Source organism: Cinclus cinclus, chromosome 3 (assembly GCF_963662255.1).
Source record: "Cinclus cinclus chromosome 3, bCinCin1.1, whole genome shotgun sequence".
NCBI lineage: Eukaryota > Metazoa > Chordata > Aves > Passeriformes > Cinclidae > Cinclus > Cinclus cinclus.
In genome coordinates this window covers 117,203,239-117,343,778 of record NC_085048.1, presented here as the reverse complement: position 1 = coordinate 117,343,778, position 140,540 = coordinate 117,203,239, and the positions used below count along the sequence as shown (strand labels likewise).

The following is a 140,540-nucleotide window of genomic DNA, read 5'->3' as shown; positions in this document are numbered from 1 at the left end:
CACTCGGGCGAGGTGGGCACTAATTCTGCTTGGAAGAGAGCTGCATCCCAAAATCCCTGCTGTAATTGCTGCTCCATGTTGATATCAAGGCTCTGTTTGCTGCCCACAAACCTCTCTCAGAGCACATTTCCCTCTAAAATCCGCCGAGTTTAGCTCCAGATTCCATCGATCACCCCGAACTCCGCCTCGCTCGGGCGGAATGCCAGGCGGGATCTGCCAGGACCTTTATCACTCTGGAATGCTGAAGTCTCCTGGAAGTGCCCAATTCCAGCTCGATCCCATCCGATGAAGGGACACCGGGCCCAGTGAACGGTTGCAATTAGAGCGTTCTCTGTTAATTGCGCTCATTAACCTCGTGCAGCTGCAGGAGAAACAGCTCCAGGGCTGGCGCATCCCTGCATTGTCCCACCGGCATCCAAAACAATCCCGTAACTGCGGTGGCGTCATCCCAGGATGGTCCCAGATCCCAAAAGGCGGGAAGTGGATTTTGGGCCTCATTAACATCAAAGGCTTTCCCATTTCTGATCCCCTTGGACAAAAGCAGTTATTTGTGGGATCAAACCCAGGTCTACAACACCCAAAACTGGGCCGGGATGCACAAAAAGCCCAATCCCACAGGAGGCAGAACCAGCAGCACATCCCAACCCAGCACACTTTCCCCCCCTCCCCTCCCAGCACTGCCCTCACTCAATTTTGGTTTGGCTGATTGGGTGTTTATATTTATTCCTCTGGCATTATTTCTATTTTTAGCTTCCCAAACTGCAGGGGGAAAAAAAAACACCAAAAAACAAAACCCAAAAACCTCTAACTTTCCTGTCGGCTCTCCAAGTCTCTCAGCTCGTTCCAGGAGCCTCGGCATCTCTCAGCCCCAGCACCCTGCTGTGCTGCCAGGCCTGGAATTTGGGAGGAAGGAATCTTCGCCTCGTTTCCCCTGTTCCCAGCGGGGTCTGTCTTTCTGTCACCTCGTTACAGCTCTCGCTACCGAATCCCAGCTGGGCTGGAGGCAGAACACAGGGAGAGAACGGGAGATCCCGCAACTCTTTCATCCCAAACTTTCTGTCCTTTCAGCCTTTCTCCACAGGACTTGCTCCAGCCGAAAACCCTTGATCCAGAGGGACACCCCCAATCCCCACGGCACAGCACTGGGCACAGATTTCAGCTTCCTAACCCTTCCACGTCCCCTCAGAGCCCCGAATTCCCTGGAAAAGGAGCTTCCCCAGCTCCCCAGCTTCAAGCCAGCCTCGCTGGGAGAGGTTCAGTCCCTCTCTCCACCGGAATATTCGTATTTTTGCATCTGCACCTTATTTTAAAGCACTTTCTCTCTCTCTCTCCTTTTTTTTTTTTTTATTGTGCTAATTTTGTCTCCGCACTTTCTCTGGCTCCGATCCTGTGACAAAAAACAAAAACAAAACAAACAAAAAAAACTAAAAAACAAACAAAAAAACCAAACCAAAACAAAACAAAAAACATGCAGTGGCCGCGGAGGGGCAAAGCCTGGCTCCCTGGAGCACAGTCCCCATTCATGCCCCGCGCTCACCCCGTGACTCCGGCGGGACAAACTCGCAGGCAGAAAAGTTGTTTGTTGTCCCTGCAATGGCTCCATTGTCCATTGTTGGGGCTCTTTCCTGAGCTCCTCCCGGGACGGGCACGGCGAGCGCCCTCGGGGGGCTCCTGGCATGGCGAGGGGACATTGATCCCAAAATTCTACCCCTCTTGGGAGCGCTGGGTAAGGATGTCCCTGCCTCTGTCCCTGGGGTTGTGCTGCGGGAATCAGGAATAATCTAATTTTGCATTTTGCCTCTGCCTGTCTCCAGCCCCCAGCCCCATCCACCCTCACCCCAAAGCTGCGGCTTCGCTCCCAGATGGGCACGGGAAATTCCTGGGTGCTTTGGGATATAAAGGGACCTTAAAGCTCATCTCATCCTACCCCCCTGCCCTGAGCAGAGACACCTCCTATTGCCCCAGGGTGCTCCAGCCTGGCCTTGGGCACTTCCAGGGATCCACAGCTTCTCTGGGCACTGGTCGTGATCCAGGCCCTCACCAACCCCACTGTAAAAATCCCTTCTGGTGTCTTGTCTGAATTGACCGCGTTTAGTTTTCAACCAAGTTGAGTTTAAAACCACATTTAAAAAATATAAAACCATTGAGTTTTAAAAAGCCTGAATCCGGCTCATTTGGAAGCGCCCAAATCCATCCCGTTCTGAGGGATGCGAGGCCCATCTCCCGCCTCCACTGGGTGACACTTCCCTGCTGTCGGAGGTGACCTTGGGGACATTCCGGCGCTGTTGGGACCGAAATCCCCCTTGCCGGGCGCCGGGGCGAGATGCAGGGAGCGGCCACACGGTGTCAGCGCAGATCGCGACATGCCCGGCCCCGCTCGCAGCCCGAGCGCTCGTCCCCAGATCAGCAGAGATGTCGCAAATCGCGACATGGCCCAAAGGGACGAGGGAGTCCCGGGTCCCCCTCCCCCGAGCCCTGCCCGGTAAGGTGGCAGCGGGGCTGGGCCACTCTGTCGCCCCTGTGCCACACAGGTGACACGGATGGGACCAGGCAGTGACAGCATCGCCCCTGCGGCGTGGAGATCCACAGCACCGGCCCCCCGGGCCTTTTCCTGCGCCCTGTTTCCTTCCTTTCATTCCCCTCCTTGTCCCACCCATCCTCTGCTGCCACATTCCCAGAGCATTTCCAGCCCTGGCCTTCCCTCCATGCGCCAAAACCTCCCTTTGTCATGGAATGCCGGAGGGGTTGGGTTGGAAAGGAGCTTAAAGCTCACCTCATTCCAACGCCCTGCCAGGGGCAGGGACAAGGCCAGGTTGCTCCAAGCCCCATCCAGCCTTTTCCTTCAATGGGATTTTCAGCGGCACAGCTACCGAGGCACTGAGAAATTCTCCAGCTCCACCCCTCCCGAAGTAGGGAATGCTGCAGGTCCCTTCTTCCCTGCACACCAGAATTCCCGAGGTTTGGAAAACACGAAATCCATCAGTGCAGACAGCAGCGTAAGGCAAGGATCAGCAGAGCCTTGAGCTTGGCTCTGAGGAGCAGTGCACACGGGGTAGGAGCCTTCCATGAGCTTTGGATTGAAAAAAACCCACAAAATTCCATGATAACTTCCTTTGCTCTGCACTGCAGCTGTTTTGGGAATCTGGCGTTGACCAAAACTCTGTTTTACCCTCAGAGGCACCTGAAGTGCCGAGATCTCTGCCCACACTTCCTCAGCCTGGGAATTAATGGCGCTTAAGGAACGAGAACAGGCTCCCTCAGCCATTCCCTGCATTGTCCCTGCCATAGAGAATTCCACCATGGAATTCTGCTGCATGGAGTGGGCTGTACCGGGAGTATCCTCAATTCTGCTTCCACACCATCTGATATTTGGGTTGGCAACATTTCCCCACAGGAAAATCCAGCGGGATTTTTCACCTGGGGCAGAGGCGGTGGAACGCTGCAGGGGGAGGAGAAACTTCTTGTCCATCCTTGGGGATTCTCCTCTCCCTCCCTCCAGCACAAACACTTCCCACAACCCTCAGCCGGGAGATTTTTCCATGCGCTGACAGGGCAGGGAACAGGACCCCTCCGTGCCCCCCCAGCTCCCCTCCCCAGCATTCCAGGGAATGCCTCCCAGCCCATCCCAGAGGGATTGCGGCTGGAGAGCCGCGCTGGAACGCGGCCGCCAACATTAAATTCTGCTCCAGCTCTCCGCGTCACCTTCAATTTCTCTCTAAGCCGCCGTGTTTATTTAACCGAATCTGCCTCCCGTCACTCGGAGCAGCAGCACTCAACCTTTAAACAGCCCAAGAGCCACTTCAGCCCGCGGCGGATGCCGAGAGCTCCCGAGCCAGGCAGGCACAAAGGAGCCGCCGCTTTGTGCCAGCCCCCGGCTCATTCATCCCGCCCGAGCTGGAGCTCATCCCGAGTTTTCCAGCCTTCCTTCACTGGTGAAAGCCACCCACGGCAGCTCCTGGCCACCACTCGCTCGTGGGCAGCTCTTCCCGCCGCCATTCCATGCCCAGAGCCAGGGAAAACACTTCCCGCTGGATCATTTGGGAGCATCATCCCTATGCGTCAGCCTCCGGAACAAATCTCCTTTTCCCAAGCCTCTCCAAGCACCCAGGACTTCCCGGCCTCCAGAGAAACCCCAGGGACATCTCGGACTGGTCCCCCCCCCCAGCACCCAGCAGCTCCCTCATCCCCCCGGCACTTCCCTCTCTGTGCCGCGGGGGCCAAATAGCCAAATCCCGCAGGATCTCAGCCTTTTGCCGCTTCGGAGGCCCCAAAAGCCGGGAAGGCTCCCCAAGCATCTTCCTAAAGCTTTGGGCGCTGGGATCAGGTCTTCCTTTCTCAGGGCCTGAGGAGGGGACAGGGAAACTGATCTGTGACAAATCCATCTGCACACTTGTCACCCTGGGAACAAGCCCAGCTTCCCAGTGCTATTCTCGGGAGCTCCGTGCTGGCTCCGAGCTCGCCACGAGGCGTTCAGGAACCCAAACGCAATTTGTAGGGAGGGAAAACCTTGGCTGGCTTCGCTGTTTACTCTCGCCGAGCATAATGAAAATGTTAAACCGCCGAGTCACTTGACACCTGCCACCCCCAGTAATGCACTTGCTTCACTTTTTGTTTTTTTTTGTTTTTTTTTTTTTTTTTTTTTTTTTTTTTTTTTTTTTTTTTGGTGCTCACGGGTGCTGGGGAATTTATTTCAAGCCCTTCAATTCCCTGAAGTTGAGGAGGTTCTCTCTGCATTATTCAGCGGTACTGATGACACGCCTCACGTCCTCCTCCGCGTTAAGTCCCTGCATTTATTCTTTTACAGGCAGCCCCAGAATTCGCTCCGCGGTGAATGGAATTACCTCGGGTGTCCTTCAGGGAAAATAATGCAGGGCTTTTGGAGCGAGTGCGGGAAGTTCAAGGCAAATACGCCAGGTGGCCAGCACGTGAAGAACAAGTCATTGAACCTCTCTGGCGGAGCTGTCATCTCCTCCTCGGGCTCGCCTGGCTGCAGGCAGGCTCCTGCCTCCGTGAATGACGAGCAGCCCCGCGGGCCGGGCTGGGAGCAGCCCCGGGATGCTGCTCCGAACGCTGCTGCTCACCTGTATCCCACAGGGCGCCCCGCTAGGGCTAAAACACCACCTGGGCATCCCTCATCTCGGATCAGCCCTAAATCCAGGGAAATCCGAGATTCCGCAGACTTCCAGTGGAAGCACCCAGCGGCTCCATCCTGCTGGGAGCTGGAGGAACGGGAAGCAAAGAGCCAGATTTTAGAAACTCCAACTCCTTTTCCTGCCTCCCCCATCTCCCCCTTTCCCAGAGAGCCTCTGCTCTCCACCCTGCAGCCTCGTGTTCTGCAAGGCTCCCGAGTCCTGTTGTGCTCTCAGTTGTTTAACGTGGCCGAACCTCTGCCTTTTGTGCAAACCCGAGCCCCAGCAGCCCGGGAGAAAGTTGATCTCGGTGTTAATTTGGATTAGGGATGCACACACGCAGCAGAATAAAGCTGGGGCTGCGGGCTCCTCTCCCTGTGTAATTTGTTCTCCATTGTCAGCGTCGTGGTTGATCCCGAAATTACAGAGCCCGAGGAGTTATTCAACACAAGGAGATGTTGGACATGAAAAGGGAGAGGGGCTCGGGAAATGACCGCGAGGAGAACATTTAAATCAACCCCGAGATTACAGAGCACAAAAGGGACTCTGAGCTCCTTCAGTTTCCTTCCACCGGGTTGGAGTGTTACCTGAGAGGGGAAAAATCCCAAATGGGTTCAGCACGGTGAGGAACAGCCCAGCAATCTCCTGCCTCCAGCAGAGCCCAGTAATTACCCTCAGAGCAACACAGGTCAGGCATTCAGCACCCAGCTAATCCCCGGGCAGGAGCTGGATCAGCTCACCTGCATCCCCGCTCCCTAGGAAACCTCGGGCTGGGGAGCAATTCGTGGGATCATCCCTGAATGGTTTGGATTGGGAAGTCCTTCAAATCTCATCCAGTGCCACCCCCCGCCAGGGGCACCTTAAAGTTCCTGCAAGCCCCATCCTACCTGGCCTGGGATGGTCCCAGGAGTGGGGCATCCCTTGTGCAGCTCAGAGCTCTGCTGATTCTATTTTTCCCCCTTCCCCATATCTTTTCCCCCTTTTTTAAGGCATCCCTGCTGCTTTGCTCTGTCTGCACAGCAGTTGAAGGCTGATATAACTCTCAGTTTCCCCCAAAATTTACAGCAAATCCCTGGGGATGGAGCCAGGTTTGCCAAGGCTGCTCCCCTCTCAGCAAAGCCAAGGACCAGCCACCCCGCACTCCCAGCCAGGAGCATTTCCAAGCCTCCCAAATTCCTGGAAAATCCCAAATCAGCCAATTTCTCCTCTGTCTCTCACTCAAACTGGGGTTTTGTGAGGCCTCAGCCTGCCGGGGGGGAGGAAACCAGACCTTGCTATTGCTGTGAATAATATTTGGTGATAAAGAAATATTTTCGCTTTGCTTCCAATTATCTCTTTTTTCTTTTTTTCAAACAGCAAGCTTTTATCTCAAAAAGAATCAACTTTTCGCCACCTTTGAAGAGCAGAACCCTCCTGATATTCATTACACGACTCAGGTCCTTCCCTTTGATGGAAAACTTTGGATTAGAGGCAGCATTCGGCATCCTGATTAGTACGAATGTGACCTACTATTGCAACAAACAGAGTGTGCAGCGCTATCACCTGGGCAGAAGAGTTTGCTTGGCAGAGCCAAGAGGAGGAAACAAACTCTCGCAACCTACATACTAAATTTATTAAATGGAAAACAACAAAACAAACAAAAAAGAATTTTAAAAAGGAGAGAAAAAAAGAAAATATAAAAACCCAGCCAAAATGGGCACATTTTTCTTACTAGAACTGCAGGATCCCATTCCCAGTCACCCCCTCACCCCAATGGCTTCTCCTGCTTCTCCCCAGTCTTGAGCCCCAGAAATACAAGACTGAGCAGGTAAAAAAAAAAAAAAAAAAAAAAAAAAAAAAAAAAAAAGCACAGCGCCAAAACCCCGAGTTCCACCAGGGAGAAGAGCCGTTCCATGTATTTTTTAGGTTATTCCTTTGTCAGGGCTGTGGCTGTGTGGGGATGACCAACAGATACCCAACCCCTTGAGCTGAGCATCCAGAGGGAGCAGCACAAACTCCAGCAGCCCAGTTCCCATCATTGCCAGGAAAACGAGCAGGTTTTGGCAGGAGAAAAGCCTCTGTGCAAGCTGGGCTCGGTGCTTTTGTCTCTCTGTGCCCACAAGGAAGTGTTCAGGGGCGCTGGAAAAAACATTTCTCCATAAAACCCAAGAACATCAAATACTCTTCCCTGCACAGCGCAGCTCCCCGAGCCAGCCTAGCTACTGGGACATCCTGGTGGGAAGCAGCAGCGAGGGCCGGGATTACACATTAGCCAGGGCAGCCCGGGGCCGGGGATGGTTCCCGGACAGGAGGAAAGAGCAGCCGCTGTCCCGGTTAATGTGTAACAGCTCTGCCACCTCTCCCTCACCTTCTGCTCGCCAGCAGCTGCCAGGGGAGGCACCAGAGCTGAGCCGGGCTCAGGCAGGGCTGCTGAGCCCCTCAGGGGGCACTGAGTGGGCAGCGGGAGAGGGAGGGTCCTGCCCCTGGGATCAGGGATGAGGGAAACCTGGGGCACTTCGCTGCCCAGGTCATCCCGAGAGGGGCCAAGTCCCGCTCAGAGCCCCCCCGGCTCCCTGTGCCTTCCCCAGATGTCCCCCAGGAATCCGTGTCCCTCTCCCGTTCCTCAGCAGCATACGTGGCTGTTTCCCTGATGCTGATTCCCTCCTCATCCTCATCATCATCCTCTTCCTCATGTTCTCCCTTTCCTGGCGGAAGGGCTGTGGCAGGAATCTCCCCCAAGGTTGGGATCTGAGCCACAGAGACCCCAGGGACAGATTTTATCCATCCTCCCACCCCACAAGAACTGTTCCACTGGGGTTCCGCTTTTCCCATCAGCTATGCCCACATAAGAGGAAGAACCTGGGAATGGGCCCAGCTTGGAAGAGCCCCTGATGCGTCTCTTCCACCCTGTCACTTGGAATGTGGCAGGTTTTCCCAGGAGTGTCCTTGGAGCACTTGGCAGTGCTGACCTGTTCCCGCTGCCTGTGGCAAGCAGGGAATTCCTGGGAGGGTTGGAATGTGTTCCATGTGGAAGCCATCAGTGGAAAACAAGCCAAGCAGGGCCCTGACTCCCAGAGTATCAGAGACTCATGGAATACCCTGAGCTGGAAGGACCCACCAGCATCCTCCAGTGCAGCTCCTGGACATACACAGACATCCCAACAGAGTATCCCTGAATTGGGTTGGAGCCACCACCATTTCCTGGTGAGCCTCTTTGGTGCCTGACCACCCTCTGGATGGAAAACCTTTCCCTAATATCCATCCTAAACCTTCCCTGTGGCCCTCTCTCCACAGGGGACAGCATTGGCTCCAACCCTGCCACCTTCCCTTCCCGGGAAGCCACCGGCTGGGCTTGACTTCACCGCTGCGGCGTCCCTTGGGTGCAGCATTCCCACCCAGCTGGCTGATCCTGGCTGACAGCAATCCCACTGAGCTTTCCCACCACTCCCAGGGTCCTGGTGCCGGGAGATGGACGCGTGATTGATGGGGCAGGCGCGATACAGCACGAGCGCTCCTTATCTGCGCTGTGCCGCTGGCTCCCAGGTTTACGGCATCACTGTCACTTGGCTTTTCTTCCTTTCTTTTTCTTTTCTTTTTTTTTTTTTTTTTTCCCACCCTGCTTGGATTTTTCCCCACCAGGGGATCTGTTTCACCTGCAGGGCTTGTGGAGTTGGGTGGGCAAAAGTTGTTGTCTGTAAGTGTGGGTGGGCACTGGGGAGTTGGGGCAGGTGTTTTCCACGGCAAGGTGCAGGGAGCTGAAACCATCCAGAGCAGCTTCCTGAGGGATTCTGAGCCCAACAGTGGTGAATTCCATCCAAAAATTGGGTGTGCGTGGCAGGACCAAGGTTGGCTGTGGAGACAGGGGAAGAGGGCAGGAGAAAGCCAGTCCGAGTGGGAATGTCATTGGTGTCACTGGGACATCCTCCTGCTTCTCTGCTTCTCCAGGAACATGAGGGAGCACCTGGAAATGCTGGGAAACATCCTCTGCTCCGCCAGGCAGGTGGGACGAGGCCAAGGCCACAGTGTCCCCATGGTGTCCCCAAAACTGCTGTTGCCCACAGCCTCCTGTGGGCAAGAGCTGGTGTTCCATCCTGGGGCTGCTGTGTCCCAGTCAGCTCCCACCAGCACCTGTTCCATCCCAGGGCAACATCCAGGAAAGAACAGAATAACGTGAAATAAGATGAAATTCAATTCTATGTTTTCCAAACTGAGGAGTGGGTGCCCGGCTTCCAACCAAAACCCGGCTGGATGGGGCAACTCCCATCTCCCTCTGTGCAGGATTCCTCCTTCCTCCCTGCCCTGCTCCAGGTGCTGGGAGCAGGAGCTGGAGCGAGCTGCAGCAGATTGCGCTGTGTGCTCAGCCTGGGGACAGCCCGTGGCCATCTGTCACCTCCAGGTGTGAGCCTGGCCTGGGGCAGGGACAGGGCTCGGGCTCCTCCAGCACACCGGGGTCGTAAAGCGGGGTGTGGGGTGCTCCCCTCAGCCTGCTCCCGTCTCCTCCCTCCCATTCCCTGCTCTGGTGGACTGGGCATTGCTTTAATTCCTTCTGCAAGCCAGGCTGGGATCAGGAGCTCAGCCCAGAGCTCCCCCAGTTCCTGCTCTTCCCTGCCGTGTCCCAGCGTTCCCTTCCCGAGCTCTGTGCTCGGGGCGCTCTGGACTCCTTCGCTTTTGGGAAAGGGCTGTGGATGACAGGTGGGAATGCATCCCTTCAGCCAGGGGATTTTGGGGGTGTTTTGCACCAGCCAGGCATTCCGAGCCCTGAGCTCCTAGGCCAGTCCCAGTCCTGGGACTCTGCTCCAGAGGAGCTGGAGGCTGCAAATACTTGGGAATTACCTCCCCATCATGAGGTGGAGCCCATCCCAACCTCCCCAGACTGGAGTCCAGGCCTCCCACCTCCACACCAACCCCTCCAGGAGATTCCACACTCAGGGATGTCTGAGGAGCAGAAGGGACTGAATTCCCAAGGCTGAGGGAAACCCGCTCCAGCCTCTTGTCCCCAGGCCTGGCTGGTTTGGTTCCAGCAGTTCTGGGGCATGGTGAGATCCCCACGCCACGTGTCAAAACCACCCTCAATGTAAAAATGACTAATAAAATCCGGGCTTATTAATAAAATAGGGGAGCTTTAGTTCATAAGACAGGAACTGGTTTACAGCACAGCCCAGGTTTCACAGCACAGTCTGGGACAGCTGTCCCAGGGAACGCCTGTGGGGCTCCAGATGCAGCTCTTGTTCCTTTGCCTTTTCCTGCACTTTCCCTTCTTCCTGGAGCAGGGGAGGCAGGAGCTGGAGATGGTTTATAACCAAATTTACAGAGCTGCAACCCCTTCGTGCAGCCTTCCTTAGGGATGGAGTGCTGGACACCCACCCCGAATTTCCTGCTGTGAAAGAGAAGACACTGCGGGTTTATGCAAATGAAGATTCTTTATGCAAATAAATATGCCTGCAAATCACCAGCGTTTGATCGGTATTTTCATGTGGGCGACTTGAAATTACGGGATTATTTTCTGCCCCCAGTTTCCCTCCCTCGCTCGGCAATCAGGGCACTTTAGCCAAACAAAACAAGCTCGGCAAAGTTATTAATTGCCTGCAACGAGATCTTTATTGATCAGTGTGGAGATCAATCACTTTATCTGTGGGAAGCTCTGCTGGAGCTGCCTGTGACCGGGGGACTTCACTGAGCCCTATCAGCCTTGGCCCCTGGGACTATCACACAGAATTCCAAGGTCTTTCCAGGAGCGGGGCAGGTGCTCGGGAGGATCGGGGTCAGGTGGGATGGAGAAGGCGCTCCGTCGCCTTCCCTCTTCCCCCAGCAGCCAGCCGTCTGTGTGCCACCCACGAAGACTGTGGAAGGGACGTGGGATGCCCGGGAAGTCCTTGCGGCCAGCCGGGAGCTCTCCATCCTCTCTGGAATTCCGGTGGGACCGTACCTCTGGCAGGAGCCTCCTGAAACCGGCAGCCGCCACAGCACCAGGCTCAGGATATTTGGAAAACGGTGTCGGGCACGGGGGGTGCTTTTTTTGGGGCTGTCCATGAGTTGGACTCGGTGAGCCTCAACTCAGGATGTTCCAGCATTCCACGTCCGCTCTTCATCCTCCAGGGAAGTCGGGTAGCACCACCCTCTGTCACCAACTCCATCGCCTCTCCTTCACCTCCCTTCCAAATAATTAAAAAAAAAAAAAAGTTTAAATCCTAAAAAGAGCCCCAAAAGGGGGGGGGGTCAGGGGAGGGGGGCAGCGGCAGCGAGCGGCTCAGCTCTGATCTCCCGCACACCGGCGCTATCAGCGGCCGGATCAGGCGCGTATCTAATGTAAACGAGCCTCCCCACATCAATAACGTGCCACATCTGGCTGCTCGGCTGCGCGGCGCCCTGGCTACCGAGCCATCCGCGCACGGCGAGCGGGCCGGCCCGGCCGGGGGTGCGTAGCAGCGGGGCTGTGCCGGAGGGGGGGCCGGCGGGGCCGCAGCCAGCGGCTCCTCTGGGGAAGGGGGGCCGGGAGGAGGGCTCTGCCCCCCGGAGGGAGAGAGGGGCCGGCTCAGCCTTAAAAGAGCCACCCAGGAACCGGCGTGTTTGCGCTTCTTCCCAATTTATGGCCGTGGAGCATATGGCCGGTGTTCCGCCCGGCGGCGGCCGCCGGGGAGGGCAGCGAGCGGCGCGGGGGATGTGAGGCCGGAGGGACGAGGAGCGGCCCCGGCGCACGGCGGAGACAATGCGGGAGGCGGGGGGCCGCCGCCGGAGCTCCCCCTCCTAGGGACCCCCCGCCTCGGGAGCCCCGGCCAGGTGAGCCCCGGGAGGCGGCGGGGGGGACCCTCCCGCTCGGGGACCCCCGCCCAGGTGAGTGCCGGGGGGCGGTCAGGGGCTCCCCCCGCGCAGGGACCCGCCCAGGTGAGCCCCGGCAGGCAGAGGGGGGAACCCGGGACGGAGCACCTGGCCGGGTGAGCCCCTGGGGCGGGTGGGACAGAGGGGTCCCCGGGGGTGGGAGCGGCAGGTGGGAAGGGGATTTGGGAGCGGGGAGGTCGGCTCAGGTAGGAGCCGGGGCTGAGCGGCTCTGAGCGGGCGCGGCCCCGGCCCCGACGGGGCGGCCGCGACACCGCCACGGCCACGGCCACGGCCACGGGTGGGGGCTGGCCCCGGGAAAGCTTCCCCGCCCTGCCCCGGCCGCGGGACACTTCTCGGCTGCGACGGCAGAGTCCGCCAGAGGACCGGGAATGACCGGGACCGGCCCCGGCCCCGGCCCCGGCGATGTCCCCCTCCTCTTTCGCGCCTTCCCGCCTTCCCTTCCCTTCCCTTCCCTGCCCGTGCCACGCGTGTGCCCCCGCCTCGCTCCCGGCTTTTGGACCCGTCCCCACCGAGCCCTGGTCGCCCCCGACCCGTGCGGCTGCCTCGGAGGCTCCCGCGCCCCCCGCTCGCCACACGCGGCCGGCGGTGGCCTGGGCGAGGAGCCCTCCCGGAGTGGCGAGTGAATTCAGATAAGAGACTAAATCCCGCCCCGCTGCCTTCGCCCCCGGGCCAGCGGGCCGGCGTGTCCTAGCCGAGGAGAAAAAAAAAAAAAAAAAAAAAAAAAAGAAGAAGAAAAAATCATTTCTGACAAAGCTTAATCTCGTTGGGACACGTTTAATCATTAGAGACGGCGACGGACAGAGCCGGGGGGCTCCGGGGGGGCCGCCGGGTTTGTCCAGCGAATAAACCGGTTTAGAATAGACTGGAAAAGGGAAGGGAGCCGCGGGCCGGGCTTACGGCTCCCCCCGAGCGCAGCGGGGGAATTAAATAAGACAAAATGTGGGTCGGGGGGCTGCGGGCTCCCGGCTTTGTGCCCGTACCCCACTGCCTCCATCACTATGGGCAATAATTTCCAAAATCTCATTAAAGTGCACTTATCAAAGCCCTAACATGTGCCCTCCGGCTCTGCCATAACCCCGCTGGCCCCCAGGGAGCGGAGGGAGGGATGGGGGGTGGGGGGGAAGGGGGAAATCCCAATTTCTGTGACAATTCGCCACCTCGGGAGCTTGGCTGCGGGGTAGATCCACATCTACAGATTTATAAGGAATATCGGTGAATTGGAAGGATTTCTCCGCCTTTGAAGCTTCGGGGGAAAGGAGATAGAGCAATCGTGAGAATAGGGAAGCTCATTTAGATTCCTATGTCCTGGAGAAGAATTAATTGTCTGCTGGAGAAAGGCAGGCCGGCGCCGGGATTTTGGGGGGCGGAGGGGGTTTTTCCCTGGAGCTTCCATAGGGAGTGCTGCTGCTGACTTCCTTTCCTGCGTGCGGAGCGACCGTTCCCCATTTTTTTTTCTCTCATTTTTTTTTTTGTTGCCCCCTTTCCTTTCCCCCCAAAAAACATCCTTAACGCCTTTGCTAATGCCATTTTTTCCAGCCAGGAAACGAGCCGTGAATTTCAACCCGCATAAACTCCTTTACAATTAAGTTCCTGTATGAGCAGGAGGACTCGGGAGGCTCCGGTTCCCGTTGATTTTAGGAAATACGATTTTTAATTTTTTTTTTTTTCCTCTCTCTCGCTGCCTGGCCGGGCTGCCGGTGTGCGAGGCAATCCCGTGGCGTGGGCTCCGTGCCCAAGGCCTGGCGTGGCCGGTTCCCTCCGAGCCGTAGCCGCTGTCGAGCAGCAGAATCTCCTCTCCAGCGCTGGAAAACGCGATTTAAAGCCCTCCGTGCGCGGCTCTCGGGGGCGAGTTCGCTGCGATCGTTTTTGCTCTGATTTTTCTGAATTTTGGTTTTGTATTTTCACGGCAGCGGGGAGCTGGACCCTTTGGTGTGGCGGCTCTGCTTCACTTTAAAACAAAGAGGGTGTTACTTACAGGGATGCTCCCGAAGGTGAAGCTCCTCACGACAATTATCAGGACGCGGGCTGCTCTTCCCTCTCCCCATTCATTCCAAGTGGATCTCATTCTAGGAGATAAAATCAACCTGTCCCTTAACAAAGGCTTTGTGCGGGCTCCGCTAATCCGGGCCGAGCCGCAAGGTGCAGCCACCCGCTCCGTTTGTTTATTCGCGGGCTGGAGGGAAGGGAAAACAGTATCTCGCATCTTTGGCTCCATCAAACAATAAATTGATCCACTTGTCGGCCGCTCCCAGAGCCGTGGAGCGTGAATGGGAATGGAGACGGGCTGGGAGCGTGCAGGGAGGGGAGGGAGAGCGGCAGGCTCCCTTCCCGACATTTCTCCATGCAATATAAGTTATTATATTCGGCAATACCATATATATATATATATATATGTATGTGTATATATGCTATACCCGCGTGGGATCGCGCCGGGAGAAGGGAACAGAGCTGGGGCCGGCTCAGGGCAGAGGGGCCTGGGAGAGGAAAGGCGAGAAAAGAGCTTAAAACCAGCCCCACGGGCCCTCCTGTGGCGTGGCCAGACCCACGCGCGACTGCGGGCAGCCTCACTGCCCCTCCTATCCCCGCGGGCTGTCCCTTCCCCGACGCCAGCAAAGACAAAAATCAGCTTTATCCCCTTTCAAAAAATCAGCTTTAACCCCGCGGGAAAGGGGCGGGGGAACGGAGCCACCCGTGAATCGCTCCCCGTGGGCAGAGCCGCTTGTCGCCAGGGCCACCACTCAGCCAGGCCACTCAGCCGCGGCCTGCGCTGGAACAGGGGGAAATTAAAATTGAAATTAAAATCGAAATTAAGATTAAACGCTTCACCGCGGCCGGGGCAAGAGGGTCCAGCGCCCCCAGCCTTGTCACCTCCTGTCCCAGCGCTGAATCATCCCCGCCACGCGTGGGACCAGCCCGGGAGGGGGGGGAGGGACGACAAGGCACCAGGATCCCTCCGGCTCTGTCGCGACAGCCGCGGCGCTGCTGTCGGGTTTTCACCCCGGAGAGTGGCAGCGTCCCGGCCCCGAGACCCCTCCTGACGTCAGAGGGCGACTCTGACGTCACACCCTCCCCGCCGGTGACGTCACGGTATCCCGGGCCGTACCCGCGGTGCTCAGCGAGGTCCGCGTGTGGGGAAGGAGGAAGGGAAGGAGGGAGGGAGGGAAGGAGGGGACCGCGACCCCCGGGGCTGTGTCCGGCCGCGACCTCTGGGCCCTGCCAGGGCTCTGCAGGACTCTCTGCCCGCGGCTTATCACCACCATTATTATTATTATTATTATTATTATTATTATTATTATTATTATTATTATTATTATTATTGTTGTTGTTGTTGTTGTTATTATTATTGTTACTATTGTTATTATTGTTATTATTATTCCTGATGAAGGCTGACAGCCCCGCGGCGCCCCGCGGGTGCTCTGCTCTTCCCTCCCCGGGCTCGGCTTCTGCTGTCAGGGATCTCTGTCCCGCCACTATCACGATTATCGCCGTCCTCCCCGCTCTTTTTTCCACCCCGCTTTTTCGAGTGGGGAATTCAAACCCCACCCGAGCCGAGGGGCCGCCTAAATCCATCGGCAGAGCCCGGATTCAGTGGGAATTGGGTGCGGGCTCGAGCGCGGGGCAGAGGATCGGGCGGGGGCCGGCCCGAAGGAGTTCCCTCGATATCGAGGAGGACTCCGCAATGGATGAAGAGATAGCCATTGAGCGCAGTTGAATACCATGACAACTAGGAACAACCTCAGATTTATTCCCAACAGTTAGGGCGCGCTGAAAGAGGGCGTCAATCACGTATTATTTCGCCACTGAAATAAATGCAAAAACTGCGCCCAGACAAAGGGTTCCAACAGGAGCCGGACATTTGTCTACATTGCGGACATTGTCCCCAGCTTAGCCGTCGGGTTGTATTTGTGTTTGCGCGGGGCCGACCACCCAGGATGCGCGCAGGGGCTCGCTTAAAAAAAAAAAAAAAATCCCTGTGCATTGTCAGCCACATCACATACTTTATGGGAGGCAGGCTGGGGGCTGGGGCAGGAAAAGTGGGGGGAGAGGCGAGGGAGAGGAGGGGAAGGTGCGGATCCATTGCTGGGAGCGGAGGAGGAGGAAGGCTGAGGCGGCGGCTCCGGCAGTAGTGCGGCTCCTTCCCCCCACCGCCGGGAAGGGAAACTCGGGCAACTTTTCCTGCCCAGGAATGAGGGGGGTGTGGGGGAGCTCCTTCCCAAATTGTCAGAACCCCGCACCGCCCAGCACATCTCCATCTCCCCCGCGCGGGGCTCGGGGAAAGCAAAGGGATGGGAAACAAGAGAAAGGGAAAAGGAATAGGAAATAGGTGGAAGGGGAAGGAAGGAAGGAAGGAAGGAAGGAAGGAAGGAAGGAAGGAAGGAAGGAAGGAAGGAAGGAAGGAAGGAAGAAAAGGGAAAAGGAAGACGATCCGGGCCCTGCCCCGTAAGGGAGCGCACGGCCAAGGCTCCTTGGAGAGCAGGAGAAAGGCAGAACGGAAATGAAAATAAAAGTTGGAGGCAGGCAGAGACAAGTTCGGGGGGCGGGGGGATCTCAGCATCCCTCTCCGGGCAGGGCGAGCCCCCAGGGCCGCTCCGCGAACGGAGCCGAGCGAGCGTGTGTGCGAGCGTGGTGACACCTGGGGTCCCGGCCTTCCCCCGCTTTGCCCCTCTTCCTCCTTCCCCATGTCCTGAAAAAAGAAAAGGGGAAAACAAAAAAAGACGGAAAAGAAAAAAAAAGGCAGTGTTGTATGAGTCCATCGGGCTGCAGCCCATCGAATGATCCCAACGGGCTGCATTCATTCCCCTGGAAGGAGGTGGCAAAATCAATGAGACCTCTTCAAATAAGCACACACTGCCCCCCTCCCCAATAATCACCTCCCGGATCTCTCCCGGGTCGCGCCTGACGATCGCGTTTTGCCAGTTCGCTTAATTTCGGAGCAAACTAGAATCAATTACTCGCTGTTTAATTTCTAGCGCTCATCCCTAAGCCCCAACCAAAATATTGACCTAGGCGGGTTAGATAAGTTGGGCTCTTGCCATCTGAGCCGCCTCGGTCCCGCGCAGGCTGAGCGCCTGTGGGAACAGCCCCGCCGCAAATTATTACTATTATTATGGTTATTATTATTTATTTTTTTTCCCTCCCCTCGCTCGGAGGAAAACACGGGTGGGGAAAAAAAAAAAATCACACTTCGGAGCGTGCGGAGCGCGTCGGGCTGGTGCGGAGCTCTTTGTATGTAAATAGTGCCAAAAAAAAAAAAAAAAAAAAAAAGGAGCTGGGAAGTCGCCCCCTCCCTCCCTCTCTGCCTCCCTCGTTCCCTCGTTCCCTCGCCCCCTCCCTCCCTCCCTCCCTCCCTCCGTCCGTCCCTCCCCCCCCGCGCCGAGGGCCCTCCCCGCGCCGGTAATTAACTGACACGTTATACCACTCATCACCAATGGTGGAAGCTCGGAGCTCGCCCAAAACCCGCAATTTCACATCTGCAAACACTGTCTTCATCCACTTGACTTCCAAGACCCGCCCACACGTGGCCAACCTTTCCTGGGTTTAATGTAGGTTTTTTTTTTCTTCCTCCTCTCGGCAGGTTCATGTGTGGGGACCAGCCTTATATGGACTCCCCGTTCCAGCAATGGCTCGGGATTTTCCAGCGGCAGGCGCGGGTTCGACGCGGCTGAACAAGATCTAGAAGTGATTTTTTTTATTTCCTTTTTTTTTTTTTTTGGCGTCTCTCTCCCCGTCTTTTTTTTTTTTTTTTTTTTTTTTTTTTTTTTTTTTTTTTTTTTTTTTTTTTTTTTCCCCTGGAGTTACAAACTATTCCCGAAACCAGCTGCTGCTCCCGCTCTCGGAATTTTCCCCCGTGGCACAACAACCACCACTGCAGAGACCCGTCGCTGCGGCCGCATCTTCTCCCGCACAACACCTCCCCCGCTACTTATTTTTTCTAAAAATCCATATTATTATTATTATTATTATATTTTTTCCCCCTCTTCTCCACTCGTGCCGTGCCCCCCCGTCCCTCCCCGTGTCCCTGCGCAGTGTCGCTGTCGCCGCTCGGCGTGTGCGTGCCCAGCCGTGACCCGGCGGCTCGGCCAAGCTGCGGCTCCAACTTTCCCAGGCGGAATTTTGCCGGAACATGTCTCTGACCAACACAAAGACGGGCTTCTCGGTGAAGGACATTTTGGACCTCCCCGACACCAACGATGAGGACGGCTCGGCGGAGGGCGGCGAGGAGGAGAGCGAGGCGCCCGAGCCGCCCCGGAAAGCGGGAGTTTTGGGACAAACCCCCTTGGACACTGTTCCCACGCTGCCTTTGAAGAGCCCTTTCTATGATAACAGCGATAATCCCTACACGCGCTGGCTGGCGAGCGCCGAGGGCATCCAGTACTCCCGTGAGTGCCGGGGGGACGGGGCAGTGGCGACCGAGGGGCTACGGGGGGCGATGGATACGGCGGGGAGATGGGATGGGGGGACTTGCGGCTCATCCCGACAGCGGACGGCATGGATGGATGGATGGATGGATGGATGGATGGATGGATGGATGGACAGACAGACGGATGGACGGATGGATGGATGGGCGGATGGATGGATGGATGGATGGATGGATGGATGGATGGATGGATGGATGGACGGACGGATGGATGGGCGGGCGGGCGGATGGATGGGCGGATGGATGGATGGATGGATGGATGGATGGATGGATGGATGGATGGACGGACGGATGGGCGGGCGGGCGGATGGATGGATGGATGGATGGAGGGTTTGCTCTCTCCGCGGCTGGCCTCCATCCCGCCACGGCCCGGCTGCGGGAGGGATGCGGGGGGCTGCGGAGGGGCTCCCCCTCGGCCCCCGCTGACCGGGCACGGCTTGTCCGCAGTGCACGGGCTGGCGGCCGGCGGCGGCGGCCAGGACCCCTCGGCCAAATCCCCGGAGCCGTCGGCGGACGAGTCACCCGACAACGAGAAGGAAGCGACGGGCGGCGGGGACGCGGGCAAGAAGAGGAAGAGGAGGGTGCTCTTCTCCAAGGCGCAGACCTACGAGCTGGAGCGGCGGTTCCGGCAGCAGCGGTACCTGTCGGCGCCGGAGCGGGAGCACCTGGCCAGCCTGATCCGCCTGACTCCCACGCAGGTGAAGATCTGGTTCCAGAACCACCGCTACAAGATGAAGCGGGCGCGGGCCGAGAAAGGTATGGAAGTGACTCCTCTCCCCTCGCCGCGGCGGGTGGCCGTGCCGGTGCTAGTCAGGGACGGCAAGCCCTGCCACACGCTCAAAGCTCAGGACTTGGCAGCCGCGACGTTCCAGGCGGGCATCCCGTTCTCGGCGTACAGCGCGCAGTCCCTGCAGCAGCACATGCAGTACAACGCGCAGTACAGCGCGGCCGGCAGCCCCCAGTACCCCACAGCGCACCACTTGGTGCAGGCGCAGCAATGGACCTGGTGAGGCCCCCAAAGCCGAGGGAGGCACAGGAAAAAAACGGGCACAGAGCGAGAGCGAGAGCGAGAGCGAGAGCGAGAGAGAGAGAGAGAAGGAGACAGACTGATGCTCCGAAAATAATAATAAAAAAAAAAAAAATCAAAACCATCAAAACTGCGGGGGAAGGAATGGCGAGGGAAACGCTATTATTATTATTATTATTGCTATTATTATTATTATTATTGCTATTATTATTATTATTATTATGGGGTTTTTTTCCCTCTGCCGTTTCTTTTCCCCTCCATTTTTTTGGGGGGGGTTCGGTTTCATTTCGGGGGGAGGCGGGGTGGTAAGGGAGGGGAGGTGTTTTTTGTGCGTCATTGTTTACAGAAATTTTTTGCGCCATTCGGAGTGGTCCTGTCTACCTACAACTAAAATAAAAGAGGAAAAAGGGGAGGGGGGGGGAGATGGTCAGAATTGCCAAGCAAAAAAAAAAAATTAAAAAAAGGAAAAAATAAAGAATAAAACCCCCCCGCTGCTCCTGTGATTTTGTGAGGAACGGGGGTGCGGCGGCCGTGCGGGGCGCCCCGAAAGGGGAGCTCCGGCGCTGCCCTCCGAGCGCGATTTGCGGCCCCGACAGCTGCTAGAGGAGGTGTTTTGACACCTTGTCGCGGTCGCTGTCGCTGCCGTGAGCCGCGGCCGGGGCGCTCCGCTGGCTCTCTCCGATTTGGGTGTTTTCTCAACTATTCCCGAGCGCAGGAAAAAGCCCCGCGGCCGCTGAAGCCCTCCCCGCCCGGAGAGCGGCCCCCGCCCCGCCCCGGCCTCCCCACCATTTAATACCGGGTTTAATTTTTTTTTTTTTTAAGATGAGTTTCGAGGACTATTAGTAGAGAAGCAACCGATTACAAGCACGGAAAGGTTTTGTGGCACTTCTCGTCGCGTCCGCGCATCCCCCCGGCCCAGCCCGGCCTCCCCGCACCCCCCTCCATCCCCCGGGATTCATTTTGGGGAAAACCGGCTTCTTTCGGTGGGGCCAGTCGGCTTCATCTTCATGCGAAAAACGGGAGCGGGGAGAATTTGTGTTTTCCTGTTTTCTATCTGTGAGTGCGCTTTTCTACTCCCCAGCGCCGCTGGGATTTGGGGACCGGCATCACCCCGGGGCCTCCTCCCCGGGCTGGGGAGCGAAACTTCGGGACCAGCCTTCGGGGGATGCGCCGGCAGGGCAGGGGAAAGGGTTAACACGGCAAGAACCCCCCCAAAAAATCGGAGTAGGAGGGAGGAGGGACAAGAGAGAGGCGAGGCGCGGCTGGACGGCTCTGCCGGGCTCTAACGGGGACCGGGACCGAGCCCGGCCCGGCTCGGCTCACTCGCCCGCCCCGGCGGCTTTCAGGCTGTTAAAGATGATTCGAAAAACGAAAACAAATTCAAACACGCTTTTGTCCGGAGCCGTGGGGCCGGGGCAGCGCCCGCCCCGTCCAGCAGGGCTCAGGACGGGGAGGTTCAATGCCAAAGGGACGATCCGTACGGACCCCGCAGCATCCCAATCCTGCAAAGTCCGGGATGTCCTCCAATATCCCGTCCCCGCCGCTCCCGGTGCAGCCTCCGCGCCGCCGCCGGGGTTTTTCATCTTTTTCTCACTTTTTTCAAAACTCCCCTCTCCTCCCATCCCTCCTTCCCCAAACCACCGGGGCTCCTCGGGCGAGGGCGGACGCTCCCAAATCCCGGGAAGCTCCGCTGCTGTCCCAGACCCGAGGGGGGACACAGGGGCGAACGCCGCTTTTCCCTTCTCCGAACCCGGCGTGCCAGCCAGGAGCGGAGAGGGAAAACCGTCACTTTTTTCCTTCTTACTTAATTTTTTCATTTAAAAAAAAAAAACCCAAAACAAACAAACAAACAAACAAACAAAAAAAAAACCACAAACAAACAAAAAAAACAAACAAAAAACCCACACTCCCCCCCGCCCCTTTTTCTTTTTTCCTTTTTTTTTTTTTCTTCCCCTCCTTCCCCTCGGGCTGTGCCGAGTCTGTCAAACCAGTTGTGTGGCCCTAACCTCCTTGGCCTTATATCTGCCGCGCTGCCGGGCCAGTCTATCTTTGCACAATATACAGTAGACTTCAGAGGGCAGCACAATGGGGGAGGCAGGGAGGTGAGCATGTTAGAGGCGTGCATATTAACGAGCCGCAGCCAAGGGAGCCAAAGGAGCCGGCGAAAAACCGGGAGAGACGGTGAGGGAAGGGGGGGACGCCCTCCCTGAGCCTCGCCTGCCTCGGCCTTGGGTGTTTTTTGGGGCTCGGCATTGATGCGGAGCGCGGAGTCAGGGAGCGGTGTCCTCCGCGTTTTGTTCGGGCTGTCACTCGCGCTCATTGTTCGGTATGTTCTAAATGTTGTATCCCATATGGCCAGCTGGGCCGGGGACCCCTCACAAAACCCAAATTGTGCCCAGCTTTCAAACCCAGCATTGTTGTCTGTGAAAGGCAGGCGAATTAAAAATTCGTGCTATATCTATTCTGGAGAGAAAAAAAAAAAAGGAAAAAAATGGAAAAAAAAAAAAAAGAAAGAGGGGGCGCAAGGAAAAAGAATCCCGCTCTCTCTGCTCTCTCTTTGAAGGCCAACAGAGACTCTCCTCTTCTCCCAGTCCCCTCTGACAAGCTTCTCTCTCATTTCACAGGAAATCCAACCCCCACCAAAAAAAAAAAAACCATCACAAAACAAAACCAAAAAAATAAAAACCCGAGCGGGTCCCCCCCCGCCCGAACCCGCGGAGCTGAGCTGCGCGGCCGCGCTGCGGTGCGAAGGCCGGGGCAGAACAAGGCTGCGATTGAGGGAGGGCTGGGCTGCAGCTGCCGCCTCCCTGTGCGGTACCGCCAGCCCGGCTGGCACGTCCCGCTGCCTCCCGGAGAAACGGCCCTTTCTTGTCCGCGCTCCTGGTTGTGCAAGGCGGGCCGGCCGAGGGAGGGAGAGAGAGGCAGAGGGAGAGAAATTTAAAAAAAAAAAAAAAAAAAAAAAAAAAGGAGAGTGTGGGGAGGGGAAATAAATGAAAATAAATTAAATTTTTAAAAAGTAAAATGGGGGGGGAAAAAATGGGGGGGGAAGAAAATAACGAAAATAGGAGGGAAACGGAGAAGGAAAGAAGAAATTTTACAGAAGGAAAAAAGATTAGTAGGAATAGGAAAGAAATAAAAAGGGAGCGGGAGAGGAAACTGAGAAATGAAAAGGGAGAGGAAAAAGAAGCAACGAAAAAAGAAAAAATTGAAAAGGAAGAGGGAAGAGGGAAGGGGGAAAGACAACAAAACAAAAGAAGAAAAAACGAAGGGAGGGAAGATAACCAGAAAAAGCGGAAAAAGGGAAAATAACGGATGGCAAGGAAAGCAGGGGAGCAGCCCCCATCCCGCCCATCCTCCGGGCTGGATGCTCCCGGTGCCCGGAGCTGCTCCGCGCTCGGACGAGGCTTCCCGGGGCAGTCCGGCCCCCGGCAGCTCCGGAGCCCCTCCCGGCCTCCAGGGCGGGGCTGGGTCACGATTTGGGGCTCAGCCCGAGCTCCAGGCCCCGGCGCGTTTCCTTTTCCCCGGTTTTCTCGGTTTTCTCTCTGCGGGACGCGGAGCCCGGCGGTGACTTCCCCCCGTCCCCTATTGACTGTAGGGCTTAGGCGGCCGCGCTGTGGGTTTTTCGGGGCCGCTCGAGGAGCTGCTCGAGGGGAAGCTAAGCCAATATTTACCGACCGCCAGGGCAATTCCCGGAGGGTTCATTAAGGAGCCGGGGGGCTGGAAGAGCGGCGAGGGGAGCCCCGGGGGGGGGGAAGGGGCGGCGAGGAGCGACCCTGCTCCGCGTTCGGGGGAGATTCGCCAATAAAACTCCCAAAGCTCCCCGAAAAGCACCCCTGGTGGGTGGGGAGAGGGGACGGGGGAGACACCGTGTTCCCCTGCTCCAGACCCCCGGCTGGGGTCGCCTTCCTCGCCGTGCTTTCCGCGGGGAGGCAGCAGAACCCCGCGGAGCCGGGCGCAGGACGGGCCGGGGGCTGCGCGGCCGCTCCGAGCCCCCCGGGTATGGCAGAGAGGGGGACCCCGAGGCACAGCGTCCCTGTCGCTGTCCCTAAAGTGTCTCCCCCTTCCTTTCCAAAGGCGGGATGGCCGCGCGGCGGCGCTGCTGGATAAGGGACGCGCCGTCGGGACCCCGTGGGGAGTGGACCCCGGCACCTGGCCGGCGACACGGAGGGGACACGTGGGAGGGATACGGACAGCCCCGGGGGACAGGAGACAGCGTGTCCCCAGCCCCTGTCTCGCCCCGCTGCGGGAGGGGCGGTCTCAGCCCTAAACCCCGGGAACATCGCTTTGGAAGCGGGGTGGGAGCGGGTCTGGCTCCAGACCCTCCTGGGGGGCATCAGGGAACCCTCAAACTCCTCAAGGCCCAGGACTCCACCTCTGGGGCAAGCAGGGTGTCCCCAAACCCCCGGCAGGGGCTCGCCCCTTCCCCACGCCGGAAGAACAAACGAAACGAGAAATTCCAGCAGCGTGAAATTCCAGAGAGCTGGAGAGGATGAGGCGGCGCATCCACGGCTTCTTCCCGGCGCTTCCGCCCCACAGGGAGCCACGGGGACGGCGACAGTTCCCTCCCTGCGCTGGGGGCACTGGGGACACTGGGGACACTGGGGACACTGGGGATACTGGGGATACTGGGACACTGGGGATACTGGGGACAGTGCGCACGCAGAGGTAACCGGGCACCCGGGCACGGCAGGCGAGTGCCTCAGGACAGCCCTGTGCTTCTCCCTCAGCGGGCGATACTTCACTGAATTTTGGGTTTCATTCAGTGCTGGCGGATTTACTGCATTTTTCAGCATACCGTTAATTAACCGTAATTATGTGGAGAATCAGTCGGGGACTCTCCGATGAGAGGGACGCGGGACAGAACCCTCCTTTCACCCCACCGCCACAGCCCTTGCAGGCAGCAGCCTCCCTCTTTCCCCCTCTCTCCCTCTCTCCCTCTTTCCTCCTCTCTCCCTCTTTCCCCCTCTCTCCCTCTCTCCCTCTCTCCCTCTCTCCCTCTCTCCCTCTCCTGCCCATGGCTGGCTCATGTCGTCCCCACCTCCTCTCCCTACTCAGTATTTAAAACTTCTGCAGACTCGGAGAACCTCCAGCTGCAAAAGACAAGAACTTGATCGTGAAGGAAAAAAAAAAAAAAAAAAAGAGGGGAAAAAAAAAAGAGGAGAATTTAAGGGTGCAGAGTGGTTGGGTGCAGCATCCTTCCCTCCCACAGGTCCCAGAGGTCTCACCAGCCACAAAAATCCAAGTTTGTCTGTGCATATTTTATTTGGTCGTACAAAGGTTTGGGAAGTTCCAGTGGGATTCATGCACTTCCCCCTGAGTTCCACTGACGTATCTGGGATTAAACCACCAGGAGCCACGTCTATGCTCTCCATACAAACATCCCAGATCTGCTGGGAAAGCTCAAGAGCTGAGGCAAACCTGCCTGGAATTGCTCCAGGTTCACTCAGACAAACAGAGTGGCTCAATCCTGCCTAAATTCCATGGAATTTAGCCCCAATTTAGGGAGAAAGTTCTCCTTGTAATAGAAATGGAAAGAAATAAATTGTGTCAAATCGTGCTGTCAATGCCTCAGATCGGGTCTGGCCGAGCAGGCTCAATTATTTCAGGGTAAAAAACAGATTTAAGAAGTGGTTGTGTCTTTGGATGTGCAGGGATGGAGCTGCTCCTCCCCATCACCTGTGGGATTCATCACTCCGGGCTCCTACACACACATCCAGCAGGAAAAGACTTCAGCTCTGGTTGTTCAAGAGTCTGTGGGAAAAAAAAATCCCTGGAGGATTTCCCCCATCGTTGAACTTCCCAGCTGTTATCCAGACATTATTTACCCTCTCTTTTCAGTAAGAGTTGTTCCACAAACAGTCACTGACTCCTACAAGAGTTGAAAGCACCACAGAGGAATTTGGGTTTTCTTAACCGAAAATCCAGCCTCAAAAGAATTTTGATATGAATGGCCATAAATCCCTCATATCCTCGGGGGTGCATCTCCATCCTCTGCCACACCACGGAGGAGCTCTTGGCACCACACCCCACAGGCAACACAAGTTCCCAACCCTCCTAAATAGACAGAATACCCAAAGACCCCTCGTGGATCGTGGGGTGCTTTTTAAGCGATGGAGAAATGCAGGACTTGCCTTTGGTGTCCTGTCTCAGAGCTGGGGAAGAGCTGGACGAAAACTGGTGACAAAAGGGAATTCAGCGTTGTCATTAGCGGTGACTTTGGGGTGGCAGCTCTTTGCTGTGGGTTCCAGGCAGCTCCTCTCTAGTGAGCCCACTTAAAACTCCATATTACAGGGGGAAAAGGCAATGGAAACATCCCCAGCTTTTTGTATTCCGGCTCTCTCAAGGCTTTCTGAGCGAGGTGAAAATAAAACTCGCCCCAGAGCCACCAAAGAGCAAAGCGAGCTGATGGTGGTGAGGAGGGAGGGAGAGAGGGAGGGATGGTCACTCAGGTGGAACCCAATCCCTCCTGGTGCATCCCAGAGCTCCCCACGGGCAGGAAATCCTCCCTTCCTCTTGAACCCAGGGTTTGCTTGTAATCACCAAGCAATAATAGCCTGATGATGGAAGAGCAGCTCCAGCGCTGTGTGGTCCTGCCTGACAGAAACCTGCCCGAAATTTGGCCTGTTCAAAGTCCCCCTGGAACACACCAGTGGCTCCCTGCTGGGCCACACAGACACAACATCTAAATGTGTCTCCAGTGCCAGCAAAAAACGTTCAGCAGGGATTTGGGGGTGGTGCAGCTGTGGGAGAACCCCTACGACTTCCAGCTCATCTGTCCTGGTGGGTGTCAGTGCCCAGAGACACCAGCTCACCTTGTTTGCCTCTGGGACAATTTGACTTTGGAAAATGTGGGGGTTTTGCATTCCCTGCCAAAATCTGTGAAGGGATAAATCAACTCGGTAGCATGCCTGAAGCCTTCTGGGCACACACATCACCGGGTCTTTACCCACTGGAATGGAGGAAATAACAAACAAGCCCAGATTTTCCCTGTGGCTGTTGCCATTGTGCCGGGATTCAAGCAGGGAGCAATCCTTGTTTAGCTCCAGCCCGTTGTCCCAAAGCCAGGCTCTGCTCACACCCCGGGCCAGCTGAGGGCAGGGAACAGCACCTACCTGGGTTTGGGGTTTTCCTGAAGAGCTTTGCTGTTCCTGCTCCCTAATTGATGATAACCACTGATTATGAGTCTGGGAGAATTCCTGATGTCCTTCCAGAAGCTCCTTCCCCTGGTCACCAGCAGGGACAGTGGGGACCTCTCCAGTGCCCCATGCAGGTAGCAATGATGCCCCGAAATACTCCATCTCTGCTTTTTGTGGCTTGATTTTAAAGGCAAAGGATAGCTTTTCTCCCCTCTGCAAATAATTCACAGGCCACTCCAGCCAGCCATCAAATCCATCATCAAATTTACTCAGTGTAGCCTGAGGTCTGCAACCCAAGGTTTCCAGCCCCAGCCCACAGGATGGCCACCTATGTTTAGGTTGCAGCCCAATGTTTCTTTTGGCTGGGCTAGGTGTGAGGAGAGATTTATTCCGTCCCATCTGGCTGCAGCAGGGGGAGAAGCCACCCTGAATTCCTCTGTCTCTGGCTGTCTCAGGGACCTTTGGGAACCAACACCTCAGTGGAGTAGCTAAAAGTGTTCAGCTACCTGCTTGGACGCATTCTTTATCCGTACTGTGGGTTTTTAAGGAATTACTCCCACCATTCCAGGCTTCTTCCACCTGCTGAGCTGCCCACGCAGCTCTCGGAAGAAATTGCATTCATAGCAATCCCAGCTTTGTCTGTGCCCCTTCAAACTGCCCAAAATAACGACAAGGGTTTCGTCTGCATTTATTTGGGATGATTTCAGCTTCAATCAGCACAGTTCCCAGGGAACTCGAGAGGAACAAGGAGCCCATTGTGCCTCGTGTGCCACACTTGAAGCCCATCAAAGCCAGCGCCAGCCTGGAGGAGCCTTGACTTGAGATCCACTGGAAAAACTCCCAGTGACTTCAGGAGATGCTGAATCAGGTGCTCCAAGGAGGAAAAGCCACGCTGGCGGTGGCAGGCTCCGCGTTCGTCGCCATTTGGAGATGGAACAAGGAGTTCTGGGAAGCCATGGAGGAAATGAAACAGAAAATATCAACAATAACCCTCGACAGCATTGTCTGCAATCGAGTGCAGAACGAGTGTAGAGAGCACTAAGTGCCTCCCAGATGTGCCCTGGAAACTTTGGGGTTAGGGAGGGTGAGAGCAGAGAACTCTCACAGGGAGCTGGGTTTTCCCTGGGAGGGAAAAATGGGAGCAGGGAGAACATGGGGCCGGCCCAGCCCAGCCCCAGCTTCTGAGGGGTGTGGCACAGGGCAGGAACCAGCCCCAAAATAACCAAAAAAAGCAGAAGGGCAGGAGCCCCAGGGCACTCTCCTGAGGGACCAGCACCTTCCTCAGGCGGCCTCAAATCCAGAAAACTTCCTGGGAATTCCTTGGAATGTTTCGTAGGGTCTCCAGCCAACGCCTGGTGGGGAGAAAAGAGACAATTCCAGCTGTTATCCCAAGGGAGGGGAAGCGGTGCCAGCGGGTGAGGATCTGCTGAGCGGCAGCGGCAGGAGGAGCAGGACAAGGAGCAGTTTTACTGCTCAGCTGGTGTCCGAGGTACCAAAATCTGTGTTCCCGAGAATTCCTGGCACCCGCTGTGCCACAGAAGCCACCCCACGAGCCCATTCCCAGGCTCGGAGCAGGAGGGATCTGACATGCCACGGAGATGCTTTTCCCTTCCACCTCTGCATCCTGCACTTGGGAAATTGCCACTCTCCTGATTAAGTGTGTAATTGAGGCCAGAGCTTCCCCAAGTGTTACCAGCCCCGAGCTGAAGTCCCACTTAAAGCACGTGCCATTATTGACTTCCTTATCCATTATCGACTTCCTTATCCATTTCCTCTGCGGGAATCCCTCCCAAAATGGACCTGGGGGGCCCTGGGTGTGTCCCTGTTCTGCAGGGAGCCAAGTGGAGAGCTGAGAAGTGGGAGCTGAGTTTTCCTTCAAGGAAAACTGGGACGAAACCAAAGGAATTTAACCATGATTTCAGCAGGTGTCCATCCCTGGGAATGCTCAAGGCTGCCTTCATTCTACTCGAGGCAGTTCCCACCCGTCAACTCCCCAGGATCACCCACAGCTCCTCCTAGAAAAGTTAGTTTCCTGCCACGGGGAAAAGCTGAGGTTAAAATCCACGGAGGCCTCACAACAGTGACAGCAGCCCCCACTCAGAGCTGCTTAATGGTTAATGGAATAGTATTTCCATCCGTTGTAGATGAGAAAAGATAATTACTTTCGGGGTTTAAGAACCAAATGTGTTGATCCAAATGTAATCTCGGTGTTTTAGCATCTGATTATTACATCAGAAACACAAATGTCAATGGGCCGCAGCAACCGAGTTGTCAGAAGGGGGGAAAGGGAGATGTGTGGCTTAGATCACACACCAGGGGAAAGACGCCACCAAGGGACTTTTAACTTGAGTTAATTAAAAATACTCTGCTTCCCCGAGGCAGTGTGGGAGCTGGGAGCTCGTGTTTTCCCTCAATGATGCTTCTGCCTCACCCAGAACCAGGCGACAGGACCAGAGGGGACAAGTGTGGGTCATTCCCTGCTCGCCCAGACCTGGGATGCAAATCCCAAATGGCTCATTCCCCACAGGGAGGAGAGCGGCTTCAGGGAGCTTTGGTGCTTCCATCCCGGATCTTTTTTCTGGAATCCAGCCAGCACCTCGCTCTGGCATCTTCTGTCACCTCTGGCTGGGCCCATTTGTCCCTGCTGTCCCAAATGTGCTCTGATGAACTCTGAGAACACGGGAGAGGTTTCCTTTCCAACCCAAACCACCCCAGATCCTGGGGCAGCTCAGAGAGGAGATGGCAGGAGTCCCTGCTCTCCAGGAAGAGTTCCCTATCCCAAAAGCATCCACGACCCACAGGGAGCAGTAACTCGAGCGTGCTGCCGAGAACCGACTGGAACTGTGGTGCTTTGCTGTTGAACAAAGCCCCTGCCTTGATTTCTCAGCCAAGTTCAAGTTCCCAGTAGGCTGATTGTCCCTCCCTCCCCATCCCTGAAGCACCCACTGCTGTAAGGAATTTTATTAAATTGCCAGCACGGGCGGCCGTTCAAAGTTTGTGCGGCTCGATGCGATCGATGCAGCAAAACACGGGAAGAAAAGGAAGGGGGAGGGGGGCACCCCTGTTTGTTAAAGCTTTTTCTTTTCCCTTTTGAATAAAATGTCAACTCCATTATATAGATGTCAACTCCATTACTGCAACGCTCCTGTGACAGCCTCAACATGGAACTGTCTGCTAATAAAACAACTTTCTTGCAGGGGGAGCAGAGGGCAGGTTACCTGCTGGAGGTTCCAATCTGGTTAAGAAAATTCCTGTTTATCCCTCCAGGCACAAACACCATTTCCATTATCCTGGTTTCCTCCTTGTCTTTGTTGGCCCCGAAGTAAAAAACCTGCTCTTGTATCCCGAGGAGTCACAGACCTGTTAGAGAAGGCAGGAAATGGGGAGAGTGGTGCCTGGTGTGCTGGGGGAGAAAAAAATTTTAAAAATTTGGATTAGAATTGTGGAATGGTCTGGGATTGAAGGCACCTGAAAGATCCCCTTGCTCCAGCAGTGGCAAAGATGGGAAAAGCAGAGGAGCAGCTTCCCAGGGGTCGTGCTCCAGAGGGATGTGCTGCCAAACTCTCTGAGGGGGGTTTGGGGATAGATGCCCCCCAAAAGCACCAAGAGCTGCCCACAGGCAGAAGGCACCACAAGCACCACCCCAAAAGCACTTGCTGAGGAGGTCCTGGAGGGGTTTGGTACGTCTGTGCGCCTGGGAAACCAGGATGCAATTGGGAAGGGAATTTGGGGGTGTGAAGCTGGGGGCTCCCATCCCTTCACAGCTCCTTTGGAATAGAAATCCTATTTTTAAGCAGCAGGGAAGGCGGGGAAGCCCCTCAGCCTTGCCAGGCAGTGGCTGTGAGAGGCCAGGGCTCCTCCCTGGCTCTCAGCCTCGCTGGCTGCACACAGCCCCACTCACACAAAGATGAGCACATATTTAGAAAAGAATAAAGAAACCCATTCCACGACAGCAGTTGTTTAGATAATTGATTTCCCTCGGACTCACAAGCACTAAATAACAGCCAGCGAGCCGCATCTCACAGATAACCTTTCCCTTCAAATCTCTCTTCCAAAGGATTGGCCTTTGACAGAGGCGTCTCTGGGAGCGCAGCTCCGGCAAGGCTCCGAGGCAGCTCCTAGGTAGGACCTTGCTGGGAGAAGGCCGCCACCATTCCTCAAGCAATTATTTTTCCCTGGTATCCTTTGCATAGAGAGAGCTAATTAACTGCCTGCCAGGTTCTGGGGATCTGGGGAGCGGAATGAAGCAGTACAAATGTCATAATTAATTAGCAGTTTAACGCCGGAATGAATGCAGCGTCAATATTCCGGCACCGGGCGGGGGGCACTCCGTGTGCCAGGCACTGGGGCACGCCCAGCCTGGACAGCAGAGGGAATTTCTTCATGGAAAGGGTGGTGGGGCCTTGGAAGTGCCAAGGGAGGTTTGGAGTTGCCATCCCTGGAGTGCCCAAGGAATTCCTGGAGGTGGCACTCGGGGCTGGGAACAACATGGGGATGGGGCACAGCTGGCACTGATGGGCTGGGAGGGCTTTTCCAGCCTCAGCTATTCTGGTATCACACCACGGGGCTCCAAACTGTGGGAAGCTCAGCTGGAATCACAGAGAAATGAGGAATAACCTCACTGTGCCCCTGTGGAGCCCGGCAGGGATGGCCCACGCCAAACTGGGATCATCCCTGTCCCTGTCCCACCACAGGGAGTGGCCCTGATCTTTCCCAGGGACTCCCCCACCTACCAGGACCTTTCATTTCCCTGCTTTTAGTGAGGATGACCCTGCCAGTGGCCACCAGACAGCTCCCTGCCCACCCTGCAGTGGGGACAGGGCTGGGTTTGGCACCAAAGCTGTCACACGCCTCCCATGGGCAGCGATTCCTTTCCCAGGGATGGAAGAGGGACTCAGCAGCATGGAGTTACCAACCTTCCCCTGGACCAAGGCTGACAGAGCAGGGGTTAGAGCTCTGCCCAGCCCCAGACCTGCCACACCAATTAAAAACAAACCAGTTAGAATCATCAAGGCTGGCTCCTGGCAAGAGCCAAAACCCAAGAACTCCCCGAGGAAACTCTCAGCCCTTCCCTTGATGTTCCCAGAGCTGGTGGGCACTGGGGAGTGGATCCCACATACCTGGAGCCCAGCAGGGGACAGCTCCCAGTGGGACACCTCAAATCCTACCACTGAGAGCTCCACAGTCCCAAAAATAAAAACCCCAGGACTCAGGCATTATTCCCAAGGGCTCTGGAGCAGGGCAGATTCCTGCAGGAAAATAAGAGCAAGGACTTACGGGCATCCATGTCTCCTTCCATCCTCGGCTTCCTGAGCTCCACTCCCTTCCCCATCTGCTGTGGGAGATCTCCAGAGGGAAAGAGCAAAGCGAGGGATGAAGCCCCTGAGCCCTGCATCCATCTGGCACCATCCCGGCGCCAGCAGCGGGCCATGCCGGGTTATTGGAATTATTTGGGTTATTGGAATGGCAGTCCTGCCTTGCAGAGCCAACTCCATGGTGACAAACAGCGCAGGGAGCTGTGACACCGGCGGGTCAGAGCCGGCTCGGCAGCACCGGGAGGGAACAATGAGGCGGAGCAGGAAGCTGGGCTCTGGGAAAAAGGATGGCCTTGAGGAGGAGAAAACGCACGGTACGCAGGAGAAGGTCCTTCAAAAACTTCAGTTTCCTGGGTTTTTTGTTTGTTGTTTTTTTTTAAAACCCAATGGAGTCTTTGATTAACCCCATCTGGAAGAGACCAGCACCTCTCCAACATCTGCTCAGGGGCTTTGTCCGAGTGTGAAACTTCTCTGCTGTTTGTTTCCAGGGATTTCCTCCCCACTCCCCAAAACTACTGACTCCTGCAGAGCCCCAAAGCAGTGGTAATGTCCATCAGTCACCAGGGACCGTGCAGGGCACCGTTCCACACTAGAGTGTTGCTCTTCATGATGGAGCAGCCAATTCCCAAAGCTGGGAAGGCATCAGCAGGGCACTTGTCCCTGCCTCCCACAGCCCAGAGGGAATTTCCCTGTGGAGCAGCTTTGGATCCAGGCAAAGGTGGCTACAGCAGCAGGGATTTCTGTGCAGGAAGTCTGGGAGACATCTCCCACACCACCGCATGCTCATTTGAGAGCAGAACTCATCTTCGGGGCCACATCCTTCATAAATCCACTCTAACAGACTCCTATCCCCATCCTGTCCTGCTTTGTTATTCCCAGCTCTGGGAATTCCCCACGTGGCATCTGGATCACCTCCACACCAGGGTGTCCCACAGACCACAGGGCGCTGACAACTTGAAATTAGTTGTATTTAAAGGATGCGTGTGTGGTGTTCCCCAGCCCTGGCAGGACCCAACAGGGTCAGGAGGAGTCGGTGTCCCACCATGGAGAATCCAGAAGCACGAGGGGCCAGCTCCTGTCTCGAGGTGATCCCACAGCAGGACCGGCTGTCACAGCTCAGCTCCCACAGGACATCCCCAAATCCTGGCTGATCTCCATTTCACACCCACAGCTGCACCACTGGACCATCTTCCCTGGCTCTCCACATCCCTGGGAAATGACACATTCCCTATTCCCCTGTCAGGTCCTGCACCCACCAGGCACAGTCGTGCTCCTCAGTGGTGCGCAGAAAACAGGGATGGTTTTTCCGTCCAAAAGAGGGAAATAATTTCTCTCCATTTTGGTGCTCCAGTGCCCTGAGTCACTATGGTTTCTCCTAATTGTACATGGAATATTGCTCTAATTTTACAAGTCATGGAGATTATCCTTCAGGAAGTTTCTCTACTTCATGACTTCCTCGCACAATATCTAAATCTAACCCAAATGGAGGATTTCCCACCTTTTTGTTTTCCGCTTTCCCAAGAAAATCCACGTGCTTGTCCAGGGGTTTGTGTGGATCCAGCTCTGTCAGGAAATGAGCTTTCCATCTGGACACAGGCAGCCCCTGGTTCCTTCAGCCTCCCTGCCAGCTCAAGGCTCTCTCCTGAGCAGCAGAGCCAGGGGTAAAGCTCAGCCTAAGTCCCCAGCAGCAGCACAGGGCCCTGGACATGCATTGATCCCAGCTGCCATGGAGCATGGGAATGATGGATAAGCCTCGAAGTGCTCCAGGCCAGGATGAACAGGGCCCTGGGAAATCTAGGTGAAATGGCAAAAAATCAGGTAAATTTTTCACCGTTGTAAATTTGAGCTGGCAAATTTCCGTCTGGAGCTGGCCTCCCTGCCCATGTCAGGGAGCTTGGAACAGGATGGTCCTTTTGGGATCTCCCAGCCCAAACCAGAGTTCCATGGTGATCCCACAGCCCAGGCCAGGTAAAACCCATGGGAAAACATCTACAAGCCATGTGGAAGGGTTCCCATTCCAAAGACAGGAGCAGCCACGAGCAGCACAAACCGGGAAGGAATTTACATCCGAGGTTAACTCAGGAGCCCGGATTTTCCTGGCATTCCCTCACCTACACTGAAGTCACAGGGAAAGGGAAAGCCAGCCTTGTTATTCCCACTAATTCAAAAGGGGAAAAATGGAATAAAAACACAGCCTCAACAAAGGGAGAGAGGCACAAAGGAGATGGCAGCACACACTGCTGCCAGGTGGGATTGGGGATCAGGGATTGGGAATCCAGGGTCAAATATTGGGAATGGGGAATTGGGGATCGGGGATTGGGGATCCAGGATCAAGGATCAGGTTTTGGGATCAGGTATTGAGAATCAGGAATCAGGGATCATGGATCAGGATCAGGGATCCAGGCAGAGAGTGCTGCAGTGCCAGAGAAATACCTGTGTTCTGTTATCTGAGGAAAAGCTGGAGGAGATTCCTCAGGAATATCATGCAGCCCTGGAGTATTTTCTGCCACCTCAGTAATCAGGAAAACCATAAAAGCAGCTCTGGGATATTTCACTTTCCTGCTGCCCACACTGGAACAGGCTGTGCTCCCATCCACACACTTTTCCCTTTCCAGAAACTTTTCCCAGCTGGGTTGGAGGACACAAGACATTTACCTGGGAGCTCAGTAGCTGGAAACATCCCCTTCCACAGGCGGGAGTAAAGATGGCTTGTCCCCCCTCTGCCACCCTAGCCCCACGGAAAAACACATCCATCCAGCAAGCAGGAATTCCAGGGAATCTTTGGATGGGGGGTTATCCCAAAAAAAGTCGTATAAGGGAAAAACCTACAACCACAAGGATAAAGATTATGCCATGGAAAGAGGGGCAGGGAAGCCTGCGGGTGGACAGGGAGGTAACATCCCTTAAACACGACTTCAGCGTAAGCAACCTCCTAAACCTGACTTTTAGGATAAGCAACCCCTCAAACCTGACTTTTAGGGTAAGCAACCCCCCAGACCTGCCACAAGGGTGTCCTGGTGCGGCCGTGCCACGCCGGGCACTCCTGCCGGGAATTCCTGCCGGGCATCCCAGCCCGCAGTTCCCGGTGCAGGGCTCGATGTCCCCAGGCAGGCGAGGTGTCCCTGGGTCGGGTTAATTTCTCGCTTCGCCTGCCAACAGCCCGTTTAGCACCACTTCAAACTCCTAATTCCGGGGTTTACGTGGAAATGGTTTTAGAGTGAGCTGGAAACCCCGGGTTCCTTTTTCCAATCTCGCAGCGTCTTTAGAAAGCAATTCCTTAAGCCTCCGTTCCCGAGACCCTTTTAATCTCTGCAAATTATTGGTGAGAGCTGAATCAAGGCAAACTGCCACCACAGCGCTATCACCGGGCAGGGAGAGGCCACCGCTGATTATTTAGAAGAAACCATCGCTTTCGGGGCGAGAAATGAATTAGCATTTATACTGGATTATTGGAAAACGCCCCACCACCCAAAAAAAAAAAAATCAGCCTTCATCTCCGTGTCAATTGTGGCTCACCGAGGTCGACACCTCCGCCGTGCCAGGCACGGGCTCGCACAGCCAAGGACAACTTACGTGTGGAAATGAGCCCCGAGTGTGTCATTATTATCAGGGAGACAAGCCGGGCTGGGGAAATAACATCTGCACTCCTGGAAATAACATCTGCACAGCCCGGGATCCGGGCGACCTTCTGCGGAATGGGAGTAATCAGGCAGCGGGGAAAATCACCCCCCAAAATTAAAACTCAAAGAGTTTGGCTTCTTGGCTCTTAGCTCTTGCATATTTTTGTTTCTTTAAAATTTTCTTTTGCTTCACTTGGAATCTGTAGCTTGGTCCTGGCCAGGGTAGGGAAGGAAGAAATCCTGTTTTGTGTGGAACCTCCAGGCGATGGAGGGTTGGGTTAGAAGAACACCTTCTGTAAGCGAGAAAGATTTCAAGGTTGGGGGTGCGGTATTTTTTGTTTGTTTGTTTGTTTGTTTTTGTGAGACATTTGTCCCATCAAAAGGATTTTCTTTACACCCACCAACGAAACGACGTGATGTTTTTTATCCCAAACATCGTGTTACCGACACGGGGAGAATTCTGGGGTGTTTTCAGCGCAGAATGGCCACGAGGCGTTTTGCTGGCTGCATTTCTAGCAGCTGCCCCGGGCTGTGCTTGCCCCTGGGCTCTGTCAGGGGATGCAGTGATGCCTCTGCCCCCAGGATGGGGCTGAGGGGTGTCCCGGTGGGCAGGGACCTGCCCTGCCACCGGGGAAGCTCCGCGTGGCTCCTCATCCCAGCTCCAGCGCAGGATCTGCGGGCAGCTGTGGTGTTCAGGATCCCTTTGCCCCCGGCTGCCCCTTCCTAGGCTGGATTCCACTCCCTGTGGCCCAGGTGCCCAGTCCAGGGGTCTGGAGTGTGAGCAGAGGCCGTGAGCTGGGGCTGTCCCCCAAAACACTACAAACCACCTGGCTGGTGCCACACCCCAAAATCCCAGCTGACAGGGCCAGGCTGATACAAACAGGCCCAGTCCCTCTCAGCCTTTCGCCTTATCTGTCTGGTTTGGCCCCAAAGCAGCACTGAGGGCTCAGTGAGATCCCAAACTGCCCCACTGACCGGCAGGGAATCATCCCTATAGCACCAGGAGCAGCCTCTCCCTTCCCAGAGGGAAGCAGGGACACCTTGCCCTGCCTCTGTATCCATCATCCATCCATCCATCCATCCATCCATCCATCTGTCTGTCCATGGATCCATCCATCCATCCATCCACCATCTGTCCATCCATCCATCCATCCATCTCTCCAACCATCCATGGATCCATCTGTCATCCATCCGTCATCCATCCATGGGTCCATCCATGGGTCCATCCCTAGGGCAGGGTCCCCACTTTTCCAAGCTGCAGGTTCCTGCCAGGGCTCTCTTCCTGCAGGGCTTGGGGGAGGTCCAGCCTGATCCCCTCTGCAAGGCCCTCCCTGCCCCAACAGCAATAAAATAAAACAGCAAAATAAAATAAATACACCAAAATAAAATACACCAAAATAAAATACCCCAAAATAAAATAAAAATTGCATAAAAATACATCAAAGTAAAATAAAATAAAATACACTAAAATATGCCAAAATACACCAAAATAAAATAAAATAATTAGCCTTCAGAGGAAGACTCTGGAGAAGGAAGGGCTGGGCTCAGACATGGCTCAGCAGTTCACTGGTGACACTGGTCCCACAGGCAGGTGCAGAGGCTTTTCTTCCTTTTTTTTTTTTTTTTCTTTTTCCCGCGGAGGGGAGGAATAGAGGTGAAGAGGGAAAAAAGGATGGAGGTGCCGGGAATTCTCCCGAACGGTGGGAAGGCTGCAGCTGAATAGAACTGTCGGGAAGATGGGATTGGGACGGCAGCGCGTGGAGATTCGGGACCCTACTGTGTAACTCCTGAGCCTCCCCGGGATCTCAGAGCTCCAGCGGGGAGCACGAACTTTGAAACGAAAAACCGGGCTCTCTCTGATCTTTCCTCTTTTATTTTTAACCATCACCACAGAACCGCACGTGGCTTGCCCCCAAAATACATCAGGGAAAAATGGGGCTTGAGAAGGGAAGGGTGCAGTTCTGGAGGGCGTGGGATACCCCTGGCTCCCAAAACGGGAGCCGAGGGGAATCCGGGAGCGATCACCGCCGCAGTTCGGGGACCGGCGTCCCCTCCGGAGGGAGGCGCGGGGGCTGCTCAGCTATCGCACCGAGTTTTACCAGTTTGCGGGGAAGGCGCAGCACCGCGGGTCCCCCCGCACGGCCCGGGCGCGCACCCAGCGCATCTCCCGGCACACGGGCTGCGCCCGCCCCGTCGCGGCGGTGCCGGTCCCGGGCAGCGGGGACAGCTCTGCCCGCGGGGTCTGGCCGCGCCCCCGCCTCCGAGCCCGGCTGAGACCCCGCTCAGCCCCGCGGAGCTGCCCCCGACGGGCGCGGGGTGCAGGAGCCCCGCAGCCGCTTCCCAGGGCGGGGCAGCGCTTCCCGCAGCCGGCTCGGGCTGCCCCGGGGGAGCCTTTCGTTGTGCCAAAACCAACGAGCAAACCAAGAACGACCGTGAGAACCCCAAAACACAAACGCAAACCGAGCGTCGGCCCTAAAGGGGCGCCGGTGTGGCGGGGGTCACCCCGCGGGGCTCGCATCCCGCGGCAGCGGCTCCGAGGGGCCGGGCGGGAGAGGGGACGGAGCCGCCCGGTTCTTGCCGTCGGGGTCGGACGGGAGAGGGGACGGAGCCGCCCGGTTCCTGCCGTCGGGGACGGGCGGGAGCTCTGCCCGGGGGTGGCCGCGCACCGTGGACAGGGGATCGGGAGAACGGGCAGGTACTTACGGGAGAGGGCGGCGGGGCCGGGGCCGGGGCCGCTCGGAGCCGCTCCGGCGCTGCCCCGGGGTGGCCGGGCTTAAGAGCCGTCGGGCGGGCGCAGGACAATGGCCGGGAGGAGGGGGCCGGGGCCGAGGGCCGGCGGGAGGCGGGGAGGGGCCGGGGCCGCCCGCCGCCGCTCCGCCCCCCCGCGTCTGGCGTAAACCCGGCGCCGGGCTAAAAGAACCGGCGAGCTACCGGCGCCCGGGGCTGGTGGCCGCCGCCGCGGACGGCTCGCCGGTGCCGGCGGCAGCGCCCGGCCCGGCCCGGCCCGGCCCGGCCCGCCCCGTCATGTCGCTGAGCCCCAAGCACACGACGCCTTTCTCGGTCACCGACATCCTCAGCCCGATGGAGGAAAGCTACAAGAAGTTCGGCGGCATGGACGGGGCAGGCGGGCTGGGCGCGCCCCTCGGGCCGTACCGCCAGGCGCCCGTGCCCCCCTCCGCCGTCCCTCAGCACGTTCCGGCGGGCGCGGCCGCCTACCACATGCCCCACGGCGTGTCGCAGTTCCCGCACGGCGCCGTCGGGGGCTACTGCAACGGCGGGCTGGGCAACGTGGGCGAGCTGCCCGCCTACCCCGAGGGGATGCGGGGCGGCGGGGCGGCGGGCGGCGGCTGGTACGGGCCCGGCGGCGACCCCCGCTACTCCAGCAGTAAGTGCGGGCGTGGGGGCGCGGCGGCGGCGGAGGAGGAGGAGGAGGAAGAAGGGGCGGCCGGGAGCGGGGGGAGCCGCGGCCCCGACGGGGCGGGCGGCGGCCGGCGCTGAGCCGCCGGTGCCGCTCAGTCTCCAGGTTCATGGGGCCGTCGGCGGGGATGAACGTGGCCGGCATGGGCGGCCTGAGCGGCATCGCCGAGGGCGCCAAGGCCATCGTGCCGCTGCACGCGGCGCCGCGGAGGAAGAGGAGGGTGCTCTTCTCCCAGGCGCAGGTCTACGAGCTGGAGCGGCGCTTCAAGCAGCAGAAGTACCTGTCGGCGCCGGAGCGGGAGCACCTGGCCAGCCTGATCCACCTGACCCCCACGCAAGTGAAGATCTGGTTCCAGAACCACCGCTACAAGATGAAGCGCCAGGCTAAGGACAAGGCGGCCGCCCAGCAGCTGCACCCCGACGGCGGCGGCGGCGGCGGCGCTGGCCTGTGCCAGCAGCCCTCGCCGCGCCGCGTGGCCGTGCCGGTGCTGGTAAAGGACGGCAAACCCTGCCCGCCGCCGGGCAGCGGCACCCCGGGCCCCGGGCCCGCCGTCCCCGCGGCCCCCGCCGCCGCCGCCCCCGCCGCGCACCCGCACCCCGGCTCGCTGGGGCAGGCGGCCGACCTGGAGGAGCTGTCGCCCAGCCCGCCGGCTCTGCACGGCCCCGTGGCCCCCCTGGCCCCCCTGGACTCGGCCGGCGTCGACTACAACGGCGGCATGGTCAGCCCAAACCTGCTCTACGGCAGGACGTGGTAATCGGTGCGTCCCGTGTGTGTCCTCCCCCGACAGCCCCGCTCCTCGGCTCGGTGCCCGCGGGGATCGCCGACGGCCGCCCCGCTCCCGGTCCTCTCCTGGCCTCCCTTCCAGTTTTTTTTTTTTAAGTCTCTCCGGTTTTTTGGACGAGCGGCCCCGACGGCAGCGCTGAGCGTGAGCGAGGGTGTGAACGCGTGCGAGTGTCGGCGTGCACGCGTGTCCGCGTCCCGGCCACCGAGGGCTCCTCCCGACGGGGCGGGGGCAGCCGAGGGCTCCGCTGGGGCTCGGCCCCGCTCCCCGGCGGCAGCGCAGCCCCGGCACAGCAAAACCCTCGGAAGCGCAGCTCCTCTCGGCCGAATCAATGTCGCTGCGCCGTTCCGCTCTTATCCCCACCCGAGGTAAATTGAGCCGCAGCTCGGGGGAGGCGGGAGCCGTGGCAGGAGAGCCCCGGAGCGCTCGGATTTCAGGGCAAAGCCCCGTTTTTCTCGTTGTTGTTATTCAACATCGCGCAGCTGAGGAATGCCCGTGCGTGGACGGGGCGGCGGAGCCGCCTCAAGCCCCGGCTCTTGGCTCATCTCCCGACGGGCTCAGAGCCGTGCGGAGGTGGCGGAGAGCCCGGGGATTCCCGGGGCTGGACCCCGCTTCCCGCCGGGATCGGGCCCCGCCGCGGCCGGAGCGGGGTTTGTTTTATCCCCGCGCCGCTTCCCGAGGAAATTCCTCCCGCACGTCGGGAAACGCGCCTCGGGACGCTCCGGCAATTTTTTTTTTCTTTTCTTTCTTTCTTTTCTTTCTTTTCTTTCTTTCTTTCTTTCTTTCTTTCTTTCTTTCTTTCTTTCTTTCTTTCTTTCTTTCTTTCTTTCATTTTTAATTTTAATTTTATTTGAAACAATAAAAGGAAGCCTTGTTCTCACGAGTCGGCTGCTTCGTTCTCGGTGTACGGACGGAAGGACAACCTCAAAATCCCCTTTTTCCTGCCTCCCTCTCGGCTGCCAAGGATTTAATTCCATGCCCTCCCTGCTTCTGCCAGGCTCCCCCATCCTTGGAGCACCCGCTGAACCCCGAGGGCGGCTCCACTCCCGGTCGTGCCATGAAGGAACGATTCTGAGGTGGAAAATCGGGATTTTTGCCTCTGCAAGACCACAGAGCAACTCCCAGACCCCTTCCCACGCCCCATGCGGGAGCCGGGAGGGGAAGGGGACCTCCACCTTCCTCTCCCGGCAGGTGCCCCTCCGGCTCCCTCCCCTTTCCATGAGGGAGAATTCCTCCCTGTTGAGTTTTCCCGTTTCCCACGGGAAAAGGCTCAGTGTCTGGGGTGGGACCCAGCCCGGCCTGCTGAGTGGTTTCCCCCTCAAATTCCGTTAAGTCCAAGGGGATAGGTCAGGCTCGGCTCCAGCCTGGAAAAAAAAAAAAAAAAAAAAGATTTATCGGCAGAGAAGCCTGAGGAGTTCCACAGGGATACTGTCCCAGGTGTCCCAGCAGCCAAAGCCGAGCCTCAGGAGGGCTGTCCTGCATCCCAGCCAGAGCTGAGGAATGGAAGCCCCCGGGCCAGCACGCTGCTCCCAGCATCGCTCCCAGGGCCCAGGCTGGCTCCACTCAGGATCACACTGCCAGGGGGTGAAGGGCTGGGCAAAGGGATGAGCCTTTCCCACAGCAGCCGCCCAGGATATTTACCCAGCCTTGTTCTTCTGCCCCAAAAAATGGTGGCGAGGGACAAAGCCACCAGCAGCCACGTTCTGTCCATTCGCCTTTAGAACGTAGGTGAACAACTCCACTCTTTCCTCCAGCCCATTCCCCTGGAAACTCGCCCTCAGAGCTGGTTTCGTCCTGCTGGAAAAGCAAAATGGCTCTTCATGAGCCCCCGTTTTTCTCGGCCTCGGGACAAGGCCCTGGGGAGGGAGGGCTGGCGGCTCCCAGCCCCGGGAACACCGCATCACAATGAAGGATTCTGCTCCACCCTCCATCACTTGAAAATAATCAATCCAGGTTGATGATTTCTTCCTTCCAAGGCTACACGGGACTCCTCTCTGGGCTCTCCCCCTTGCTGCTGGTGATTAACACCACACCTGGATGTTTGGAAAGAAGGGAGCACCAAAGGAGCTGGGGCAAGAGCAGGGCTGGGAACTTTACTGATTTACACAATACCTGGATTTAATGGAAAAGTCCAAAGGGAAAGCTAAACTGGATGATCTCCTCATTTTCTTTTTTATTTTTAATGAAACAAAGCTTTTAAGTGCTAGAGGGCTGGGTGGAATTATTTGAATTATTTTCCAATAAATCAAGAGGAAAGTGTGCACGCAGGTAAAGGATACAAGCAGGCTCTGGAGGGAGCTGGAAATCAACCACACGCCACGGCTTAGAATTTCAAAAGCTACTTTATAAAGCAAATAAAAATATTTACTGATTTGGTACACTCACACAGAAACATCCCTAGAAAGAGTGCTAAAAAGGAATGGAATCTCTGCCCTTGACAGCTATTTTAAATTAGGGATCAAACAGACAAACCCACAGCCCCCATCACGACTAAACCCACGCCAGAAACAGGCACACGGCATTAAAAGTCAAAATGTTTTTACTTCAGAGTCCAAAAATCTCCTTCTCTCTGCGAGGAACTGGAGGAGCAGTGAGAGCCTCGTCTTTCAGCGCCGCCGGCTGCCCGCTGGGTCTGCCCCAGGAGTTCCTAAAATCCCATTTCTGGGCATTCTTTTCACCTCCGTGCCTGTTCTCAGGCTCTTGTGTGTGTTTGGAGCTCAGAGCGGCAGGCACAGGATGACAACGTGGACGCTCCCGCTCTTCCCAGTCCCTTCCAAAAATTCAGCATCGGGTCCGTAGGAAATGTGCACGTTTAAAACAGGCGTCGCTTTAAAAACTACAGGGATGGTGCTTAACAACTTCATTTTTTTCCTTTCCTTCTTCCTCCCCCCCTCACCCCACACATAATAATAAAAAGAACAAATAAGCAAAAAAACCCGGACGTTTTCCATGTTTTAAAAAACAGACAGGAGGCAGGAGCTAATTCCAGCTGTACCTTCCTGGTGGGAGCGGGTAGGGCCTCCCGGGGCCATACGCCTGCAAACAAACAAACAAAAGCAAGCATTTATTTTTGGGATTAGCAGCACGGGTAAACAAGAGGGGCGAGCTCCAGGCGCCACACGGAACGGAACGGGGACAAAACATCCTCTGCGTCCAGGGGCAGGGCTGAACATCCCCTCCTCTGGCTGGGGAAGTCTCTCAAAAACACGGGCTGGGCGGATAAATAAAATAAATAAATCCATATAAATCCATATTTATAAATAAATAAAATAAGTCCACCCCCAGCCAGGGATTTCCCCCTCATGATGCTTCTGCTGCGCTCCGACTGCAGAACAGGGACAAATGCTGGATCCGTGGGGCATTTTTGCACAGAAGTATTTTAAGGAAAAAAAACCCTGGAACTGCGGTTGTTGCAGAAGTGGTGTTTTCCAGCAGTCGTTCCAGCTTTAATAAGAGGTCAAAGAGATCCAAATCGCGCTTTGGAAATGACTCCAAATTAGATGTAGATTTGTACTTAAATTCAAATGTTTGGTACATCAAGTATCCGGGGAAAAAAATCCATAGGAAAATTTCAGAGGCCCTCCCCGAAGCATTTAAAGTGATTTCCAAATCCAGTACGTTGCAGAGACCAGCAAGTTAATTCAAGGTGATGCACCAACACCAGCTACAGGCTTGGTTTGCTCTTTACCCGGGGATTTTTGGTGTGGAGAGAAAAAGGGGCTTCCTTTCCTTTCCTTCCTTCCAAAGAGGAATCCCTCCCTGTGGCAGCCCACGGCAGCCAGGATAACCACGGAAACCTTGGAGCCGGCGAGCAGACCTGCCAGGGAGGCTCCTGCAGCCTGCCCCTGCAGGGAAGGCTTGTTTCCAGACTTGATGAGCTCAATTAAAACAGGAACCAAGTCGGCTACAGCCCTTAAAAAACCCCCTCCCAAACCCTCAAGCTGGGAAGGACAATGCGGAGGTGCGGGACCAGCCGCTGATGCTCCGGGCTGGAATGAAACTCCAGCCCAACACCTGCACCAGCCCAGCCAGCTCATTCTGTGGTTCTCTGGGAGAGCTGGAAGGCAGCAAAGCCCCACTCGCAGGGAGCCCCCCAGATCCATGGCAGCTGCATTAATTTTGTAAGCACTCCGCGGCAGCGCGTTTATTAACCTCTTCAGACCATGTTCTGTACGCTGTAAAAAAAGAATTCAGAGGTGAAAGGGCCCAAAGATAATTATTTATGCTGCTTCGTGTCACCACTTCCACTTGAATCCCTTTTCAAGGCTTTAAAGCTTTGAAATTTTCAGGCAGCGAAGCCGGATTCAATGATTAGGCTGGCACCCTAAACCCTTTCAGGTACTTTCTCATTTCACTCAGCCTCGAGGTAATAATGACATCTGAAAGTTCATTTAAAAACAACAAGAACAGGAACAAAAAAAAACCCAGCAAAACATTAAAATTAAAAGCAGATAAACAGTAGCAGCACAACTGCAAAGGGAATTTCTTCAGGAAGAAAATCCACTGGAGCCAGAAGATTTAATCATGAACTCATCATCCATGTGAATAAAAACCAGAAGGGCTGTCACCGCTGGGTTTTAACGTTTCCCGCAGCCGTAGGTGGGTCCATGCCAGCACCAGGGGAATTCTACTTTGGGCAAGACCACACCATGACCCAGGCTGTGCATGTCCACAGGGCTCCAAGGGCTTTCCAAGTAGGAATTAACTGGGACACCCCCTAGGCCCCCACTGCAAACCCTGCTGAGAAACCATTCCTGTTCCCCCTCACAATTCCAGCTGCTGGGCACCACGGTGTAAGGCTGGGAATGAAGTGCTCCAAGCTCAGATTCCTTTAGCAAGTGTATCCTACCAGGGATGAAGGGCAGAGCAGACTTTTCCAAGTGTCCTTTCCCAGACTAATTAAACCCTGCCCAGACTCCAGCGGCACAAGGACCCTCCCCCTATTTTTCCCTGGGAGCAGAGCAGCCCCTGCTACGGATTAGTGCAACCAGACACTTATTCTTCTGGCTCTGGGGTTTTGGGTAAACCACAAAATGAAACATTTCTGAAATCTGATCCTATCAATGCACCTCATCCAAAGTTAAAATGTATTTTAGAGCTCCACTGGTTGGGTCAAGGCTTAGGGCCCATTATTTCCCTCCATTATAACCCACGTTGTTGAGTTCTGACTCCAGTCGCGACCAATGGCTCTCTGAAATACATTTGAACTTTGGAAGAGGTGCATTGATAGGATCCACATCTGGATGCTAGGCAGGTGGGCAGGCTGGGAGGAAGAAAATTAAAACTAGGAGTGACTAAAAAGTGACTTGTCCTGAGCTGAATCAGGCCCCAGCAGAAGGCACATTTCCAACAGTGTGTGCCTTAATTTCCATATAAAGGATGGGGCAAATGGGGTTGTCACTTCCTCTTCCCTGGGACTGGTCACTAAACTTCCCACACCTCTGACCTCCCCACACAGCAGCAGAACTAGAGTTCAACCTAGATATGTGAAAAGTATTTAAAATGAGTGTTCAGCAGTGTAAATACCCAGAGTTCTGGTACAACAGCGTATGCAGATCATGTTTTACTGGTATCACGTCCCCCCAAGATAATTCCCTAAGCAGAGTCACCTGCTGCTTTTCAAGCAGCATTTTCACTCCGTGGCATTTTCATGAACTGCTGACCGAGTCACCTGTAATTTTGGATGAGGTGGTTGTCTCACGTTTGCTTGTTTCCTTTTAACATATCCATTCCTCTGGCTCCGAGAACCCAACATTTGCATTAAGTAGTGTTTCAGCTCAGAGAAATAACTCAATAAACACTCGAGTGGAGAAATTGGGGTAAGCTGTAAGAATCTACATTCCAAACGTGCCGGGGAGAACCCAAAAGGTGCACTGGGCAGAATTCCTTGTGGAAGTCAGGCTGGAGGGCGTGCTTGCCTCAGGGTGCAGGAGTAATGTGACCACGTCTGAGGGGTGTTAGTGGACACTGCTGGGGCAGTCCTGGCAGGGGCATTGCGGTGCAGCGGGCTGACACAGGGACACGGAAACCAGCTCACAACACCTGCCTGTGCCAGGCTCCCTCTGCACAGCCACGGGAGGGGGAAGCCTTGCTGGGGCCCTGCTCTCCTACCTACCTGTCTGCCCCTGTCCATGCGGTCCTCAGGTCTCTGTGGGTACGCCATGGGTCCCAGCCCCTGGTACTGAGCTGGCTGGAATTGGTTTGGGGACTGCAGCATGCGGTTCCAGGCGAGCAGAGGAGCGGTTCCGGCGGTCCTGCGCGAGGAGAGAGCACCGTGGTGGGAACCAGAGAGCTCCACAGCACACACCCCCCACTCCTGGCTTTGTCTCCCAGCTGAGCACGGACAGCCAAGTGCTGGGGAGGAACCAGGAGCAGGGAATATCTCCCCAAACCGTCCTAAGGGCAGCGTTGCTGGCCGCTCCCTTCCAATTTCCCCGGGAAGGTTTCCTTGCACCTCTCCCTGCAGGGCCAGCCCAAGGGCTCCCCAGCACCCCAGGAGTAAACATGTGCCACATGGGAGCCAGGGGCTTTCTTCTCTGAACGCCCAGACTCTTTCTGGGAGCCCATTCTTCCCAGTTAATTGCAGGTTGCAAATGAATTCTTACTGCGAGCGTTCGGAATCTAGGGTAGGGGCCTTGGCTGCTTTTTCCCATCCATTATTCTGCTCAATATGTCAGGAGGTCTGATCGGGAAGAAACCTTTTCAAGTTCTATTGATGCTGTTTTCAATTGACCACGGTGACCTAGCAACATAAGCACTAATTGGCACGGGCTGACTGACATTTGGTGTACAGTTTATATGGGAACGCAGATCCGACATCCATTATGGCCCAGTTTGCCATCCCGGATTACCCACAGCAAGAAATGTTTTCGTTTCCCTCAAGTACCTATTCCAAAGTCACAATTAGACAGCAACAGGTAGAACACGTCCAATATTGTTTGATTCAAAATATTTAGGGAAATGCTCTGATTGTTACAGCTGAGCACGGCTGAGGGACAATTCCTTAAAGGATTCAGAGCAGGTGGGTCCTGCAAGAGATTGTGAGGGATAAACACGGAGAGTAGATGAGAGCTAATCCTTCCTGACTTCTGCCAAGAGGGACTTGACTGAGCAGAGCAAGGACAGGCTGGAGGAGATGGGGAGAGAGCAGGAACTCTGCACCCCAGGTCTGGGATGGGAACAGCAGAGCAGGAACTCTGCACCCCAGGTCTGGGATGGGAACAGCAGAGCAGGAACTCTGCACCCCAGGTCTGGGATGGGAACAGCAGAGCAGGAACTCTGCACCCCAGGTCTGGGATGGGAACAGCAGAGCAGGAACTCTGCACCCCAGGTCTGGGATGGGAACAGCAGAGCAGGAACTCTGCACCCCAGGTCTGGGATGGGAACAGCAGAGCAGGAACTCTGCACCCCAGGTTTACCTGCTGCACTACACACCACTCCTCAGAAGGAGCCATGCTGTAGTTAAAGCTAAGAGCACTCCATGTTTGTGGGGACTAAACTCTCAAAAATCAACATTCTAAGTTCATACTTGGAATTAACTAAGTTCATACTTGGTTCACTTCTTTTGATTAACTACTTTGAGAACTAACTTTTTTTCCCTTTCATGATTCCCAGAAAACAGCAGACTCTTCCAGGACAAATACACTGCTCAGCCATAAGGAAAACTATTGGGAATTACCTATACATCCCAACTCCGGGGCTTTCATTAACAATCATTCTGCCTCTACAACAAGTGCTAAATATGATAAATATGACTGAGGCTCACAGGCCAACATTGCTCCATGCCTGGAATGGGGAAGTTTGACACAAACTTCTTTTGACATTAATATTTATTTGGCATGGAGTTTAAACTTTTTAAACTGCTTAAAAGTTTAACTTTTAAAGTTAAAGAAGAAGCTGGGATATGTAACAAATCAAACACAACACCACTAACATCACTGCTTTGTTGGGGCATTGATAGGTGATTTAAATCAATGAGGGTGGAGATATGTACACAGCAAGGCTGTAACCAAAAAAAAAGGAACTGTGCCACTGGGAGCACCCCAGGGGCCACAGTTACCCACAGAGTTACATCAACCCAAACACATTCAACCAGGTCAGCTAAATTCAGGAGAATTTAAACAGGAAAACATTCCAGTCTTTGGAAATGATTCCCATGAATAGGCTAAGCAGAAAAGATCTGTTTAAGCAGATGACACATTTCCATGTGCCCAATCTCTCTCTATAAACCCTGGACTGGCTCAAGAGCACAACAAGGACCTCTGCAATACCCAGGAATGTCAAGACATAAGAGAGGGACCCCAAAATTCAGTTTCCCTGCTGCACACCAGTGTTTTAAAATCAAAAATCCTACACAGGAGACAGGAATGTCTGGATTGTGGAGAAGCAGTTTTATACTCCTGTTTTTTTTCCCTGCTGCACCACTCACTCCATCCCTGAAACAGCACAGCTGGCAAAGACAGGGCTCACTTGGAGAGGGGAATCCAGGATGTGCCAGCCCCCTACCCACCCACCCCACCCCACAGGGTGGCCTCTCCCTCAGCTCCCTGGGTTCCCTGAGCAAAAATCCCTGGCTGCTATTGAGGGGGCAGCAGTTTGGGGAGCCAGCAGCTCCCAGGGAAAGAATGGAAAACCCAAAATGCCTTCAACAGGTTCAGATGCTTTTTCCTGCACCAAGTGTTTAACCTCGTGCTTAAGTCTCTGCACAGCAACTAAACATCAGTCCTAAGCACGTTTGATCTGCTCCCCAAATCCAAAGCCTTCCAAGAACATGGCAAAACTACATATCCTCAGGGCTGGCCCAGCTTTTCATAAACCCTGCACGGTGTAACAAAGGGAAGGCAGCGACAAGTGACAGACCTGCAGCAGTCCTTCACAAATAAAAGTATATAAATTGGATTTAATTAAGGGGTGGGAGTGGCAACTCCCATGGCCCAGGCAGTATTAAAGTTTGCATTATGAATGAATCTTGCCTTACGATATTCCACACAGATGAGGCACAGGGCAAGGGAGCCAGGCTTACTTCAGTGGGGATCAAAATGGTTGCCATGGAAAGTGACTGTAGAGAGCTCAGTAAATTCCCCCAAAGCCCGTATTTTCAATGGTGAAATGGTGAAATGTTTGCAAATAAACCCAATGGGGGGGGGGGGGGAGAAAAAAAAAGCTGGGCCTTGGAGCAGCAACTTCTCTCCCTCGTCCATGAACATAAATAAATGTCATTATTCATAACTGCCACAGGTAGCCTGGGTTTATTGAGCCCACCCCACCAGAGGACACACAAGCCATCAATGAGGGGACACATGTAAAACATCCCTGATTATCAAACCATGTCACATTCCTTCCATTTGATGGCACTTATTGGGCTGTGGATTCCATAATCCTTCTCTGAGTCCCTTCTGCATTTAATTCAGTTCAGCCTTAAGTAGTTAAAGAAACTGTTTTCAGTGGCAACTAATAACTACTGACCTACAGTGACACTGCCCTACAATGGGCTTGTCAGGCCTGAAAAACTTGTACCAAAGAAGCTGATTAGGACTTGAAGAGGTTTGTAGCAAGAATCAATGGCTGGTCTGTGCTAATGCTGCGGCTGAGGCACAGGAATGATAAAAGTGGAACACCATTAGTTATGCCTCATTAAGCTCCACAGCCCTCCTAAAAAGAAATTTGTTTAGCCTGTCCAAAATCTAATGCAGTTTTAAGCTCTCTGTGTTCAATTTCGTAGTATCTCAAAAGCTTCAATAAGATAAAGGCCAAAGAACCAAGAACGGTACCAAAGCACCAACAGTAAAGTTAATTTTGAAGCCTGAATTTTTAATGGAAAGTGTTTTTCCCTCCTTTTTTTTTAATACCAAGTCCTCGAGCCTTTTAAAGGATGAACACCACGCAGTGGGCTCTCAAAACATCAATAAATCACGGACATTAATTAACTCAAAAAACCTACCACACAGCACCACTTCCACATTTTTAAACCACAATATTCCAAACAGAGGAGGGAAAAGCAAACGCTGGGCAGGCTGGCAGAGCCCAATCCACCCTCCTGGGCACGTTCCACATCCCTCCTGCCTTACCTTTGTGGTGTCTGCTGGAACAAGGGCGTGGGGCCTCGCCAGGACTCCTGGGGCCGGAGATCTGGAAAGCAAAACCAGACGGCAAAATAAGAGAGAGCAAGAACAAGCCACGAGCTGTGCTCGCTCCTCTGCGTGTCCCAGAGCTGTTTCTGGGAAGCCAAACAGCAAAGCTCAGGCTGGATGTGCCACAAACACACTCCAAGTCATGGCTTCCTGCTGCTGCCTTGGACAGAGTCCTACTGTCAGCTGAGAAAAGGCAACTTTTTTTGGCTCCAGCCCGTCCAGTAATCTTCACAAAAGAGAATTATGAATTTTAGTTCTAGAGATAGCGGTGGTTAGTGCTCAGATGCTTCGCAGTTGTCTCCTCTTGAATTTTTGAGGATGCAAAACCTTGTCTGTCACCCTAACAACTCCATTTAATATTTGTATCTCTTGCCAGGACATTCATCACTATATAAAAGATACAGGCACTCAAATGCACACCCACCACTGTGTTACCACTACACTCCATGTCTGCGGCCAACAAAGACGTCAAAGTCAAAATATGGGCCAGTTTCCCTCTGACTGGGCTAAGTTATTCCATGAAGGCATCTAAAACAACGGCCAGGGTAGGGAATAAAGTGGATGATTCTGTTTTATTTAAGTAAATGCAGTTATATTTAGGATGTAAAGCATAAAGACTTCATTAAAATAAAATATAAGCACATTATCACTAAAGATAAGCAAAGGTGCATTTAAAAGTTACCGTGGGTAGTGATAACACACTAATAAAAACCTATTAACGATGTCTCAGATAATGGAATCAGACTGAATTCAGCCTTTTTGAGTAAAACCTTGGCCAGAGCCCCAGTGCTGGCGTGCAGGAGACCACCCACCCGCCCATTGTTTGTGCCACCCAAACCAGCCCTGCACAAAGGCCAGGCAGGAGCAACGCTGCTTTAACAGGGCCCGCAATTAAACGCTTGTTGTCCTTCTAAATAACCTGGTCAGCAAACAGGATAAAAGCAGCAGCTCCTCAATAGCACCCAGGCAGCCCCCAGCACTCGGGGCCAGCGTCAATCAAAAGCTCCAGTTTCACTGACACCTTTGATGGCTTTCAATGGCCTTCAAGTGTGACCTAATTCCAACAGCTGGTTCCAGCAGCTGGATAATGGCCGGCACACGGACACCCTGCCACGCTGCCAGGGGCCAAGACATGGAAGCCTGGCCTCCCTTGGGGAAACAGAAAATAAATAAGTCTGTGCCTCTCTCCTAGCTCTGGCTGGGCTGTCTGTCACAGCCCAAACGAAGAGAACACCAAATAAATTCGCAGCCCCAGCAGCCCTGCTCTTGTCCTGGGAGCGTGCTAGGCAAAGCCAATCCAGCCCATAATTCTTCATTTATCCCCTATGCAGGGTTATTTATACAGCTTTACACCTGTACACAAAACTACATCAAGCCCCCCACCCCACCCCCCATGCAGAGTTACCAGCCAGTGCTCCTCAGCTCCTCTTTCCCAGCCCATTTCCAGCCTGAAGCAGACCAGGACTGAGGGTGGGGAAGTGGCACTTCCCCATTCATCAGCCTGGGAATCTCAAGAGCTTTTCCATGCCTGAACAGGCTGCAACCACACAATGTTTATTTTGACATACAAGGGGAGGGCAATGGAACCCACAATGCTGCTTTAGAGGAAAACGTGCAATTTTCCAACTGGAGCTTAAAATATCTTAAAAAGTTGGGGATGGCTCCCAAGCGTCACAACTTTCAATCAAAAATATCCTAAAATGACTCTCTGTTTCTGATCATTTCCAAGTTTCACAGACAGCAGCATCACAGAAACATGGGCAACATCTTGTTTCCAGACCCTTCCCCTACACGGGAGCGAGGACCCAGCTCTGCTGCTGTAACCACACCCTTCTGCAGCTCGGTTTAAGCCAGACTTCAATGAAATCATCATCAAAACATTTAAAGCCCCCCCCATTCATTTGTATGGCTGACGGACCAACCTTGAAGGGAGAGGGTCTGGAGGAGTGAATTGCACTTCAGAAAGGTACAAAACGGAAGAAGGAATGACAATTAACTTTTTCCTTACGCTGCAAAACTTAGGCATTTCCCAGAGCTATAAGGCCAAAGAAACTGCCTTCTCTAGCAGCTCCTTGAGTAATGATTTATCTAATCAGGGTGGCAATCAAAGAAAAGATTTTCTATTTACTGATTGCACTAATCAAAATCGCTTTTTCAAGGCATCTAATTGACAAGTTTACTGCCTGCCACACGAGTCATAAATCAGATGTCCTGCGTTGCGGGAACCAAACCTGCCATTCCCAGAGCGCTGCCACCCTGCACTTGACTCCCCAAGTTATCAGCACAGACAATTATTCATCAGCTGAAAATTGGTACATCCAAGGCAAATCAGGGAGCACCGGTAAGGAACACCCCCAGCCTTGAGGCTCTTGAGGAGGAGATGGCTCCCAGCTTGACCGCGTCGTCCTTCGGGGGCTGATTTTACTGCAGTATTTGTATGAAAACAGCACAAGGCAAGTGAAAAGCTGCTCTGCATCAGTCCCACTGAATGTAGGGGTTTTGACCACATCAGATGTAGATTTCCAGGAACATGTGGGGTCTGGGTGCTTCCCAGCACAGCGCAGCTCTCTCACAATGGTATGGCTGAGGAAGACAGCTTGGCCGTTGGAGAGGACCTTGTGTCATCCAAGAGGCCTTCCCACTTCTCCTAATTCACTTTTCCAGTTGAAGGTGCCGGTGCTTTGATGGAAACACTCAGGGACAGAAGGGGTGACTGCAAAAGGGAATAAGATGGCTGTGCTGCCAGATCTAGGGACACCTCTGGGGACTCCAGGAACAACGTCGCTGGGGGTAATCAGCCCAAGTGCTCCTGAATTCCCAACCACACTGTGCAGACAGACTGCTCCCTCAGCAAGAGCCTCACTGCAGTGGGATCTGGGGAGCTGCTGATATTCTTCACCTGTAATGGTGGTACTTGTGCCCCAAAAACCCCAGAGTTCTGGGATCCAACACTCACCTTCACAGCTCTGCTCGGCACCAGACCCACACAACCTCTAATTCAGGATGGATTACAATCTTAGGTCACGTGAACATCCCAAAGGCAGATCCCAAGAGAAATCCTTTTTGTTAGAAAACCAACAAGGGTTTAATCAAACCTGACTCTAGCTGGTAGTAGAGGAGTTGAGGCACATGCGCTTCACTTGGCATTAACAGTCCCGGGTGGGCTGGGCTGGGACCTGACCCTCCAGCCAGGCAGCAGGATGGGTTTTGGGAATGGTTCTAGGGAGCAACACAGCCCTCAAGGCCGTTTGATCCACCCTGCTGATGGACATGAGCTGTCCTCAAGCCCCAAATAAGAGGCACTGAAAGCAACAATCTCCAAACTAAGTCAAGCGCCCCGGTAATCAGCTGCAAAGACTTCACGCCCAACCAGTGCAAACGAGAAGTTAATTAGAGTTTAAGTCTCATCCCCTAGGGCAGGTCGGAATCTCAGCAGAAGAGGAGGAGGAACACAATGCAGTGAAGTGCCAGAGAAGATGTCTGCAGCGTGTCCCACGGAAGCAGAGCACCAGGGAGCGGCTCCGGAGAGCGCGGCTGGCACAGGACCCTGCACGGTGAAGGAGCCTCCTCGAGGCAGCTCCACCTGGCTCCTCTCCCTGCTGCTCCACACTACAGCAGCACAGCAACCCCTGCCTCCTGGAAAAAGCAGCAGAGAGAGGAGGGAGGAAAAGCCCAGCCAATTGCTTTGAGGTTTGCCAGGCACACCTGCAGAATAGCCCCTGGGGACGGCTCCAAGGGGGAGGGATGTCAAGGAAAGCCACCAGTTTTCCAAGGCCAACAGATGGACTGGGATTTCTCCTCCAGCAGCAGCTCCAAGCCTCCTCAGTCTGAACCAGTCTGTGGCACAGGGGGTATCTGCCTGCAGAGTGCTGCCTGCTCAGCACAAGGGGCTCGGGTGCCACGAGGACGAGAGCTCGGGAAGTGCCTCCTGGGCAGGATCAGCTCCAGGAACGTGGGACACACAGAGTACTTTGGAGTGGTTCCCACAACACACCAGATCTCAGCAGGAACAGCAGCACAGGCTCCTAAAACCACACAAGTACTCCCTTTTTGAAAACATTAACTTGAAACTGCGATGCCTGTCTGGTAGTTCTGCCTTCCCATTCCCAAAATTCTTCCTTCCAGAGCGTATTTCCAGCACAGGTAAGCAAGTGAAATAAAAAAAAAGAGAGATGTCTGGAGCAACCCAGCAGCGAGGAGCAGGAAGCAGAGGGCACTTACTTGAGAGCAGCTTGGGGATCTGCTGCTGGCTGCCCATGAGGGGCCGGGCGTAGGGGCTGCCGTAGGCTCCGAGCGGCACAGCGTTGGGGTACATCCCTGGCATGCCCCTGTCCCTTGGCATCGTGTGCCTGCCACGGGGAGAAATGGCCAGGGAGCAGGTCAGGATGCTGAACTCCATCTCCCAAGAAAAGCTGCCTCCCAGCCCACCCCACCCCTCCCTCTCTGCTGGGCCAGGCACATCCCAACACACACGCCTGGGGAGCTGCTCCCGGGGAAATGCTCAGCTCTGCTTTTTATTGTGACTGTGACATGCAAAAGGGTTCTCCAGTGCAGCCCTGCTTCTCCTTCCTAAAAGGGGATGCTCTTCCTTCTTGTAGCTCCCCCAGAGCCATAAAATGGAGAAGGTATTTTCTCCTCCTAAGGAGACACTCCAGAGTTCAACCTTATTTGCCATTCTCCTTTAAAACATTCTCTTCTCTGGCTCTGATAAATGCATGGCTCCTTGCACTCCCCATTATGGAAACCCATTTAATTTTTAAAGCTTTTTTTTTGTTTATAAAAGCATAAAAGCCATTCCTGTCTTCATTAGCTGTCTTAATTATCACTTCTGCACAATATTCTCATTGTACCTTCTGTACTACAAGGAAGCACCCGTCAAACAAGTTTTAAAAAACACCAAACAATGGTAAAGTGACTTAGAACTATCTGGGAGGGCAAAAAAAAAAAAAAAGAAAAAAGCAAATAAGGCGTTACTGCAGAATTGCTGTAACGTTCAGTTTTCAGCAATATTGAATTTAAATATCACAGGCTGAGGTGTCCAACATGGAAAACCAGCACCTAAGCTTGGACACTCCATGCCCATCCCTTTCTTTCTTTTTTATTAATTTAAAAAGGAAAGGGAGGGCACAGTCACCCCAGCAAGGCAGCAGTAAATCTACAGCCTTACCCCAAGGTTCTGAACGCTGACTGGTCCAAATGCACCAGTTTCCTGTCCCTGTTAAAGCCAAGCTGTGGTCTCCAAGGCCTGCCATCATTGTTGGTTTTTTCCCAGTCTCCTGGCTTCAGAACTGGAGCAGGCTTCCTGAACAGCAAGAACAGTTCCATAAGTACTTAACAGAGCAAATACTCAGATAGATAAATCAGAATTGAATGATTTGAAAGCTGGCAGCTGACACTTACTTTGCCCCAGGTAACACTGTAGCCTTGAAAACAAAGTCTTCAGCAAATTGTGGATCTTTGAATGAGATGCTAGAAGAAAGTGTTTGAGGATTAGCTTTGTTGCATAATGGAGACAAAGTGAAACAGGAATTACTGCCTTATTACCAAGAAAGCTAAAAGCAAACATATAGCAGAATAATCTCACTCTTCCAGCTGGAATTCATGTTTTCCAGGACCAAGAAAGAATGAGGCTACAAGGAAAGAGAATAATGGCTCCCTGGAAAATCCAGCCTGAGGAGCAGCACCCTGAGTGCTCATACCACCTCCAAAGACAGGAGGAAAAATCCTTGTGACAGCAATGGGGGGAAGCACTGAAAAATTACAACCTCCTGACAGTGGCAGATGGAGAAGCCAAACCCTTCCTTTAACTCATCCCTCACAGGAACTACATTCCCATTTAGGACATCTTTCCTACAGTGTCCTGACAACTCAGCATTTCTGACTTCTGTTCTGCTTGAATCAAGCTGTGCCTCTCTGGAGGTAAAAATGACACAGACCACAAGTGATTTTCAGTGTTCTGAGTGCTGAACATTGCACACCCTGGCAGGAAAGGCCAGAGTTTACTGACCTGACTGCAGAGTTCTGTGTCAGATCCCGCAGCATGGGAACAGGAGACTCCACCACCCTGGTGAAGAGAAAAACCTCTGTCAAAACACCACAGAAGACACTTCTCACCATCTGCTGCTCTGCCAGCTAAGCCTGTAAAACACTTATTTCAAAGTTAACTTGCCTTTCCCCTAAACCAAGTGCTTCTACAAGCACTGGAGAGACTGCATCCTTATTCTTTAATGCCACCTCTTTTGCAGCTGATGTGGGGGCATTCTCTAGGGAATTCTTTCTAGGGAAGTCAAGGCCAGAAGAGGATTCTTGTTCCCTCCAAAACAACTCTGACTTGGTGATATTCTTCACTACCATGACAAGAAGGGAGAAATGTCTGTTAGAGTGACCTGGGGTACATTTGCTGTCCAACCAAGCCAGTGTTTGTGCACTTAAAACAAACAAGGCACTGAACACTTGCTTGTATCTCTGAGCACAGTCAGAGAAATGAATGTATCCTACAAGGGGAAAATCACACTGATCATTCCTCAAAGCGGATGCGTTCTCTAGAAAACTAAAAATATGAGTGTTCCTAGTTCATGTAGCTGGGAGCAGCCCTGATTTTAGTGCTGAAGACTAAATGGACAAAGCCAAAGTATATCTAAGCTATCACTACCTGGATTTTTCTCTGATGTAATGCAGCTTAGCATATAAAAAACAGAGTTGTGGGGTTTTTAGGCAATGTGCACTAATGGGAAGTCACATCAGCCCACATTAACATCCATACAAAAGCAGAGAAGCCAAAACATGACTCTACATGAACAAGGCCACTGAGCACTACCACTTTCATTACCCAGGCCTTGTTTACCTCACAGAACAATAACTAAAGGCATAAAAATCAGCCTTCCATAGGTGAAATGACAAACAAACAAAGGCTCCTCAGCAAATAAACAAATGCATTAGAGTGTTTTAAAGATATCTGAGGCTGCTTGAGAGCTTAAAAAAATAGGACCATAGAATGCAAGTTTCACTTGTTGGGGATTTCCACCATGCTGGAGGTAACACAGACTGCTCTGGGCCCTCAGATGGACACACGTGGCCTTGTCAGGAGTTTTAATTTACTCCTTCTGAGCACAAAAACCCATTTCTGCTGCTCTACATGCAGGAGAAGTCCTTCAGCAGCAAGAGGGACCACACTCACTGATCCGGGAGGACGGCGTTGTCATTCAGGGTGAGCTTTCCCTGGATGCCATGGCACAGCTCTGGAGGAATGTCCACTGCCTGTGGAGGGAGAGGAGCTTTCAGCTACAGCACTCAGGATCCCACTGATCCTTTCCCACTGAACAACAAAGTGCAACCCACCTCCGTGTTCTTGCTCTTATACTGCTCCACGATGAAGTCACAGAGCGGATGGTGCTTGCCCACAAAGAGAACGTCACCACCAAGACTGTTCCTCCTGCCTGGAGAAATGATGGGAAAGGGGCAAGAGCTCAGGGGAAACAGGGAAGGGAGGAAGGCAGCAAAGCAGTCCTGGTGACACCTCCACAAAAGCCAAGTTTCACCCTGATTTAGGAGAAAGCTTTGAACGCAGGAAAGACATCTGCCCAGAGCAGGACGTCTCTGGTGCCAAGGACAGCTGGCAGGCAGTAAAATCATGGGAATCTTGTGTTCAAGTGGAGGAATGCTGAATTTAGAATAGAGTAACGCTGCAGATACAGACAGAATTGATAAACAACAAACCCCAAACCCCCCACACCTCCACAGTTTACCCGCAAGAACCAGATGTTATTTCTGTACAACAGAGAAACAAACATTGGCCTTTAGAAGTTGAACAAGTGTTAGAAAACAAATCCACTGAGGAACACTGATTACCAGCAGCACCCCTGAGGTAGAGTCTGTCATAAACTCAACCCAACCAAATATTGAGGACACCTTGTTCATTTACAGTGAAATTCTGAAATTCATAGGTGGCAACAGAACGCCCCAATTCCCTAACAGAACGCCCCAATTCCCTAACAGAACGCCCCAATTCTTACTCTCTTCAGGAGTCAGGTCAGGGTACACTTCCTCCAGGGCAGCTCTGAGGCGTCGCTCATCCACGAAGGGCAGCAAAGCCACACCTGGCAAAACCAAACCAGCATTTCCTCACACTCACAGAAAAAACCCAGAACCTCCCCAAAAACAGACACCACCATGGCAAGCTCTGATAAGATTCCTCAGCCAAGAAGCAGCTAGAGCAGTGTCATTCTGAAGGAATCACACTTTTGCTTCAGAAGTCAGATCTTTCCGTGGCTCTATTCAAACAAAACCTGTTGCACTCAAACTGAAAACCTAAACCTAAAACTTTACCTGCAGTGTAAATACCACAGAATCTGGCAGATCTTGGAAATTAATATTCTCTAAAGAAAGGAAAAAATGCATAAATGCTGCACCTCTTTTTGCATTCTTTGTGTGCTCCAAAATACTTCTGTATTCCCCAAAGTATTTTTGGCACAGTACTAATGAGCCACTGATTGAGCAGAACGAGATCCATTAATTGGATGCAAAGGAGACAAAAGACAATTATACACTGAGTCTGATAAAAACAGAAGAATGATTAAGATAGTTCAGGACAAATGAGCAAATCTAGAATGACTTGAAATTACCAATAATCACTGCCAATCCAAAACCAGTTAGTGAACCGTAATTTGCTCTTCATATTAATTTCCTTTCAAAAATACACCTGCTGCAAAATACCTGTCCCCACAACAAGTTCTCTGTGACTCCATGCAGTGTTTTCTCACTAAGATGATTTTCCAAATGCTTCCTACTTTTACAGGTTTTTAAGACTAATCTCTACAAATTAAAAAAAAACAAAGTAGAAGTTTCACCTTGCCAAGCGTACTTCTTCCCATTCAAATCAATAGCGAAGTCTTCAGGGTAGAAGTCAATGATGCTTGATTCCTGGAATTGAGAAAACAAAAATCACCCTTAAAGCCAACTTTGACACGGGTTCAGAATGTCATGTGGTGCCAAACACAAAGGTCTTTGATAACAGAAACAGCTTTCATTAAAAGCCATTTAAGCTCAAAGTGAGGATGGGCACTTGGCATTACTCAGAGATTTAAAATAGGAAATTAAGGAGGAGAGAAAAATTAGGATGAGGGGAGAGGTAACTAGGGTAAACTACATGCTCCCCATCTAAGTTTTGGAAGATTTTTGTAAGAAACTAAACCATTTGAAGTGTAAGAGAGCTGGGCAATGTCATCCGGATTCCAAGAAATCACTTTTAATGACTTTGAAGAACCACTGCAATCTACCAAAACCTTTCCCTCCTGGCTCTGCAGCACTCCTCTGCATGAAGTGAGAAGCAGCAGGTCCTATACACACCATCGAGAGGTGATCTGAGCTTCCAGACAGGAACACAAGAGGGATTCTCACCGGGTCTGTCATGAGTTTCCTCCATGTGGGCGGCAGGAAGTTCCCACTGGCAGCCGGGAACACTCCCATGAGCTGCTCCAGAGGCTTGAACTGTGGAGAGCAAACAAGCAGGTGTGGGACACTTGGAATGAGGGGGCAAAGCAGCAGTGAAAGGACGGATAAAGCAGCAGCCCTACCGGTTTGGATCCCTTCTCAAAGTCTGAAGGCATGTCCGCGATGCCCTCGAAGTCCGAGGCAAAGGGGGCGTAGTGGAAAGGGTAATACCAGTTCCAGGATGCACAGCCCTGGGACAGGGAGGTGAGAGACACAAAATAAGACACACCAGCACATGGAAATCATGCAGCCCAGTCACCAAGCGTGGCAGAGAGCAGTTTACACCCCTGTTTTCCACTGCAAAACCCTGCTGCTAACTCTGTGGGAACAGAGGCCCCCGGTGAACAGTGCTCGCTGCAGATGTGTTGAGAAGCATTCTGGTTTTCACTGGTGCTTCTTTCTCTCTCCAGTACCAGCACTACAGCACACTTGGAGTAGCACTTTGCTCTTCCCCTCTCATTTTCCTGCCTCAAACATGCCAGAACACCGTGCACCTCACCAAGGAAATGTGGCTCCGGAGGGTGTAAGTCAAGCTTCCACCTCCTCAGCTATTTTTCTTAGCAGCACCACTTGAAACAAAAGCCCACTACTATTTTGACTTCCAGTTCTGAACAATTAAATGTCAACGAGGCTCCTCCAGTGATATTTTTGGTACCAAATTACAGCACCTATAATTATTTGCTGCGGTCCTTCAGACAGAATGTGTCAAAAGCCAGGTGAATTGCTTTCATTCTTTTTTCTTCTTTTTTCCCTTTCCCCCCTCCCCCTTTCAAACAGATGTTCCCTCTAGTGGGACATGTCCTGAGTTATTAGCTTTCTGGAGGAACAGAAAGGCATGTAATGCATTCTGACACAAGTTTTATGGACAGCCAGCAGTAGTTACTGAAGTAAATTTTTATTATGGTGAGAGAAAAGAAAGCCACTCAAAGATCCTCAGGCAAACCTACTTTGAGGCTCCCCAGCCCTACAGCTTCCTAACCTCATTTCCATATGAGCAGGGAATGATTTTCCAGCTCCTCCATCCCCATGCAACAGACCCGAATGGTTCTGTGCTCTGAAGGGGACACTTTTACCTACAGCTCACCTGAAGGCTCATTTCTGCCCCCAGAGGCAGATGGACACACAGAGCTGTGGGAAAATACAATGTCATAGTTAAAACCCCATGGTTTCCTTGTGCCCAGGATCCCAGGAACTCCCACCTATAAAGGCATCCAGGTGACACCTGGATGGTCATGCAAAAGGAGGTCATGCACACAAGGATGTGCATGGGGAACTCAGCTGCACCAGAACACTTAAACTTGATGATTTTCATCCCCCACAATACATGAGTCAGAGCCCAAACTCAAGGAATGGTTAGAGCAGGAGGGAAGGGGACACATTCCCATCTTGTTCCAAGGGGAAATGAAAATTCTGTTGGCATGTGAGCTGTCTGCCCTGCCTGTGCTCCCAGCTGGACAGGTGGCAGCCACTGAGGAAAAACAAGAGGTTTTAAGAAGACAGCCCAGTGTGGAAACTCCAAATTCACACTAGCTGACTTTGCCTTCAGGGCACGGAGCTGCTTATTAACCATCAGAGCAACAAACGCCACCATGGCTCACTAATCTCTTGCCAATCTGACATCTCAATTATCAAAAGATTTAAATCAGATACAGATTATTACTGCAATCACAACACACTGCATGGAGCAGCATGACAATCTGCAGGCCAGACTGACAACTCTGTCCCTTGCAAACTCTTACTGGCATTTCACACTGTGTCCTTTGTTCTCTCATTTAGTCATCTGCAATGTCATTATTTGTGGGAAAGAGAAAAGAGCAGCGGTTCTTGCTGCACCAACAAGTGCTGCTACCAGGTGGGAGAGCCACAATCCTGGAATCACTGAGGCTGGGAATGACTTCTGAGATCAGAGCCCAACCTGTGACCAACACACCACCTTGCCAACCAGCCCAGAGCACTGAGTGCCACGTCCAGTTGTTCCTCCAGCAGCTCCAGGGATGGTGAAGCTGCATTGGAACCCCCAGCGTCAGACAGAACCGGAGCACATTTGTTTCCCACCTCCAAAAAAAAAATCCCACAGCTTTTCCAAAACGAGCAACAGACTGAAACAAATGTAGCCAATAAACTTTGGGGTACCTGATAATAATATCTGAGGACCCAGCAAAGCCCTTCCACATAGGACTGCACAACCTTGCGACGGAATTTCTCATCCGAGGCATCCACATCGAATTTGTTTTTATAGTAGCGCTGCTTCCAGCCCGTTTCCCACAACCTGCAACACAACCAGGCATGGGCAACATGTTACCATGAATGGGCACCTTCACACATCTGCAGGTCTGAATTACTGAATTGCCCAAGGCAAAGCCACTTGCTACTTCAGTTGCCATTTGTATACGGCTTAAATGAGAGCAGAAAGAGTGATGCTTGTCACCAACAGAATAAAATGCGACTCTTGACAGAACTGATAAAGAGTTTTCCTGCTACCCCAAACATAAAGGCAAGCAAATGAAGAATAATTTCTGTGTTCTGCTGCTGTTTAGGTGAGCTGTGATTACCAGCAGCACTTCTGCAGCTCAGCACCCTGTGCTTGCTGCTTCCCATCAGATAAGCTCCCCTTCATGCAGGATTTTCAGTCTCTCAGGCCAGAGGTGCACACTGGGATCACAGGAGCCACCTTGGCCACAGTTCATCCTCCCCTCACACAGCTCCCCCTCATGTCTGTCCACAGATGGGGCAGGGAAAACAAACACTGGCTCCTCTTTCACACACGGGCAGCTGCACCCTTCAGCTCTGCTGTATCATGTCAGCAAAGAACCAAACTGGTTAAACCACATAATCCCTTAATAATGATTTGTTTTCTTACACAGAACTTCATTCCAAAACACTCCAAGAGGTCACCTCAAGCTGACACTGGTCAGACTCTCCCAGAGCCCTAAATCCTGTGTATGGAGCTTTAGGAGAGAGCCACGATCTATTTATGCTTCCTTGCAGGATGCACATCCCTTTGGCTCTGCAAAGAGGATCTTCCCTTGGCTTCTCTTTTGAGACAGCTGCTCAGGACACTTCCTAAATCCTCTTGAGATGTTTTACACTGAGGAGCAGGCAGAGAAGCCAAGAGATGCTTTGAAGACTTCCAGAAAAGCAGGTGAGCAAGGACAGAGCTCCTGGCACTGAAGGCTTGAGGGATGGAGTCAAGAACATCTGCAGCCTCTGAGCTGCCTGGCAGGCAGACACTTGCATAAATTCAAGAAACCTTTCTGTGAGATAAAACCCATCTGTAGCTGACTGCAACAATTTGTTCTGGTTTCAGAGTCGCTCTAAATACAGAATATATTTCCACTAACAGCATGGTTGTATCTAGGACATCAATGCAGTTCTTTTTATTTACAATGGCAAGCAGAGAATTAATTTCCACCCAGAAAAGGACATGAAAAAAATATTCTGAGCTACAAAAGCCTTAAAAAACTGTGGTTGAATGTAGCACATCCTTTTCCTTGGCAGTACCAACCCTTCCAGAATCACCACAGTTTGTTCATACTGTTCAAGCTTCTTTGAGCAGCTCTGCTAACACTCAGATGGAAATCAGACGAAATAATTTATCCTTAAAATTCATGATTTTATATAAAAATTCTGCTTGCTTGATTTAAAAAAAATAAAAATCATGAAAGAAACACAGGAAATAAAATAAGAACGAGAGCAAGAACTGTGGTATTGGCAGAGCTGCTGCGCCCCATGTCACAAACACATTGTGATGACTGTGAGCAGAACTCTACAAGGAAAGAACCCCGAGTGGTTTTCCCACATCCACCCGTGGCCTGACTCCACAGAAAACAAAACCCTGAGGCTGCACTTCTCAGGAGCAGCTGTAAGGGCTACCACCCTTACAAATAGCAAGAGCTACACTGAAACCCTTGACCAATGCAGAGCCAGTGCTGGTTAACTCCCAGGAAATTCCTGCCTCAACCTCCCTGTGACAATGCAAGGACTCAGAGACAAACCAGGGCTACTGCACGACAGAGATGGAGGGGAGCACTGGAAGTGAGGGAGGGTTGCAGGGCTCCAGGGTTCCAGGAACAGACTGGAATTCTGCTCACATCGTCAGGGAATGTCTCCTGTCTCGCCAAGCTGGGTCTCAGAGGGAGCCCTGGCTGGGAGGCTGCAAACCTGCACGCATACTAATCTGGATACTTAGCCTGAACAGACAGAGCTCGCCCATCTCACTGGAATTCACTGGATATCCTCACCCTCCACGTTAATTACCGCTGGATAAAAAGATCACAGAAAAGCATCGGAAGGCACCGCTGCACTGAGCTAAATGGCATTAATGAGGCTGCATCTATCTCAGCAATTTGTCAACAAAGTGCTACAAAAAATGGCTTCACCTGATATTATCCTCTGGCTCAGGTTCACTGTCACTGTCTTCAGCTTTCCGCTTAATTCCTCCTCCCAGGGATGGGCTGCCATCAGGAGTCAGGCTGGTGTTGGGAGATGCTGAAGTTGTCTAGGGTCAGAATTATTACAGATAAATAGGGGAAGGGGAGGGGGGAAGAGGAGGATTTATTAGGCTTTTAAAATTCAAGTTAAAATTAACAGCTCTGTGATCATCACAGGACTTCTCTGCAGTTCCAAAAAAAAAAAAAAAAAAAAGAAAAAACCTCCAGGCAAAGGCTGCCCAGCCCTTAACCCATCAAAGTTAAGGGGCAAAAGGGAAAACCACATCCCTGTTAAAAGGCAGGCATTGATGCACAGAGGCAAAGATGTCACTGGCTTTGAGAAAGAAAAGGATGCAATAAACAACGCAGTCTGAATGAATTAAAAAATGCCATTCTGGATGTATTCCAATTTCAGAACACCATTGTTATAACTTCCTTTTGAGGCACTAGTGAAAAAAACCTCAGGACTGCCAGAAACACTCTGAGTTCCTTCACAGCTGGTCTCTTAAACTCCTATCAAATTTATCTATTTTAATATTACAGCCTGAAAGAAAAGTCTCCCATTCCATAAAGGAACTAATTTTCGTAACTTGGGTGCAAAAATGTTTTGAGATTACAAGGGAAGAGCAGCAGAAATTATACCTTGAAAAAGCACATTGTATTTAGACTTCAGAGACAGAACACACATCTCTGCAATGAAAAGAACTTTTAATCTGTTCACTGTTTGGATGAAGATTTATACCCAGAAAGAAAGCATTTGTCATAATTGCTATTTCAAGTTAACAGGACTTCTAACAGAGCACTTCTTTCCAGTTTTCCCTCGCTAACACCTTGCCCAAAACATCAGCCAAGTTTCTCCCTTCCCCAGGGAAGTGCATCATTATTCCAAGCAGAAATAAAGAAAGCAATTTTATTCAAGCAGGCTTAGAAAAATCAGTTATTAAAAGCCACTTCCTTGAAGAACAATGTTTGAGGTGTCAGCTTTTCAGGAAAAGTCGATGGGGCAGTGAAAAAGTTGCCTGGAGTAACAGGAGCCTCTGAACATCTACTCACAGAGTTCTGCCTCTCGTGCATCCTCATCTCAAAGGCAGCTTGTCGGGGGTTACAGATTGCCTGAGGGCTGGATCGATTTCCCAGGGCTTGAGGGGAAAACTGGCCACCAGGAATAAAGGAAGGCTGATCCCTCTGCAAGATAAACACAGACCAGGCTGCTGAAAAGAGCTTCGTGCTCTCCCCAGCACTGGGATGATGCTCTCTCACAATTTTCAGATCAACACTACAGGGAAATGAACGTAAAAACCCATATTTTTAATATATGGAATGGGTGGGTGGGGGAAAATAAACCTAATTTAAATATTTTAGACTACAAAATAGTTTACACACAGGCCAACAAACACCATGATTACACTTGCAGTTTCAACCTCCAAAAACTAAAGCAGACATTTATATTCTTGCTAGTTTCTGCACGGGGTAAGGAATTCACTTACCTTTAATCTCTTCCTTTTTTCTTTTTGCCGTCTTTTAAAGTTATCCTAAGCAAAGAACAAAGGGAAATCAAGTCAGTCAAGGACACGGATTCTTTAGCAAATGATTTTACTATACTCCTCAACTGAGCATGCCACAAGGTTTTCAGGGAATGCTCTGAATGAGACATGGGTCAATTCTTGTGTTTCTAAATCCAACAGAAATGGGATGGAATTTTCTATCCTACCCTGAAAATCTATGGGGGAAAAAAACCCAGCTGGGTACTCAAAGCCCCAAAACTCTGGCAATGATTTAAATAATCCACTAAATTTAGCTGCAGCCTTACCTGGGGGTGACAGCAGTGTCAATGCACACAGACTCCTTGCCTGCACTGCAGAGCTGCCCCAAAAAAATGTCAGAGAGGCATTAGCGTCTTAGATATAGGAAAAGACACTCAAGGGAAGACGTTTCCTATTCTGTGATTCCTGGGCTAACTGAAAACTTGAACATCAAACTGGCATTTCCAGGAAAAGAAACTCAGCTGGAAGCACAAGATTCTTTTTTTGTGCCTGGAAGAATTCACCAGAGAGTATAACAAAGAAAATCCAAATTTGGGGCTTTTTTCTTTTTCTTATCCTCTCAATGGAGTGTCTCTGGCTCTCAGTAAGTGAGTAAAACCAAACCCCAAGAACAACAACAAAGCAATTACATCGTCATCTTTCCTCTTTTTGAAAATACTGTCTTCAACTTCCCCAACAGCCAGCATGATCATCTGGACCCGCTGCAGGTTTACAAACCCACTTTCAGTCAGGTAGCCCTGCAGGTCAGAGAAGAGCAGAGTTGAAAAGCAAGCCTGTTTTGTGGCAGAGACACAGATGTTTTGAAAGGAAAAGGGAAAACTCTCACCCCTGTTTTGTGCACCACGTTTTTATAGATGTTAACCAAGCGATCGATGGCTCCCTCCCTAAACACAAACCACAGGGTGAGACTCCTGCTAGTGAAAAAGCACAGGAGCTGTTCTTGCAGGGAAGGAAAACACATTCTCATCTACCTGATCTCCAGAGATGGCAGATGAGGGAGGAAGTCATTCCCCACAAAGAAGCACATGAAGACCCAGTCATCAACGCTCCTTTCAAAATCAAAAGTGAAAGGCAAGCTGGCCATGGTGAGCTCTCTCTCCAAGTACTGGAACATACACACACACACACACACAAGAAAAAGGAGCTCAGGGAACACTGCACGGGGTTTCAATGGTATTTACAGCCAGGCAGCTGCTGCACCTCACCTCTCTCAGGACACACAGGCGGATGAAGATGAACTCTTGCTCCGAGACTGGCATGGTGTCAGCAAACTGATCGTGCTGAAACCAGAGGGGACTCACATCAGACACAAGAAGCAGCAGCAGCATCTGGAGAAGCATCCCAGAGCTTCTCCAGCCCCACTGGCAAGGCTTGCTTCAACAGGAGTTGAGGGAGACCCAAAATAGGCTCCCAAGCCCTTGTGCCAGGCTTGCATTTTGCACATCTGTTCAGTTACTGATTGTTTGTTCACATTCAGTGGGAAAGCCCCAAAAAACAGAACACCACAAGTGTGCACACTAGGTTTGTCATGACACTTTTGTATTATTACTTCCAAGTAAAAGTAAAAAGGTATTCCCAGCAGCAATTTGTGCCATGCTTCAGCTAAAACCAACAGCAAGAATGATTTGAGACTCTCCTTATACACTACAGATTAAAGAAATCCTAGAAACAGCAAAATTCTTACCTTCCCTTGTTTCTCTCTGGGCAGACCTTGGCAATCCTTAACCTCATGCCCCATCTGGTTACAGAGAGCACACGGCTTGGGTTTGTTTGGTTTGAACTCCTCCCTAATGATGGTGAAGTTTGGTTCATGTGTAGCTAAGCCAAGCATGATCAGATCAGCTACCAAGCAAGGAAGAAGAATAAAATGTGATTAAGGATAAACATCATCAAGTTTTTGGTTTTTTGGGTCTTTTAAAGTTTAGAAGCAAAGTGGATTCTGCCTCTGGGAAGATGTTGACGTGATTATCCAGGAACCACAAGCAAGAGAGAACTCACCATCAGCCCCACACAGACAGTGGTGAGTGTTTGGGTCGTGGTTCGGTTGAGCTGCACAAAAGAAAATTACATTAATATCATGCAAAAAGTAAGTTATTACTAAGCATATCTTAACTTAAAATGTCCACATTCATTGGAATTTTACCTCTTTGTCTCCTGATGTAATCCATGATTTTATGCTCCCCTTCACCAGGAGCACTGGCATCTGACAAAATAACCTGAAAAAACATTCAAATCATGGCAACAATTAATGCTGCCACAGGAGAAAACCCAGTAACTTGTATACTGAACACAGCATCTGACTTCTGAATACCTGAAATTCTAATCTGTGGTCTGAGCTAAAACACTGGGATTGAAGATGAAATTATTTACAAGCAAGGAGCAAGTGAAGAGACCTTCACTTCCCTCTACCAGCTCCAGGCTGAAACTGAGACTGATTCAAATTCCACCGAAATGATCACGTCACATTTGACGTGTCCTGGTAAATTGTCAGGGCAATGAAATGGGCACTAGAGAACTCCCAGACTGAGCTCATTGATGCACTGAAACACGATCTCATCTCCCCCTCTTTACCCTGAGGAGAATTAGTGTTTATAAAACCTCTGTCTGATGGGGGGGAATCAAGCAGAGCCAACTGCCCTCTAATTAGAGCACTTGAACAGTCAGCAAATTCAGCTGCGTTTCCTGCCTGCACTGCCCCTTGTGTGCAGCAAACACAGGGCTGTCACAGACACAACTGGGGGACTGGAGTGTCTGGGCAAGGCCAGGGGAGGATCTCGAAGCCCAGAAAACTGGCCCCTGTTATTTTCACTGCCTGCCATTAGAGTAACAGAGAAAATGCAGCCTGCGATTGGAGCAATTACAGAAAAAGGAACAGTGCTAAAGATACAACTACAATGTGTCTTCACTCCTCCCCCCGAAGCAGAAAAAGCATTCCTAAAGCCCTGTCTCCCATTATGTGAAATTGTGGCTTCCAGCAGCAAACCTGCTCCTTGCCCTTCAGTGAAATCACAGCAAATGGTGCTGGCAGATGGAGTTATCAGCATGGAATGGATCTCTGAAGCCTCAGCAGGACGTGCACGCTGGCCCGTTGTTAATAACGGCTCGCAACCAGGCCAAGAGCCAAATCTGTCAAATTCCTACTCTTCAATTGGATCCCAGCCCAAACATCTCATTCATCTCCCTCTAGTGTGGAAGTGGCAAACTCACAGTCAGGTTCTTCCAGCCCGGGTCGCTGTTCAAGCGGTCAGCGATGTAATAGCGGAGGCATTTAGCAAGATTGTCCATGAACTCAGTTCCCTACAGAGGGTGGGAAGGAAAGGAATTAAACCAGCGTTCAGCCCCTGGCAATTGCTGGGTACGGGCCCAGGCCACTCACCGGGGTGATGCAGTTGCTGTCAAACCTCTCCTTCACCTCCTCTGGAGGCAGGAAGCCACCTGGAGCAACAGAAACAGGGAGCAGAGTTACATCCAGATGGACCACATGGAGGAACCCAGACAGCTCCCCTGGGAAGAACTAACTGGCTGAAACCAGTTTGCTTAATAAAATTCCCACAAAACCAAACCAAACCAAACCAACTCTTAGCGTTGTATTATCTCCATCCTACAGGTGCTACCACGTTTACAAACACTGTTACTTCAGCAAGGTGATATCAAAGCCCAGCCAGCAGCAACACACTCCCCTCTCACTCCAGCTGTGTCACCACCACCCTCAAAGTTGCTCTGACTTTTGTTTCCTCACTGATTTTAGAGTTTCCACTGTCAAGTAACTCCCCTTGCTGGCAGCTTATTATCCCTGTGCATCAGTATTTCCATCTGATCCCTGCTTTTAAGCCTCAATCCTCCTTTCATCAAGCCCTACAAATGTCTACTTCCTTCCAGAAGGGTTTTGGTTGTTTCTCACTGCATTTATCCCTGCTCTTCAATTTATTTTCAAAAGGAATTAAGAGCACTCAACACAAACTCATTTCAGGCAAGAGACTGAAGAAGAAAAGATGACATTTTGTTTTGTCTCAGTTTCTCTGGAAGACACAGACCCAGCCTTCCCCGGGCTTGTTCTCCCCTTCTCCCAGCAATGCATACACAGCCCTCCTCTGAACATTACTGAGAGGATCAAACAAGGTGATTCTCATGGAAAAACCCCTGATAAGGCCACTGCCCTACCTTTGGCCAGAATTTCCTGCCGGATTTTTTGCTTCTCCTCAGCAGCTTCCATGCCCTCCTTTGAGGCTCTGAATCTCCTGGACCGCTGCTGATTCATTTTAGCACGTGGGGCCTAAAAAAGTCACAGGAGAGGCTGGGTCACCTTCTGCATCTGGACAATCTCTCCTGTCCTGAGAGCTGCTTTGGGACACAAGTGATTACAAAGAGTTGATGTCTCCTCAGAATTACTGATGGGCAGGTTGGATGGAGCAATCTGTGCTGGACGAAGGTGTCCCCACCCATGTGCGAGCAGGTGATTTTCCAGCACAAAAACCATTCTGTGACTCTGGGTGCTGAGGGGAGATGAGGATTTTCCAGCTGGAAACCGAATGTGCCAGTACCCACCACTCCATCTATGGCCATGTAGAGGAGTCTCCTTGGTCTCACAATGTTGAAGATCCTGTCGATGTACTCAAAAATCGCCACCATCATCTCATCTTCATTTTTGGGCGCTGGCCTAAAACACAAGAGCATCCAATCTAACACCTGAAATGCAGTCAGTAAAGAGATACACGACCTGCAAAGAGCCAAACCAAGAGCCTTACTTGTCCTCTGGGTGTGTGCAGGGGTGAATGATGCCATTCATGTCCAGGTAGAGGTTGTCAAACTCCACCTCGTTGGGGTTGGGTTTGCTGGTGTCAATGGGGACCTTGACACCATTGCATTCTTTGGCCTAGGGATGCAGAGGGGATAAGGATTTCAGCACAAATAACCAGCAGCTATCGATGCACAGAGTCACAGAAGCCTGCTTTGGTTTTAAAAGCAGCAGAAGAAAAAGAGAGCGGTAAGTACCCACATTACCTGCAACTGCACTTTTCACTAGACACAGCACTTCTTCCTACAGATGTTTTTAACCAGCAAACACAATGATGGGTTATTTCTGCTGACAAGAGAAGTCCCTGTATCTCATTATTTCTTCATCCTAAATCACCAAGAGCCACTTGCACTCCCAGAGCAGATTCTTCAACATCCTCAACAACCACGGTCACTTTTGTTTCCTCACCACAATTTCAGGTTTGTTTTGTTTGGGCCTTTGTTGTTGCTGGGTTTGTGGTTAGTTTGGTCAAAAGACAATAATTAGCAACACTGATTCTCCCTTCCACCAGCCACAGGTGTAACACACACAGATTAAACCCCAAGGAACATGCAAGACACAGGAGCTGAGCAAGGAAAAGCCTGATGATTTTCAGTGGAATTCTGGATGGAATGGGTTATAACACACCCAAAGGTGGAACACGGCGTGCTCGTGAACAGCTGGGCACAAAGCTGAGTTTAAAAATGAGTGGCATGTTCTGAGGGAAAGGCTACAGTCACAGGAGTGCCTGGGATTCCGCTGGCTCTCCCATTACATGGAGCTGAGCCAACACCAAAGACCTCCCTGAACTTCTGTCTGCACACTGCCTGCTACTCACTGAGGGAGCTCTCCACATCTTTGGTGGGGATTCAGAAGGAAAAAAACCCAAAACTTACAGATTGCGCCATCAACTCTGGAAAATTTTCCTACTTAAAGCAGCAGCAGGACTGGCTGACTTCTTACTCCAAAATTAAACCCTCTAAAGCCTTGGCTTGGTATTCATGTTCAGCACAGGTACCCTGGCAGGTATCACCCCCAAGTCTGCCTGCCTCCTTTACCAAGCTCTCCAGACACTTTCAAATGAGTTGGTGTTAGCAGAAAATAAGTGTTGGTGCAAACACTGCGCAAAAACTGGATCCTGTTTGATGCCCAGCCACCCTCTGTGCCCAGCTAAACAGGGTTCAGAAGGAATCCCAGCTCTCTGAGGCAGAACACAAGCCCCCCTTCACATCCCCATTGTGCAGCAGCCCTGTGGAAGGAAGGCTGAAGTAGTGGCAGTGATATCTACTGTGATATAACTAAACTGTTCACTTCTCATCTACAGCCTCTTTTGAAATCATTGAAAACATATCTTCAAACATGATACTTTAGCCGCAGCTTTATTAATTCCTATCCATTTGATTAAGAATATTTTCTCCTGTATTTTTTATTATCTTCAAGATCTTCCTCTCATTCTTCCTGCTCAGCTGAAGAAGAAGATTATTTCTTTTTCTTAAATCTGATTAATCCAGCAAGGTAAGAGAACAAGGATCAACTTTTCAATATTTCAAAGAGACAAGCTACTGGGAGATACAAAATTTCTGATTAGAGAGATTTACAGCAATCCTAAAACACACATGGAGCTGATTACATTGTGAGAGAAGCTTAAATTCATCGACAGTAAGACAAACTACAGCTTCTCCCTGCTGTCCTAGTCCACTCTGAGATTTATGACCAGGTTTGAATATTAAAAAAAATGATAATGCATGTGATTTATCCATGTGCTGTCCTGGCTGTAATTGCAATGTACTCTTGAGCTGGAACAAGGCAACGTGGATGAGGACAGTGAGAACTGCCACTTCATTTATGGCAAATCTAACTCAAGGAATTTGTTGTGCCTTTCCACTCATTTCAATAAAGAACTTGGGCAGGTACAAGCTCAGCTATTAAAGACTGAGGAAAAAAAAAAAAAGGGGGGGGGAGGGAACATAGAGTCAGTAAAACCAGGGCTATACAAACCTTTGTTTAGCCTAAATGTGAGAGCAGCTTTGATTACACAGAGATTAAGGTAAACACTCACAAATGTGCTGAAAAAGGCAAATCGGTTCTTAGAGACAACCTCCTGCAACTGTTACAGATGTAATTACTGTTTCAATTGTGGCTGCTTTTCAAAGACAGATTTAAGACCCTTTAATCTTAAAGGGTTATCCAGGACAGGACAGCCCCTAAACTGAGGCTTCAGGAGCCTCAGGACCAGTCACATCCAGGAGTTTGGTGCAGAGACTAGAAGAGTCAGTGCTGCTGGAGCTCAGCACTAAGGGAAACTGTTAAACCCACAACCCCCCTTTTTCTCCATAAAAATTCCCAGACAGATTCTTAGATCTTAATTATCCCCCATTAAAAACTCACTTCTAGCAGCGACAGGTAAAATAAACTTCCCACCTTGCTGAGAGGGCCTGAAATCACAGCTGTAATAAAACCACAGCAGCAACTCACAATTTTACCAAAGCTGTGCTTCACTGCCTGAAGCTGAAAGGCAGGAATACCCTGGAAAAGCACAGAGCTGAACACCCTGCTGCAGGCAGGGCACACGTGCAGCCTCAGCACGGAATTCCACCACCTCACCCCTTTTCCCTGATCTCCTCCACCCTGCTCCCACACTTTTTCCCCTTCCAGGTGTTTCCCCAAGGTGAGCACACCTTGGGAGGAGGAGCAGAGAGGCAGAAGCCCCAGCACACGCTCTGAACTTTCCAAACCAGTGAGAGGGAACACAGAACGCTGCTCTTCAGCCAGTACAATCCAACAAAACAGAATACTAATTATTTGGAAAAGCCTACAGGAAGAGCAGTTTGGGAAGTAGGAACTCCAGAGCTTTCCTCCTCAGAAAGGCTCGGGTTAGCCCTGAGGAGAACTTGCCATGCTCAGGGCACAGTAAATCCTCCACGCTGCAGCCACTGCTGAAGGGAGATCCCCCCCCCTCCCCATCTCCTTGCTGCAGGGATGTGCCTAAAGGAACTAGCCAGCCCCCAAAAAAACCCATATATATATATATATATATATATATATATATATATATATATATATATATATATATATATATATATAGACAAACATCATTTCAGCTGCAATACTGCCCGGAAAGACACCTGTGGAATCCTATGTTAGAGTCTCCACTGAAACCTCCTGCTGCTGCTGCCATGAAAAGCCAAACTTTAGAGGATGCATTTGGAATAATCAGCTCCCTGTTTGGCCAGGAGATCTTTATCCTGAACTAGGAAACATTAGCAATGAGACAAAACCACCTGAGGCTGCTCGAGCTTACAGAGCACAAGGACAGGCTTGGTGCAAGTTTTGGATGCAGCATGACATCCTCAAGCTTCTCCAAAAAATAAAGCCCCAGGGTAAAGCAGGAAGCTGGAGATTATTACAACAAATAATGAAATAGAAGACTCAACAGAATAATGAGCAAGGCCTGAAAAATTACACAGCTTGAATTAGTGAAGCATTGGGAGCTGAGAGCCCAAGGAAGCAGGAGCATATCTCAAAGCCCCTGCAGCTCCAAGGGACAGCTCAGTTCCTTCTCTCAAGTCCCTCTCATTCTTGCCCTGCCTTTCGTGATCCCATTCCTGGAGCAGGATGCTGGGACTGTGTGCCTGGAAATAGGGAGACCAAAGAGCTCCCAGACCCCCGAGCTGCTTTAATAATTTCCTTGGCGTTTCCTCGCTCTGTCCAAGACAGGCAGCTCCACTGGTGTGCTTCCAGCAAATCCCGAAGCATACTGTGCCTTTCCCCCCCCCCCCCCCCCCCCAAAAAAAAAAAATAAAAATTAAAAAGTCGTGGAAGAGCAGGGAGTGTGAAAAACATCCAAGAAACAGCAAAAAGCACTGCTTCCCACTGCTCCTTACTCAAGTGCCGAGTAAGGCAAATTCGACTTTTCCGTGGAAAATCGGAGGAGCAGCCCCATCCCCTGCTCCGGCGCCCATCCCCTCTCCCTCGACGTGCCCATTCCTCCTGCCGGGAATGAGGCGCTGCCAGAACTCCTCCCGCACCACCACCGTTTCAAAGTCCGGAAAAAAAACTCCAAAACCTCCTCCCCTCCTAGGAAAAAAAAAAAAACAAAAAAAAAAAAACCACCACACAAACCTCCCAAGAAAAAAACAAACCCAAACAAAGCCACAACCCACCCGGGGAGATTCAACGCCCGGGATCCAGCACCGGGAGATTCAACGCCCGGGATCCAGCACCGGGGACTCAGCACTGGTGCGGCCCCACGGGCCCGGACCCCCGCGCCCGCCCCTCGGAGCCCCGGGGCGGCCCCCAGCGGGCCCGCGTGGTGCGGACGGCTCACCTTCTCCTCGACGCAGTTGACGACGATGGAGGGGTACTTGCGGCTGAGCCAGCGGAAGAAGGCCGGGACCCCCATGGCGGGAGCGGGACGGGACGCGCCGCGGCGAGCGGGACTCGCGGCACCAGCGCCACTTCCGGGGTCGGGGGGCGGCGCGGGGCACGCCGGGAAGGAAGGGAGGGAGGGGAGGGCTGGGGGGGTCACGTGGGGAGCACGCACGCGCGCGCGCGGCGCCGCCGCCGCCATCTTGGGCGCGGGCTCGGGGCGCGGCAATGGCGGGGTGAGGGATGGTGAGGGGACGGCCCCCCCACACACAAAAAAAACTCTGTGTCTGGGCAGCTCCTGGGGCATGAAAGGAGTGCCCAGAGAGGAAAAGCAAAGCCTGAGGGCGCCAAAGTGATAGCCAGGAGGAGAAGCGAAGCCTGAAGGAAGGCTAGCTCCTGGGACAGCCCCACTGCCACCGTGACGCTCAGCCGAGACACAAAGTGTGACAACTTCTCTTCCAAAAAAAGCCGTAAACGAGCAGTTTAACAGGAGAATCACCATCCATTAGGACCTTGTTAAAAAAGCAAGCTGAGGGGCTGGCTGCGAGGTGCTTTAGGCTCCACACACACAAGAATGCTGCACGAGCTGCGTCCTCAGTGTATTCCCTAAATCCAACACAACCACCACACTCCAAACACCATCCAATTCAGAGTTGGCAACTTCCCAAGCACAGCCCCTCTTCAAGGATCCATCAGCAATTTCCATGTGAGTTATGTAACCCCAGCCAGCTCTTCCACATGCTCAGGGGAAAGTTCTGCACCTCTTTTTGACCTGCTAGGTGTGAATTTTAGTGTTACAAAGGACACAATTCAGCTATAGGCTACACGGAATTTGGGTGTTTTGCCACGTTAGGAATGTACACATAGGCATCAAGTGGATTTACTACATCCTTAAAGCTTGGTAGCTCCAGTGTGTCCTTGAGGAAGGGATGCACTAATTAGGTCTGTGTGAAAGTATACAAAGATCTCACATTAAAGACCATCCAGACTTAAGATAATTTTGAGTTATCCAGCATTTGACAACAACAGAAGTGATTCAGGGCACGGCTGCTCCATGGCCTCTGAGGGGACATTTCCAGTGGGAAATGGCTCCACGTGATTCCTGAGAGCAGCATGAGTCAAAGAGCCCCCATCCCCTCACTCTGCCCGTGGCATAAGCAAATACTGTTAATTTGGGGCCGTGTGACGGCGCCGAAATGGAATTAAACGGTTGGGAATTAAACAGGATTAACACGAGGCGGGTTTTCCTCTGCCGTGTCCCGTCACCGCACACCAGCTCCATTAGCAGGGCAGCCACGAGGCCGAGGACAGGGAACAGCAGCCCGGGAGTCATTAACAAAAATAACAAAATCTCAGCAGTGCTTGCTGAGTCAACGCCGCCGATTTGGGGCGCGGAGGGGAACCTTGGTACCTGGCTAATTCTCTGTAGAACAAATTAACCTGATACTGTGTCTCTTACTATTCTTATCCTCACTTGGCTGTTGTTAAGCCGTTTTCTGTTGTCGTTCCTCTCAATAACATCTGTGACTTGAATAAATTTCCCCTGCAACTTTGTAGTGGCACCACACCTGTGGTATCAGCTGAAGATTGTCCTTTATCTGTTCCTTACAAAACGTTCCCTGATTGAAGCTTCCTATTGTAGTGCTTCTCCTCCTGGAATTTTTTAGGGAGCGCAGCAGCTTAGCACGAGCATTTTGTTTGTGACGATGGGCAATCAGTTGATTTCTGATAATGCCCAAGAAACCAGAAGGCTGACGGACGCAAATGAAACGTGATAGTCTTATCTTATAATTACTTGGGTAAACAAGCGCTGGAAAAATTAATACTGCAGCAGACAATTCCTTGGGAAGTTGATTGTGAGCACCAGCAGCTGCGCCCAGGTCTCACCTGCGCATCCATGAGCACAGCACAGCACAGCCCACGGCAGGAGCAGGGAAGGCTTCCCGCTCGGGCACTTTCCCTCGGATGAGTGGCGTGCCGATGGGAATCTGTGCGGGCCGTATTGATCCCAGTCCCGCTGTCCGTCAGCGTCACCTGCCACCAGCGCCGAGCTGCCGGCGTGACAGCTGTGAAGGAGCGTGGGGAAGTTGACTGGCAGGATGTTTTGCATTTAATGAGTCCGTGCACAATAAGAGTATCATAAATAACGCTCCGGAGGAAGCCGGCTATCGCCGCGACAGCGAGAGGCAGAGATTGCCTGCGTACGGCTCCGCTGCCATCTGTCACCTGTCACAGGCCACTGTCAGGGCTGAGCTGAACCGCACGCTGGTGTCATGGAGCAGACAGAAACGGGCTGACATCAGCAGCTCAGGAGCAGCTCAGGAGCAGCTCAAAGCTGCAAAGACGCCGCGCTGCCAAAGCAATGTTCTTCAGCAACGAAGGCCACTGGATTTTTCCACTGGGGCTCTTCCTCCCAGGCCTTGAGCAACGTGCCCACCCCACAGCACAGGGGTGCACTCTGCAGGCAGCAGTCCCACAGGACATGGGGAGCTGGTGTGGCAAAAAGGACATTAAAGCCCTCAGTAAAGTCCGACTTCAGTCACAGAATCACCAGGTTGGAAGAGACCGTCAAGATCATCAAGTCCACCCCATGCCCTAACACCACCTCAAGTAAACCATGGATGAGTGCCTCATCCTGTCTTTTTTAAAACACGTCCAGGGAAGGTGACTCTACCACCTCCCCAGGCAGACAATTCCAGTGCTTTATCACTCTTTCCATAAAGAACATTTTCCTAATATCCAGCCTATATTTCCCTTGGCACGGCTTAAGACTGTGTCCTCTCATTCTGTCAGTTGCTGCAGTCCTTTAGTCCAGCCCAGCAGTCTCCCAGGATGTCAGCCCTGGTCACAGACTCACCCAGCTCCATCCTTGGTGCTCATTTCCCAGTTCCCAGAACATTCCAGGCTGCACCCTTACTGAAACCCACAGCAGCTGGCTGTGCCAAGGGCTCCTGTTCCAAGCTTTCTGCAAGTCTTTCCGTGCTGCTGAGCTCTCAGCCTGCATGTTCCCCTTATTAAACTGAATGCTGTTCCCATTTCTAGCTGGGTTTTGAGGGATGGGGTGCAGAGATTGGTGCCCGTGTTGGGAGATGTGGGACTGCAGCACAGCACATCTTAATTGGGAGTGCTGCTGTCTGCTTTTGAACTTCTCATCATTTATGAACGGCTTTAACATGTCCCGTGGTTTCTCCCTCCCAAAGAAAATCTAATGTTTAATGAACTTAATTTTAGATAAAAGGAATGAAAAGAAGAAAATTAAAAATGCATGAAGTCCTGGAGTCATCCAATTACTGTGATGTCCACACAGCAATGCCAGCACAGATTTCACAGAGCAGGGAAAAGCAGGAAAGCACTGGGGCTCGCCACATGCAAATGCTACTCTGTTTCAAAACGTGCTGAATTACAAATGGACATTTTATGCATTTCTTCTTCTTGATCTGTTGCAGAAGAAGATAAAGATCAAACATGCCAGCCCACCCCAGCAGCGTCTGTCTGCATACCCACAATGCTTGTCTGCTTCTTCCCAAACCCCGTCTAGCGCTGCAGTCCCAATACTGGGATGCCACAAGCCTCGGGAGGGGACTGTCACAGGGCAGGATTCCCGTCAGAGCAGGAAACAATGCAGGTCAGAGAGAGCACACAGACAATGCATAGGATCCATCATGTTTATTTGGTATTTACATCTTCTTTGCCAATAAAGTGACAAGAGGCGCTTCAGCCCATGGCACACTCACTGTGTAAAAGAAAATACAGCTTGTTTCTCCCCTCCCAAAAGCCAGGGGGAGAATCTCAGTCGTAGAAGTCATCGAAGTCGTCTGAATCCACGCCGTGGGTCTGCGGGCGCAGGGCAGCCTCAAGCTCGGAGCTGCTGTCGTCGGATTCGCCCCAGAACGCTGCGGGTGAGGAGACAGAAAGCAGAGGTGTGAAACCTTTTCCGTGGCCGTGCTGTTTGTCACAGCCACGAGCATGGGACAACTCTCCCGAAGCTGACCAAGGGCCCCAGGTGTGCGTGTCCGGCATGGTGTCCGGCGGCCGTGCTGGACAGTGGCCGCATTCAGTGCTCTCACTCCATTGTGCCGCAAGGTAGCCGGGCAGAACATTTCCACTCCAAGCAATTTACTTGACCAGCTGCTGCCTGAATCGCAGCTTTGTCTATTCTGTTGCCCTTTCCCCCCACTACTTGACCCTGCGGTGAAGTCACCAGCAGGGCATGACATCACAGAATTGGCACAAAAATGGCAATGACGTCACAAATGAAAAACCACCACTTTGAGATCAGATCAGATCGGATCCAGGCAGGCCTGATCTCAGTGGAGCACATGGCTTTAACATTAGGCTCCGGGAACCACCAAACCCTTTCACTGATGGCAGCAGAACCCCACGGCAGTTCAGGGCTCCTGAGAGATTTCTGGAGACGTGAATTCGTTTGACCCATGGGTAGGACAGAGTGGGGAGCATGGCACATGAAGTCAGGGCCACCGTGGCCGACAGAGCTGTGCTCTCTGTTCCCACCCACTCCAGAGGCTTCGGGCTGTCCAAAGGCAGTGGGATGAGGCCCAGGGCTTGGCCAGGGGCAGCGGGAGGAGGAAGGCTGTCATACTCACGCAGACACTGGGGCTCCTGTTTGAGGCACTTTGGTGCCTCTGACGGCACCAGCTCCAAGAACACCTTATCTACAAATGCAGCAGCTGCATCTTTCATCCTCCATCCCCGACCCCCTGGGCTGCAGGGCTGTGCTCCACCGGGAACATCAGAGCCAGCCCCGCACTGAACAGCTCCGAGACAGGAAAGGGGCCAGGCACGCCAGAGCCTTTCAAGTGCCACCAAAGCATCCGTCCTTTATGGCATCTGTGCCTCAGTTCAATGCCACACCGCTAAAACTGGGCATTCTGGCTCCCAGCACTGCCCTGCTGGCAGGAGGCTCCGTCAGAGGCGGCTGCAGGCCCCAGCAGGCCTCGCAGGGGGCAAAGGGGGAGCTGGAATGTGTGGGCAGCGAAAACACGCAGGGCCCAGACGCTGATTCAGAACGAAACCAGCCTGCCCACACACAAAACCATCCAGCTGCACCCACCCACATCCCACATCCCACATCCCAGGGAAGACCAAGGAACCCGCAGGTTTCTCCTTCTCCAGGTTCCCTCCAGCTGCTGTTCCCTGCAGTTTTGGTTAAAGCCTGCAAAGATCCCACACCACCTGCCCCAGAAACACCTCCTCTCTGACCCAGATCTGTCCTCCTCAGCTCCCTGCTGGCTCCCACAGGTCACAGGAAATCCCATGCTTACCCTTCTCTGTACTTTATACAGGTCATAACGTTGTTCTGAGAGAGCTTCTACAGTATAAATTTAACTAGGAAAACACTAATTTTCAGTAGCACTTAACATTCGTCTCTTACCTTTGGATTTTATGGCAGCTACCGTCTCCTTCCGCAATTCAGTCCTGTAAAACATTTCAAACAATCAGCACAATGTCTCCAACTAAAAAAACATTAAGTGACTTTTTAAAAACTACTGTGAAACAGTTTAAAAAAACAAAAACCCAGTAACGCCTATAACTATTTATTTTCCCCAGATAACCATTTAATCATGGACTTCTTCACCTAAAAGGTGGAGAAATTCATGTGCAGGAGGGACACGGTTCCAGCTGTTCCTGGAGTCATTCCCTGACAGCACTGAGTTAAGGTACAGAGGAGCAGGGCCCTGCCGAGCTGCTGGGAAAGACAAAATCCAAAAAAATCCCCAAAGCTGCTCCCTGCACTTCCTCCGGGTCCAACACTGTGCCTGGCCCCATGGCAATGTGCAATCTCTGCTGCCTTTGATCTACCTTGATGTGTGTGCAGCCTGAGCCTGCTCTGCTAAATGGCTGCTCTTGTGTCTGGAGCATCACAGGCCCTTTTGAATCTCTCAAACAAGCTGGAATCATTTTGATCTTTTGTGTGCAGCGCGTGCATTGTGTTGGGGCTGGGGAATAATCGCATGGGGGCAAACACGGGGGGAGAATTAACTGTTACAGCAGCGGTCCTGCAAGAAGCTCCAAAAAATAAAGCTTCAGCTGATTTTAATAAGGAAGATCAAATAGGAGGTATTTGGGACATCACTGGGCCAACCAGTGAAATGAAAGCCAATGTCAAGGTGCAGTTGGAAGCTGTGGCCTCAGTCACAACAGGACTCTGAAATGTCTGTGATTTGCTGCGTTTCATTTAAAAACGTGGCAGCCAGTACAGACAGAAGTGCTTAAAGTGGGGAGCTGCAAATATTCCACTATTGTGGAGGCGTTTGTGAAGGAAACAAAAGAAAGCAGGGATGATTCCTTGCTTGCATTACCCTCAGTATTCAGTCAGAATTTGGGATTGCAGCTGGAAAGCCACATGCAAAGTTTCACACATTGCAGCTACCAGTGGTGCAGCCACTCTTCCTTTTAAGCCAGAGAAAGCTCCAACTGTTTAAATCCTGTTTCCTCTCCAAAGGCTCCTGCTTTGCGGACAGAAATTCCCAGAATATTAAACACAGCCTAGGTTCCACCAAGGCTCTGAACCAAAGCAGAAGTGCCAGTACCAAGTGACAGCTCTAGCAGAGGACTGACAGTGATGAAATACATTATGACCTTATTCAGTAAGAAACTTATAAACAGTTTGGCTTCAAAGGTTTCTCCAACATTCCTTTAGTGTGCCATCCCACCGCATTTCCCTTTTATTCCAAACAAAACTCCACACTGCCTCATACTCTCACTTCTCCTTCAAAGGCCTTCACTCAACATGATACCCAGAGAGCATTTGAAGCCAGAGCCTCTGGGCTGATGCCACTGAACTACTCGAGCTCCTGCTCCCTTTGGCCAGACCTCCTGGCCCTCAGCACTTCCCAGGAGGTGCTCCACACATCCCAGGCTCAGCCCATAAAAATAAATGTGTGCTCAAGAGGCTGTGCTGTTTTCCCCGGGCTGCGGAGCACGAAACCATTTGTTGCTGAGCTGCAGCTAGCGAGGTTCTTCCTGCGGATGCTGGCACAGGAACCATTTCAAGTAGCTGAAGAGGAGATCAGGGGGCAGCAGCCACCGCTTCCCCTCGGCCACATCCCACCTGCTGTTGGAAAGGGAGCATGGAGTTCCGGGGATTTTCAGTTAGCTTCTCACCAAAGCCATTTGACATCTGAATTTTTGTCATTTCTGTCCCACTTCTCCCTGTGGTTCAACCCTACAACACCAGCATGTCAGTGCTTTGGGTCCAGCGCTGAGGATCACCAGGGAGGTCTCCCCATGTCTCCAGGGCTTGGTCCTCCAGATCCAGCTGAAGGATCCGCGGAGAAAGGACAACCATGGCTGTAGGAAGACATCTGGAGACCTTCCCACTGCCACCCCAGCTTCCCACAAAGATAAAGGTCAAAGCTGGCAGGAGAGCAGGCAGAGAAATGTTCAAGTTCTACTGAGCACCATCGGTTCCCTGAGGTTCATCTTCCCACAGGGAAGGCTTCACTCGCCAAAGAGCCTGGAGCCAAAGCCAAGCACAGCCACCCCCAGAGAAGGGAGATGGGGATAGGGTCGCAGGAAAGGCTCGGCAGGAGAGCTGGCAGCACAGGGAAAACAGAGCCAGGACATCAGAAAGGCCAGAGGGGCTGCCTCAGCAGCTGCCCCAGCCCAAGTCTGGGAAATAGTGCAGGGGATAAAGGCCGGGGTGAGGAGCACAGCGCTGGGGAGATGCAGCGGCAGCTCCGCCCGGCGCAGCAGCTGCGCTCGGCAGCCGCGGCCGTGGCAGCGCTGGCTCGGCGGCCGCGGCACACAATGGGCACAGACCTCCAACGAGACGTTTTCAGGCTCTAAATAGAGCCAGGCCGGGTCCAGCGCCTCCGCTAATCCCCCGTCGTGACCCTCCGATACCCATTTGCACACTCGCTTCTTCCCTAAAATAATTCCAAACTGAACCCGGGCTCTGACAAAGAGAAAACCCAAACCGGTTTCACTTCAAAGAGCCTTTTAATCTCTCCATTTCTCTGATGAAACAGGCTTTTTGTACTGAAGATATTGTGACAGTAAGGAATGAAAAAGCTCCAATAAAATGTTTTTATCTCTACAAAGAAAATTAGTATTAAGAGGAAAATGCCAGGACAACAAGAGCCAACTTAACCAAGGGGGCTTGCCTGGAAAACAGCAGAAAATATTTACTGTGGCCCAAGATTCTTCTTGCTAAAGCACCTGTTGAACTTCTATGTTTTAGTGTCAAGCAAAAAAGACACCCAAAAAATCTGGGAAATCCTAAATGCCAAGGGATTTTCCCACCCTGGCAAACTAAGTACCTACACTACATATTCTGTACAATGTCACATAGGCAGCATAAACTCAAAAGTCCATTCATCATGCCAGAGCTGGAGTAATAATACTGAATTTCAGTAAGTACACTGTGAGTAGGACGACCCTTATTTTAGGATACAAAGATTTCTGTCGAGCTGCATCTCAGACCAGTCTCTGTTTGGATTCACCATGCTGGGAAAAAAAAAAAAAAACCAAAAAACAAACAAAAAAAAAAAACCCCCACTGACACAAAGATGCATCACAGCACTGTGAGGAAGCTGTGCAGGAGAACAGGGGCAGTGCCAAAAAATCCACTGTTCCCTCTGTGCTCGGCCGGCAGATGTTGGTGCCTCTCCCCACAAACCTGGCAAGGCACCGCCACCCCAACAGCTCCGCTTCTGAAACAGCTGGGGGTGCAGGCAGAGGAAACAAAGCTCACACAAACAGCTGGAACGGCAGAGAATCCTACTGGAATTTTCAGTCAGCTTCTTAGAGAAGCCATTTGACGACCGGGAGTACATTGGGGGGATAAAACCATTGGATCCCACCTTGTTTCTGGGTGCACCTCCCGGGAATCCAGACCGACGCCATGGCACTTTTCCTGGACTTCCAAGGGAAATGTGTTTGTGCACGTCTCGAGCGCTGCCAGCCCCAAAGCTCTGGGATGTCTCCTCGAAGCAGAGAAGAGCTTTTGGTGTGGGACTGGTTCGGGAAAGGGGGAAGCGGGGGATGCGCAGAGCCCGAGTGCCCCCCGATGGCCAAAGCACATGGGCCCGGGGACGACTGAGAGATGAATTTGACTCTGCCAACTTCTATTTGCATGTCGCTACAGCTGTGTCGAGCAACAGGGGCTGAAAACCAGCCTTCAGAGACCCCCTCAGAGTCCTTCCAGCAGATTAGTTAAAGTTTAAAATATTTTACACCGTGTTGGTGTCCTGACAAATCCAAAGAGGGCTTTGGTTCTCAGCTGATAACGCACCTTTAATCTCCAGATTATTTGGAAACGAGACAGCCAAACAAGTCAAAGAAAAAGAAGACGCCTGCATCCGAAATGGGGAATTCCCAGAAAGCGAGTAACCTCCAGTGGCTGTATCCATCGCTACAGCCCCCTGAAATGCCACACACATTGCTGCCCACCCGCCCGCGCTCACCAGCAGCCTCAGCCCTGACTTCTGATACCTTCTCCCCCCAGCACCGTGTCACCCAATGCCCCCTCGCCTGCTGCAGCACCCTGACACCCCACCCAAAGGTGCATCTCCCCGCATGGAAACATTCCCCCGGGGAAAGCAAAGGAGCCAGGGAAGAGGGGTTTTCTTGCTGGAGGTGGAGCGGGCGTCGTTTGCGGGAGAAGAGGAAGCTCTGGCATGCACTGCCGAACAAAAGGGAACAAGTGGTCTTTACTCGGAGAGCAGCTTCCTATTAAGACTCACTCCGTCGTACATTATGCCTTTCATCCCCACTCAACCACAAAATGATTTTGCTGTAGGAAATACAATGGCAGAAAAAGATTTACATTGAAAGAATCTTTAATAATAAACTGTTGCAGATCTGCCTACTTCCCCATGATTTATAATACAATAAACATCGGATTCTATTAAGTCTCATGCACTGAAGACACGCACTGAAAACCCGAGTATGAAAGCCCTCAATTCTTCCCTTCTCCAGGCCCATAATAGTGAAACGAGCATGGATAAATGTGCTAAGAGTATCTCTTTGCATCTTTTATAGCTTGTGTGTATCAATCTGTAAAGCTTATTAAGAAAGTCATTGCTATGCAAAGCAGCACCCAATCTCTTTCTCTTGCTTTTCAACAGCGCGCAGTGTTTAGCCAATAGGGCCGGGCCCCGGCCCCTCATTCCACATTCATAACATGCAACATTTGCACAATGTGTATCTCAAAGGCTGCTGAATAGAAAGCCTTAATACTCATGTAAACAACTGCAAACCAATTACTTAATGAATCAGGCCCACACATAATGAGGTGCCAGACAAAGAGCTATAAATGCATTTTTGCGCTGGAGCCTCCGCTTTAAAGTAAAATCCCTCAGCTGTAGTTTGGGCTTAACTGGCACATGATAATTATTGTCTGGGGGACATCAGAGGAGCCACGGTTTTTATTCCGGTCCGGCAGGGTCCACGCTGAGGTCACTCATCAGCTCAGTGACAAAACGCGGCAAAGGAGAATTTATAAAGTGCCACGGCCGAGCTCGCAGGGATGTTTATTCTCAAGTAGTGGGTTTGAGACCACTTGTGAAAGCAATAAAGCCCGAGGAGTGGCTGCTGGAGCGGAGCTGCAGCGCCGCAGAACCACGGCATGGCAAGGCACGGCTGCAAACAGCTCTGCCTCTTCCTCCTCCCTGTGCCCAGCGCTGCTCCCAAACCCCGCCGTGGCTTCCAGCCCTTCACAAAAACTCACTCTTGCACTGACTTACAGCTTTATTACTGCAGCTTTTTTAAGCAGCGTCATTGTGTATCCCTGCGCAAACCAGAGGCCTGGAATTATAGACCAGAAGGAATTATTTGAAATGAAACCTGTCAAAATTGGAGAAAAAGAAAGAGGAAGAAAAAGAAAGGCAAAAAAACCCGTACAGCATCTAACCGAGGCAGAAGTGGCTGCAGGCACGACTGGCGAGCAGTGCAGCAGCAATGGGGTGTAGCTTGGAGAGTTTTTATTTTAAATAAAAACCAGTTACTTTTAAGTGACACATTTTATTCAGCCACAGTGATCCTGTAAGTAAGTTCTCAGGGACCTATCCTGCTCTTCCTGCTGTCCAGGGTTTCAGGGAAGGGCTAAAATGTAACATTTCAAAAACTCATCTACAGCAACACCCTTGCATTTCATAGCACAAGGCAGGATAATCACTGGCTCATCATTCTCAAAGTTCCAGAAAATATGAAAAGGGGAAACAATTGATGTACAAAAGATGGCAAGAATTAATCCCACACCAAAGCAGGAACGCCAGTCATCAATGCTGGGTTACAGCTCATATTTAACATGCTTGAATTATAGAAATGCTATGATTTTAACAGCAACTGCAGAATCAGACCTCACCTACACCAGCCTAAAAATCCATGGAGCAGGAGGATTAAAAGCAAGGAGGACCTCAAAGCCTGAGGTGTTCCAAACCTGCAGTGCTTGATTACAGAAACAGCAACCTGAACCCCGGTCCAAGTACAAAAAGAAATCTGAGGAACTTCAGCCCTTTTGTGTCGGGATTTCTCCCTCATGGAAACATTGCCAGTCTTGCAGCCTTACCTGGAGGAAGGAGGAGTGCTTCCATCTGACACAGAGCTGCTTTCCAAATGCGTGCCCAGACTTCCTTCGGGACTATCGTGGCCGTGATCCCCTGTGCAGGAAAAACAGGGACTGTGAACTTTCCAAGCTCCCATTTACATTAAGCAGAAGAGTTAGTTTTGTTCTCCTTCCCCTTAAATGTAGATTATTTTGGAATATCACAGATACCTCTGTGTTTTCAACCATTCTCTTGAATTAGACAAAAATAAATAAATCCCCCAAAAATCAAATTAAACACATATCTTGAGATTTTTATGACTTAAACAGCCAAACACCCAACTCTTTCGAAACCTTTTATCCTCACTTTCCTTTCTTCCCTTTCCCCTGCTCTGTGGATCTCATTTCCATTCTGTAAAGATTGATTAAAAAAAAAAAAGAAGAAGCAAATGGATTCATTCACTGGAGTCAGACAATTGCTCATCTTTGTATTCGTTTCCAAAGCACACGATGCTAAGCACAAATCCCACTTTAAAAGGCTGCTTTGCATATATATTTTATATATATGTTTTTATCTACAGCACTGAAACTGTAACCAAGCCCTGCTGTCACCAGTGTCCCAACCCAGGATGATTCAATGTTTCTGTCCACTTTGGATTCTCCACTTCCCAATAGGCTGTGCACATTCCCAATGCCTTCTGCATTTGAACTGCAGCGGCAAAAATCCTTCTCAGTCCCAGACACTTTCAGCAAAGAGATGCCAGAGCCTGCCCAGGAGGAAAGAGAAATCACGAATGAGAGGGAAAAAAATATAAAGGGGGGGGGGGGGAAAGAATTCCCCCCCTCCCCATGATGTATCACAGCTCATGGCATTGCCTCTCCCCAAAACCCAGCATTCAAGCTGCTGCTGCCTCTGCTTAAAGATGGATGAAGAATTACCACCCAGAATTTACAACTCCAGAAAGACTCCGAGGTCTGTTAGGAACTCGAGTGTCCAAGGTGAGCTGCTGGATGGCATCATCCAGACTGACTTCAGTGCAGTGTCCAACCTGGTGCTGGCCTGAGGAACTTCCTCCATCCCAAACGATACCACACAGAGCACAAGGCTGAGTGAGACTTATGAAATGCCTTGATTGGTGCACTCCAAGCAGCACCTCGGAATCCTCAGAGGAAGACCTCACTAGGAATGACACGTGGGCCTGGGAAAAGTGGTGGCAGGATTGTTGGCTCACTAAAGGTGGCCTTAAAAGGGAGGCACAAACCAGCTTGTGCTCCTTCATGTTCCTGTGTAATACATAAAGAAGGGCGAATTTTTTCTTCTTAAGAGGGCTTTCCCTCCTTATTCCAAAAGGAGATTTTAGACCTGGAGAGCAGCTACGGGTGACTTTCCAGCTGTTGTAAAGCAGAGTCCAAGGAGTGGAGCAGTTACACCATTTTTATTCAAATCCTCTACAGCCTTAACGCCTGCTCAAATCAAAGACAAGTGAAGGTGAGAGAGAGAATCTGGTTTTGTCAAAGATTTAACAAACCTGCCCCTTCAATAAAATCAGCAATTTCCTACTCATAAGTGAGACTCTTAAACAGTCATCCAGCAAAACAAGAAATAATGGGTTTTATCCTTCTTAATCTCGCATTATTTGCCCACCTCAGGAACAGCCGCAGAGCTGAACAATTTCTCTTACAGTCTTCCTGATAAAAAAACAAAGCATCCGTGGAGGAGCTGAGAAGGAGCCCCCCTCTGCCTTTGTATCCTCACATTACCTGGTACCACAGGAGACTGCTGCTGTCAGCCAGCTCCTCTCTGGGCCAGCCTTTAAAGCCCTTTTTCCACAGGCAGCCTCCCCTGAGCTCCGGACAGGCCATGAAAGAACCTGCACAATTCTGGAATATTCACAGATATTCAAGTAAATTAATAGCCATCAAATATCAGTTCATCTAAATCCCTCAAAAGAAGTTGTTTGAGCCCAAAAGCCAACAAGTAAGAGATGTGGCTTCTGTTTTAGGCCCATAACAACTCCAGAGCCCCCGGGCCAAAGCAAAGGTAAGGAGCAGCTGCCTGGCAGGGAGAGGAAGGGAGGGAAACAAGGCTGAAGATGAATCATGTCTAAAAGGAGCAGCTTGGCTTTCAAGTGAGGTGTGAGAAGCCTCACTCCTGGAGAAAGAGGAACAGCAGAGACAGCTCCCTGACAAGGGACTGGCTGGAGCTGGAGTTCTGGGCTTGGCTGAGGAGCTTCTGGGCATTTTCACAGGTAGGAAGCATCAGCACTTGCACCTCTGAAGCCTCAGTGATGGCTCTGGCTGGAGGAGCCACTGTTATCAGGCAGCTTTGGTACAGGGGGCAGAGAGGAGGCATGGCTTCTGCCGGGCAGGGATCTGCCCCATGCTGATTCTAGTGACCCCCAGTAACTACTCATGGAAAGAATCAATCCAGCACCCTCTGGAGTTGGAATTACCATTACTAGATGCTCTTCACAGACACTGATCCCCATAACACTGGCGGCAGGCCCCAACAGGCTCGTGGAGAGGATATTCACTCCTGGCAAATGTGGGACAAGATGACAAGGAATTCAAGAGGTGCTGTGCTCCCCAGCTTTGCTCTTGGCTCCATCAGTGACGTTTGATTGTGCTGGGTCTGCTCCCTCTGAAGTCCCAGAGCCGCTGGGGTGTGACTGTATAACCCTGTGGAGTGCTGGGCCCGAGGTTAACATGCAGCCACCCTTCTACCTGAAATGGGAATCTTTCCCATCACACTTTCCTGCTTGCTCTCATCTTCACTCCAGCCTGTGACTTCTGGATATGAATGCGTCATGATGAAACCATTTCAAAGCAGCAGCCATCAGACTGGTTTGCTTGCTTTCAAGCCCTACTCCCTTTAATTTCCCACTTTTGTTATCTCTTGTTTATTGACCCAAACTATCCATTACCACTCTTAAAAGCGGCACCCACTGGGAACTTGCCACCCTGGCTCTCTGTAGCTTCCTCACAGAAGGATAAGCCAACCAAATGTCCTGAGGAACTGAAGACGCCATGGATGTGGGAAACAAACAACCCGCAGCAACGCCTGGCAGCGGCGTGTGCTGGACCCACAGCATGAAATTAGCTTAAATCAAAGTCTGGTTGCCTCTGCACATAAAGAGTGCGTGGATTTCAGAGCCTGGAGCAGCCTGTTTGCATTTGCTGTGCAAAGAGCATGGCAGCCTCATTACCTGATGCTGCCACACTCCGACGGAAAGAGTGCTCCAGGAGCAGAGAAAGCGAGCTGCCATCACTGGAATAATGTATTCCCTCCTTGTGTGACGGAATGAGCTGGGCTCTCCCTGACACTGAGCTGGGAAATGGCCCCACAGGAACCCTTTCATTTTTGGCAATTCATTCTGCAGTCTGGCTTTGTCATGCGAGGCAGCAAACGCATCCCCCAGTTTCTAAATGGGAGACGCTTTGTAAACCTGCACACAGAAGTCACTGATCCATTTTACAGCGGCCACAGGGCCTGGCCTTTCCTCTCCTGCAGAAAAACCCACCACCACCACAGGCATCACTTAGCTTGGGAAGTAGCCAGAATCACAAGCAATACTGAGATATTTAGGACAATCCCCCAGATCCATCACAAATGTGCACTGATCTGCCAGCAGCTACGGCACGGTCCCCTGGGGATTTGCACAGAACTCCCCTGTGTCCAGAGCAGGAGCCTGGAATAGCAGCCAGAGCTGGAACCCCCTTACCTGGGTCTCTCCGTGCCAGTTCCCTCTGCTTTCCTTCCCCTCTGTTGGTCGGGATCGATGGCAGGCCGAGAGAGGATTCATCACTCTGGACAGGTGGCATATCCCCAGGCTCTCCTGGAAGGGCCTCTCTCAGCACCTGAGGATTCAAAACACAAACAGCCACAGCTCCATTATCCTCCCCTCGAGCTTTCCAGTGTGCATTCAGGCTAATCTGCTTTCAGGGTGTTTCTGTTAGATGTTCCACTACCTTCCTTCAAGGCTGTTCCTCTGGGGCTGGTTTGGGGACAGAAATGTGGACTTGAGTCTGTAAAATCTACACGATGTTCTGCCCTAACTCTCTCACTGTTCAGTAAAGCAATTGTTTAACAGCACAGTAAGAGGCTGAGGCACTCGCAGCCTATGGAATGCCATTTCTGCTGATTTATTTAAATAGTTGGCTATAACCTTCTGCATTAGCTTAGAAAAACCATGAGTATGCCACCATTTATAAAATGCTCTGTGTGTTCAGCAGCAAACCTCACTCTGCTTTAAAAAAAAAAGTCAAAATACAACCTTCATGATAAAAAAAAAAATCACAGAGAAAGATGAAGATAGAAAACTTGTGATGGTTTGCACCAGAGAAAAGGGGTGAGCTTGTTCTAATGCCTGGCTGGCATGAAGGGTGGGGACCTCCAGAAGTCCCTTTTCCTGTGGGATGAAGCACTGGACATATTTCCCTGTGTTAGTGCCCACCTGGCCATCCTGCCCCTCCTCTCCCGAAGCCAGCAGCTGCTCAAACATCTCTGCCACCCCCTCCGGGAGCCGAACCCGGTGCTGCTTCAGGAACGAGCCATGGTGGCTCAGGAGAGTCCTCAGCGCGTCCGTGTCCCTGAGGAACAAACCGGAACCCTCAGTGGGACACCCCACCCACCCGGGCTGGGAAAAGCCACCCCCCATCCGGGCATTAATTCCTACTTTCTTTCTCTTTTAAAAATGTTCAAAGTGGAAAATGTGAGAAGCGACTTGTGCAAATATGGGGAAGTTGGGCAGAGGTGATCATCATCATCATCATCCCTGCCCTGTTCTAAGGCTCAGGATCCAAAGACACAGCCCTGGTCTCAGCACCATCCCTGGGGCACAGCCGGGTCACTCACTGCCCCAGGCTTATCTTTTGCTCAGAAAAGGATAAAAAGGAAAAAGGACAGAAAAAAACCCAGCCAAACAAGATGTCTTTCAATGCAGAAAATCTCACTCCTGCAATCCTTTTGTTTGCCAAAGCTGTTTGTTTTTCCTGTTGCTCCAGTGAAGTTTCAGAGGAGTGAATTCCAATTAACTCCAGGAGTGTTTGTCCCTAAGAAACCATTCAGGAGACACAAGGAGCTGTGGTGCCCGCAGGCGTATCAGCCTCAGGAGAAGCAGGTACTGCAGAGAGACCCTTCTGCAGCGCTCACAAGTGCCCCGATCCTGTCAGCACTTGAGCACTGCGACGGGGGAGGGAGGTCTAGACACAAGCTAAGCAAGACAGAATGGAAATTGTTTTCATTCCTGGGTTAAAGAGACCTGGGGGGGGGGGAAAGAAAGTAATTCTCACTTGTCCTTGTGGCATATGCACGGGAAAAAAAAAAGCCCATTTTCAATAACTGCACTTTGTTGTTTTCAAAGGCCACGTGCATCTTCTGTCTCACACAGCATAACTTCCTTCTCAAAATTACATTTCCCCTCCTTACTTTCACATCCAGGGAATGGCTGGCTGGGAGGCATCTGGAGCTCCTGCAATTCCCTGAGCTGGGAGGACCCTGGGGCTGCCCTGTGGAGCAAGTGCCACCACTGGGGACTGGGAGGGAAATAAAGGAAAAAAGCCACGAGGCTCCAATGGTTCTGTCCAAGGGGCAGCACGGACCTGGGGCAAAGCCAAGGGTGTCCCTCAGCTCTGCTCTGTCAGTTCTGTGCCCCTGTACCTGGTGTGCTCGTCTGGGAGGCTCCCGCTCCTTGGGGACACGGCCTGTCGGAGCTGCTGGAGCACCGCGGCTTCCATTTCCTCCAGGTCACCCTGAGCCAGCCTGCCAGCTCCAGCACCAGCACTGCAACACAGAGCAGGGGGGACAAGTCCCATGAACACAGCCCGTCCCATCCCATCCCATCCCATCCCATCCCATCCCATCCCATCCCATCCCATCCCATCCCATCCCATCCCATCCCAGAGACAGCCAGAGGGACAAACAAACGTCCATGGTGCTCAGGGGCACATCTGGGACAGCACAGGGAGGTCACACTCAGCACCTGGCTGGGGGACAGGCCTGTTTGGGGCCCACTCTTCCTAATTCCCAAGGAATCCCCTAATCATCAAGTGCCTTCAAGAGTCTCAGTCCGTGCAGGCTATGCATCGTTGCCAATAAAGTCACCAAAATTCCCAGTTCTGTACCTAGGGGCCCAGAGGATGAAGAGGGACAGCGAGGGCTCTCTGCCACTGGTTTTGGCAACACCCAGATTCTGGGGATTCCCTTTGCTCTCTTTGCTCCGTTCATGGTGTTTTTGTCACCCAGGCTGCACTCACTCACCTGGGCAGCTCCGAGGGCTGTCCCTGGTACAGTGCCCGGTGCTGGGGGCTCGTCCTCTCCACCAGGTCCTGCAGGAGCTGCAGCGTGTGGCAGAGCTCCAAGAGCTCGGGCCTGCGGAGGGACAGAAGGACAGACAGTGACCCACGTGTGACAGAGCTCCCTCCTCATCCTGCAGCCCTCACTGGAGCTTTCCAAAGCAAACGCTAAGACTATGTTCCCGAGCTCTGTAGGAAGATGGGGGGTGGAAGAAAAAAAAAGCACATGAGCAAACAAACGATCCAAAAATCAGGCATGGAAATCACCCCTGTGCCTAGCACTTTAATTCCTTCACCTCCGGGAGTGAAACAAATCCAGTGACCACCTACAGGTACGGGGACAGCCCTGGGACCTCAGAGGGGTTTTGATGAGGCTGCACCTCTATAATGATGCAAATGAGGACTTAACCACTGAAACAATGGCGCGGGCTAATCCCGGGACAGAGGTGTAAATGGCTATTCAGGTCCCCGGCTGCAGCTTTGTGGGGCTCCCAGCCCAGGTCCCGGGCCGGCAATGAGCACCGCAGCTGGGGCAAAAGAGAGTTTTCTTTCTTTCTTTGCCCCACATGCAGGAGCTGACATGTTTCCACAGTTAACCCTGCTTTACTCTGCCTCCAGGGAGAAGCTCCATGCACAAAAAACTCGCAGCCTTTGCACGACTCTGTGCTGAGACGTGCCCGAAGCTGTGTTTTCCCTCCGAGTGTTGGGCAACAGTGAACAATTAACTGGGGGCTGCTGTCTCTTTAGTCGAGTTTCCTAGACATTTAATAAGCAAAACAATGCCAGGGAGATCACATAGGCAGTTAAACAGTGCTTTCTCTTTTCCCCCAGCCTTACAAACCCTGTATTCCAGCGGCCGGCTCGTTTCCCATTGTTTTCCTCCCGCTGGGTGGTCCTTCCAGGGTGCCACTCGAGAGGGATACAATAATAAAAAGGGAAGGGGAAGGAAGGGACACCAACATAAAGAAAAACAAAATGTATGACAATCTGCAGCAGGCTACGGATCAGAGGTCAGCAAACAAGAGGTCCTTCTCTTTTACAGGTTGCTTCCTGGAAACGGTCTGATTAAGCTGACAGCTTGAATTATGTGTTACATTTTGTAATGCACAATCCATCTGTGCTAAGTCCTCCTCAATGCAGCTGAAGCGGCACAGGCATAAGCTCTGCCTTTTTCCACCCCCTCAGCTCAGGCCTTAAAATAGTCATCATCTTTCTCCACACTAATTCTCAGAGACCCTCTCCCCCTGCCTCCTGCCCCCCGGGTTTAAGCCCTCAAAGAAAGGGCTGGGTGCTGCAGGGAATGGTAAGAGGACACTGAGCCTTTCCCCTTGGATCAGCTGCTGACAGGAAACCCATCCCGTGCTGTTCTGTTCCCGTGGGGCTGGGTGTGAGAAGGCAGGAACACCCACCTTACTGTCCAACAATCACCAGTTCTGATAACCGAGGCAGCAGAGCTGCCGTGCCCTACTGCGACCTGCAACAAGATGCAAACCTTCTGCTCCATCACCGTTCCCGACAACATCTCCCTCCCTCGGCTGCCAACCCTTCACTGCAGGGAAAAAGCCCAAAACTCCTTAAAAAACAGAGGCTGGAATCTCTGCAGTAAGACAGGAGAGGCATTTGCTCCAAAGATGAAAACTCGTGGCTTCCTGGCACGCAACAAGGACTGGTTTTGCCTCTGGAGTCAGCCACGGTCTCTGCTCCTTTCAACACCATCCCTTGTGCTCATTTCAGATAATTCACCAAAAGTGTATGAACAGTGCTTCCATCTGATGCCACAGTGACACTGCTGCAGTAGGAGAGTCCAAGCTGCAGATATTTCAACTTAAGGCAACAAATACACAGAATCTGGCAAATTTCAGCACACTTCTTCAGCCAGCGCATGAATTTCACAAGAGAAAGCCACGGGGGGGCTGGAAGGACATCACCAGTTGTGAATCCGTGGTGTGACAGAGCAAAGGAAGCTGCATTCCCACACTTGTGTGACGTGTACAATTGAAATTAACGTATTAATCACTTGCAAGCTTTCCCACAAAATTTTTGGCCGATTAATTTTGCAAAGCTGCGTTCCAGGCACCTCAGAAAGCCCACCTGGATGTGAGCACAAACAAGGAAAAAGGCTGCTCCTCCACTCCTGCCGTTTGATCTGCCTTTTCAATTTCAGGTAAAGCAAATTAAAACCTCTATCTTTTCCTGCAGCACCAGCAAGCAGTGGTGATCCCACTTCCACGGCCTTGAGAAGCGGAGGCATTCAACTTGGCACAACGGGAGAAGAGCTCTGCGCAGCGGCTCCATCAGCGCCCCGGGGACAATGCAGGCGCTCAAACCTTGTGCATAATTTCCCCGGGCCTCGAGAGCTGCTCTGAGCATCATCAGGCGCTGCACAGCGAGGGGAGGGAACACAAGGTTAAACTGCTGGCGCTCGGCTCTGACTCCTCTCGCAGAGACGGGCACTCGGTGCTCTGCTGTGATTAACAGGTGGGATACAAAGGCAGGACTGCAGGGAAAGCTATTTACATGCAAATCAGATGATGTTTCCATAGCGAGCAACGGCCCGATGCAAATGGGAAGGGATGAAGTTAGGGAAGTGTCTGCCGATGGCCCCCAGCTCCTGCTCAGGTGTCAGCACCCAAAGCAGCGCTGACCATGGCAGTACCACAGCGCCCAAGAACAGACATTCACAGATTTACACGCTGCAAACAACCAAGATGGGAAAACCCAACGAAATGGCACAAGAGAATTCCTTCTGCTTGTTCTCCATCCACAGGTAAAAGCACTGCTTCCTTCACAGGATGTGCCACCCCAGACCTGCCAGCCCTCCCGGGTGACCTGGGCCAGCCCCGGGGACCATCCCGCCATGGGCACTGCCCTGCCGGGACAGGGATGCACTTCCCTGTCTCACGAGGGCGTTGTGGGGCCGAAAATCCTGAAAATCCTGCGGGGACGGATTTACATCCGGCAACAGAGGACGGGCCCTGCGTCTGCAGCACACTGCCCATGTCCTCTCTTACTCTATTTCCAAAAATGCTCAAAGTGTTCGACCCCCGGAAGTTTTGCCTAGTAGAGCAATTGGAACAAGATTTGTGTACATTTAAAGAACATCAGCAGCATTTTAGCAACAAATCCTTTGCTTGCCAGCTCAGACCCCAGTGAGGTGCCCAAAGCCCCTGAATGCTCAGCAGGGTACTGAAGGCACTGAAGGACAGGGCAGAAAGTGGTGTGAGCTTTGGTGCCCTGATTTTTCAGCCCAGCTGACCCGTGGAACAGGGAGGTGGTACCTGTGTGGTGCTGAGCTGCCCAAGGGCTCCAGAGCCTGGGCATCCCTGCCCTGCTCTTGCTGCATGTCGGGAATGCTCGGCCTCATCTCCTCCTCCTCCTCTTCCTCCTCAGCAGGGACCGGGAGCTCGGCACTGCTGCCCTGCCTGCTCAGGCCAGGCTTTGCCCCTGTAATAATGATAAAAAATAATGAATCAAAGATAGTAAAACTGCAATTATTCTTCTCAGACATTAGCAGGAGCATGGAGTAGATCACAGTGTAGGAACTGAAACCAAGCTCACCCACACTGTTCACCCTGTATGAGGGAACATCCATGCATCCGTCCATGCATGCATGCATCCATCCATCCCTCTGCTCCTCTTGTCTCTGGGCTTCCCTGTCCTCGGTCCCTGTCCTTCCATGCTCCTCTCACAAGGGGGAGTCCAGGGAGGCTGCAGCCTTTTGGGTTTGGGAAATCCTCAAAAACCACCTCGGCACAGACACCAGCTACCTGACCAAATCAGCTCTGGGGGAATCACTCAGCTATCCTGCACCAGCTCTGAGGGACAAAGGAATCAGCCTGACCCAGAAGTGACTGCTCTGGTGAAGCGGTTCACACGAACCCTCTTCAGGCAAAGCTCAGATGACACCAGGGCCTCTCTGGGTACAGCAGTGAAGAAATCTTCCCTCACAGTGCCCCTGACGAGGATTAGCCCCCAGTGTGCCTTTCCCTGTCCCTGTGAGCAGGCTGAGAGGAAACAGGGTCGACGGGAAGAAAGGAACGAAAAGAGAAAAAAGGAGTAAGAGCCACAACACTCCAAGCAGAGGTGCAGGAAGAACAGCAGCTGTGGGGGAGGCAGACAGGGACATGTCCCACTGCCATACCTGGAGCACTTCTCTGCTGCTGTCCCGGCCTCGGGGCGGCTGCTTTGGCACCAGAGGCTGATCTGAGCTGCTCAGAGCCTTCCTCACTGGCAGCCAGATTCCCGTGTCCCAATGCTCTCTCCTCCTCACTCTCTCCAGCAGCACTGTTGGGACTGAGCCCCTCCAGGGATGGTGGCTCCTGCTGCAAGCCCAAACCTCTTGTGGCCAAGGCAGCTGGAGTGGGGTAGCCCAGGAAGGCTGCTGCTGGCTGGCCCAGCTCTCCTGGCACGACTCTGCTGCTGCCAATCCCTGCCTGCAGCACCTGAAACACATGGTGGGACATGGCTGAAGGAGACAAACAGGACACAAACACATGGAGCTCCTCAAGGGCAGCATGACAAGCTCTGAAAAGTGTCACAGAATTCAAGACTTTGCTGTGGTGTTGATATTGCACAGCCCCTGGCACACACTCCCTGCATCCCAGTGTGAAATGAGATCCCAGGCCTGCATTGAAGCTCCACGAGCCACAACACCCAGTGGCAGGAGCTGCCTGCACACCCAGCCTGCCCAAAAGGGACCCACACACAACAAGGACTCAAACCCATCTAAGTGGTGACCGGGCTTTACAAAGAGCCAAGCCTTTGGGATTAGGATCCTGCAAGCTTTGGAGGCCCTGGACCAAAGCATCACGTTTTGAGCTGCCCAGAGCAACCATAGAGTTCCATGTGTAAATCACTCAGCAGATCCAGCTCCCCTCACACCACGGAACTCAGTTTCACTGTCTCCCTCCTGTCTCACTGTCTGCCCTTCCCATGGTGGCCTCCCCCACCAGGTGACATGGGACATGGAGCAGACACATTTTGAACAGCACTTTCTGCCAAGGACTGTTGAACCAGCCCCAGGAGCACAACCACTCTGCTGCTAAATCCCCATGTTTTCACACTTGCCTCTTTTCCTTTGCAAACCTACTCAATCAGGACAATTTAGGAGGAGTGGCTGCTGCCACCTCCGCTGCTGCAGGGTCACGGCCAGTTTATGCAAAGCCAAAGTGAGCCATCCTAATGCCACTGTTAACACTGAGCAGGGCTTCCTCTCCAGCCCCAAATCCCAGCAGCACCATTTACAGTCACCTCCACACCTCTCCCCTCTCTTTCACTGCCTGACCTCTTCCTCCCACACAAAATCAGCTGCCAAGCCCAGCTGAAAGAAAACAAAGGCATCTTGTCTGCTGCTCTGTGACCAAGGTTCCTTAAAAAAGCTCAAATTCCACCAGGAGCAGAACAAAAAGCCATGAAGTCATTTTAAGTAGTTAAAGGTTTGCCACTCAGATTAAGTTCACAGTTTATTCCATCACCACTGCTCTCAGGTTCCTCCTAATTACTTCTGGGGTGTGGGATTTGGTGCTCTCAAATGCCTCCTGCCAGTCCTGCACAGCTCTGGCAGCTCCTGGATGCAGTGTTCCAAAACAAATGGATTTCAAACAGGCACAGGCACAGGACATATCCTTATCAACTGGGAGAGGGACTCTGCCACCCACAGGTATTCCTGGGAGGATCCGGCATGCCCAAGTCCAAAATCTTCCAAAGGCTCCAAGGAAGAGCTTCTGAGCTGACTTCTCAGCACAGAGCATCCAGGAGCCTGGGCTGCACAGCTCAGCCAGCTGGGAAGGAGCTCTTCAGTGTGGCACTTCTGAGTTTAAGGGCTGCCCTGGCCATTGGGAGCCCAGAAGGGCACATGGCTCAGGAATGTGCCGGACATTCCTGAAGGTGCTTGAGCACTGGGATACTGCCCATCTGCAGAAGGCTGGTTCTGGGATTGTCCTCCTGAGACCCCAAGGTGCAGAGATGACCCCCCAAGATGTCACTGAGGGGGTCATCACACAGTCACTGAAGCACCCCAAGCAGCGTGAAGAAAGTAATCCCAATCCCAGTGCTGGGATGTAAAACCAGCTCCACAAGCTGTATCCTGGCCTGATCCCATCGCTGATGGGATGCTGACTGCACACTCTCTGTGACTGACTCAGTGCCACATCACTGAGAACAAGCTCCTATGCTTTGGACAGAAGAACCAGCACATTTAAAGGGAAAAAGAAAATGGAATTAATAGCTGAAGCACAGCCCAGGCACATGGCAAAAATGCACAGTGTAGCTGAAGCTACACCTCTGTGTTTCAGGAGGGAGATGAGAAGGAGGAAGAGGACAGGGGATGGTTCCACGATCCACTCCATTATCATACACAAACTGACATTTTTGGGTACACACCACACTGTCATAGTGCCTAAAACCCACCCACAGTTTTTCAAACCCCAAGTCACAGCACAAGCCTTTGATGTTCTAGTACTGATTTTTCTAGTAGCAACTTTTCCATCGGCTGGAAATCCCAATCCCACGCTGCCTGCCCTAATTGGACAGCTCATATTCCAAAATAAACTCACCTTTCCCCACACCACCTCCCAATTCAAACCACAATTTGCACCCTGCCACAGGCCTGCCTATATAGGTCAAGGCTGCTAGGCTTCACTGCTTTGTGTATTACAGTTTAAAGAATGCTCTAAATTCAAGGTTTTTAACTTTTTAATCTGTGGGGAAAACTTCCTATAAACTCAGATTAACGACTGTTAATGCACTGAAGAAAGGAAACCAAAAACCTTCCTCCTACTATAAAAACAAAATAGTGTGGCCTCTGTTTCTTTTCTGATAAGAGTCTTAAATACCAAACATTTAACTGCATAATAACATTCCCTGGCAGCCAGCAGCCTGCTTAGCAGATACATAAAGCAGGTAAAAGGGGAAAAAGTTAATTTCTTGGCTGAATGATTCCATCGGTAGCTATAGGGCAAACTAGAAAGTCTTTTAGTAAAGTAGCAGTTGATTCTTCTATCAATCTGCAGCACACACACTCTCTTCCAAGGAATGCATTAAATATGAAAATCATATCCCGTTATCATCTGCTCCCAGCTTTCAGCCCAGTAAGCTTTTCCTTAATGAATGCTGTAGCCTCGGGGACGCCGGCTCCTCAGAATAATGGAGTGATGCTCCCGTCCTGCCTATTCCGGCGCCGCCTGGCTGAGGGGCTTCCACACACAGTCACAAGTGACTACTCTTGCCAGCATGCTCCAAGTTATTACGAGATGTTTTTTAGACATTTCATCTAAAAGAGCTTTGCTGCTTTTAGTGGAGAAAACAGCTCTGGTCTTGAACTGTATCATTTATATGGAGATAGGAGGAGGGATTAGGAGCCTGCATTACAGCAGATATATGGCAGCAGATATTTAAGTATTCCTTGTCAGTCTTTTTGTCTGTTCCTTAGATATGCAATCTCCTTCTGCTCCCTCTGAGGAAAGGTCAAAATACACGAAATTATAAACACGGTGCACGGCTCCTCAGCTGCAGTTCTGCAAATATCCCTCATTAGGAACATTTCCTCCTTGGTCACGACCATCTCCACACCACCCAGCGCAGGAATTATAAAAGCCAACAAGAAGATGTGAGCAAACAGTCAGAGTTTTTTTTTAATTCTGGCTCTCTGGATGGAATGATTGCACTTCTTACCCGGGTGGTTCTCTTTCTCCCGGGCTCTAGACACAATTTCACAGCACAGTCCCCGTGGAAAGGCTGAGCAGAGCACAGGAATAAAGCCCATTTCCTCCCCTCCCCATTACCTGCTTGCTGGATCCTTCCTCCTTGTCACCTCCTGCTGACAAGCTGCCCTCTCGAAGGGATAACAGGTTTTTAATTTCCCTCCCGTACCATTCCTAAAAGGGAACAAATCCGTCACACAAAAGTGGAGACCGAACAACTCCCCCTCCCCAGCCCAAGAGACACCACTCTGCAAATTGTGCACCTTTAAATGCAAAGCCCCCACAGCCTTTTAAACAGACCATATTTAAAAGCAGGGAGCTCATTTGCTCCTCGTTTTTCCGCTCCCCTGCCCAAGCAGCGTGGCCTGCACACAATCTGCTGCAGGGCTTTCATACACATTTATTCACCGCCCCCCCCATTAACACAGAATCCTACAGAACAGCAGGAACTTGTTAACTCGTATTTACTGCATCCCAACAATATCTGTAACACCGAACTATTGCTGCTGCCTCCAGACAACGGCTCGCACCCTTTGGGAGCTCCACAACATGTTTTTCGTGCCCTCTCTTTACAACTGGCTGGGCTGTTGTGAGGAAAAGTCCCTGGCACACATTCCAGAGCAGCCTGGCAGGGAAAGCTCCGTGCTGGCAAGGAATCCTGTACACAAACAACTCGCCCTTCGCTCCGGCAGCTCCCAGGTAGGAGCGTGGAATTCCAGGGAACAAAACCTCACCCCTCATGTGAGGAGTTGGGATGCTCAAAAGAGACTCAGATGTAGCTCCTGGATTTTCCTGGAAGCCAAAGGGAATTTATTTATGCTCCTAAAAATTACTGGCCAAACACAGGGAGCAAAAGTGCATCTTTCAGAAAAAAAGGAGTTTTGTGAGCTGCAGCCACATAATAAATGTGCACAGAGTTGTGATAAAGCACTCCTAAGGGGCATTCTCTATGGAAAAAAAAGGGAGAGGAAAGAGCAATAATTTCTTTCTGTGTATTCCCACGATAGATTAAATGATTGCATGCTCCATAATTCTTCTGCTTTCCATAACTAACACGGAGACGATGCAATTTGTTCAGCAGCTCCAAAAAGTAACTGTCATATGGCAAAGATAAAATGGATGGCACGGGAACATCAAAATGGAAGGACTGAGCAAAAACCCCACACATGCAGCTTGACCTGTGGCACTGGGACTGAGACTGGTAGTCCTGACACTGGGCAGACTGGTGTGCACCAGGGATGTTGAGGAGGAAAAACCCCTTCAAAGCATCAGGGGAAAGCTGGCATAGCAGCACAGCCCCCCTCCTGCTCTGCTTCAAATTACAAGTGAAAATCAGGGGCAGGGTATCACACACCCTGGGGACAGGCTCTGAATTCTGGGCTACTGCACTGCAGCCAGGAAAAGTTGTTCTGGCAATGTCACCACACCCAACAGGCACTACCTGGGCTGCTACTGTGTGAGGAATAAACACAGCCAAACACTTCTGAGGAGTGCCACTGCTCTTAGAAAGCAGGAATGAACTAATTTCCCTTTTTGTGCTCACCCTCAAAAACCTGGCTCCGCGCATCACCGGCATAAGCAGGCATTGCAATTTCATTTCAAAAAATCTGGAACCATCACTTTGCAACATCCCAAACTGTACTTTAGGGAACAGCATGACAACATAACAACAACAATCATGATCATGATAATAAAAATGTGATTCAAGGAACCTGAGGGCTTGGCTTTTTCTTACAGCATCTGTTGAAACTGGGGCACTTCAGAGCTGTCTATTCTGCCACCTGAAATACAGCCCCTGATGGAGCTTGCTTCCAGCTCTAGGACACACCAGGAGATTCCTGCATACCAACAGAAAACTCCCATGACCAAGCCCTACAGAAAGCTACTTCCATCTCCCGGATGCTGTCCCAGGCCATGGTGTCCATGTGAGCCCCCACTTGCAGGAATTCCTGGCGCAGGGCACAGTTCCGGCGCAGGGCCAGCTGCTGCCGCTCCGACACCGCTTCCAGATGCCTCTGCAGCTTCAGCCTCGCTCTGCAAGGCAAACAACAGGCACTGAAAGGTGTGAAAACAAACAAAAGCATCCATCACAATCGCTGTGCCTCAGACACACTCGGCAGCACTGAGGGGGAGCTGCCCCAGACCCCACAAAGGAGAAGACTCACTCTTCTGCACACCTACGTTTGTATAAATAGATATAAATGCCACTTCCCTGCAGATTTACACTGGGGCTTTGGTGTTCCAAAGGGTAAACACATCAAAAATCTCCTGTAACTGTGCTTTAAATGGATGATGTGCTAGTCGCTCCTATTCCATTAAACCAACATGAAAACTGGAGCAGAGGAACATGTTCTGAAAGCCACCCAAGCGGGGACAATGCCGAGGCTGAGGTTCCACAGCTGCCTAAATCCATGGTGCCACCAAGAGGGAAATCCAACTAACCCAGTTCCCTCCCACTTTCAAACCAGATTCCTGATGTGCCTCCTGGGCAGCCACACGACATTAATGCCAACACAGGGAAATGGGCAGCTAGGGATGCCCCTCACAGATCTCCTTCAGACAGGAGGGAAACTGCAACCCAGAGTCCCCATCATGTTCAGAGAAACTGCAGTTCTAAACCTGCCAGATTAAACCAAATTCAATAAAAACAGGAAACAAAGTACATGTGATGCTGCCTCACCCGCCCAGACTTTGGGGAAAAAAAAAAAAATCATCTGCATTTTCTGCCCCTTTCAGATGAGGGGCTCCCACAGCACCCAGCACTCAGTCCCTGGAGCTTTACAGAACTCCTCTGAGGAAATGAATGGAACATTGGATGACACTTCTCAGTCCTCTCTGGTTGTTGGGACTTCTTTTGCTGTTTTTTGTGGTTTTTTCCCTCTTTGGTTTGCTGTATAGGGTTTGGGCTTCTTGGGGGCTTTTTGTACAAATTGTCCATGCAATTTACATTAAGTAGACACAGCAGAAAGAATCCAAGGAGCGGGACCAGAACCTGGAATATAAGGGTTTCTTAAGGCTTTCAACTTTTCTAAGACCTTGGGATCCTCCACCATTAACTAACTTGTGGTGATTTTGTAAAAATAGGATAAAGCCAACCTGCATGTTGGTTATTCCCAAGATTTTAGTATCCACAGAATGAGGCATTTATGTTACTGCTGCAGTTATTTCATCAATAACTTGAAGACATGAATTCTGCATTACACTTAACATGTGAATATAAATGTATTATTAACTGAAAAACTTTCAAGACAACATTCTAAAGGCATTCCAAGATAACCAAACCTTTGTAACTAAAATAAAGTAACCCCCAAGAAGCTTTTAAATAGGCTTACAGGTGTGGATCAGCCATTGTGTATTCCATCCACTGCCTTCCTAATTCCAGCCCTCTGGATTCACTGGAAGAAAACAAACAACATAGAGTGAGATAAAAGTATTTCACCGTCTCCAAACGCCAGAACTAAGGAGTTTTGCTGAGCAGAGAGGTCAGATTTACTGGGAGTTACAGACCCACTTGCCAGCCCAGCTCTGAACAACTCCAAGCCTTCACACTTTTTCTCTCTGTTCCTCACTGGAACAGGGCTGCTGGCAAGGGAAGAGATTGCTGAACATCCACAAGACAGCAGGAAAGGCTTGGCTGGAGCTGTTCCCAGCTCAGGATAGCTCCCCTGAACCTGCCCCAGGCATGGATTAGGATGAGAAAACCCTAATTTTCTACTTCCAAAACCCCTCACAGACCGCACGTGCCAGCCAAGCACTTTATTTAGGAACTGAACTTGAAACCAAGCTCACATCACCCTCTTTGGCATCCATCTGGAGGCAGCTGAGCCCCACTGGCAGCAGGAACAAGTGTCCAGCAGGAATCCTGGTGGTGCTGAGAGGCTGTGGGGCCATTGGAACCACCCAGAGCAGTGCCAGGGCACCAAGCATGGGATGGACCACAAAGTGTCCCACACCCCACCTGAAGCCATCCAGAGGGAAGGTGGTTTTGGGAACAGAGTAAAGCTGCCCTTTATCAAACAGTTCCAAACTGCACCTGAGGATGAACAACCATCCCCTGAGAGAAAAACAGAAAATTACCAAGAGAGGCTTCCAGCAGAACCCCTGCCAGGAGCAAAGGCCAGTGCCTGTTCAGACACAGCATCAGGCTGTCACTGGGCTGCCACCAAGGTGTGGGGGTGAAGGGGACATCACGCACACCCAGACACCTCCTCAAGGCGTCCCTTTCAGCCATGTGATCCTGCCAGCGCCTGGGGCAGGATCTGGGTTTCCTGACACCTGCACAATTTAACAGCCACATGCTCCATCTGGGATCTCATCCCTTCCATTTCCTCTTACACGACGGGCAGCCGAGCAAACACAGATCTCGAGATCCTGTTTTTACACTTCTCCAAGTAGTTTTCTCGAGAACACCGATACCGTAAGGGACGAAGAAGCCGATGGATCTTCTGATCCCATTTCCCTCTCCCCCGCCCCGTAGGGAGCACACTGGGTTCCTCATCTCCCCGGAGCCCGTTCCATTCCCTCCCCACTAGCCGGGTCTCACAGCACCCCATTGTCCAGGCTGCATCAGCCACTCGAGCACACAGGGATACCCAGGGAAGGTCTCCTGGGGCAGGACACGGCCAAACAAACTCCCCAGAGGCTGCGGTGCCCCGGACATGCAGGCTGGACAAAAGGCCAGCATCAAGAAATAATCCCAGGCCAGGAAGAACCTGAGAGGTGACCGAAGGTCGGTGACACGTCCCGGGGTTTCATCCACACGTCAGGAGCTGGGGACCGACTGCTCAGCCCCTCCAGAACTTGGGTAGCAAAGGGAAAGAGAAAAAGGAGCTGGGTAGCACAAGGGTGGGGGTGGTGGGGAAAGCTTCCCCCTGCCCGGGACGAGAACCGAACCGAACCGAGCCGAGCCGAGCCAAGCCAAGCCGAGTCCCAGCCAGCCCGCGGAGGCACCCGGCTCACCTGGGCCGGCTGCGGGGCCGGTGACGCCCATCCCGGGAGTGCCGGCGCTCGGGGGCGCTCCCAGCGCCCCCGAGCCCGGTGCCGCTCCCGATCCCGCTGATCCCGGTGATCCCGGTCCCGCTCCAGATGATCTCGCCTATCCCGATGCTTATCCCGGTGCCGATCCCGGTGGCCCCGCGCGGTTTCCGCCAAGGCCCACGTGCGGCTCCCGTCGTGCCCCGCGCGGGACCCCGGAAGTGCCGCCCCGCGTTGCCATGGGGACGGGAGGGCGCGGCCTGCGCCGCCCAGAGGCGCCTTGGCGCCCTTCCTTGAAGGCGTTTTGTTGTTATTTTTATTAATCATTATTTATCGCTTCCTCGTCTGTCAGCACCACGCGGTTACCGCGGGTGTTGCTGTTCGCCCAGATGAGCCCCCGGCTTGGTGCTAGAGGGCACCTGGGGTGAGGCAGAATCAGCGTCCCTGGAAAAGGAGGGAATTTGCAAAGCGCCAATCCGAAAGATAACTGGGAGCAGCTGAACAGGTACAGATGGTTTTGCCGAGTTTATTGTACACCATGGTTTTCAAGAGGAAAAAAAACCGATTCCTTGCCCTCTGGAGTGCCCCTGCGTCCCTCTGGTGCTGTCCCCTCTCCAAAATTCCCATGGGAGGAGCCACAGTCACCTCCAGCCCCGAGTTCAACATCTCCGGCTGGAGAATGAAAACGGAACGCCCGCCTTTCATTTCCAAATAAAAAAAACTTCGATCCCTTTGAAAGGAAGTTGCCAAATGAGTCCTTAAATTCCAGGGCCCCAATAAAACCTGAATGCAGCGGGGAATAATTGAAATGAGGGAGAAGCGACGCATCAATAGACAAGATTGCAGAGAGCAGTGAAATGCTTAAGCATAATTAGCACGGCAATCAGTGTACAATTAGTGCGAGATCATCACAGTAATTACCCTTCCTTAGAACTTCTGGCCAAGAATCGACACATGAAAGCTCGGAGCTGGAGGCTCCGGCTGGGGGCGTGCCCTGGGCTTGGGGGATCGCGGTTTTTTGGGGTTCCTAGGCTGGGTTTGGTGATCCAGCAGCGTGCCCGGTGTTTCCAACACCTGCAGCTCAGCTCCTGGGATTTAAAGGCAGAGTAAAAGGCTCTGTGGAATGGATATAGTGGCGCCCAGCTGTCCCCAAAGTAGCCTGGCTCAGCCCCTGTGTGTCAAATACGCGGCTTAACAAAGCAGGGCTCGACTCAGAGCTTTCCCACTCCAAGAATGCCCAGCAGAGCATTTGGGAGCCTTTTTGTATTGCATTCCCCTAAAACTCGTCGTGACGCCTGTTCTCCCTGCTTCTTCTGTTTACTGAAAGCAAAGATGCGTTTTGGAGATGTCCCTCACACTTTCACAAGAGCCCACGGGCGAAATCTGGGCCTGCTTTCAGAAATAGCTGGGTTTGCTAAAAGAACACGTGGAACATTACAAAATTCCAGCATTGCCTGAAGTCCTGAGCCCACTGGAAGCCTTATTTCCAAACTGCAGTTTAAGGGTTTGGTCGAAAGGGGCTGATGATCCCAGACCCCGTTTGTCACCTGGGCAGCCCTGGGAAGATTTCTTTTTCATTGTGGACCTCGGCCTGGGGCTCAAGGGTGTTGACCCGCAGGCTATTTATTTAACAAAAATTAAGGGAGCCTCAGCCTGGTCCCCCAGATGTATTTCCCACTTTGTTCTGGGTCTCGGTGCTCACCGCAGACCCCGAGCTCATAATTGACTCAAAAATAATCTCCATCCTCCCATCCCTGATAAGGAACGTGGTCCCTTCCGTGAAAGCCTACAAAGAGGAGTGTTTTGTTTGTGCTCTCCCCGCAGTACTTCACACTTCTTTTAGATTGTTTTAATTTAATTTTGATGTAATCTGATAAGAGCTGTAAAACTGTCAAAGGAAGCCGCCTCCTTCTGTCGCATTAAATCCACTTTGAACGAAATGGTGGCTTTGTCCCCAGAAGCTGCCAAACCAAAGCATCTCTCAATTCCAGCACAGGGATTGATGTACTCTAATCTGAACAGCTTTACACTCTTTTTTATTTAGGGAGGCAGACACGTGTCCTTTAGCATTCCCCTTTCCTCTGGGACATAACTGTATCCCAGAGGGTGTGGGATTGGCTTCCCACAGGCCTCTCACCTGCCAGAGACCCCCCCCCCCCCCCCCCCCGGCAGGTTTTCCCAGTTTTCCAAGGTAATGGATCCATGTGCTGCACGTGCCTGCTGCGGGGATAGGAAGCTCCTCTCCCCCAGGAAAGTGGGAAAATCCTTACAGAGCAGGAATTGTTGGTGTCCGTGGTGGGGTGCTATGGGATACCCAAAAGGTGGGGAGGGTGGGGAGGACAAATTGCCCCTGGAAAGGGATTTGCAGAAACACAGGGATGTGTTGGGTAGAGGTTTTCCCTCTCTGTGCCTGGGTGATACCACCCTGACATCCCTCGCCCATGAGCCAGGGCAGAGCCAAAGGCATTTGCTTTTCTTTTTCTCAATGAGACACACAACACAGGCCATGGTAGCTGTGTGGAAACATACAGAGAATTTACATAATGCCCAACACGAGTCCTTTTTGTTAATAACTCAAGCCCCAAATGCAGAGCACTAATAACACACCAGGAACTAAAGAGCAGTAACAGCAGTGAGTGATCTCAGCAGAGCAGTTGTGAGGATCCATTTCCTGTCAGTGGCAATGCCTGGGAACAGCAATTAGCGTGTTGAATTTAATGTTCACATTTTAATACATTTAAATGTAATAAAATGCTGTTGTTAAGTGGTACAGTTCCTCAAAACCTGTTATTACTGGTGTCTGATGCACAAGCAGCACACACCATGCCTGGCCTCGGGTCTGCTGCCTCTGGGCAGGTGACAGAGTTCCTCCAGCAGGAACCTGGAACGCAGAACCCAATGGCTGAGGACACAAAAACCTGGAGACCACAGCAGTTCAGAGCATGTCATGTTTATTACAAATGTAAGGGCCTTAGCCAAAGCCCGGTGACATAATCGAAAAGCCCCTAGGCATGTCACTGTCCGTGGATTTTGAATTAAACCCGGAGAACTGAGATACGAGCACCTACCACTGATGTGAATGAGCCCCAGAAAAGGCACAGCACAGGAAAGGGCCTGCTTTAGAGACCGTTTCCCAGGAAGCTCCCTTCCTTTTCCAGCCATCCCCAAGTACTTTTCCAATGTCCTGTGCAGCACAGGAGGCTCCATGAGCAGAAGGGAGCAGGTGTGGCATGAATGAGGCTGTTCCGAGGCTGAGCATCCAGAGAGGATGTCAGGGAGATTTTGGGTCTCAGTCGCTCCTGTGACCAGGCTGTAAACATGAGAAGTCTCCATTCAAGTGTCTGCTGCTATCTGAAGAGGAAAGAGGATATTGGCAGTGTTGGGTTTCCCCATCCCTGGAGAAATGAGAACTGAATTTAGGCTTTCTGAGATGTGAGCCCAGCAGCTGAATTTGAACCACTCACAGCCAGAGGGCTCAACTCTCATCTTCCCTGAAAGCATCTACACCTCACACTCGGGAGCACCCTGTGCCCCAGCTCCTTCAACTTCTGTTCTTCAAGCTGAACCAACTCTGGTGTGTTTCTGTTCAGGAGAGGGTGTTTCGGCTCATTCTGGACTATGTCCTTCAGGCCTGCAGTGCCCAGACCGCAAGCAGGAGAAATGGCTCACAACACACAGCCAAGCTCAGTGCCATGAGTGCTCCTCAGGGTCACACGGCCGGGGCACCGGGGTGCTGCTCAGCTGCAGCCTGACCTGAGGGGACAGGACCCAGCACAAGGCAGACCCTGCCACAGGTCCCATGAGCTCCCCTCCTCTCAGATGTGGGATGGAGACCATCCCTCCGGCGGCTCTCCGGACTCCCCATGCCCAGAGCACACGGTTCTGCAGAGTGGAAAAGGGGGCACTGCACCCACAGCTGTTCCCAGCACACAAGGTCCTACCTTGCCTGCAGTGTGCTGTGCCCCGCACCAAGCCGTGTTTTTGCCAGGATCCTCCTTCAGGAGAAGTGTGCCTTCACAGCCACGCTGATCCCTCTGCTGTCCGCTCCACCGGCCGCTCCATCCTGCTCCATCTCAGTGCTTGCTGCTGCTTTAAAGGACACACATCTATCAGGCTCTTTCGCTAATAAATGACTGAGTTGATCTCACGTACAGACAGAAAGACTGGAAAAGTTTCGCTTCTACAAGCCATGGAAAATTAAAAGGAGAATATAAAACAACCGGAGAATTCTTTTAACTGAACAAGACGTTTTCCTGTCAGTCCCACGGTTCAGAGCCATTGGTTCTGAAGAGCTGTTGCCTGCATTGACAGGCATGAGGCGTTTGGACAAGGTGAAAAGCCCAGAGGATCCCAGCTCTGGGCTCAAAGGGATGTGTCTGGCCCATTGTCTGATTTGATTAATGAAGCCTTTGCACAGCGAGATAATGCCATGTTTGCCGTGCCGGGGGTGCCGCTGCACAGCACAAATATCACAACTACAAGGAATATTCAAAATGATAGCAACAGCAATGAGCCCATCTATGTATGACTGGATTTCGCCCAAAAACGCCTCAAATGATATTTGTTTATTTCCTAATTGTCAGCCACTTCGATGCACTCCCCGTCAGGTTCAACAAGTGCTCCAGGCTCCAAGGGTTTGAAACAAAGGGAGGCACTTGGATGAGCCATGCAGTTCCTGGGGCCAGGAACTGGGATCTGGCGGCACGGGCAGCGGCTCTTGGGACAGACACACAGACAAACAGGATCCCTGGAGCATCCCTGGCCTTCTGGCACCCCAGCACCCAAACCCTGCCCACCACGCCTGTCTCAGCAGGAGGACCTGCGGGTCAGCAGCGACTCTGGGATACAAAAGATGTGGATCAGCAAAAGGGCCACGCAGGAGGAGAGTGAGCACAGAGTCCCCAGCTGGAACGTAGGGAACCCCAAGCTGCTGCTGGGCACGGCTTGGCTGCTGCCTCTGTTCCAGCCTCACTTCTGCAGAGGCCTGGAGCTGAGTGCCCGGACCTGGGAGTGCTGGCTTGCCTTTGAGCTGGCCCTTCTCACCTGGGGCAGTTCCTGCACCCTGCCTCCCCCCATCCTCCAGTGCTATGAAATCCAGGTTTGAGTGGACGTGGTATTTTCTTCTTCCACCCTAAACCACCGTGCTGGTTTGCTGTGACTGATTAGGCATTTCCCCCCAGTCCTGTGCAGAGGATTGTTCTGGTGGCGAATGAAAGGATCCACACACATCAAGTGTTCATTTGTTTGTAAAAAGGGGGAGAACAAGCACAGGACTATTGAATGAATTAAGCTGTGTCTGCTCAGGAGCTCGGCACCCCTGGGCCCTGCGCTCAGTTCACAACACACCAAACAGAAATAGGAGCCTGAGGCTGAAGCTGACAACAAGGCTTGCGCAGAGGTGGAAAAATCCTCCCACAGTGTGTTTTGGCAGTGCTCAAAAACACGTTGTTTCTAATGTACCTGTGAGGCAGCATGGGGCGGACACGCAGGTGGGCAAAGCAGGGGCTCACTTCCAGGCTTCATGTCCCGAAGGCTTTGCCCGTTTGCAGACACACAAACCACACAAACCACATAAACCACACAATCCAACCTCTCCCGGAGGTCCGGGGGGTGGCCTGTGCCCTGTTCTCATCAGGACCTGACCCCAGAGAGGTGCCTGACCCTGAGCATTCTCCTCCTGCCGCTTCCCACAATGTTCCCCCCTAGCTCAGCACAGCCACCTCCCGCTGTTACCAGTCCAGGGCAAACCCTGGCCCCGGGAAGCACAGAACTGCCCCAGCCGGGACACTCCTGAGCAACCCAGCCCGGAGTCTCCCTCCCTCAATACTCGCATTATTTCTTTTGCAGGAGGAGCGCGTTTGTTCTCTGTGCCCCAAGCGCCGGGGACGCGCTGCCCGCTGGGGCGAAAGGCTGACAAAGAAAGGCGAAAAGGGGAAAAGCCCCGTCCCAGTACCTGCCGCTCCGAGCGGAACCCCGGCCACCTCCGGACGCCCCGATGGAATCTGGGGGAGCAGCTGCGGAGCCGCCGCACCCGGAGCGTTCGGTCCCCGCTGCCGCAGCGGCCACGGAGCGAGCCCGGACCCCCGCCCCGGGGACTCCCGCCCAGGTAGGTGCCGCTGGCTTCGCTCCCGCCTCCAACCCCCTTGGATATTTTTTCCCCTTCGTTTCCCTCGAGCCATTGAAATCCGGCGATTTTACCATCGGGCAGCGCCGCGGAGAGCGGGATCCGCCGCTCCATCCGCTACGCGGGGACCCAGAGGGAAGCGAAGCCGCTCCTTGTCCGGCTGAGCTTCCAGCGGCTCCGGGCGAACGGGACCGGCCGCAGGCGGCAGTGACCGCAGTAAGCAGTGGCCGCGGGCAGGGCAGTGACCACAGCCATTAGTACCGCGGTCAGCAGTGACCAAAGGCATTGGTGACCGCAGGCACGGCTGACCGGGCGCGGCGGGGTCGGACCGGGGCCGCGGGAGGTCGCACCGGCCCCGACAGCCTGGGCTGGGCTGGAGCGATGCAGAAGGGTCCGCTCGGAGCGCGCCTGCCCGCCGGGGCACGGAAGGGGCCGGGTTCCCTCTCCCCGTCCCCCCGCGGGTCCCTTACCTAGGCTCCGGGCTCCGTTCTCCCGCCGGCGTTGCCGCTCCCTGTCCGAGGCACGGACAGGCAGCAGCCACAGGGAATTTAGGGTCTTCCCGAAGCCCTGCCGCCCTTCCCGAGGGGGGTCAATGCCGGGGATGCCTCCCCCCGGCCCCGGCATCCCCCCGGTCCTCCCCCCGTATCGATTCCAGTCCGGTGCTGGCAGCGTTTAGGCCGGGATTGGGGGATAATGGGAATATCATCTGGAGACAATTACCTTTGGAGCGCGCTCGCTTCTCCTCCCAGACACTGTTATTTGAGCAATAGGATCATTTGATTTCATATCGCACTAAATAACCCCCGGCCGCCGCAAATTGCCGCCTTCTCAACAGCCACCCCTTGGAATAAATTGCACAGCGACTCCTTGGGCTCCGGCTTCTTCTTCTTTCTTTCTTTTTTTTTTTTTTTTTTTTTTTTTGTTTTTTCCCCCTTATTTCCCCCCCTCCTTTTTCTCCTCAGCGGAAGAGTATTTCGGGAGAAGCAGGAACGGAGGCCCGATGCTGGTGGATAAACTGCGTTCAGCAAAGCTCCAGCTCCCTTAATAAGCCAAGCAGCCAAACCCTACCCGTACTGCTTTTTCCTGGTATTTTTCTCCCCCTCCCTCATCTTTTTTTTTTTTTTTCCTTTCTTTCTTTCTTTCTTTCTTTCTTTCTTTTCTTTATTCTTCCTTCTCCCCCTTTAAAGCAATTTTTCCCCTGCCGGGTCCCACCTACGGCAGGGCTCGATTTGCCTTTAAGGCTCTGTCAGCGCTTGCCTGATAATCTGGTCATCGCCAGCCTCATTAGATCCGTATTAATGTCAGCCACGGACTGCTAATTAGATTTGTGGGATAAATGAAATTACCCGAGTGGGCTGCGTGGGAGGGGGAGTGCAGTCTCCCAGTGCTTCCTGGAATTTACGGGGGGAAAAATATTAAAAAGGAAAAATAAAAAGAAGAGACATAATTTAAATTTCCATTATTTTCTCCCTCCTTTCCCCTCCTGCCCCCTGAGCTGCATCCCCTCCTCAGGCTCCCCTCTGACAGCCACTAGCCAAGGAATTGCCCAAACTGCTCCGTGGCTGGGCCTGGGGTTTCTGCTAATGGAGTCCTTCAGTGCTGCACCGAGCCCTCCGTGCCTAGGGATCCTGCTCAGGTTGGGTTCATGAATCCCAGGGAGCAGTTCTGGGGTGAACACGGGTTGAGGGAGAGACCCATGGCGTTATTCATCCTGTTTATTTATCCTTATTAGAAAATGGGATGAAAGAGCAGGGCCCGGCATCTTCCTTTAAGCACCGGCTGAACAGTGTGCACACAGCCTCAATTAAACACTGCCCGGACCAGGTCTTTCTCCATATTAGAAACCCAGCTCTGTTTAACTATAACTAGGACCAATTAAGTCCTGCTTCATTTTACCTGGGATCTCACAAAAGACCTGACAGCAAATTCCCTTTCTTCTTTCCTGATAATTACTGGCAGAATCAGCCCCGCTGTCGGGGCAGGCAGCCCTGCCCGATAACCCACCTGAACCCTGGCTAGATCCCAGCGGAACCAGGGGCCCCTTCCTGCCCCAACCCCACCAAAACCCGGCTGGGATCAGCCCGGGCCTCCAGTCCTCTGCCACTGCAGCCCACCATGGTGCACAGGGCAGAGTGGGGCCCCCCTCCTGGGAAAGCATGTGCAACTATTCCAGCCTGGCTCTGGGCTCCATTCCCAGGCCTCCCCTGAGCACCCCACAGTGTTAAAAACCGCACCCTGTCTCCCAGGGGACATCGCTGCAACCAGGACATTCAATTAAATAATCCTGGCCCTTTGCTTCTCCCACAAATAAATGGCTTCTTTTCCTCCCACAGATATTTTCTTTCCCAAGTTCCCTTTCAAAAGGGGAAAAAAAAAACCAAAAAAAACCAAACCAACAAAGAAACAAGACCCCAAACTGGAGAACAACAGGAAAAAAGGAGAGAGGGGGAAAGAAAAGAAAGAAACTGTTCTCCTTTCTTTTCCCTGTGTGCAGGGTAATTGATAGGCTCTATCAGAGGTCAGGATTTGCATAAGAATTAAGAGCAGTAAATTAATTTAATATTCCATGCACATCTCCAATTATTCCTGCAGACCTTTGTCTCTGCGGCTGGCAGAGAGAAGGTTCAGCTGCTCTTCAACCAAACAACATCTGTGCAGTTAATAATTTGATAAACAGCTCATACAAATAGTTTCTGAATTATCTGCCAACCCAATGACTATTCAGTTTGGAAACACTCAGCGAGGGCTGCGCCGGTGACTGCCGAGCCCTGGCCCAGGGACGCTGCTGCAGGGGCAGACATTCGCCCTGCAAATCCCTAAAATATCAGCAGCCCTTTGCAACAAAACCCCAGTAAGAACCATATGTGAAATAAGTGATCAGCAGTAATTAATAAGAGCTCCCCTCCCCGCTGTGTTCCCCAGGTGGATCTGTGTGAGGTGCTAGAGGAATGCTTGGACTCAGTGATCTTAGAGGGCTTTTCCAACCTCAACAGTTCCATGATTCCATGTCTGTGTAGGCTGTGGTTCCTGCAGCACTCACAGGCCTGACCTTAGAGTGGCAAAGAGCTCTCCTGGTGATGCCACTGCTCCTCACTCCCCTCGGGTATTAAGCATCACTCCAAAATTAATAAGAAGTTGATTTTTAAGAGATTATGAAGTTCTCCAAGCTAAAGGAAAGGTTAATGCACTTCTCCATAGTCATACAACTTTCATGTCTGCTGTCATACAGAGCTGATTTTTGCTCCCATTTAATAGGAGAATATACACCATGGACAGAAATCCAGAAGCAGGGACACAAACAGAAGTGAAGGGATGGGGTGCCAAATTTGGAGGGATGTCTGGGGGTTGATAAACCACTGCAGGCTTATCACAGCAAAAATAAGGCCAGACCCTGCAGTGGGGCCATGGGACAGGCCAGACCCCGTACCTCCCCCGGGGGAGGGAGATCCCACATTTGGGATTTGGAGCTCACAGTCTCCATTCTCGATGTGCCAGCCCGCGCTGTTACCTGGCTGCAGCATACTACGAGCTCACCGTGGGGAACCAACCCTCTGAATATTCAACACCAGCAGCTCCAGGGCTGCCCAGAGCCAGGGATTTGCTAGGAAATGGAGGCTTTCCCCCCTCTTCTCCAAAATTCAGATCAACGCACAGTGCTGTCTCTGGAGCCTGAGGCTGCTCTGACCTGAGTGTGTATTTTGCCTCAGCTCTAATTAAACAAAGACATCCCAGTTTTTATTTTGGAAGCCAATTGTGCTGTTTTAAGGAATTCAAAAGCCCCGTTTTCTAGCCCCCAGTTCCCAGTGCTTCATGTTGCAAGGAGAGAATTGGACCCTCAGCTGTTTTCTGTCAGCCGGCACGGGCATTCCTCCCTCATGACATATTCCTGTGGTTTGGCAGCTCAGGCCTGGCATGTCAGGTTTTGGGATTGGGATAATGCTGTGGTGGGTCTGGAGAGCAGGGTGCTGGAGATACGGTGTTTTTGGATCTGTGGGTTCACCCTTGGAGTTCTTTAGCCGTTCTGGTCCCTGGATTTAACCCCAGCAAGGGGATTTCAGCACACTGACACTTGCCAAGGGGCGCTGGGCAACCTGATTAACATTTGCAGAACTCCGGGCAGCGAATGCCATGTGTGTGAACATTTTATCACATTCCAGCTAGGCCACAGCCCCCACAGCCATCCCAGCACTGCCACATCAGCCACATCAGCCACATCCACAGCTGCACAGTTTCCTTTGGCATCTCAGCCACCCCACCACCACCAAAGGCAGAAAAATCAAAACCCCAGCCTGGCTGGAAGACACTATTCCAATGCCACTTTTTGGCAGAGAAGGTCTCTCTTTACAGACTCGCCCGTTGAGCTGCCGCACCACTCTTTTCTTTATGGTGCCACAGAAGTGTCTGTAATGAGAGATTAAAATAGTAGTTGTGCCCCGTGATTTATTTTTTAAGTTCTCGCGTCTCGGCTCGCGTAAATACGCCGGGCTGCGGGTCGGGATGAATAACGCAGCACAATATATTAATGAGGAAGAATGCAAAGAGAGACGGAGAAGGGGGAAATGCGTTTGCTGGGCGGTAAGTTATGGGGCCTTTGCAGGCAGGGCAGGGGGAGGCTGAGCACAGGGGGGGCTTGCTCCTGCCTTCCCCAGCGCCGATAAATCAGCGGCCTCGCCAGAATAAAATATGCCGGGTCCCTGTGGCGGGGTGGCACGCGGCGCGGGAGCGCGGGCCACGCACGCTGACTGCAAATGGGGTGGGCCACCAGACGCCACCATAAAACACCCCCTCCCCTCCCCCGGCTGATTATCCACCTCATGCATAGCAAATGATGGAGCGGGAGCGCCGGCAGAGCCGAGGTGAAAAAATAAAATATTTACAGACTGACAGGCTAATGGACACTTTGCCAAAGAGCTGTTCGAAAGAAGTAGTAAATGGGCCTGTGCTGATGCAGGGCAGCGGGCCCGGTCAGGGATCAGGACACACGGCACCGGATCGGATAACATCTAATTGGCAGGTCACATCCAAATGAGTGTAGTCATGCATCATCCGGAAGGCTTTCTGCTGGTTATAAAGACACTTGTAAACAATTCAGCCGCTGAACATGGCAATAATATGTTGATCCGGCATGTAATGAGGTGTTCCTGGAATCAATAAACTAGTCATGAAGAGCAGGGAGCAAGGTCAGCGCCTGCCTTTTTGATGACCTTTGCTGGCTGGTGAGGACATCATATACTCTGAAGAGGACTTTTCTCATATTGTAGAAGGCGCCGAGTGTCAGAACTTCCATTCGCAGCAAGCAAATGAACAGCCGGGCTCTGCATGCTAATGAAGTCCAGGCTATTTTCCACCTTTTCATCTGCACATTATGCTCTTGACTTTGGAGAAGGTGGGAATTAGGTTGGACCCTCGTGTCAGACTGCCTGATGGCTCGGCTCCGGAAAACTGGTAATTGAAGCTGATGGCTGATGCGGAGGAGGCCTGAATTTGGAAATAAACAGTTTCAAGCACTGCATGTCATTTCTAGAGAGACTGCTGAGTGAATGGAAATGAGCTCCGTTTCGCCGATCTAATGCAGTTTCTCAGCAGGAAAAACACCGTCTTTGAGACAACAATGCCAATCAGTGAGATTCAAATGTCCTGGCCATAATGTAAGGAATAGCACCTGCCTCAGCAGACAGCACTTAGGGAAATGCTGCCCTGCACCAGGGCCTGCGACTCCTCTCCAGCCCCCAGTGCCAAGCTGGAGGAGCCAGGATGCTCCGAGGCCAGAAGTGGGGAGGGCACAGCATGCACCATGCTCAGTCATGGCCATGGAAAGGTCACTGGTGACATCGAGGAGCGTGGCTTTGAGCCACCCTAGCTGAACACGGTGCTGCCCCGCTGAGCTGCTCCTCCCCGGCGCACCGAGGAGAAATCCTGCTGGCCTCAGCCCCACCGCTGCTCTCCTTACCTTATGCTGGCCACACAGAGATGAAAAAATGGGGTTTCTAGACAAGGCACCCCAAGGCCAGTCTGTTCAGCCTGGGTTCTGAGAATCCCAGCAGCTGGGAAACAACATTGCAAATGTTACAAACCCTCCCTGAGTCCTGCCTGGGTGCGTGGAACCGGGCACGGTCATTTGTATCCTGGGGCAGAAGTAGCCTTGCTGAGGCTTCCAGGGCTTTGAGGTGTTTTCCTTCAGACACAGAATCCCGGCCTGGCGTGGAAAGACCTTCAAGCCCATCTCGTTCCACCTCCTGCCATGGGCAGGGACACCTCAGACTTTCCCAGGTTGCTCCAGGCCCTGTCCAAGCTGGCCTGGGAGGCTCCCAGGGGTCCAGGGGCAGCCACAGCTTCTCCATGCTCCCGTGTGTCCCCTCTGCAGGTTCCCCCCAGGCACAGGCGGCACTGGGACTCGCCTGCCCCGTGTTCCCCTAGCAGTCACACACCCACAGTGCTGGAAGTGTGAGGTGGGGTGTGCTGTAAGCAGGGGGTCCCCAGAAACCCTTGTGCCCCTGACCGGGGACGCTGGGGGAGACCAGCCTCTCCTCACGTGCCGCTGCCGAAAGGCGCCGGCTGTCCCCTGGAGGTGGCTGCATCAGGAGCAGGTGTGTCTGTGTAATAGTTTGCAACCCTTCAACATGAAAGGATGGAGACGGATGCGAGTTATTATTATGAAAATGAACCGAGCAACAGACAAAAATATTCAGGAGATGTAATCTGCGTCCCTACAATGCGCTCGCAGAGAAGAGCACTTGGCAGACAGGAGAGTCGCCGTCAGATACATTGCCTTTTGTTAAATTGCTTTTGCTCTGACAATGCCTTTTAAAACCACATGCAATCTTAATTTAAAATACCCACTACCTCAAGGTATAGGGGCCCAGTGCCGGTTTCCAGCTTGGGATTTGTCCAAAACTATTCCCTCAGCTTAATACTGCTATTCCCCATTTTAATCACACAACAAATGTGGGAGCCTGAATTCACTCATAAGAATCCATGGACCTGATCCAAACATCACTAAAAATCAATGGGGCACGGATTGATTCCCCTGTCTGCCACCTCACTGTTGCCCAAATCCTCAGAAGGTTTGCCCAAGGAAGAGGCAGCTGTCTCCCTGAGGGGCTGCTTTGGCATGCACGATTGGCAGAAAGCAAAGCTCAGCTTTTCCATCCTTTTAGAAAATGGTTAATGGGGAGGAAGTGCCGAATGTGGCAGGGGAAGACACTATTGCATTTTTATTTCCAGAGGCAGAGTGGTGGAAAACAAACCCCCAAACAAACCAAACATCACTTGCAGGTCGCCGGTCCCTGCTCCCCCCTGGCACGGAGCACAGGGCCTCCACGGACCGAGAGTTCTGCTGTGGGTGCCAGCTCTGCAGCGCTTCGCTCAGCACTCAGTAGAACACTCCACACTCCCTTAGAGGCCCCTGGGTGCCAGATTTACCCCCTGCCCACAGGAGCTGGGAGCCTTGAGGCACGTGGTGGCATTTTGAGGCCATCCGTGAGGAAGGGTAGATGTGTGTCCAGGCACGATGCTTGCCCCGGGCTCAGCCCATCCATCGGAGCTCCTCCGGCCTCCCACCTCCACAGATAACCTCCTTCCCTATGCTAATTCCCTCAAAACATTATGCAGACTGTTTATATTTCTGTACAGCCAGAACAGGCTGCTGACACAAATCAGCCATTAGCCATTCACACTGAGGAGTCTCCACTAATTGTGCAGAATGTAATTAGTGATTATGTAATATCTAAGCTCTTGCAACTGTCATTAATGTCCACTATTCACCAGAGATAGTTCTTACTGAATTAGGGAATGATTACTGCATGCTAAATCTACTTAATCCTAAATATGCTAATTAACACCGCCTGCACTTTAGACAGTGGTTAAAAGCACTAGTCACCTCAAAAAAAGGCTCTGATACACCAGAACCCAAATTGCTTGCTATGGATTTTCCCTCAAAAGGTAAATTTGTTTAATTAAATGCTGTAGTAAACTGTTGGGCACAGCCCTTGATTAGTGCAGCCCAAGGAGGGGCCTTCTGGAATGATCTTGTGAGGTGCCACTGCAGGACAGCAATGCTCCTGCTGCATGCCAGGTCTCCTGCAGCATCCTGCTCCAGGCACAGCCTTGCCCCCACTCCTGCCAGTGCTCCCCAACAGGTCTGACATGAGCAGAGCCCAAAGTAAAACAGCTTTCCAAAGGCTCTCCCTCCAGGATTAACCACCCTGGTCCTCAGGTCATAAACAACAATATTCCTACAGGCACATACAGGAGCATCCCTCAATAAATTCTGGTTTAAATCCTAATTTGAAGATCGATAGTGTAATTTTAAGATTGATTGTGTAGAGTGGACTTCAAATATTAAATGATAAAGGAATGGGATAAATAGAGCAATTGTACAGGTTTGAAAGGTCCCTTTCCAAGGCATGGGGTGTTTAATGTATTCTGGGTTTCTGGGGAAGAAAAAGATATGGCTGTCATGAACCCCAGGATAATAGCAGGCTGTGATTTATGAAGATTCCTCCTGCTTATATATTTTAGATAAATAATGCCCCTGCGTGTGTCTCTGCACTCATTCATAACCAAAAGCTGCCTGGGCTGCGCACAGAGCTTGTGCAGGAACCTTTGGAATCAGCTCAGAGGGATGGGATAACTCACGGATCAGACGCAGAATGAGTCACAGCGTGACAAGGCCAGGAGTGTCCCGAGCAGAGTGACCGAGCACGGGGCACAACCAGAGCCAGAGGTGTGCTCCTCATGGGGAAGGCATGGGGCAAACACGGACCAGGGGGCAAACACGGCCCAGGGACCTCACCACCACAACCACAGCCATGGAAATGAAAGAATTGGCCACACAATGAACCCCTAATTGCCTGGCAACAGCATTTAGGCCCCATTAGGTAGATTTGTAACTGCTTCCAGAGAAATAAACTCCTGTGTCATTAGATAACAAGGGAAGAAATAGGTTATTTCCTTTTTGAAAGGTATGAAAGCTTCCAATTGCCTGATGTACACTCTCAGTAGATTATTTTCTGTCATCTCAGTTAATTGAATTTTACCCATTGCTCTTAGAATTCCTCCCTTTCTTGTGAGGTTAAAAAGTTCAGAGGAGTTCATATTTTTGAACCGCGTCCAGTTATCACAGTAGCTGACTCCAGCTGTGCAGAGTGCACCAGGGAAAGGGAGCAGCGGCCAGCTGTGATGGGATGGCCTCAGCATGCAGGTGACCATGGAAAAATGTCATTGTCCAGGCAGCCTCCAGCTGGGACACGGCCGGGAGCCACCGACAAGCACCTGCTGCAAGCTCCGTCGTTGCTGTGTCAGGATGGCACCTCCTCCCATGGGAAGCCAAACTGGAGACCCAGAGCTGAACTAATTCCTTGAGGATCCTTGCCAAGGTAGCAGCTGGGGTGCAGTGCCACATGCACCACCCAGACATGGGAGGAGGGTTTATTCCAGCCCCACTGCAGTGTTGGCTCTGTCACCCTGTGTCACTCTCCCTGCCTTCGACAGAGATGCCCAGCCCTCAGTCCCAAGCAGCCCTTTCATTTCTGCCTTTCCAAAGCAAACCTAGGCAGACGTTCTTGATTTCTGAGTAAATCCAGAGCATGTGTCACTCCTCTCATCATTGCTGCTCTAAAGCTTCACTACCTCCCCCCGATCACTCCTGTGAGGCAGTGGCACCCTCCCATCCCCAGTGGTGCTGCCAAAGCCAAAGTTAGACTCTTGTGGGGAGCTCTGGTTTGATGCTGTGGGACATCTGCTTTGCAGACCAGCACATCTTGGAAGGAAAGGGCTGTCTTGGCCGCAGAAATATTACCAAAACCATCATCTGGTGACTCCAGAGCTGCTTGATTTTAAACCCTCCTGAAAAGCCAGCTCCATTTTCTGCTTTAGTGGAGGCCAATTCCCCGCACTGGCGTAGGAGAATAGATCAGCCCCAGCAGCGGGGCGCTGTTATCCAGCTCCCAACTATTATGACACAGTTTCTATCAGAGCAGTTTTCTTCTCAGCCAGTCGAGTGGAATGATCCCTGAAAGCCGCGGTTTGCGCAGGGACGCGCTCGGCGCTGTCAGAAATCGGTGGCTGCCCACACACAGGCCAGCAGCCAGAAAACAAGGATGTGGAAAAGGGCCTGCAAAGGCAGCGAGGCTTCGAGGCACCAGGCAGGGGGAAGCAGCAGAAAAAACAAACATGGGAGGAGAAAATATAAGTATGGAGCGATGAGTAAGGTGGAGCAGCCAGGCCCAAGGAAATGCTCCTTCCCCAAGTCTCTGAGGTGCTGCATGTGGCTGGAGCTGGGTGCACCACCCCTCGCCTGCCAGCCCAGCCCTCCTGTTCCCTGTGCCCAGGTACCAGGAAACCTCCTCAGCACCACGGGGGCATCCCAAACCTTGGGAACAGAGGGGTCAGGCACTGCTCCTTTTCCCCAGGAATGGGGGATTCAGGCTTAGGAGACTTGCTTGGGAGAGCTGGATGCCAATCCAGTCTCTTCTTCAGCTGGTTTATGGAACTAGTGGCGAAGATGGGAAAGGCCTCACGTGCAGGGCTGTGACCCCACAGGGGCATGGGGGGCCGCTGCCCCCATTTGGAGACAACAGGATTGGTCTTCTGCTGGGGTGGGCCCAGTGGTCCCCAAAACCCATCCCTGGTGGGCTGGAGAGGCAGCAGAGACACCTGGATGGGGGAGAAGGCAGAAGGGAAGAGCGGGGCTGTGCTTTTCCCCACTGCCTTTTTGTTTTATTTGGTTTTAATTGCAACCCAGAGCCCCTAGTATTAAACACCCCTAATGAAGGAGGGCCAAGGAACGGGAGGGCTGGCGGTGGTGGCCGGAGCAGGGTGGGAGGACAGAATGGAGACCCTCCACCAGCAGGGCGGTGTGTGGGGATAACCTTGTAATCTACAGAAATCTGGGAATTATGATGGATATTACATAAATCAACCCCCCTGTGTCAATAAGGAAAAAAACATTTTTAAAAGAAAAGCAGCTGATAATTAACCCTGAGATCACGGGTTTAACCCAGATCACCTTGGGGAAGCGCCCGGACAAAGGCAGGCATTCATCCCCGGCCTTTCTCATTTAAATAACCCAGCCTTCATTGGCTCCTGAGGGATTGCTCGGGAACTGCTAAACCGGAGGTTTGTTCGGGTTTGATGTGTAGTCGCCTTAATTTCCCCCTCCCTCGTCTTAATAAAAGGCATTTTATGGATCCCCGGAGCGGGGCAGGGTGAGGCATCCCGCAGCTCCCGCTGGCCCAGCAGCGGTGTCTGCCAGCCCACAGGAGCTCTGCAGACACCTCCAAGCTCATGGCACTGGAGGATGGCTCTGATGGTTTCCCATCCAGTTGTTCAGTAGGAATAACCTCATTATTACTTAGCAAATTAACTTTGCCCGGAGAAGCTGTGGCTGCCTCTGGATCCCTGTGTCCAAGGCCAGGCTGGACAGGGCTTGGAGCAACCTGGGGTTGTGGATGGTGTCCCTGCCTGTGGAATGAGATGAGCATTATGGTCCTTCCAACTCAAATCTTTCTGGGATTCAATACCTCGGTTTTGAGTCTGCCTTTTGTCTTTTTCAGGAGCCCATGGGATCATTTAGGTTGGAAAAGCTCTCTAAGATCAAGTCCAACCGTTTCCCCAGGACTGCCAAGGCCACCACTAACCCATGTCCTGAGGTGTCCCATCCATGCATCTGTTAAATCCCTCTGGGAATGGTGATTTCCCCACTGCCCTGAGCAGCCTGTTCCAGTGCCCAACAGCCTTCTGGACAGCAAATGTTTCCCAATATCCAACCTAAACCTCTCCTGCTACAACTTTTGAGCCCGCCGTGTCTCCTCAGACAAACATCTGGCCAGTTTTGCTCTTGAGGCACCCAGAAACCTACCAGCCCCTCAGGCAGGTCAGACCAGGTCCCAGGGAAGCTTCTCCAGGCTGCTTCCTGCCACCCCATCCTAATGCTCCTTGCTTTTTCCCTGCATCCATATTTATTCATGGGGCAGCACCTGAAAACCCACATTGAACCCCGACCTTTGCTCTCATTTTTGTTCTCTGCAAGCCACCTGTGCGTGCGAGTGCTGGAACTGGCATCAAGCAGGGATCGCTCGGTGGGAAAGCTGCAGGCTGGGAGCAGGGGAGAGCTCCTTAGCGTGCTCCTTCCTCCCCTGGCTGCTGCTGGAAAGCCGGGCAGGGACCTTCCTGCAGGCGGCTCTGCAGCACCCACACCCCAACACCTCCATGGGTGGATGGTCCCAACAGGGAGCTCCCGGTGCGGGTGGGACACGGCTGGCAGCCCCACGCAGGGCTGGAGAAGCCAGGCAGGCAGCCCTGGGAGGGAGGACACACGACCTGCCCACGCCGCCCTGCTCGCACAGGGCCGCTGCCGGTGATGGACACATCCTTATTCGTAAGTATTTAATGTTTCTTAGGAAGCACTTCTAAAAGAAATTGGTATGTAATGACAGCACTCACTGGAAAACAGGCCGATTATAAAATGCACTAACTTATCTGGCATTCATTTGAAAAGTAAATGGATGCAAGTAAAGGTGAGAGTTCACTACCAATTCAAATATTTTGCTCTAACAGGCTCTAGCACTCCTACTTTAATTCAAGCAGAAGCACAAGTATGAATAATCAAACTGGATGATGCTCATCAAAACCTTTGTGCCTTGCACCATTTCAAATGGTCATTGAAGCTTAATGGCAAAAAATTTACATTATTCCTTTAATTTGTATTCTGTTCCTTCCTTCTGAGTGATGTGATTGTGATTTTCTGTTGCTGGCTGTATTATTTTGATGCAAATGTTATGTGCTGCTACAGTCCAATTTCCTGCTTCACCCTCCCCTTTTCTTCCCCCAGGAAAGAAACAACAGCTAAAATAGTTCAGAGCTGGGGAGAGATTCGAAATAGTTCCTTAACTACCGCTCCTAATTAAAGCAAACAATGCAGGGTCTTCAAGCACCCTGAAAAGCTGAAAATTAATTATTAGCTGAAGGGGGAGGGAAGTGGCTTTGCTCCCCGGACCTTCAAAAAAAAAAAAAAAAGGGAGAGAGAGAGAGAGAGAGAGAAAAGTGAGGGATCCCAATTCTGCCTACAAAAGAATTAGAAAAGAAAATTTGTAATTCAGTTAAAAACTCCTTTTGCTGGCACATAATCACCTAGGGATGAATGCTTTATTGAGAGGCATGGGGCTGCAAACCAAAGCCTTGCAAACAGGAGGCCCCCGGGGTGCTCCCGGCACGTAATATATGCACCGACTAATTTATTGCGCTGTGACTAATTTCCATTCCTTGTGCTCGGAGTTGCCTGGCTAATTACAGGGATGTTTTCTTAACTTGGGTAATTGCGCTGCCCGTGCGCGCGCCCGCGCCGGCTTTGATGCGCCCCCACGGGGCGGCTGCACGGGGTGCCACCCTAATTAGATTGGCTGCCTTAATTAGGGGAGATGGATGTGGGGGTGCTGGCGGCCCCCAGCTCCCCACCATGCGGGCACCAGCCTGGCGGGGCAGCGTGATTATGCCCAGGCCCAAACCATGGGCTCTTCCATGGTGGTGAGGATGTACCCAAAACCGAAGGACATCCCGGCGTCCCATTCCACTTCCACCAGAGGGGCCAGAGCCGAGCTCCCAGCAGGAGCTTTGTCCCTCTAAACACACGCGAGGGGACAGCCAGCCCCGTGTGCCTGTGTCACCGCCGCTTCGACGCCTGCTCAGCCCGTCTCCAGTTCCTCTGCTTTAATTCCTCCCACCGCAGTCACTCTCGCGGGCATGGTTGTTATGAGACAGATAATCACTTCCTTGAAATAATTCCAGCACTCAGCGCTAATAAAAAAGATTTCTTTGCAAGGACCCTCGGTGAAAGGGGCTCGGCAGTGCTCCCTGCGCGGCGTGGGTCAATTGGGTTCTGCCCCATCCTCTCTCCAGCCCAACAATTGCTTTTCACCCACTGAAGAGCGGCCCAGGACGCCCATCCAGGGCCAGCCTTAAGAAAAGCTTGACATCTGAAATTGTGCTGCCTTACCCCTGCCCTAGCAAAGACTTGGTCACGATCCTGGAAAACTGATGTCATTCCAGTAAAAACCCATCCATCCCCTGGCAGAGAAGGCCAAGGGAAGGTGACGAATGCCTCTGTGCCAGAGGCTCCCTCAGGGTGCTGGCGATGGAGCCACGTGAGAAGTGTCGCTTCCCACCGGGATGTGCCAGCCTCTCTGCAGGACTGGGCCTCGCTCACACCCACAGAGACTCCCATCCTGGCAGAGACCCCAGGGAGAGGCAATCCAGCTGGAAGTCTGGCCAGCACCGAGAGCCCCCAGCTTGTACCCAACCTGTGGAATTCCATAGGGGCTCTGACAGACCCTGCGCTTCTCCAAGGCAACTTAAACCCTCATCCAGCTGGAGATGCTTTCCCCTGGCAGCTTGAGGAAACACAGTCATTTTCCTTTTGTATTCAAATAAACAAACCAAGTGCTTCAGCCCCTGTTTGAAGCAAGGATGTGACCTGGTTTCACACACAGAGACACCTGAGAGAAGGAGAAAGTATCTCTACCACAAAGTAAAATTGACATGGACACCTGGGCAGGGGTGGATCCAGCACAGGAGATTGTCTCCACGACTGCCCAGCCAGGCCCCGGGTGCAGCTGCCCAGCAGCCCCCTTCCCAACACACCAAGCAGGCTGCAGGACTTGGAGCAGCTCGGTTTGTTTGTCGAGCCAGCTCCGTGCAGCTTGTTGTGCAAAGCCAGCCGTTCCCAGGTGGATTTTGGGGCGAGGAGCCTGTGGCGTGCCAGGCACCACGGGCGCGTGGGAGACGCTCACGTGCGTGAAGCATCTTCTCAGGCACACGCTTGCTGTGAAAAAGGAAATGAAAAGAGTCTCCCCCCTCCAGCTGCTTTCGGCATCTCCTTCCTAATAACTTGGCATATTCACTTAATACAGGCTGGCTCCTTCCGAGTCGTTAGCGGCCGCGGGAGACACAGCCGGAACGCTGACCCGGTTTGCTTGCCAAGACAGAGCAAAGAGAAACCTTCACATAATCATTTCCAAACATTAAAATGGCTCCATTGTCATTATAGCTGAGAGATTGAATTCGCCTCATCAAAGCGGCATATGACAGGTGACTCAATAGGCTGGTGCCAAGCGCGGAGGCAGGAGATTAGCAGGGCACTGATATCATTATTTCCGCCTATCACAGATTCGGCAGGGAGGCAATTGTAATTTCTGGGCTTATTAGTCTGCATTCGCAGGAAAAAACCTGGTGATAAACCTCAGTGTGACAGCCAGGCATTTGTGCAGCAAGTGCTGTCACAGTGACACTTGGAAAATGCCAATGTGGATACGTTCTCCTAATCCCCCCTAATGGAGGTTAAAGCCTGGCACAAAGGCACTCTTATCACTGATCGGGACACTAATAACATTTGCATTTTTAAGTTAAATATAGTAAGTAAAGAGTAAGTCTCCTCCTCTCTGCTTTGGCAATTAACTCGGCCTCCGAAGGATGAAAGCCGAGCGGAGATTCCAGCAGCCGGGCTCTCTCCCTTGGCATTCCCTGGGCTCCCACCTCTGCTCTCTGTGCTCTCCACGTCCCGGGATGGCACCTGGCAAAGCAGGGAATGCTGGCTCGTGGGGCTGCTGGCCCGGGGCTGCCCCTTGCCCCAGCAGGGGAGATCCCTCTGAGGCTTTCACACAGTTTTACAGGTGGTTTTGCTTCGGAGGGACAGAACTATTAGGGTTTTGTTTTTTTTTTTTTTCCTGCCCCACGGTGCCAGCTGGGCTTGGGGTTCCTGTGGGAATTCCCCCCAGACAGGAGCCCAGCACGTGTGTGCCACGGACATGCACACGCGTGCTCTCCACAGGAATTTCTTAAGGAAAAGAATAATTACAGGTGGTAAACTGTTACTTTTCCACATTTAAATAAGAGACCAATTAAGAAGACTATGTAATTCAATTCTGGAGTGAGTGCCACTGAATTCAATTTGTTTCAGGTCAATGAATATAATGTGAAGTTATTAACAAAAAGGTCAGGGACTGCATATAAAATATACACACATGACACAGGCAGAGTAATTAGTACACATTTCACATGTTCTGCTGCTCAGACATATGGTGTAGAAAACCTGAGCGGGATTAGATGGTAATAAATGTTCCCCTCTCCCTCCCACCAGCTCCCTATTTAAATGGGGTTTATGGCTATTCCCCTGGTGTTCTCAAGATCTTCTGGAGGCCGAGGACCCACCACTGGGGTGGGGCCCTCAGCCAGGGCAAAGCTCCCCGGAAAGCTGTGACTCTCCCAGGGCGAGGGATCTCCACGGAGCACCTTGAGCCACAAGTCACATGCTGGGGCAAGGACAGCTTTTGGGGACCTCGTCCCGGTGCCGTGCCAACAGAGCCACCCCTTTGTGCTGCCCTCACCAAGAATTACTCTGTTTCTCCATGCCTGTTTGCTACAAGTGCACACTCAATGTGAAGTTATTGAATTAATTATAATAAAACATGCAAATTATATGGTTAGGCAGTGGTTGAATTTGAAAAAGTCCATGACACAGGCACAAAAAAAAAAAAAAAGAAAAAAGAAAAGAATAATGAAGCCCCAAACACCTTTTTGACCCTAAGCTTGAGTACTGAACACCTGGATTCTCTTGCAGGTAAAGATACACTTTCATAGGGGAGGAATAGGAGGACTTGGGGAAAACTCCTCTGAAAGTGACAGCAAGAAATCCCAAGGTACGAGAACTCTGCCCAGTGTCAGAGGTGCTCTGGTGTTTTCCCTGTCACCTTGTGTTGAGAATGAGATACACAACCCATTTTCCAAGTTATGCTTCATCTCCAGTGTGGCCCGATGTGCTACGGAAATGAAGTGGTTTGTGTATACTGACTGAGAATTAGCATTTGCTACTGAACTTGGGAGCAGAATCCTCAAATGGAGATATTTATTCTGCCCATTACTCCTGTTTGGGTTTTGTGCAGCTGGCAGCAGAAAGCAACAGGAAAGCAGGAAGTGGAGAGCTACAGAAGTGGTGGGGACAGCCCTGGGTACACAAAGGTCTAGAATTTGTCTGCAAAGAGCGAACTGTGAAGTGACACTGGCTCATACAGGTTCAGGGCTGAATTATACCTGAGATGGGTGTGTTCATTAATGCTGCATTGGCCAGATATTCCAGCCAGGTTCCCATCTCCGGAGCAGTCAGCAGGATTCTCTGGGTTTGCTCAGGAGAGGAGCAAGTGCTCATGGAATAGCCTGCCCTTAAATCAGGGAGAAGGGCCTGGTGAGGTGTGGACTGGCTGCAGCTCAGCTCTTTGCCTCAGCCTGTCCCTCACCCCACTCCTCCCTGCAGCAGCCCCTGAGGTCACCCCACAGGGATCCCCTGGGGATCCCACTGGGATTCAAGGCTGCACAGCAATCCCAGGCACAGCAGCAGCCAGCAGGAGCTGGCACAACCTCCCCGGGCTGGTGGGACAGGGTCTGATCAGTGCTACTGAAACCACTTCCCAAAATCCAGCATCCCATACTCATCCACAAGAAGAGAAGTGGACAGAGGAAGGGCAGCTCAGCAGGTAGCTGAATGTACCATGTGGAGAGGCCAGAAAAAGAGACAAACAAACAAGAGAAATCTATTTTGTTGTTAATTAAGGAGTCATTCCCCTCCAAGCTCTGGTCCTGATTCTCTGGTCTTTAAAAAACCACTGGAGCAATTTACTCTCCATTTTACTGTTTGGCTGCGCGTTGGAAGAGAGCAAGTAAATAAAAAGCAGGGAAATACCTATATGAATATGAAACACCTATTTGTTTTTCCTCCCCCCACCCCGCCCCCCCTTTCCTTCTGAGTTTTCTGTTTCCCTCCACACTAAACCCCACGGCACGACTCCACAAACCTCCCCACGATGCCGCTGCCCCTCTCCATCCCCCCAGTGCCTCGGGCTGGGCTTTTTTTGAACACTCCGGTGATTTGCTCAGCGTTTTTCCCGCAGAAAAGGGGGTGGCAGCAGAGCTGCCAGGCTCGGGCCAGGCGCGGGGTGCGGGACCCCCGGCTCCCCTCTCCCCACTCCCCTCTCCCCGCGGGGTCAGTGCCCCCAGCTCCGCAGGCTCTTAGCGCTCCCGCTCCCCGGCGCTCTCATTAACTGAGGATTGCGAATGGGTCAGCAGATCTATACACTCCTGTGTTCCTCGGCCCGCTTTATTTATTTCTTTCTTTTGCAGGATGCTGAATAACTAACCTTTCTCTCAATAGGCAGATTTTAAAAAAAAATAGGATCCATCACACAGCAGCAGGATAGCCTTGCTCTGTTTTGACCTTTCTGAAATTAATTTCCCAATCTTAGCTTTCAAAATCAGAGATTGAAAAGACCTATTAGATCAGCCAATCCATCTTATCACTAGTATGGCAGCAAGCAGAGACCCCAGCCAAGTGCTTCTCTACACAGGGAAAATATTCCGGAATAAGACAGGGCATGAATTTAAAGTGAAATACCTGTTCCAGAATATTCCACATGTGGATGAGTGCTCCAGAATAACTGCACGTGATCCTGACTTTGCTCAGTTGACACCTGGAGCCGCTCACTGGAACGGAGGGGAGAGAAAAAGAAATCCCATTTTAGGATAAGAAGTACCTTTTGTGGGGTAGCTGTGAGGAAGGATCTTTTTCCCGGGCAGGCTGTGGCTCACAGGGCAGCCCCACCGGGGAGGAGAGGGATGGGTGCTCAGGGGAATCCCCCCTGACCTGAGAGGATGTGGATCAGGACAGAATTTTGCTCTGCAGCTACCCCAGGAGCCTGGGATGTTAAGAGACATACCTCTCCCAACCTGCAGTGTAGCTCCTTTGCTGGGAACACAGCTCTGCTCAGTAGGTGTCTGCTTTTCCAGACAGAAAAAAGACTGGGGGTAAACCCCCAAATCTTATGGTCTGCAGCACCCACAGAGCTGCCCTGGCCAGTACTGCCGGCCCATGGCGGGGGCCCCAGGAAGGCCCCGTGGTGCAGGGAGTGCTCCTGCATCCCTCCCCTCCCATTCCTCTTGGAATCCCTGGGGCTCTGAAGGTCGTGTTTTAATGCCAGCAATGCTGACCTGGAGGGGACAGGTCACCGCCCTGTGCTGGCCTTGGTGTCCACCTCCATTCTGCCCCTCACTGCCCAGCAGTGCTTGACAGACTCGGATGTCTCCAGCATGGCATTCCCAGAGCTCTTGGGATGTCTGTGGGATTTGGCAGCGCTGAGGGGCGTCCTGCTTCTCCCAGGAGAGCAAAGCAGGCCTTGCAGCACCAGGCCTGGTCAAGCCAGGCTGTGGAACCAGGAGTTTCACCAGCACGTGCAGTGCCCCACTACATTTCCTATCAGCGCCGTGGTTTGGTGAACAGCTCCGAGGCTCTTCCTACAGAAAACCCCTGTGTTCCATCCCCTGCGACCGGGAGCGCCGAGAGCACACGGCAGCGGGTGCCGCAAACTTTGGGCGCTCAACAAGTCCGCGGCCAATGCCAAAAGATCAATATTGACACTTCAGACCATTTCTCTCAATTTGTCTTCTCGTCGACTGTTGGGGCAAAGTTCCACTTTTCTGATATCTTGGGTTCTCGGCTAATAGAAACAAATAAAGTGAGAGCTTCTGTCCACAATGGGCGAGGAGCATCCATTGTTGGCTGGCGCTAATCGGATTAAATTGGCTCCTGGCTCTATTGCTCGGGGATAACTCACTCCTAAATTTTTCCCCATCTCGAGGGGACGGGCCATTGTTGCTTCCCCCTCCCCCCCCCTTTTTTTTTTTTCTATTTAAATCTGATGGATAAAATGAGGAATGGCGGGAGCGGACGGCGGTGCCTGCGCCTGGGGAACAAAGAGCGGAGCCCAGCCCGGGGCCGTGGCTGGTGCTGGCCCCCAAACCCTTCTCCCGGCTGGAGACACCCCGGAATCGCCGCCACTCCCCTTTGCAAAATGCATTTAAGGCCCGGACACGGCCAGGCAGGGAAAAACCTGGGGCTGTCCGTGCTCAGGCCGCTCCCCATTAGCATTTTAATCCATACCCCTGGCACCAGCCTTTCGGAAGGAGCTGCAGCAGCAGCAGCCACGTTCCTGCGAGCAGCCCGAGGACAAGAGACTGCCTTAAATAATGCCACCTTCGGAGGGAGGCCCCAGCTACATTTTGCCCAGAGTCTGATAATTTTCAAAGCTATTGGCAACCTGGGAATTTTCCTGCCTTATCACCAGGGCTCAGCTAACTTCACTAACACTAATCAGAGCTGGAATCATTCATTCAAGGATTGCATGATCATGTTTTTCTTTAGCGGTGACAGCTGCCTGAGCCGCATTAGCAATGCAGATGAGTCAGCCTAATAGGTTAATGCAGAACATGCGAAAATTAGGTTTAATCCCCAGTGAAATAATCTAACATTTTCACATTTCTTGATGTTGGGATAGAGACATTGGTGGTGACTCAATTAGGTGTAATGTAGATCAAAGCAAATTTACCTTCTGGCTGAACCTTCCCCGTAGTTTAGATAGAAGAATATAAGGGTTCTTTACTAATTGGCCAATGGCTGTGGGGAGAATTACAGGGGAAATGTGCGCCGTGCAGGATGCGGGTCTGGAGCGGGGCACGGCCGGGCTCCCTGCTCCTGCTCCTCTCCGTGCAGATGAAGATGTCTGGGGGCTTTTCTGTAGTTTTATTTTATTCCTTCCCCCCTCCTCCCCCCCACCCGCCGTTCGTTTTTAATGTCCCGTGCCGCAATATCCCCGGCGAGGTTTGAAAGACCTTGTGTGATAAAAGGAGCATATAAAGGAGAGGAAGAACCCCACCCACCGGCGCGCGTCCGTCTAATGTTTTCATTCCCGGGGAATAACATATCAAACAGCAATCGCTTTCAGTCATAAAGGGAGGGGAACAAAAAATTACATGCCCTCAGTTGCCAAATTATTTTTTGCCTTGACATCTTAATTCTTAATCCTTGTGTGTGGTCAAATCAGCCTACTATAGACAACCAATCAAGCAATTATTCCTAAATTATATTTGCCCAGCTCACATTGATTGGTTATTCTTTTCTTATTGGGTAAGCTCATTAATTCCGAGCAGCTTGCTTATTATGCTTTCCACATCATTTTCCTTCGGAGCCTATCTACTCACACCAGCCTGCTGATGTTTCAAGATGCCACGCAGAAAAAAAAGGCCGAGTGATCTATTGCATTGTCTCTTCCAGCAATTACAATTCACATTGCTGATTAACTTTGATGTGAAAACTAATGAGATAAGGCAAGTTATCAAGGCGGACCTGATCGTCATCTCATTTATAGAGCATTTGCCATCAGTGAATGACAAAAACTAATGAAGATGTATCTGACAGCAGGCTGAGCCGCGGCCGAATTTCGTTTCTCATCAGCGAGTGCTCTGCTTCGAACTCATCAGTCTATCTGAAACATGTGGAAATTAGCTTAATAATGAAAACACTTCATCCAAATAGACAAATGTTTACATTAAAACAGCTACATGATAAATAGATGTTAAAGATTTTATGCCTTCTTGAGTCTAAACAATGGAGCACAAAATATGTTCTCATATTCACTAAATCATGCCCATAAAGCTCCCTCCCCACGTGCCGCCGCCGTACCTGCGGGCTCCCCTGCTCCCTGTGGCTCACGGAGATTGCCGGGCTGCGGCTCGGGCTCTAACTCAGGGATGCCCGTGCCAGCACTGGGCAGCGAGAAGGGGGGGGCTGGCCCTGCCCACACCTGGGGCACACGGCCCCCCCAAAAAACCTCTTTTTTAGTGCCACCCTAAGAGGTGATGCTGCTGGTGCTGCTGTGCGCTGACATTTACCCAACGTAGACAAGCTGGCCCCGGGCAGAGTACGAAAAGTACAGGCATAATTCATGTAAATACAGCAACGTTTCTTGCCTGAGCCATCACCAAAAAAGCCGCCTGCAGTATCAGTCTAGTTCAGAAATGTTGTGATAAAAGGGAGGCAGGCAGAGCTGCTCCCATCTTTAATATTGCGGCTTTGGTATCTTCATTTATGACAGACTATTTCATATTTGTTGGGCGCTATTTCACACGCTTCCGACTATGTCCAAACGCATCCCCAAGACGTTTTTGTATCTGGAATAAAATATTCGTCCATCACCTGGGATCAGAACGATACTATTTTTAATAAAAAAATAAAAAATAAAAAATAAAAAAAAGAAGACAGGCATCTGCAAGGCAGAAGGGCGAAACTCTCGCTTTAAAAATTATTCTAAGAACTGCGATGCCTCAATTAAAATAAAGAATTGGTAAAAGATTCTCTTTCTTTACCACGATATTTCTCTCTCCCTAAAAAAATTATATGGATAGGTTTTAAAGCGCTGCCTCTTCCAGGAAAACAACAACAACAACAACAATAATACACACAAAAAAAACAAAACAAACAAACAAACAAACAAACAACAACCAAAAAACCCAAACGCAGTGTAAGGGGAACATTAAATTTGAAGTAAAAAGACCCGATTATCCGAGCGGATTAAACTAAACCCCCAAAACCAACAGAAGCCTTGCAGGAAAGGTTCGGGAGCTCCAATAAATCGCGCCCAGCGCCGGCTCCCCGCACACGCGAGCTCCGGGCCGGGTCGGGCCGGGAGCGCAGGGGGTGCAGCCCCACCCGAGGTGTCCCCAGCCCCGGTCCTCAGCCCGGCACTCACCGCGTCCCCTCGCTGGCCCGGAGCACATCTGGGGATCGCTGCCCCGGCCCGAGCTGCCCGGCATTGTGCGGCGCGGATTAGCCCGCACAAAGGGCCCGCATCCCGGCTAAGTTAAAAGAAAAGCCTGCAAGGAAGCGCCGGCGACAAATTACTACTTCAGCGCTGGATTAAATGTAAAAGCCCTTCACAGAGCTGCAGATAAATCCTGTGCGCTAGAAGGAACCATAAAAGTACTTGTTCAAGAGCTACAGGCACAAGTGGAAAATTGACCCCAAAGATTTTTTTTTTTTTTCCAATAGCCGAAGTTTATAAAATTTTTGCCGACGCAGGGAGAGGGTCACGGCAGCGCGGACAGAGCTGGACACGTCTGCGGCCACTGAAATCCCAGCAAGGTTTGCTTGGTGCTTCGGAGGGCTTTTGCTTTGTGCGTATCTCGTTTGCTTTATTTGGATTTCGTGGGTTTTTGGTCGGGTTTTGTTTGGGTATTTTTAGGGGTTTTTTTGTTTGTTTGGTTTTTGTTCCCCTTTTTTCCCCCCTTTCCTTTCCCCAGCTAATAAAGCAGAGTGGTTTCGCTTTCACCGCTGGCACACAGGGTGGGAAAGCGCTGCTCCCATCCTGATTTCCATTCTCCCTGCCGCCAGCGCAGTTCCATCCTCCCAGCCGGGAGAGCCGGGAGCAGCGCGGGATGCTCCGAGCGGGCAGCACGCTGCCGCCTCCCTTCGGGGCACAACAACCCCGGGCACGGCTCAGCTCCCCGGCTGCACAGCCGCTGCTTTTCATCCCCGATGTGTGCCCGGTGTGTGGCTACGTGTGCCCGCACGGAGGGACGGACAGCGAGAGGGATGCTGCTCCTCCCTCCCCCCTCCCCGGCCTTTATCCCGGCCGCCTATTTTAATAAATAATTATAGGCAGCTAAAGGATCTGTTCATTCCAAAAGGTCTCCCCTTCACATTTCTCAGAGGTTCAGCTCAAGGAGATACCCTGATAATAAGGCTGACTCGGGATCCCTACTCCACAATGTCACTATGAGCTACCATTTAAAATGAAAGAAGTCTGTATATTATACCTAAAAGCATTACAAGGTTAGCGTCTCAGCTTGGGGAATACTGAATGCTGCTGGGAAAGCAGCACTGCTGCTCTGAGGAGGAGGAAAAGGGGAGGAAAAAACACAACGAGAGAAAAATCCTTTCTGAAACACAAGCCTAGAAAAAAAGATGCTGGGAGCGGGCACGGTGATAATTTGCATTTCCAATGACTAGGACTAATCCTCTGCTACCACGTTTATATTTTCTTATTACTTTTCCTAATTATCGCCTAGTTTTTTTGTGTTTTGTTTTTGTTGGGTTTTTTTTGTTTGTTTGTTTGTTTTGGTTTTTTTTCTTGTAGCTTTTCCTCCCGTCTCTGTTCCCAGCTCCTCAGCCCGTCATTGTGTGGCTAGGGGCCGGATCACCCGGGGCTACCGGCGGCCCCTCCGCACTGGCCAGGCCCCACAGCCGGGTTTGCCTGGGTGCCCTACGAACACACACGGAGCCTGGGTGACCCGCCAAGGGGCTCGGCTCTGCTAGGCTTTGTTAAGAAACATTCCTGGGGACAAGGAAGGGCTTTTTGTGGGGTTCCTGGGGCAGAGAGCAGCTCAGCAGTGTCCTATCCCTGTCATGGGCACCTTAGGAGCCACCCAGCCCTGTCACCCCCCGAAAGCCACCTTGGGGCACCCTGGCACTGGCAGGGAAGGTAGAACAAATTAGCCTGAACCCCTCAGCAGAGACAGGAACCCACCCCGGGTGGCTGCCCTCAAAAACCCGCGCTGCCGGGGCAAGGAGCGCTCTGCAGTCCCTGCTCCAGGGGCTCTCAGCTCCGAGCCACTCCTGAAACCCCAACTCACAGCCTCTGCCTCTGACAAGGAAATTACACCACTAAATAATGCCTGCTCGAGACCAGCCACTAAACTGCTCCCACAATATTATCCTAAAATTTGCTAATAGCGGCTCTTTCACATAAATTAAGTGATAGTGAAAAAAAGCCTCCCTTTGAATTTATATATATTTCAGCAGAGAATAATGTTTTATTTAAAATAGTTACAGCGCGCCTTTTGATTTGGAGTTTAAAGTAAATAATATTTGTACATCTAAAACATACTCAAGACAAATGAAAAGCCTCTAGATGCTTTTGTATGAGATGCTGAAGAGCTCTACAAACTTAAAAGCACAACCTCAATTAAGCCCATCTTCATCTGGAGAAAAAATTAGCAACTGAAAGCTGAATATATTAGATAATGCACACTTGCAGGAGAGCATTCTCTTAGCAAAAAATTCTTGATAACCAACCTAAAGCTGGCCTTCGAGTTGCTCGATGCTAATTTTGTTTGAAACTGTTTAACTAACTCGGAATAGATATCCATATTCAACAAAGACATAATTAATGGCAACCTTTTCTTCTGCTTAGAAGACATCATAACAAGCAAAAAAGTACAAAAAGATTTTTATAGTAACTAATTTAAGGACAAAGGGTTGACCTCTAGCATTTCATTAAATAAACGGAGCGAATGAAAGAAGAGTGACAGTATTCATCCTTGTTCAATTCAAGCAGCCAATTTCAAAATGCAAATCATAATCTGCAGATGTTGGAGCCTGATATATTTTTTTAAATATCATTTGTTCAATTTAAGAACATCAGACATTTGAATTTTAAATTAAAAAAAAAAAAGAATAAAAAAACCCAAAACCAATTCCCAGCTCCAGGTTTCAGCGCAGCGTGACTGCGCGCTCGGAGCCGGGGTCTGCCGGGGCTCCCCTCCCTCCCCACCTCCACAGCCATTCATTTTAGACATTATTCCCAAAACCTTTTAATGGAGAAGTTCTGCTAAGCCTCACATTATTAGTGATTAGCACAGCCCAGGGATGGCTGAGAACAGCTCCGAGTTCAGCCTGGTCAGCAGCTCCATCCATCTTTCCTCCCCTGCTGGCACAGCCAGGCCGTGCCCCCACCCCCGGGTCCTGGCAGGACTGATCCTCCCTGGGTGTGCTGCCACGGCGCTGCTGTGGCACAGGGAAAAATGTCCTGGCTCTGGAACTCATGGGCAGCAGAGCCTCAGAGCCCCTGCCCGGGCACAGCTGGGGACAACAGCGGGAGCTGAGCTGGCTCAGGGTTTGGGAACAACAACCCCAAACCTCCAGAGCTCGGTTTTCCTCCATGTGCCAAGGGACAAAGCGCAGTGGGAAAGGAGATTTTGGCCGGACCACAGATGATCTGCAGTCCTCTAGCAGGGGAGGGATGATGTCTCAGCCCAGCTCAACACTCGGCACACACTTGTTCCACGGGGCTCTGGGGAAGTCAAACGCGTGCCAAGGCACACAGGGCAGCCCAGGGAGCAGCTCCAGCTCAGCGGGCACCACACACTGTGCTGGGTACAAATCCACAGGTCTATGGAGCAGCTCCTTCCTCATTCCTTTCAATGCCCTTTCACCTTTCCCCAGCCCCCGAGCAAAGGAAGCCCAGGAGTGTTGTTAAGGGACACTTTTTATGTGCCCAAGGATGCATTGCCATGCCCAACACAATGGTGGCATGAGTTCCTCCCTTCCTGCTGAGCCTGGACACATGTGGGGTTTGGTTTCTCCCAGGAAATGGCTTGAGGAAGTGCTTTTGGGGAAGCGTAAGATTTTAGAATTTGTTTTGGTCATTGAAACACACAGAAGTTTCTGGCCTCACTGAACTGCTACAGTGGACCAACACCAACACCTCCTCAGCGAGCAATTCCCTTCCTTCCTTCCTAAATGGGAAAGATCCTGTGTTCCCACCACACTTAGTTACTGCCAAGTTACAGCGAAGCACAGCCTCTGCAAAGGCACATATATTAATTAAATTGCTGCTGATTAGGGCCCATCAGCGACTGGCAGCGGGCAGAGAGGGACTGAAACGGAGTATCCCTGGGGAGAGGAGAGGAGAGGAGAGGAGAGGAGAGGAGAGGAGAGGAGAGGAGAGGAGAGGAGAGGAGAGGAGAGGAGAGGAGAGGAGAGGAGAGGAGAGGAGAGGAGAGGAGAGGAGAGGAGAGGAGTGCCATGGCCTCACCCTGAGCAGGGCAGAGCCATCTCGGAGAGGCCAAGCTCAGTTTTGTCCCAAGACCTTCCCAGAGGCCGGGAGCTGGCGCTGGGCACTGGCAGGAGGAAGGGCCGGGCTCTGCCAGCCCTCCTACACAAACAGGTCCTGCAGCTGTCGCGGGGCAAAATAAATGACTTCCGGAGGTTATGGAGAATAAATGAATCCATTCAGGCACGAGTGAAGGGGACATTGTTTTCCCCCCTCGAAAAAAAAAATCCCTCCCCAACAACCTATATATTAAAGTATCAATGAACAACAAATCCATTCAGTTATGACACAGGAAATCTAAAGCAGAATGGGCTGCAAAACAAACTCGATTTATCTGCGCCACACACGCAAAAAGAAAAAAAAAATGCCTCTTGTTGGCTGCTCTGCCAGGGTTGGGGCTCCTCTCGAGGATTCCAGCCACACACGGCGTGTTTTCTGCCGCTGCTTTAGCAGTGGGTGCGAACTTCTGAGATTAAGATTGTTCCCTTAGGTTTATCCTCTTCAGGGACAACGTGTGCACAATACGCCTTTGGAGCGTATTTAAAACCAGGCTGCAGATGCACATAATCTCCATCCTCCCGCACCACAGACAGGAGACGTGGAGGTTGGGTGTTTTGTTGGTTTTTCTTTTTCTTTTTTTTTTTTTTTAAAGGTTGAGGAATTACTCATTCGAAGAGAAACCGAGTTTTCACTATGGAAACCTTAATTTTTATATTGGAAAAGAAGCGGCAAAGACGGAAACGCAGGCTTGAGCCAGGCCTGATTTCTCAGAAGAAGGCAGCAGCTCCCTCCTCTCCCAGCTCTCAGCAGCAGCCCTGAGCCCGCCCAGGGGACCCCATCTGCTCCACCGCAGGTCTGGGCACACACTGAGCCTCAGGGGACACCCCCGGCCCCGGGAAGGACAGAGGGACAGTGCCCTCCCTGCCCTCAGCACTGCTGCCCTGAGCCCACCGCCCTTGGCTGTCCAGCACTACAAACCCGAATTGTGGCCGAGGAACAAAGCCCATCCTCCTCTTATTTCTGAAACATTTATGCTTAGCTGTTTTCCCCCAAGTAACGTTAAAAAAAAAAAAATTCTCTTAACGACGAGCGCAGCGGGTCAATCCCGCTGTAGAAACGGAATTGGTACCCAGCTGCAAGGAGTGCTCGGCGTGCAGGGGAATAATCCAGAAGGTTTTAATTAGGGAAAGCAGCAATAAATGAAGGAATATGAGCTTGGATGAGAACACTTGAACGTATAAATAACCGGGAAAGACGAGACACTGCTACGCTTGGAGGGGGGATCCCCCTCCTGCCAGGGAGCCCCAAAACAAGGCAGGGACAGCGTCTCCCCCCCCCGCCCCCCCCAGTAGCAGGAGCAGCAGCGGGGCGCATTAATGCGGAGCACATCCCCGACCCCGTGCAGTCCACCCCTTCCGTCAGCCGGTGACTTCCTCCCCGTCCCGGACAGCTGCACGTCTGTCTGTCTGTCTGTCTGTCTGTCTGTCTGTGTGGCTGCGGCGCCCGCGCTGCCTGCAGCGCTGAGCTCCGGAGGGGTCCCCAGCAGGGCGCGGGGCTCCCGGCCGCTCCTTGGGAAGCAAGTCACGCTCCCGCGACAACTGCTCCTCTGTGCCTGTTTGAACTGTCCCTCCCAATTAGCAATAATAAGGGACTCTGTAAAGATGAGCAAACACAGCGCATTCATTAGCCCCGGGGGCCCCCGCCCTCCCTCCTGGCAGCCCCGGGAGATCCCCAGGGCACCGCTCCCGAGGATGCTGAGCGCATCTCGCCGGGCCCCAACGAGCTCTGGCAAAAGGCAAATTAATGGCGAGCCGCTCGAAGAGTTTGCCCGAAATTATTTTATTCTGCCCAAGAATTGATTGCTCCCAGCCTGGAAATATGTCCAAATCAATACGCCGAAGCTCAGGGCAAGAAAGACATGCTCTAGCCCCATTTATTTACCCACTTTTTTGAGGAATGGCACATAATTTACCAGGTCGGAATCGCTAAGTCTTTCCAGAGTGAGGACTAATGACCAGCTGTGGGAAAGCGATGCCTCCCATCCATCTCCCAGGCGAGTCACGAGTCCCCACACTTGCTGGTGATGACCTTGGCGGTGGCCAAGATGCCCACGGTGACGGAATGTGCCTCGGACCATCCTTGCCAGGCAGACGGATACAGAAGTGAAACGTGTGGGCCGAGGCACCCACCAAAGGAAATGCTTCTTAAACCTCCCCAGAAGGATGACTGGTGCCCAAGGGGAAGTCCTTGCACTCCCCATTCCTGCCTGGAGCCAGGCTGGAGCAGTCACTGCAGCCACTGCTTTGGGGGTGTGCCGAAAGCGATGCCGGATGCACGCCACAGACACCGAGGCTGTTTGAGCCACACCTGCGGCTCAAACCCTGCATCGCACAGGGTGTGTGGATCCAACTCCCCAACAAGGGACACTGCAGGACAGGGACAAGGACAGGGCTGAGCCCCGGGCCCGGGGGGAGATGGCAGCACCATCTCTGCGTGCCGCTGCTTTCCGCAGCAGGGGCTCCACGTGGGTGACACGCGCCCACCAGCGCGCCCCATTTGCCGCTGCTCTGCACGCTCCACCTGGATTTTCCAGGGCATTAAACCCTCTCCCCCCTCGGAGAGCTCGGCGCAGCTGTCACGCTGCTGGCAGGGGGTGGGCGGGAGGGCTCCTGCTGCACACCATCAGTGTCACTCCTGAGCCGCTGGCGGGTGAAGGACGAGGTGGCCCCGAGGCCCCGGGAGCTGCCAGCACCAGCAGCACCGAGGCGCAGCTCCATCAGCACATCTGCATGGATGCCCACAGGGCTTCCAGGCACTTCCACCCACTGAAAGGACTGAG

The 140,540-nt window shown here is 52.1% G+C and overlaps 4 protein-coding genes across 6 annotated transcripts; 2 read left to right on the top strand and 2 right to left on the bottom strand.

Annotated features, from left to right (window-relative positions):
* The first annotated feature begins 16,240 nt into the window (after positions 1-16,240).
* On the top strand, positions 16,241-19,592 carry NKX2-2 (NK2 homeobox 2). The gene is made up of 2 exons (XM_062489521.1): positions 16,241-18,325; positions 18,811-19,592. The coding sequence occupies exons 1-2, from the start codon at positions 18,070-18,072 to the stop codon at positions 19,371-19,373; spliced, it is 819 nt and encodes a 272-aa protein (XP_062345505.1). The 5' UTR covers positions 16,241-18,069; the 3' UTR covers positions 19,374-19,592.
* An 18,893-nt stretch (positions 19,593-38,485) lies between these two features.
* Positions 38,486-39,633, top strand: NKX2-4 (NK2 homeobox 4). Its single transcript, XM_062489519.1, has 2 exons — positions 38,486-38,846; positions 38,978-39,633. Exons 1-2 carry the CDS (start codon positions 38,486-38,488, stop codon positions 39,631-39,633), a joined length of 1,017 nt encoding a protein of 338 aa, XP_062345503.1.
* A 2,548-nt stretch (positions 39,634-42,181) lies between these two features.
* On the bottom strand, positions 42,182-74,485 carry XRN2 (5'-3' exoribonuclease 2). Of its 3 annotated transcripts, XM_062490738.1 has the most exons (31): positions 74,355-74,385; positions 73,912-74,104; positions 69,999-70,126; positions 69,799-69,910; positions 69,415-69,526; positions 68,630-68,688; positions 68,461-68,550; positions 67,397-67,469; positions 67,252-67,302; positions 66,938-67,095; positions 66,459-66,533; positions 66,225-66,358; positions 66,080-66,137; positions 65,883-65,990; positions 65,197-65,241; positions 64,763-64,894; positions 63,659-63,777; positions 61,413-61,548; positions 59,363-59,470; positions 59,187-59,276; positions 58,637-58,709; positions 57,803-57,886; positions 57,129-57,226; positions 56,968-57,047; positions 55,798-55,854; positions 55,191-55,259; positions 54,958-55,092; positions 54,012-54,139; positions 49,728-49,788; positions 45,776-45,914; positions 42,182-42,696 (listed from the first exon to the last, which is right to left on the bottom strand). In XM_062490738.1, exons 3-31 carry the CDS (start codon positions 70,037-70,039, stop codon positions 42,640-42,642), a joined length of 2,682 nt encoding a protein of 893 aa, XP_062346722.1. In that variant the 5' UTR covers positions 70,040-70,126; positions 73,912-74,104; positions 74,355-74,385; the 3' UTR covers positions 42,182-42,639. The 3 variants fall into 3 exon arrangements, with proteins under 3 accessions (XP_062346722.1, XP_062346720.1, XP_062346721.1); XM_062490736.1 differs by lacking the exon at positions 73,912-74,104 and having other exon boundaries at positions 74,355-74,485; XM_062490737.1 differs by having other exon boundaries at positions 73,912-74,457.
* A 3,285-nt stretch (positions 74,486-77,770) lies between these two features.
* Positions 77,771-104,923, bottom strand: LOC134042325 (uncharacterized). Its single transcript, XM_062489518.1, has 14 exons — positions 104,858-104,923; positions 103,231-103,293; positions 101,785-101,932; positions 99,980-100,072; positions 96,340-96,640; positions 95,477-95,642; positions 92,164-92,274; positions 91,564-91,686; positions 90,359-90,494; positions 89,627-89,762; positions 85,939-86,019; positions 79,788-79,841; positions 79,049-79,051; positions 77,771-77,832 (listed from the first exon to the last, which is right to left on the bottom strand). The coding sequence occupies exons 2-14, from the start codon at positions 103,257-103,259 to the stop codon at positions 77,771-77,773; spliced, it is 1,443 nt and encodes a 480-aa protein (XP_062345502.1). The 5' UTR covers positions 103,260-103,293; positions 104,858-104,923.
* Positions 104,924-140,540: the final 35,617 nt, after the last annotated feature.

What these genes read in the sequence shown, in the direction of transcription:
- XRN2 (XM_062490736.1), bottom strand. Translation starts at nt 74,429, where the DNA reads ATGGGGGTCCCGGCCTTCTTCCGCTGGCTCAGCCGCAAGTACCCCTCC. An exon ending in ACAGTGTTACCTGGGGCAAA is followed by an intron (nt 55,093 to 55,190) that starts GTAAGTGTCAGC and finishes CTTGCTGTTCAG; the next exon opens with GAAGCCTGCTCCAGTTCTGA. An exon ending in TTCCAGCAGACACCACAAAG is followed by an intron (nt 45,915 to 49,727) that starts GTAAGGCAGGAG and finishes CTCCTCGCGCAG; the next exon opens with GACCGCCGGAACCGCTCCTC.
- NKX2-2 (XM_062489521.1), top strand. Translation starts at nt 18,070, where the DNA reads ATGTCTCTGACCAACACAAAGACGGGCTTCTCGGTGAAGGACATTTTG. An exon ending in CGAGGGCATCCAGTACTCCC is followed by an intron (nt 18,326 to 18,810) that starts GTGAGTGCCGGG and finishes GCTTGTCCGCAG; the next exon opens with TGCACGGGCTGGCGGCCGGC.
- NKX2-4 (XM_062489519.1), top strand. Translation starts at nt 38,486, where the DNA reads ATGTCGCTGAGCCCCAAGCACACGACGCCTTTCTCGGTCACCGACATC. An exon ending in CGACCCCCGCTACTCCAGCA is followed by an intron (nt 38,847 to 38,977) that starts GTAAGTGCGGGC and finishes GGTGCCGCTCAG; the next exon opens with TCTCCAGGTTCATGGGGCCG.
- LOC134042325 (XM_062489518.1), bottom strand. Translation starts at nt 103,259, where the DNA reads ATGGAATACACAATGGCTGATCCACACCT. An exon ending in GCAGCAGAGAAGTGCTCCAG is followed by an intron (nt 95,643 to 96,339) that starts GTATGGCAGTGG and finishes TCATTATTACAG; the next exon opens with GGGCAAAGCCTGGCCTGAGC. An exon ending in CAGCCCTCGGAGCTGCCCAG is followed by an intron (nt 91,687 to 92,163) that starts GTGAGTGAGTGC and finishes TCTGTGTTGCAG; the next exon opens with TGCTGGTGCTGGAGCTGGCA.